Source organism: Budorcas taxicolor, chromosome 13 (genome assembly GCF_023091745.1).
Source record: "Budorcas taxicolor isolate Tak-1 chromosome 13, Takin1.1, whole genome shotgun sequence".
NCBI classification, from domain to species: domain Eukaryota; kingdom Metazoa; phylum Chordata; class Mammalia; order Artiodactyla; family Bovidae; genus Budorcas; species Budorcas taxicolor.
The window spans coordinates 34,466,777-34,610,955 of NC_068922.1; the positions used below are offsets into that span (position 1 = coordinate 34,466,777).

Here is a 144,179-nt window from a genome sequence, read left to right on the forward strand (position 1 = left end):
GGTGTGAGCATCACCTGGGCGCTGGCTTGCTGACTCTCTCCCCCACCTGCTGCTGCTGCTAAGTCGCTTCAGTCGTGTCCGACTCTATGCGACCCATAGACGGCAGCCCACCAGGCTCCCTCGTCCCTGGGATTCTCCAGGCAAGAACACTGGAGTGGGTTGCCATTTCCTTCTCCAATTCATGAAAGTGAAAAGTGAAAGTGAAGTTGCTCAGTCATGTCTGACTCCTAGCGACCCCCTTGTAGCCCAACAGGCTCCTCTGTCCATGGGATTTTCCAGGCAAGAGTAGGAGTGGGGTGCCATTGCCTTCTCCGCTCTCCCCCACCTAGACCTACCCAATCACAGCCTGCACGTTAACAAGAGTACAGGTGATGCTCAGTCAAGTTTGAGATGTACTGACTTTAAGTGGTGCTTATGACGATAGGCACTGACGTGAGATAGATTTGGGTTCCAATCCAGTTCTACCTTGACCCTGCAATACGTGCCCTTAGGCCCTAAACCTCAGTTATCCTCCTCTGTAGAATGGAGATAATGATAGTATTATGTCTCAGGGGCCCTGGGAAAACTTAAGCGAGGTCACATAAGGAAAAGCATGGGCGTAAGGCTGGCAAACAGTAATGATATTATTTTTGTTCGTCCCTTCCAGCCGCCTTGGATAACAGCTCTGTTCTGTCTGCGTCTGAGTTCCTGTAGGGAATGAGTTCACTAAAGATGGGGAACACACATTCAGTTGGGTGATCTGTATCCAGGTGTGCAATATTGAGATGAAACCCTCAACATACACGTGCTGACATGAACCCAGGGCTGGGACACGGGCCAGTCAATGACCCACAGCAAACAGGAAAGCGCTTTTTTTGACTCTGTGTACACAAAAGCCAGTTAGAAATGGGTTATGAACTTGCTTGGGATTAAAGGATCAACTTTCAGAAGAGAGTAAGCAAGTAATGAGGTGAAATACACCCCTCTTTCAAAACCTCCTGCATCAGTACATGGCCATGAGAAAGTGGGACAGAGATCCTTTTGAACCCACATCCAGCTGCTGTACCCCTCCTTTGGAGGCCAGCAGTGCAAACCACCCTGAGATGTTTCACCCTAGGGATGAAGATTAATGCTCAGGAAAAGCACCTAAATCAAATCACACCACGAGATGAGTTTCTTCATTTTCGGCAAAACTCCAATAATGAAGTGGCTGATTTCATTGCACGCACCTTAATTTCCTGTGTTGGCAAAAGAGCACATACAGAAACCCCAGCAGGCTTGTAATAGGAGGACAAGTCTTTCTGCTTGCATTATTAGATATGGGGGGAAAAAAAAAACAGAATTTAGTACATAGAACACCCACTTCTGTCGTGAATAATAACAGCGTCAAGAGTATTTTGTGCAGCTAAATTCTGATATGAAGAATCCACAGATCATTTCAAGGCATTCAAGCAGCTCACATCTGCAGACCAGCCGTGCAGTGGGTGCTAGGACCCAGGTGCCTCGTTGAACACCCCCTACAGAGGAAGGGGGCCCCAGGACACGGTGTCAGGGCCCCATGGGATAAAGCACAGGCTTAAGTCAAGGCCCCAGAACCCAGAGGCAGAAGGTCAGAGGCGGCTTCTGGGAAAATCTCCTTTGAGATCACTTCCCTGGCAAGCAGGGGAAGGCAGAATATTTCAGGGAGGGGTCCCAGCAAAAAGAGTGGCATGAAAGACCCTGAAGGGGAGGCTGAGGAGCTGGGCTTTGGCCTTTAATCAGTGGGAAACTATGCAAAGTTTGGTTTTTGCTTTCCTCTTGGTTTGGCTTCCCTCGTGGCTCAGATGGTAAAGAATCTGCCTGCAACACGGGAGACCGGAGTTCGATCCCTGGGTTGGGAAGATCCCCTGGAGAAGAGAACCCACTCCAGTAATCTGGCCTGGAAAATTCCATGGACACAGGAGCCTGGCAAGCTACAGTCCATGGGGTCGAAAAGAATCGGACGTGACTGAGCGACTTTCACTCACTCACTCACTCCTCTTGCTTTAGTAAGGTCATTCTGAGGATAGATAGGACAGTGGAGAACATGGGACAAAAGGGTGACGCCATCATCCAGGTAAGAGGAAGGCGCAGGGAGGCTCAGGAGGTGTGCGGGCAGAAGCATCCTTTCAGAGACTGACTCAGCTGTCTTGGTTACCTATGGAGAGTGACCATGCAGCTTCTGGCTCAGAGTTAAAAGCTGCAGGAAAGTTCCAGATCGGGGAATTCGCCTGGTCACAGGGCAGCCCCCAGACTAGTGTATTAATACTCCTGGCAGCAAAGAGTTGCCTGCGGTGGTCGCTCCTGCAGCTTTCCATGCAGCCTCTGACCCTGAACACTGCTGCTCTCTTAGCCAACAGCCCTCTTCTTTGGATATAGTTTCTGAACTGTAAAGTTGTAAACGACCTTAGGTATTGACAAAGATTTTCATTCCGAATGGAAATTCAAAAATCTTAGAGTGGTTACCAGGAAACAAGATGTCCTAAAAGTACCAGCAGAGCTATCTGTGTGCACTGAGTACAGGAGACGTAATCTGGGCGCTTTGACTGAATGCTATTTTGAATAGTAAGTATCCTTGTGACTTCAGAGTTAGCATTTCCTTGGCGGATGACGAGAACCGTCCAGGAGGAAACAAGATGAGCAAACCGCCTCTCTGTGCCCACCTGTGTCACCGTCTCAGAGGACAGATAGGATGATTACTCCTGGCAGGACACCCACTACTTGGCTTCCCAAGAGCTCTTCTGGGCTGATGAAAAGAGGCAGCCGCCATATGCCTGGTTTATGTTGCTTCGCCCTGGGATCGGGAGGATCACTGACACCCTGCAGTTTTTCTCAGCAGGGATACCACCAGCATTTTGGCCAGGGCCATGCTTTACCTTACCACATGGGACTGTCCCCCATTACAGGGCATTTACAGTTGTAGCCACATCCCCTCAAACACCAGCCAGTTATTATGAAAACCAGAATCACCCCCAAGCATTTCCAAAAGCCCCCAGGGTTGCGGCACTCAGTCTGATTGAGAACCATGGCAGTATTCACTGATGAGGCTCATCTCTATAAATATTCTGTTTTTCTACCTGATAAAAATAATCACTGCCCCTACTGGTCCATCTGATACAGTACAAAGAAACCATCTTTAAAATAAAGAAATAAAAACAAAAAAAGGAACCACCCTTTTTTTCAGCATAAGCAAATCACCAAGCTAAATTACAAACAGACCACAGTTGTCTCTAGAGCTTTACAAGAATGATATGGCATTATTTTCTTGGAGAACAAAAAAAATGAAATACAGCCCCAAAGCGAGAAACTAGAGTGAGAATTTTTTTTTAATATATAAATAAATCCTGAAACATCGGAGGTTCTCTAAATTAAACTTAAAGAATCAGAGTACCAAGGTAAAGAACCCTCAAAACAAAGACCATACAAAGGGAACACTGATGATTTATATTGGGTTGGCCACAAAGTTCATTTGGGTTTTTCCATAAGATGTTACGGAAAAACCCGAACTTTTTGGCCAACCTAATATTTCCACATGGATTAATAATAGGAAAGAAATAAAACTTGACCTTCTGAACTCCACCTCCATACATGTGATACAATGATTGAAGTACTCTGTATTGTGAATATGCTATTAATTCCAAGGCTTCAAGTGCTTAACGTTTAGACAGGAGTGCCTTCTAGACTGTAGGCTGAATTGTTAGTATCAACCTTTCTGTAACCATAAAGTAAGTTATTTTGCTTTTAATTAAAAAAAAAAATCCAATTATTCTGAAACCAAAAAACATGCCCACGGGTACCTACAGAAGTATGCAACAACTAGCACATACTGGCGGGAACATTCCAGTGTTTGACATCTACAAATCCTTCGGAAGCATGCTCAGACAAATGATACTTAAAAAAAAAACAAAACTGCATTTAGATTTAAAGGAAGGGTTTTCACTTACTTCAAATTTCTGTACACTCCTTGTTCCTCTAAGTTAAAGGGGGGAGAAAAACCACACTGTAATTCCTTATTTTTCTAATTAAAAAAAAAAACACGTTATATCCTCTAATTCGGCTTTGGTTGTCCTCAAGTATTCTCTGTGCGTCTCCTTTCAAAGAATACTACTTTCAAATTCTAAACAAAAAGCAAAATATCAAAAGTTAGCCCAAGGAACACTGTACAAAATCAAATACCACAACGCAAACAAGGCAACTGCATCTATCAGAAATGATGATTCAGAAGAGGATAAATTTAGAACGGTGCTTTCCAAATGGCGTTTGGGTGCCAAATGCAATAAAACAGGTGAAGGCTACATCCCAAAAGTTTCTCTGAAAAAAGATCGCCAAAATATTATCAACAAGTGTCTTCTTTTTGAAGCTGTCGGTCCCCTGGTGTCCTTGACGCTGAACTTCCGCAGTCTGGCCTTGGTGTGGCCATCCATTCCTGGGTAAATCCAAGTAAAACCTGAGGACACTTCAGCCTCTGAGGACGCTGTCAGAAGCAGTGGAGCAATTCCACATGCGACAGGCCTTTTATGGCCTGAACTGGGAGAGCCTTGATCTCAGCTCATCTACCAGAAATAGCTCCTGAAACTCAGAGGGGCCCATCAGCTGTTGCAACAGGCCTGGCCAGTGGCAACCTGAAGTGCAATGAGAATTGCCACATTGTCTTTCAGCTTGCTTTACAGAGAAACTAAAAATGCAACAGCCATCTCCTGAACAGGCTACAACCATACAGAACTGAATAGGCAAATGTTTTCCTAATGCTAGTCTTCGGATTATAAAAGAACACAAAACCACTGATAAAGCTCAGACAACAACATTCAGAAAGTAACATACACATACATGTATAAACAGTATGCTATAAAGGCACACGTCTCTCTACAAGTTTACACGTGGTGCGGACATCTGTGGGTTTCTCCTCACTTCCAAAAAGAGAAATTTCCAATAGAAAATGAGTCATCAGAAGAAAGAATTGCCCTGGAAGGAATTTCTCTAAAACAATACAAATGTTTTGTCTTAAAACCAAAGACCGTGCTCTGAATGGATGGATCTCGCTTCAGATGGAGCTCAGGTTGTTCAGCTCACTCAAAGACCAGAAGAAACTTAACTAACGGGCGACAAAAAAAAAGAACTGTCGAGCACAACCACTTCTTAAAAGGCTATTTATGTTTTTTTAGGTATTCAAACTAATATTACAACCCTGCTTATAAAAATACTTACAACTGTGTGTGTCCTTGTCATTGGGAAGATTAACAGAATCTCTTAATTGTTCATCTAACTCCAGCATAAAGCATAGAACTCAGAATTCTGTGCTGCTCAGGGGCAGGCACCTGGCTGCTAGTTCTCTGACCCTCCAGCTGCACCAGTCAGCAGAGGCTCCCAGAGCAGGACCTGAATTCCGGTTAGTCATTAACCCTGCAGGACAATGCCTCTTTCTAAACAGACAGTCCTGTGGCCAGGGAAGAAGTCAGATACCCTGGGCAGCTGTAATGATTAAACACCGGCTTTGTGACTGTTTTGCACAAGGGTTAAAGACGCTTTGTCCACACCAAGTTTTTTAATCACCTCAAGATGACAAACAAAACTTCATAGCATGACTCCTTCTTCCTAATCTCCATCCCCATGGGGCCTCACTTTATTTTCCCTTCAACCAATTTTGCTTTTTCCCCTTTTTAAATTTTATTTGACTTTGCTTTATATATTTATAAATGCTGCTTTAAACTCCTCCTGGAGCAAGCAGGGTAAAAACAAAAACTTAGGTGAAATAACTAACTACTGAGGTCTTTCTTTTAAGAAAAGAGGAGACAATGAATCACTGCTACCACAACGATGCAGGCTTTTTTCCCAAAACAGATTCACTCCCACAAAATAAACATCTAACTTTTGGACACCTCTGAGGTTATTGTTTCCTGCTGCAACAGAATTGGCCTAGCTTAATGCATTGGAGTCTAAAGATTAATTCTTCTTAAGTGCATCTTTTACACATGCTTTTTATCTTTGTTCAAAGTCCAGTTAATTCTACCTGTGCAATGTGTTTAAATACTTTCCTTTTTTGTTTTTTTCTGACTGTATCCTGAAATTAGGAAACTCTTGTCATACACACTTCTTTCCCAAACTATGACAGTATCAGAACTGACATGCATGGCAGCAGACTTAATGATATACCCATGAAGAAAAGCGAACATCACATTTTATAAATTAATGTAAGAACTAGACTTAGACCTCTCCAAGACATTTGATAATTATTTCTCATTTGCTATTAATACTAGAATTATAATAACCATATGGTAGTCTCATTCTCACTAGTAACTTCATTATATCAGCTTTAGCATGACTTTTAATCTGGCTTTTGTGGGCTAATCTAAAAACTATGACTACATGACATTGGTCTTAAGAGAAACTACATTCTATGGAAACTATTTCATAATAATAATGAACATGTGGAAACCAAAATTAAAACACAATGCTTTTACAATCATGACAAAAAATATTTTGATACAAACTTAACATATACAGATTCAGTATGCCGAAAAATTTAACATGCTGATAAAATACAGCCAAGGAGACCTAAATAAACAAATACACATACACTCTGCTCATGGGTTTGAAGAGTCAACATAGTAAAGATGTCAGTTCTCCCCTAAAATGATCTCTAGATTTAATGCAATTCCTATCAACATGCTAGGGAGAATTTTTGTTAGAAAAAGATAGGCTTATTCTAAAATCTATAGGAAGAGAGGCAGGCCTTAGTGTAGCTAAAACAATCTTGAAAAAGAAGAATAAAGTGAGAGTAATCTATCCCATATTAAGCCTTACTAAAAAGATATAATAATGGATTAGAATAAAGAATCCTGAAATAGACCACACAAATATAACTAATTTTTGACATAAGACACCATTTCAACAAATGGTTCTAGAGCAAATGGACAGACATAGACCAAAATAAACAAACAAAACTCTTATATCTAATCTTCACCCCTTATATAAAAATTAGCCAAAGTGAAGCATTAGGGGTAAAAAAAAAAAAAAAAAAAAACACAGGAGAAAATCGTCAGGATCTAGATGAGTTCTTGTTCTCGACACAAAAAGCACTCAGTGTCTTAGACCTGGACTTCCCTGGTGGTCCAGCGGTTAAGAATCACAGGTTTGATCCCTGGTCCAGTAAGATCCAACTTACTAAGGACAACTAAGCCCATCTGCCACAACTACTGAGTCCATGCTCTAGAGCCCGTGCTCTGCAACGAGAGAAGCCGGCACAATGGGGAGCCCAAGCACCAAAGCTAGAGTAGCTCCGGCTCACTGCAACTAGAGAAGGCCCACGTGCAGAGCAGCCAAAGCAGCTCAAGACCCAGAACAGCCACAATTAAAATAAATAAAAATTTTAAAAAGAATATAAACCAAAGTTTAAAAAAACACAACTCATAAAAGTGAAAAATCATGAATTATATTCATCAAAATGCAAAACTTCTGCTTTTTCAGAAGATCACATTAAGAGGATGAAAAGACATGCTAGGGAATGGGAGAAAATATTTGTGGTTACATATCTGAAAAAGGAGAACTATATAGAACACAGGAAGAACTCTCAAAATCAACAGCCAAAAAAAAGAAAAGAAAAAACCCCAATCAGTCCAATTAGAAAATGGGCAAAAGGTACAGTGAGGCATTTCACCAAGAAGATGAAAGACAGATGGCAAATTTCACGTTGAATATGAAAAAATGTGCAACGCCATTAGCCATTCAAGAAATGCAAATTAAAACAATGAGATATTCCTACACACCTATCAGAATGGCAAACATTAAAAAAAAACAACTGACTACACCAAGCGCTGGCAAGGAGAAACTCGACCACACATCGCTGGTGGGGATATAAAATGGCGCGGCTACTCTGGGAAACAGTTTGGCAGTTTCTTTGAAAACTAAAGCTGCCAAACCAAACTACCATATGGCCCAGCAACTGCACTCCTGAACATCTATTCCAGAGAAATGGAAACTTATTTTCATAAAAATCCTGAATACAACTGTTCGTAGTAGCTTTATTCACAATAGATAAAACCTGGAAATGAGCCAGGTGTCTTTGATGGATGAACAGCTAAATAAAAATTTGGTGTGGCCATACCATGGAAGTCTGCTCAGAAATAAAATGGAACAATCTATTGATATCTGCAGCCACCTGGAAGAATATCCAGGGAACTGTGCTGAGTGAAAGAATGCTGATCCTCAAAGTTTAGATGCTGTGTGATTGCACTTCTACAACACTCCCTGAAAGCTTACTGTGCAGACGTGGAGGATGCAGCAGAGGCTAGGGCTGGGGTGACAGGGCTGTGAGAACAGCAAGAACAGTTCTTCCCCTGTCCTACCAACTGCATCAAACCCAGTACCCTGGTGATGATCTTATTTACAGTTTTGCCAGATGTTACCACTGGGGGTGAATGGGTCAAAAGTACACAGCGCTTGCTCGCTCTCTCTGTAGTAATTCTTATAAACACATCTGAATCTATTATCTCAAAATTAAAAGTCTAAACATTTTTTAAAAAATCTACTTCAAATGAAACTTCCAAATGCAACCCATTTGTAACTGAGTTACTGACCATAATTGTACTCTGAGTAAGTCTAAGTGGATTTGCCTGTCATCAATGCCACCCTAAGAAATTCAAATTGGAAATGTTTCTTTTCCCTTACAAGATGGAAAGTCATAGCCCTAAGTAAAACATTTCATACAGAAGAAGAAATGGAAAGCATTGCTTTCCAACTGAGCATGTTTATATGGCTGGTTGTCTGGATACGGAAAAGAGCATCTCTAATTCCTGGGGCCCATCTAATAAACAACAGGATCCCTCCCCTTCATTTTCAGCAGTTCAATCCACTGCTCAACATGATTTTCAAAACCTGATCAACCACTGAGAAACAAGAAAACTCTTCAGAGAGGGAGGTGACCCGGCCATCCCAAAATTTCATCCCACTACAAACACAGAAAATAGGTTTCTAAAGCCAAGAGTTCTATAGCCTTGGAGGTATCATTCTTGAAAATAAAAGGACAAGATAAAAGTCTAGCCTTCTGCATGGTGGGACAGGACGTCTGAGGGTCCTTCAGTGCTCTTTATCCTCTCAGATGCCAGAACGTGAAACTTAGATCCAAAGGAGTATGGATATTCCTGGGCTTGGGCAGCCCTTGTTCAATGAACTGAAGACAAGCTTCATCTTATACCTGCATTACGTGGCTTCCCCAGAGCTGATCCTTTCTAACACAAAATCCAGCATGAGTTAGTTTGGCTCTCAGGGCGTTTGGATCTAACTTCCTCATCACTCATCTTCCACAACCACTGTCTCCTCTGCCAACCCAACCCCAGTCCCTCACCCTTCAGGTTTACAATGGGATTCCAGCTTCCTCCACATCCCAGGAACTGCTCCCCAACCATGGGCCCTCCTGGCGGACCTGGCCTCTATAAGGCATCTGACATCCTCTGCCCATTTCCACAGCCACCAAATCTCTGTTTCTCCCAGAGTGAGTTCTGTAAGCCCCTCAGCAGAATTCCGGATGGCGCTGATTCCCTGGAGTTCAGAAAACCAGGATATGAGACAAGAGACAAATGATGCTATGCTCCTCCCCTCCCATTGTGACCCCTGGCTCCTGCTTTCCCAGCTGATCACAGCCTCAGCACCGGACCCTCCCTTCCAGCCAAGACCACATCCTGTGGCCAGGAGCTCAGCCTTCCTCCCTGCTTCTACTTCCTCACCCCTTCTCTCAACTGCCTCTCGTCAGAACTACTGCAAGAGCCTCCAGCTGCGTTTCCCTCCTCAAACTCATCCTCTTCACTCCTTCCAGAATGTGTTTTAAGCAGCCTGACTGACTGCATCACTCTGGGGGGGAATCTCCCAACTCACCAGCAGTTCTCAGCATGGACTTGGCTCGTGGCGTCTCCCTGGGCAGCCAGGTACTTCTCCTGGATGGAGGCTCATGTGACCAGTTCTGAGAATTCGAGGTTCTTGAGGAGTAAATGTAAGCATGTCCCCACAAATGACTCACTTTCACCCTCCTGTAGATATTCATCAGGAGGAGGGGAAAGGGATCAGGTTACACATGAATCCTGGGGCAATTGCACTTGACTCACAAGAAGACTCTTGAGAGTCCCTTGGACTGCATGGAGACCAAACCAGTCAATCCTAAAGGAAATCAACCCTGAATATTCACTGAAGGACTGATGCTGAAGCTGAAGCTCCAATCCTTTGGCCACCTGATGGTGAAGAGCCTACTCATTAGAAAAGACCCTGATGCTGGGAAAGATTGAGGGCAAGAGGAAAAGGGAGTGACAGAGGATAAGATGGTTGGATGGCATCACCAACTCAAAGAACATGAGTTTGAGCCAACTCAGGGAGATAGTCAAAGACAGGGAAGCCTGGCATGCTGCAGTCCATGGGGTCACGAAGAGTCAGACACAACTGAGCGACTGAACAGCAGCAACAGAGCTGACCTCATGGACCCAGATCTGCGGTGACTTACTTTGACGGATGTGTGGCTGATAGCTGTGTGATTCAAGAGGATTGCATGTTTCGTTTTATGATCAACTTCACATTTGGATACATCCAGGACCCTGTGACACGTGCATACAACATCTGTGTGCTGGTGACAAACAGGGCGTTGAGAGGGGCTGGCCTGGTGGGTAATTCCAAAGTCCCTACTGTGACTCGGCCCCTCCCACCTCTTCAGTCGTATGTCCCAGCACCCCTCCACCCCAGAGGCGACCACCAGAAACCACACTGACTAGGGTTGCTGGATCCAGGCTGGTCTCAAGAATGCCTTCCCTTCCTTGTCACTTGGAAAATCCCTCATTATCCTTTAAGGCTCAGCTGACTCTACTTCTCGATGAGCCCTTCCTAACGTGCTCCGTGAATTCCAGCCTCTAGACTGTTCGTGTCCAAAGGGCAGGGGCCCCATCTGTCTCTGCATCCATGGAATCCAGCAGTGTCCGTCACTCCCTACACGCAATAAATGTCTGTGGCATGCCTTTAGGTCTCTTTCTAATTTTAATTCAGCGACATGCTCTTTTTTTTCCAGCAGTAACCAATGGACACTGACCTCCCCTCTGGAGTTAGAAAGTGACAAGAGTGACAAAGTGGCTCCTCACTTTATAGGCAGGGAATGAAGTGGGTGGAGCCAGCTCATAGGCTTTTGGCAGAAGCCTCACTGTCCAGTTTTCCCTCTATGAAGCACCTATTTCTGAAGAGAGGAGGACGTCAGAATTTCAGCCAGAACTGTCAGTATGCAGAAAGCAAAACAAAGTTCTCCACCTGACTGCTCCTGCCTTCTGCAAAGTTCCGCTTTCTAAATGGCAATGAACTTGAGCAATCAAGAGAAGTATTTGTTTAAGCCGCTCCTTTCCAGGGGTTGAAAACACGAAGCACCAGGGTCTGAAGTCTGTTCTCGTTTCTGCTATGATGGGACCAGCCTTAGAATCACTTTCTTTTTCTCCAATATAACTTGGGAAGCAGACTTGGAATCACTTTCTTTTTCTCCATAAACTTGGGATTTCGACATCTGTGAGTAAAGACCAAAACATACCTCGTCATCTCTTAACACCTACACTAATACACCCTCATGACTCTGAGCTTGGGCTGCCTGGACCATGGACAAATAAGTTTTACTGTGGGTAGATTTTTAAAAAGCAAAAAGGGTTTTTTTTTTTTGTTAACAGTATTTTTCAACCAATAAAGCACCCTCTCCCAGTTAGTCTAAATCAATCAATCAATGTCTGTCTCTCTCCCTCTCAAAGCTTACGGAGAGCTTCATTGGTTTGGAGGACAATATTTCGAGCTCCAAGGTCATGTGTAGGTCACTGGCTTCGAACACCAGATGAGCAAGCCAAGCCCTCTCTCCCAGGCTGCAGCTTCAAGAATGATGGGTGTGGAGAAATGCGCAGCAGGAGCAGAACTGCTGGGCTCATGGTCCAGATGAAATGTGAGTTTGCTGGGAGAGAGGGGGAGGACTGGCCCATGTTTTATGAGTCCTGGCTGTGGGCACACAGCCTCTTAGAGGGCTGGACCAGCGTTGCATTCCTGGACACCGCACTCAGAGTCTTGAGAGTAATCGGAGATGTACAGAGTGTGACCTACTCTATTTCGGCTGCTATAGATTAAAAAGTATGGGACTGCTGTCGATTCATCGCATGGCAGAAATGCAGAGGTGGCTTCTCAAGTGGGGACACTGGCTCAGAGGGATATGATACAGCAGTGCAGGGAGGCGCTTGCACACGGGAGAAGACTCAGGGGCTCTTTCCTTTCCATGAGGGGGCTGCCATCACAAAGCGTAGCACCAAAAGGGGTTCCCTTGAGAAATATAATATGACATCCCTTATATGCGAAGTCTAAAAAGAAATAAACAGATGAACTTACCGACAAAACAGAAAGAGACTCACAGACTTAGAGAACAAACGTATGGTCACCAGTGGGAGGGATGTGGGGAAGGGATAGTTAGGGAGTTTGGGATGGACATGAACACATTGCATATTTAAAACAGATAACCAACAAGGACCTACAGTACAGCGCTGGGGACTGTGCTCGATGTTATGGGGCAGCCTGGATGGGAGTTTGAAGAAGAATGGATACATGTGTATGTATGGCTGAGTCCCTTCACTGTTCACCTGAAGCAATCACAACGTTGTTACTCGGCTATATCCCAATACAAAATCAAAAATCAAAAAACGGGGCGGGGGGGTGGGGGAGGTGGGTTTCCTTGGCTGACTCCAAACAACGAGAGAGAATGGACAGCCCTGATTTCTGCATGAAACACGACATTCCTGTGGTCCTCCTTGGGGTGCTGTGTAAGAGTCCATCTCTGCACCGGGTTACAGAGGGGAACTGGGAGCAACACCCAGACCCCAGAGATGCACTGAGGACACAAAGAACCAGGGCTGCTTGCTCTGTAACCACGTGCCCGGCCTCTGCACACCCCGAAACCCCACGCAGCCCAAGGAGGGGGCACAGTGCCCACCACTGGGTTTCCGGCATCACGATCCTTCTCCTTCTCCTCCAGAAACACAACTCTTAAGTGATGGCTGCACACTTGGGCCAACCCACAGAAGCCTAATAAACCTGTAATAAAGCGGAACCACTACGCATTGTAGCTTCAAGTGTGTCTGTGGCTCCCGCTGGAGATCCTGGAGGCACAAAGGGTGGTGACTTCCTACCCTAAGGGTAACCCAGACACGGTTGATTTGGGGGCTGGGGTGACAGCGCTGAGGAGGAGAGCGCTGTGTGGACACATCTAAGCGTGGGAGAACAGGGTGCGGGGTTGGGGTCAACCGAGCAGGCAACACGGGGGCAGGGCTGGGTGGGGGTTGGGAGTGCATGCGAGTTCAGGAGGAGGAATTTCTGGGGTAGGTGGGCGATGCTAAAAACCGGAAAGTTTCAAGAAAAGAAAATAAGGAAACAATATGGAGACCCATTGATTAAGTTCTGAAACAGAACTCACTTTCTGATCGTTCTCATTTCACAGCCTCAGGTGACAGCTTGGTCTCAGTCCAGAGGCCAGAGAATTGCTGGTCTAGGTCAACCTCAAGGTCTGGTTTGGTTCTAAAAGCCTGAGATTCTGGGACTCTGAGGCAAAGCACTGTCTCACAGTCACCAGAGAAAACTGGAGAGAATTCTGAGAAAGAAGAGTGTAATACAGATGGCGGAAGGGGATCCAGGAGAGATCAAGTGGTTCAGCATCAGGCGTTCAGGAGTGAGAAGTATTTATGAGACAGCAAGACTGGAAATAAAGATAAAAACCCTGGATCACACCTCAGCTCCCTCAAACAGGGGCTCGGTCTAGAGTGGACGATCCCTTCAAAGACCCCAAAGTCATCTGCTGGACTTGTTATACCAGCATGCATGGGGAAAATTCCCTTTGGAGGCTCTATTAGAAATGTCTGGTAACCTCATCTGTGGGATGGAACACACACACTGCATCAGAGCGAAGAGAGGAGAAACATGTTGGCAGATACATCCTCAAAGGATGATGCTTATTTAGGAATTATTCCAGGTTCTCCCAAGTCCTTAGAATGGCCCACATTCCCACCTCGGTGCCCTGGGAATGTGAATTCCACCAGGACAGAGATTTTTGTCTGCTGTGTAGATGATTTCATTTCTGGTACCCCAGAACACTGCCTCACTCACTTCAGTCACTCAGTCATGTCTGATACTTTGTAACCCCATGAACTGCAACACACCAGGCTTCTCTGTCCATCACCAACTGAATGGCAAACCACTTCAGTATTCTTGCCTTGAGAACCCCATGGACAGTATGAAAAAACAGTGCCTGGCTGGTAGAATCCTCCTGCAATGCGGGAAACCTGGGTTCAATCCCTGGGTTGGGAAGATCCCCTGGAAAAGGGAAGGGCTACCCACTCCAGTATTCTGGCCTGGAGAATTCCATGGATGAGGCCATGGGATCACAAAGACTTGGATATGGCTGAGTGACTTTCACTTTCAAGACAGTAAAAGCTCAAAAAATGTTTGTTGGAAGAGAGGGATGAATAATATCTATTTTACAGGGAAAGTACCAGACAGAGTTTTTATAAAGTAAAAAAGTTTTTTCATTGCCCCTCACTGCTCCCCCCACAGTCTCTAGTCTGTGATTACAGTCCTGCTCACTTCGGCAAGACAGTTTCACAAGCCTGAATTAGTTCACCTCCTCTCCACATACCAAAATCTTTGGGGAAGAGTTTCCTTATTAGATGAGGCCTGATTTCCCTGCAGGGCTTCCTGGCAAAGGCCTCAGTGCATTCTGATCTTTTAGCATCACTTATGCAAATCCATGGCACCTGGGCTCCCAGCTCGGGGAGGCCTGGTCTGCAGGCCTTTTTGTAAGCTAATTGCCTGGTGAGCCCTGAAGACAGGATTGCTTTCCTGAATCACACTCCTAACAGGGCCCTCCCTAAATATTTTTTGCCAATGGCCAAGTGGGCAAGCTTGGCTTTTTTCTCCCTAGAAACACAATCCTGCTTTCTATACCAACAAGTATTAATTCAAATCCCCAGTGGGCAGTCCAGGATATGAAAATTACAGTAATCTAATCTTGTAGAGGAAGACGCATGAATCATCATTACACCGTCTGACAAAGAGCTAAGTGATTAATCCCAGGCTGCACAGAGGCTGGGGTCCACAGGCATGGCTTCCTGGGGTCTATAAACCAAACAAGCAGACCCACCCAGCAAACATCAGAGAGGTGACAGCATGGTTTTCATCCCAAGGGCACACGCTGGAAGTCTCATCATTGTTTGGAAAATTCTGTGACTGAGGGGCCAGAGGAGCTGCAATCTGCGGCTCAAAACTCTTGTCTTATCTTCTAATTCCAGTATCAACTGCTTAGGCTCTGAGGTTTAATTTTAAGTAGAAACTGGGAGGTTTGCGGAATAATGGCGTCTCAGCAAGTGACCAGAAACCCCAATGGTCTCAGGGGAAAACAAAAGACTATGCCCAAGACAAGACAGGCCACCAACCAGGATGTACTCTGCACCACATCACAGGACCTACCTCGCTGAGGGAAGGTCCTGACCTTGTCCTGAAACTTTCAGAAAGAACACTGGAGCTCCCAGCTTCCACCCAGAAACCGCAGCCCCAAAGCCCTGGGAAACTTGGTCAGGGCGCCCACAGCCCTGAACCATCACTCCATTTTCTTTTTTTCCCCCCTACTTTTTCTCTTACACAGCTGTGTTCAATTTTCTGTCCTTGGGGTTTTTAAAGGAACATTTATTCTAGGGCCAGGATTCTCCAGTTTTATGGTTATACAACTCCCTCCCAGGGCCAAAGAATGTTTGAAAAGCCTAAACCCGGCAGAGAGAGTTAGTAATAGTATCCAAATGAAAGTGAAAAGTCCAGACTTGTTCCAATTTCGATTCAACCACTTACTTGATTATATTGTACCTTCTGTTTGCCCTTCAAGATGCTTGCTACCTACTGTTTTTAAATCAGACTACATGGAGGGTGTATATATGTCCGTGTGCGTGCGTCTTTGTCTCTTTGTGTGTCTATGAGGGCATGTGTGTGTCTGTCTCTGTGTGTATATGTCTCTGTGTATGTTTGTGTGTGTCTGGGACCAGGTAAGGTACAGAGAAGTCCAAAAGTGTATTTATATTCTTCCACAGTTACTGTTTCCTGCTTGATGGTAAGTTTTATTTGAAATAAGACATTCATCATAAATTGGATTGAATAAAAGATCACAAAGAATAATGCCTGAAGGATTTTTATGGACTTGTTTATTTTTCCTGCAGAGAAAGCCAGACAGTACTAGGTTTTTGGTAGTAGGACAGCAGGTTTTTTTTTTTTTTTTTTAAAGAACCCTAGTTTTTACTTAAACTAGTGGCATTGTTAGCTAAAATGCCCAAACCTAAGTACATTATCAACATTCAAAAAGCAGAGACCACTCCCCTCACCAAACATATACAAACATACACACACACCCCAACCCCACCAAGAAAAGAGCACAAGGCCCCTACCAGCCCGTGAAATGCTAACGAGGCTTCTAAATGCAGCCAAATGGAGTAATCTCAGAAAATCCAAAAGTCCTTACCTGGCTTCTCCTCTCTTCCTGTTACCTAGAGTCCCAAACCTCAGAGAAATCTGCCCAAAGGTTCTGTCTACATAGGTTCACGAACATCCTTTTTTTTTTTTTTTTTTGGCCCCCTGGAGTCTCCAAAGGGCCAGCTGCCGGCTTCATACACACCCCATTTCCTTGATCTGATGGACAAAGCAAAGTTCAGGCTCCCGGGCTGAGGTCTGTGACACAGTACACACCACTCACATGAGAGGTCTGGCTGCAGCCCAAGGCAAACAAGATGATTTTGAGAAACAAAGTTATTTGCACAGACCCACCCTTGCGCAGAGAAAATGGAATCAGTTTTTCTCCATGGATGGATCTGAAATGCTGTCAGCAGCACCTGCTAAACGCAGTCTGGTCACCTGCAAATGATTACAAGACACCTGGACACTAACCTCGAGACCTGAGCATGATGAGGGACCAGGGCAGGCTGTTCTCAGGGGCCACGGTGAGCGGAGCACACCAAGGCTTTCTCTTTTGACCATCTCTCGCTCTTTTAAGATCAAGATAATCAACAGTGCCCTTTAGCCCGGCCTTGTAGGCAAAATGACAGGTTAAGGTTCAAATGATTCCTTCCAGATAACCAGACTCTAACTGTCCCATAAGTGGAAGTTAGTAGAGATCTCTAAACCCAGGGCAGAGGACAGCTGGAAAAAAACAACAACAACAGATTCTGGACTCATGGTTTCTTTGAAGCTGGTGATTTCCTCAAGTAAGGCAAACTCCTGATAGTGATTTCCCATAATAATTAAAAACCCTGTGGATCTGTGCTTGAGAACAAAGATGCTTCTTTCAGAAGAAGATTGTTTTCATGAAAGTAACCCTGAAAAATTCTTCCCTCAAAATCCCTAAACTGCACGCCCTCTACATGCACAAGGAAATACAACCAAACAACAATAACCACATCAAAATAAGTTTTCAAACCACATATACAAGGAAAAAATCCTTACAAGAAGGCTTTTAGCAGAGCTTGAAAAACCAGCATATTTTCTCATATCATGCCAAGCCAGTTAGGAAACACTGGGTTTTAAAACTAAGGTTTTATGATCAGCCACTTACATTCCATATAAGAAAAGGCAGAAATGTGAGCTGAGAGAAGTCAGATACAACTTTAAAAATCTGACTTACCAAAGTGTGCAGGGCTGCGCACGCGTGCACGCACACATACACACACACACACACACCCACCCACATCCACACCCCCACACACACCACCACCCCCACCCCTGCCTTGTAAAAGAGAAAATAAATACCACTTGGGCTCATCCAAAATGCATAGTCTTTAATCATGGTCTCGAGACATGATGTTTGCCCAGAATATCCAAAGTGCTTAACAGCCTAAGGAATAGTCCAAGTTCTCAAGAGAAGGTTGTTACTTGAAGGACCATGTGTCTTTTTTTTCGAAGAAGAATCTTTTTTATTACTTTTATGTACAGAAAACTCAATAGTGTACACTCAGCCCAGCTTGGTGGCCAGCTCTTTGGCCTTTGCCTTTTCTAGCTTGGTGATGCGAGCCACTGACTTCGGCCCCAGGACACTGCCTCCCCAGTGACGACTGATCTCATTGTATCTGTCATTGTAATTGGTCCTGATGGCTTCCACCAGCTTAGCCAGGGCGCTCTTGTCCTCCAAGTTGACTTGTGTGAAGGCTAAGGTGGTGCACGTCTTCCTGTGGACCAGGCGCCCCAGCTGGGCCTTGCCCTTGATGATGCAGTAGGGAACCCCCATCTTGCGGCACAGGGCGGGCAGGAAGACCACGAGCTCGATGGGATCCACATCGTGAGCGATCACCACCAGCTGCGCCTTCTTGTTCTCCACCAGGGTGGTGACAGTGTTGACCCCTGCTCGAAGGACAGGTGGCCTCTTGGTGGGGGCATCACCTTTGCCGGCAGCCTTCTTCTCAGCTCGGGCCAGCAGCCTCTGCTTCTTCTCTCGCTTTATCTCTGGTCTGTACTTGTGGGGCAGCTTAAGCAGCTGAGTAGCTGTGTGTCGGTCCAAGGCCTGGGTGAATTGGCTAATTGCAGGAGGCGCTTTCAGCTGCTTATAGGGAACAGCCCTTTGCCGCTGCAGCCGGATGTAGCGGGGCCATTTGACAAAGCGGGTGACGTCCCTCTTGGGTTGGATGTCCTGTCCAATGTCAAAATTCTTGGGCCTCTCCTCGAAAAGGGGGATGACCACCTTCTTGGCCTCCCGCATCTTCACCATGGCCGGGGCTGGGGCCACCTTCTTCCCCTTTGGCATCTTGAAGGGCTGGCGTAGAGAGCGGACCATGTGTCTTAAACAGTTGCTTTCACACAATCTAAATGAATAAAGGAGCACTGGGGAAAGAATGCACTGATGCAAATGGTAAGGCCCACGGTTCATACACCTTTGAGGCTTTCTAGCTGCTAGTGATTTGTGTGCAAGGATGACCTGCCTGGAAATGCACTCATTCTTTACCCTCAAAAGTCCAGCTGCCCATGTGGCATTCCGATAAATAGGCTTACGAAACTGTACCAGACTCAGGCATTCCTAGGTGCACCTTTGGAGAAAATCACCCTGTTCCCTCCACCTCACTTCAGGATCGGCTGTAGTCTTGGGAGCCCCAAAGTTGGGATCCACTAATGTCTGAAGAGCTGTGAGGCAGTGATGTAGGCATAGCCAGGACTTTGCTCTAAAAAGACCTACATGGACTCTATTAACAAAAGCTTGTAGGATGTCTTTTCTTTTCAATCTGATTTCAAACGAATATTATTTGTTCTCAACTTTCTTAATTTTTCATTGAAGTACAGTTGATTTACCATGTTAGGTTGGTTTCTTGTTATAGCAAAGTGATTCAGCTATGCATATATCTATTCTTTTCCAGATTCTTCTCATTATAGGTTATTTTCAGATATTGAATATCATTTCCTGTGCTATACAGTAGAGCCTTGTTGGTTATCTCTCTTATATATAGTATTCGCAATTTATCCCACTCTCTTCCCCTTTGGTAACCATAAGTTTGTTTTCTTTGTGAGTCTATTTCTTTTTGCAAACATGTTCCTTTGTATCATTTTTTTAGATTCCACATATAAGTGATACCATATGATATTTGTCTTTCTCTGACTTACTTCACTTAATATGATATTCTCTAGGGCCATCCATGTTGCTGCAAATAGCAATATTTCCTTCTTTGTTATGGCAGAATAATATTCTGTTGTATATATGGACCACATCTTCTTTATCCATTCATCTGTCGATGACCGTTTAGGTGGCTTTCATGTCCTGGCAAATTGTAAATAGTGCTGCTATGAATGATGGGATGCATGTGTCTTTTCCAAATATATGCCCAGAGATTGGAGTGTTCAATCATATAGTAGCTCTTGTTGTTGCTCAGTTGCTCTATTTTTAGTTTTTTAAGGAACTTTCACACTGCTTTCCAAAGTGACTGTACTGATTTACATTCCCACCAACAGTGATGGAGGGTTCCCTTTTCTCCACACCTTTTCCAGCTCCAATAAAAGATCTTTTAAACATTTCAACCTAAATTTCAAAAAAATCATGTCAATAAAATCATTCTCTCAGCTTTCTCCCAATCAAAATAATAAAAGAAAATCAAAATCATCAGAGGACAAACAGTACAAAGTCTGAGGACCCTTCTCTGGACTCCAGCCCAGCACCACCCTCCTGCCTCACCTCTACCTACAATGGGTAGTGTCCCAGATACAGGAATTACACCTGTAAGAGTTGGCCCCATGGAAGAGATGACCTCAAACCCTACCAGCACTTGGTGTTTCAGCCAAGCAGGAAATGATCCAGGAGCAATTTCCCCCAGAGTGTGGCTCATCAGAATTTCTAGAAACAGCTGCCTCACTGCTTCCACTGCTTTTCTGCACACCCCCTCTCAATCCACTCTGGTCTGGGGTCCCCACCTCTGAACTACCATCATCCTGGTCACCTGGGCTCCAGGACCCCACCCTCTCCCACTTGCTGCCTCCTTGGCTGGCTGCCTCCCCTCTACCCCATCCCAACCTGAGCCTCATGAACAAACTCTTTCTGTTGTCATCCTTTCAGATGAACTTACTTGTTACCTAAATCCCATCTATAGTCAAGAGTTGCTCCTCAGAGTTCTGGCATCATGTTCAACTATCTACTTAATACCTCTTTGGGATATTCAACAGGCACCTCACTTTATATGTCCACAACAGAAATCTCAAGTCTCAAAGCTGGCCTTCCTCATGAACAAACAAATGCAAAAAGAAAAACAAAGAAAACCCTCCTTCCCCCAGTCTTTCCTCTCCTCAGAAGCTGCCAGGATTTGGGAGTCATGCTTTCTGCCCTCCTAGTCCTCACTCCCCAAAACTCAGCTATCACCAGTGTTGACAGCTGTACCTCCAAGAAACATTCTTTTTCCTTATAGACAACAGCTTTATTGATATACAATTCACACACCATACAATTCGCCAGTTAAAAGTGTACTAGTCAATGGATTTTCATATATTCTGTACAACCATTATCAAATCAGTTTTAGACATTTTCATCACCCCCAAAGGAAACCACATACCCATCAGCAGTCACTCTCAATTTCCCCTACAACAATCCAGTCTTGGGCAGCCATTAATCTGCTTTATGTCTCTATAGATTTGCCTGTTCTGGAAACTTCATATAACTGGAATCATATAATACACAGTCATTTGTGTCTGGCTTCTTTCAGTGAGTATATTTGCAATATTCATCTTTGTCATAGGATGTATCAGTACTCCATGCCTCTTTATAGTCGAATAGCATCCTATCATATGAATACCCAACATTTTGTTTGTTCATCAGTTAATGGACATTTGGATTATTTTCATTCTTTGGCAGTTGTGGACAATACTGCTATAAGATGCAAACTATTATATATAGGATGCACAAACAATAGAGTCCTACTGTATAGCACAGGGAACTCTATTTAATACCTTGTGATAAACCATAATGGAAAAGAATATTACAAAGTATATATACGCATAACTGAATCTTTCTGCTTTATAGAAGAAATTAACCAAACATTGTAAATCAACTATACTCCAATAAAATTTAAAAAGTAGCACTGCTCTATACATCTGCGTCTCTTTTGCTGTCTCACATACAGGGTTATCGTTACCATCTTTCTTTTGGACTCTGTGGGAGAAGGAGGGGGTGAGATGATTTGGGAGAATGGCATTGAAACATGTGTAATATCATGTAAGAAATGAATCGTCAGTCCAGGTTCGATGCAGGATGCTTGGGGCTGGTGCACTGGGATTACCCAGAGGGATAGTATGGGGAGGGAGGTGGGAGGGGGGTTCAGGATTGGGAACACGTGTACACCCGTGGCAGATTCATGTTGATGTATGGCAAAACCAATACAGTATTGTAAAGTAAACAAAAAAAAATACATAATAATAATACTTCTATGTTATGCTTTTATATAGAAATATGCTTTCCTATCTATTGGGCATACACCTAGGAGTGGATATGCTGGGTCATAAGGTAAAATCTATGTTTAACTATGTTAGGAACTGCCAAACTGCTTTCCAAAGTAGCTGCTTGGAAAGATTCTGCATTCCTACCAGCCATGTATGAGAGTTTTAATTTCTCCATGTCCTCACCAACACTTGTTACTTTCCATCTTTCATAGAGGGTAGGACGCAGTATCTCCTTTCGTTTCAATTTATATTTCTGTGATGGCTGGTGATATTGAAAGTTTTCTCATGTGCTTATTGGCCATTTATATATCTTTGCCTGGTTCAGATAGTTGCCCATTTATGAAGTAGGTTAGCTTTTTATTCTTGAATTGTAAAGAGTTCTTAGATATTCTGCTGTTGCTGCTGGTAAGTCGCTTCAGTTGTGTCCGACTGTGTGACCCCATAGACGGCAGCCCATCAGGCTTCCCCGTCCCTGGGATTCTCCAGGCAAGAACACTGGAGTGGGTTGCCATTTCCTTCTCCAATGCAGGAAAGTGAAAAGTGAAAGTGAAGTCGCTCAGTCGTGCCCGACTCTTAGCAACCCCATGGAATGCAGCCTACCAGGCTCCTCCGTCCATGGGAATTTCCAGGCAAGAGTACTGGAGTGGGGTGCCATTGCCTTCTCTGATATATTCTAGATAAAAGTACTTTATTAGATTACATGATTTGCAAGTATTCCCTCTCATTCTGTAGGGTTTTTTCACTCTCTTGAGAGTGTCTTTTAATCCCAAAAGTTTTTAATTTGGTTGAAATCCAACTTACCTATTTTCCTTTTGTCACTTATGCTTTTGGTGTTATGTCTTAAAAAATTAATTGCCTAGCCCAAGGTCATGAAGATTAACACTCATGTTGTCTTCTAAGAAGGATGTAGTTTTAGGTCTTACATTTAAAAATTTGATTCATTTTGAGATAATTTTTATAGACAGTGTAAGGTAGGATCCAACTTCATTCTTTTGTGTGTTGATATTCAGTTGTCCTAGACTATTTGTTGAAGACACTATCTGCCAATGAATTGTCTTGGCATCACTGACAAAAACAATTACCATAAATGTAGGAGTTTATTTCTAGTCTATCAATTCTATACCAAACATTAATGTCTATCCTTATGCCAGAACCACTGTCTTGAGTACTGTAGCTTTGTATTAAGTCTTGAAATCAGGAAGGGTGAGTCTTCTAATTCTGCTTTTTTCTCAAGATTGTTTTAGCTATTCTGGGTCTCTTAAATTTCTCTATGAACTTTAGGGTCAGTTTGTTATTTCTGCAAGAATTCATCTGAGATTTTGATAAAGACTGCATTGGCACCCCACTCCAGTACTCTTGCCCGGAAAATCCCAGGGACGGAGGAGCCTGGTGGGCTGCAGTCCATGGGGTCGCAAAGAGTCGGAGATGACTAAGCAACTTCACTTTCACTTTTCACTTTCCTGCATTGGAGAAGGAAATGGCAACCCACTCCAGTGTTCTTGCCTGGAGAATCCCAGGGACGGGGGAGCCTGGTGGGCTGCCGTCTATGGGGTCGCACAGAGTCGGACACGACTGAGGCGACTTAGCAGCAGCAGTAGCATTGAATCTATAGATCAATTTAGGGAGTATTGTTGTTTTAATATAGTAAGTCTTCTGACCTGTGGACATGGGAATTTTTTCCATTTATTTGAGACTTTAAATTTTGTTCAATATTTTGTAGCGTTATGAGCATGTTTTATATTTCCTTAATTACATTTATTCCTAAGTACAGGCACAACTTGCTCTGGTGTGCTTTACTTTACCGCACTTTGCAGATACTGTGCTTTTTTTTTTTTAATGCTAAGTGAAGCTTTGTGGCAACCCTTTGTTGAGCAAGTCTATCAGAAACATTTCTCCAACCACATTTGCTCACAGTGTCTCTGTGCCACATTTTGGTAATTCTTGCAGTATCTCAAACTTTTTCATTATTATATTTGTTATTGTGATCTGTGATCGGTGACCTTTAATGTTACTATTGCAAAATGATAATGACTTGCTAAAGGCTCCAATGATAGTATTTTTTAGCAATAAAGCATTTTAAAATTAAGGCATGTACATTGTTTCATTAGACATAATGCTCTTGTATCCCACAACCTTTCTGAAGCTGATCTAGACCCTAGGTGGAAAGTTTTCAGTCCTTTGAAATAAAGTATGAAGTTAGCTGTGGGGTTCTCACAGGTGCTCTTTTTAGGTTGAAGTCTGCTTCGAGTCTAGTTTGCTGTTGTTTATTTAATCTTAAAGAGGTGTTAGAATTTGTGAACCAAATTAGTATGCACAACACACGTCCAAATTTCCCTGCATGAGACCGCTGTCGTTGTTTGCTTGCTAAGTCGTTTCTGACTCTGCCATCCCATAGACTGCAGCATGCCAGGCAGGCTCCTCTGTCCTCCACTGTCTCCTGGAGTTTGCCCGAATTTGTGTCCATTGAATCCGTCATGCTATCTAACCTTCTCACCCTCTGCCTTATCCCCTTCTCCTTGTGCATGAGACAGGCCCTTGTGCAACTGTGTTCCCTCTGTGTTTGCTCCCTGTACCGTCTCCACAGCTCAATGCTGCTCCTCTTTACAGGTCTCTGCTTCAAGGCAGAGCTGGACCGCCCTATTCCAAGACCCCGCTCCACCACTGCCTCCTCCCCAGACACGTGTCGCACAACTTCCAACACACTCAGCCATTATTCTTCACTGTGATCACACTTGCATAAGGTTTAGTATTTGCCAGCACGGATTCATCATTTTAATCCTCACAACAACCTCACTAGGTTGGACACTATTATCACCATTTTATAGATGTCAACATTGAAAGAGAGGTTAAGTGTCTGGTTCAAGTTCATGCAGTTTGTAAGTGGCGCACTCAGGATTCAAACCCAGACCCCTCACTCCTCAGACCACTCTCTTAAACATCTGCTATATTAACACATATGTGTGGAATCTGAAAAATGGTACAGATGAACCCATTTGCAAAGCAGAAATAGAGACGCAGATGTAGGGAACAAATGTACAGACCCCAAGGGGGGAAGGAGGGGTGGAATGAGTCGGGAGCCTGGGACTGACGTATATACACTAGTGTATTTATACTATATGTAAAATAGGTAACTAAGGAGAACCTACCATACAGCACAAGGAGCCCTACTCAGTGCTCTATGATGACCCACATGGGAAGGAAATCCAAAACAGAGGGATATGTATACATATAATTGACTCACTTTGCGGCACAGCAGAAATGAACACAACATTGTAAAGCAACTATACTCCAATTTAAAAAAATTTTTTTAAAGAGGAAAAAAATAATTGCTCTTATTTGCTTCTTATCTTGCTATCTATATACAAGCCCTGCTGACCTCAATTATTGCTGTATTTTTAGCATCTAACATGGACGTGGCAGGTGTTAATACATACTTAATGAACACAGAAACATTGGACTTACGGTGCCATGTAAGAAGAGCTCCATGGGACTCCAGTGAGCCTTGCCAACCATATGCCCATGGAGAGTCACAAGACTCATCCATTTCTGAGACTCTTTAGGAAGGAAGGTTATTGAATGTTTTTCAAACTCACTGTAGCACAGACCCATCTTCACGGCCCTGTCCTCAGTGCATTAATAGCCTAGAGAAGGGTGTTCCATGGAACACATTTTGAGAAATCCTGCCCCAGAGCAACAGGGCAGACAGCACAGTCCCCAGAAAGACGCTTCTGTTGCCCTTGCAATGCCTGGCCCTGCCTTCCTCTAAAGAGTCTTAACTCAGGGACTTTCCTGGTGGCTCAGTGGTTGGACTTTGCCTTCCAACGCAGGGGGTGCAGGTTCAAACCCTGGTCAGGCAGCTAAGATCCACATGCCTCAAGGCCAAAGAAACAAACCATTAAACGAAAGCAATACTGCAACAAATTTAATAAAGACTTAAAAAACAAAAAAAGAATACACACACACTAAAAGTCTAACTCAAGAGTCCCATAAAAGCTTTGTCATGTCCACAGCCCAGTTCAAAAAGGAAACTCCAATATGTTAAGCTTGGCTTTTCTTTTACATACTGGAACAAATGGCTACTGGGCAAACAGACTTTCCCAGTTTGTCAGAATGGTTCTCCCCCTGGATGTTCGTGGTCCCAAAACTTATGACTGAGATACCTTTACTTTTCTCAGAGCTCTGCTTTGTTGAATGTGATTGAAACAAACTCACCCTTCACAACGTCCTTTACCGTATTCTCAGAATTTCAGGCAAAACCAATGATGTGTATATAACCTCAGAATGGTTCTATTTCTCTCTAAATACTGACCGTAATGCTGACGTTTAAATCATAGCTTCAGATGGAGAATGACTTCAAAATCTTCCTGTCTCAGCTCTCCCAGTCTTCCAGCTCATCTACTCAAATTCTTCCTGCAAAAGAAAAGTTTCTACTCTTAAATCTAAGAAAGAAAACAGCCAACAACATAAGAACCACATGTATGAGCAAGGCAAAGTACACGGCTGTGATTCATTTTCTGCTTCTAAAGAGCTTTTCTCCTTTCAATTATTCATCTACAGTGGTGATTACAAATTATAGGCAGCGGTTAGAGTATCTTTTTAAAGCTCTTATTAAAAATACTCAATTAAAAATACATTCTTTAGAGAGCTACCATACAATCCAGTGATTCCACTCTTGGGCATATATCTGGAGAAAAGTCTAATTTGAAAAGATACGTGAATCCTGATGTTCATAAGCAGCACTATTTATGATAGTCAGGACATAGAAACAACCTAAGCGTCCACTGACAGGTGAACAGATAAAGAAGATGTGGTAATATACAGTGGAATACTACTCAGCTATAAAAAGAATGAAATAATGACATGTGGTAGCAACATGGATGGTAAAGTGAGTAAATAGCAACATGGATGGTAAAGTGAGTAAAGTCGCTAAGTAGTACCCGACTCTTTGTGACCCCATGGGCTATACAGTCCGTTCTCCAGGCCAGAATACTGGAGTGGGTAGCCTTTCCCTTCCCCAGAGGATCGTCCCAGCCCAGGGATCAAACCAGGGTCTCCTGCATTGCAGGCAGATTCTTTACCAACTGAGCTATCAGGGAAGCGCTAATACATGTAAAGCACTTTAAAAAGTCCTTCACAATTACCATGCACGGTACTATTCTTATCCCCATTTTACAGACAAGGATTCTAGGCAGAGAGATGCAAAATAGCTGGCCCAACATAATTCAGCTGGTTTTAAATGCCAATGCCAGATTAGAATCCAAACTCCAACAAATTTCTTCTTTTAACCATTAAACTATTTCTCTTTGTCTCTGTCCTCTCTCTTCAGAAAATTGTGTTTCTCTTAAGTAGGATCCTTTCTCTCTTTCCTCTTCTTTCTGTTCCATCTCTTTATCACTGGGTTCCTGCACTAACTTTCTATGTAGCAGCCAAACCTTCATGTTTTTTCATTCTTTTCTCTTTAGAAGTCATTAATACTACCTGACTAATCTTTTCAAACATGCTGTTCCTACCCCGAAGCCCTTTAAGGGCCAAACTGTTTACAGCTTCCAAGAATTCATCTTACCTGTTCCTCTTCACTTCTCGCACAACCTTGTCTGTCTGGCTAGTTGGTTTCCCTCCTTGTCCTGTCACCTTGCCTTCTTCACACTGTACTTAGAATAACGTGCATTCTACCTAAGTGTTTTCCTCTGAGACCCACTTCCTTCGAGGCTGAAGTCTTTGGCTGCTGCTGTTTTTAAGTCGCTTCAGTCGTGTCCGACTCTGTGCGACCCCAGAGACAGCAGCCCACCAGGCTCCCCCATCCCTGGGATTCTCCAGGCAAGAACACTGGAGTGGGTTGCCATTTCCTTCTCCAATGCATGAAAGTGAAAAGTGAAAGAGAAATCTTTTGCATTATATCAATACTTCCATGATCTTTCATATAACTTAGTACTGGTCACTTGTTACATGCATAAATTTCTACTCTTTTTTGGGGGGAGAGTTCACAACTTAACCTTTCTCTACGCTCCTACCACCCCTGCTTCCTAACCCACAGTACCCTAAAACATGGATGGACCTAGAGATTATTATACTAAGTGAACTCAGTTACAAAGCGGAAGACAAATAGCATATGATAACACTTACATGTAGAACCTAAAAAATGATGCAAATGAACTTATTTACAATAGACCTATAGACGTAGAAAACAAACTTATGGTTATCAAAGGTGAAAGGTTGGGGGGAGGGATAAATTAGGAGCTTGGGATTAACATATACACACCACTATACATAAAATAGATAATCAAGAAGAACTAACTGTATGGCACAGGGAACTATTCTCAGTATCTGGTAATAACCTATACGGGAAAAGAATTTGAAAACGTACATATACATGCATATGTATATAAATACACACACATATATATGAATAACTTGGCTGTATGCCTGAAACTAATATTTTAACATTGCAAGTCAACTAGTCTTCAATAAAATAAACTTTTGAAAAAAGAAAAGCAAAAACAAGACAAAAATACATCTTCCTCCTCTATCTTAAGCTTGGTGAATAAAACCGTTTCTATGTGCAAAGCTCTGATTTTTCTCTCATGATGAAAGCTGACATTTGGTCTAAAAGCCGAGCTGTCTCCTCCCGAATTCTCACATTCCTTGCTCCTCTGACCACGACTCTTCTCTCAGGGACAAGCATGGCCTGGAAGACAAGGAAGCTGTGATGCCTTTTGGTGTGGGTGGCTGCCATCCAGATAGCCTCGCCCAGGATGGAGCTTCTCAATGTCTGCATGAGCGCCAAGCACCATAAGGAAAAACCAGGTCCCAAGGACAGGTTACATGGGCAGTGCAGCCCCTGGAAGAATGCCCACTGCTCTGTCAACATCAGCTGAGAAGCCCATAGCTTATTTCCTACCTGTACAGATTCACCTGGAACCACTGTGGCAAGATGAAGTGTGCTTGCCAGTGCCACTTTATTCAGGACACCTGTCTCTATGAGTACTCACCTAATCTGGTGCCCTGGATCCAGAAGGCATGGACACCACTCCCACAGACAAGAACCTGAGCAGAGAGCAGGGCCCACAGGCCACCTGCCGGAGAGCATGATCCAAGAATTCTGGTCTGAGGCGGGTTGTGAAAGCAGCTTTTTTGCCCCTTTCCTGTTGCCCAATTTCTGTTCCCCTCTCACCTTAAAAGAATCCAATTATAGGAATGAGATCACCAGGCAAGCTAACCTAACTCCTGACTTATGCTTTCCTGAATAGACCCCTCACATGTGTGCTCAATCATGTCTGACTCTTTGCAACCTCATAGATTGTAGCCTGCCAGGCTCCTCTGTCCATGGCATTCTCCAGGCAAAAATACTGGAGTGGGTTGTCATTTCCTACTCCAGGGGATCTTCCTGGACCAGAGATCAAATCCACAACACTTGCACTGGCAAACAGATTCTTTACCACTGAGTTACCCATGCCTGCCTTGTCTAACCTGTTGATTCTTTTTCCTAGATTAAAGCATGAGGATGAAGAATTAAGTAGTTAAGAAATGATTAGCTCTCTACCTCCAACAGCTCCCTTAGCAATGCTGCAGGCAGATCACTTGTGTAGTGAAATAACACACAGCCAGTGTGCACACAATGGCACAGTGGAGAAGGACACAGAGCCCACCCCGCTTTTGGATGATTCATTGAGATTCTTTCCCCTTTTTGCCCTTTAAAAACTGTCATGGCTGAGCAGAATCTTCAGAGTTGGCCTAAAGACCTGAGTCTACCTTTGCCCTAGGTTGCTGGCTTTTCTGATTACAGCAACTTTCCTTTCTAGAAGAAAAAAAAAAAAAAGCAGAGCTATCTTGAGTAAACATGAGTTCTTTCTACAACACAGGTTTACGACAGACCCAAATAAGGGCCTCTGGGACAGAAGCCTTGTAACAAAAGAAGACAGAGGAGGATGGGTTGGAACTTATGAAAAAGTCAAACATGTACGACCAGAGGGAATTGACTAAGACCCAGGTCCTTAGAGAAAGAGAGAGTCTGATGAAGAAGGTGAGAGCAGGGTAACCCATCTCAGGCATCTGGACTGAGGGACTGGCTAGAACTTGGTCTGTGCCACTGACTGCATGCAGAGAAATTCTTCAACATTCATCTTCCTTCAAAGGCTGGGGAAAGAGGAAAAACCCCACCCGCGCTGGAAAAACAACAGAGTAGGACAGAGGGAAGCTACACTTTCCTGTGTGGTTTTCCTTGTTGCTAGTTATTTGTGTACAGGATGACTTGCCTGGAAACACACTCCTTCCTCACCCTCAATAGCCTGGCTGCCCATGTGGCATTCCAATGACTCAGCCTGCGAAAAGGGCACCAGAAACAAGCAGGCCTCCAGTCCTGAGATCCCGGACCAGACAGGAAAGCCCCAGGTCCGTTAGCTGGCTAATGGCTCGTTGGTTAGTGGTTAAGACAGAGGGCCTTTGGGAAGTCTTTGATTTTCAGGGTGAAATAGGCGCCTCTTCCTCTGTTCTCATGTCCAGGCAGTGCTTGCTTGTGTCATCTTTTTTTTTTTTTTTTAATTGCTGTGCTGGGTCTCTGTTGCTGTGTGGGTTCTTCTCTAGTTGCGGCAAGCAGAAGATACCCTCCGGTTGTGGTGTGCGGGCTTCTTATCACGGTTGCTTTTCACTGTGGAGCACAGAATCCAGTGTTCACAGGCTCCGGCAGTTGCGACACGTGGGCGCACAGGCTCAGCAGTTATGGTACACGGGCTTAGCTACTTCGAGGCATGTGGAATCCTCCCAGATCAGGGATCAATCCTGTGTCTCCTGCCTTGGCCTGTGGACTCTATCACTGGGCCACCAGGGACGCCGCCCTTCTGTCACTTTTTGAAAGCATCATCTTGGAAAACGGTTCACTCAAGCACAGGTGACCCTGAACTGGACAGCAGCCAACGACACGCCAGCATCCTAAAGGACACAGCTGGTGTCAGGATCCAGTCTCTGGAAGCACATGGGAGGCTTGGTGTCAGAGCCTCCCTCTCATGTAGGGAGAATGGGCTTTATCTGCGGAAGCCCAGGCAGAGGCAACTTACAAGGAAATGAGCCTTGTGGGGACAGGGGGCAGAGGGGCCTCCACCATGTAAAGTTCCCACAAGCAAGAAACATTGTCACCGCTGCTGGGGGAGTTTCAGACAGCTGTGAACTCATGATCTGAGGCCACAAAGATGGCTGCAGTAAACCCAGACCAACCCCTGGGTTTAAGGAGGCTGTTTTTTTGTGCTCCCCCCACCCCCAAACTTTTTTCCTTCATCCCCCACAAATCTGTTTATTACTAAAAAGCCCTGGAGCCTTGGGAACTGGGCTAGACCAACAGAAGCCTCTCATCTCCTGAAACTCCTCCTCTATGGACTACACTGGGGAGGAAGGACCTGCTTTAGGAAGGAGACCCTGTTTACACACTGGCTACAAAGGAAAATGAAAACATTTCAGAAAGAAAACAAGGCCAAGAAAACCAAAAGAAGCCAAGAGGCAAGGGCAGGAGAGGACAACCTCGTCCCTCTGTCCTTGGTCCACACCCTCTGGGACCCTCTAGAGCCAGGGTTCTCAAACTTGCATGTATAGAGGGACCCCCTTGGGTCTCCACACCAGGGGAAAGAAAGAAGTAAACTTCCAGTGGAGATCGTGAGCCCAAGGACCAAGGAGTAGGCTGAAGGGCTTGTACCTGAGATGCTTTCAATCTCAGAATCTGGTCTGTCCAAAGACAAAGGGAAAACCTCAGTCACGAGATAATAAAACTTCAGAATATACCATCAGGAGGAAAACAAAACAATATATTGGTTTCAATGCATTCGTGATAACTTGGAGAAAAAAAAAAGAGCAAATCCACAGTCAGGCCAGGATCCAGACTAAGTGACAGGTTGAAGTTTAATTAAACTAGTCAAGCCTGTATAAAAGCCGAAAGAATTTCAGGGGAGAAGGGGACACTGGGAAAGTCAATATGGTTTCAGTGCAGCAGGAAGAGGCACCCAAACGCAAGGTCAGACCCACGGGGGCTTGTCCAGTCTCTCCAGTGCTCTTTCCATCCTTCTAAAGCATTTCTTCCTGGTGGAAAATAAACTGTCACTGAACTTGCAGATGATTATCTCTATGCAAAAACTCTGACAAGACTTTGTCAGTAATTCTAGACCAGTTGCATCTGGAGGGGAAACTATGGCAGAGAAAGGCAGACTCTTATCTGAAGGCTTCAAAAGACTTGGGTTTAACAAGAGGTACAGTGGAGGTGCCCATAGGGAAGGGATGTTTCAGTGAGTTGTGGTCACATGTTACAGTCATCCCTTGGTATTTGAAGGGGATTGGTTCTGATCCCCTTGGATAACAAAATCCATGGATGTTCAAACGCCTTATAGAACATAGTGTGGTAACAGATGTGGTACATACATACAATAGAATACTACTCAACCATAAAAAAGAATGAAATAATGCCATTCGCAGTAACACGGATGAACCTACAGTTCATCATACTAAGTGAAGTAAATCAGACAGAGAGAAATCCCATCTATCACTTATATGTGAAATCTAAAATATGACCCAAAGAACTTATCTAGGAAATAGACTCATAGACATAGGGAACAAAGTGGTAGTTGCCAAGAGGGATGGAGTGGGAAGTTGGGGTTAGCAGATGTAGGCTATTACTTATAGAATGGATAAACAACAAGGTCCTTCTGTACAACACAGAGAGCCAGATTCAGTATTCTATGATAAGCCATAATGGAAAAGAATATCTCAAAAAGAATGTATATATGTATATCTGAATCACTCTGCTATATAGCAGAAATTAGCACAACATTGTAAATCAACTATACTGCACTTAAAAATTTTTAATTAAATTTAGAAAACAGAAAAGTTTGGTATATCATTTACATATAATCTATGCATATCCTCTCATATACTTTAAATCATTTCTAGAAGACTTATAATACCTAATAAAACGTAAATGCTTTGTAAATAGTTGCCAGGATGCACCAAATTCAAGTTTTGCTTTTTAGAACTTTCTGGAATTTCTTTTCCCCCAATATCTTTGATCTGCAGTTGGTTGAATCCAGGGACGCAGAACCCGTGGACTTAGAGGGCCAGTGGTACCTACCTAAGGAGCACAGAGTCAGGCGCCTCTGGGCCCAGGGCATTTAGCAGAGCCTTGCCCCCTCACTGGGCATCCAATAGTCCCCCTTACAGACCCGAGAGATGAGGCTTCCCCAGATTCAAGTTTCACTCTGGCTACTTACTCTGTCTTTCTCTCCCTGGATGCTGAGAGCAGGGAAAGGAGGGTCTTGACATTTTCCCAGAGCACTGGGAACTTCCTTCCCCACCTCTACCCCAGCAACCAAACAAACCTCAAGACACTTTCCTGAATTCAGTTCAGAGGCCCTCACCTCCTGTGAGGCTCCCCTGGCTGCCGCCCTCCTTTCTTGGGGACCTTTCTTGCTCAATTCATGCTAAAGACCTGATTACAAACAACTACTGTAGTTCAGGGAGCTCCCCTGGTGGCTCAATGGTAAAGAATCTGTCTGCCAATGCAGGAGACACAGGATCGCTCCCTGGGTCAGAAAGATCCCCTGGAGAAGAAAATGGCAACCCACACCAGTATGCTTCCCTGGGAAATCCCATGGACAGAGGAGCCTGGCGGGCTACAGTCTGTGGGGTCGAAAGGAGTTGGATATGACGTAGTGACGAAACCACCATCACCTTTATGTGTCATTCTCAACCATCACGGGTTAGATTAGCTACAGCAACAGTAGTAATGGTAATAATTTTAAAATAATAATCATTTAAATTATTTGAACATTTATAAAAAATAAGTATCTTAGGACTTCCCTGGCGGTCCAGTGGTTAAGAACTCTCCTTCCACTGCAGAGGACACGGGTTCAATTTCTGGTCAGGGAACTAAGATCCCACGTGCCACACCACAACTGGACAAGCCTATGTTCACCAACAAAGAACCAGCATGGCCAAAAAATTTAAAAATATAAAAAAAACCCATCTCCAAGTCAGCAAAATCACATTCCTATTAATAGAAGGTGTCCACTGACAGGCCGCATGGTAACTGACATACATCTCTGTGGGTCTGTGACAGTGTGGAGACAGCTCCATTTCATCAGCCTCCAGATACCGGTGGCCAAGCCAAGGTGACATTCTGTTAGCGTCAATTTCAGGACCTCACAAGTTGATGGAAAAACCATTAGTAAGTGACCGCAGTGGCATGTGCAGAAGCTGAGGCTGGATGCAGAGGAGAAATGACAACAAGGGGAGGTGCCACAGGAGGGAGGTGGGGCCACAAAGATGCTGAGTGGGAGGGACTTCCTTCAGAGATCACCAGCCCCCCACCACCTTTAGAAAGTGCATGGGACCACTCTCAGTGACATCAAGGCTGCCTGGCTTCATTTTAATATGGAGGTGGGGCAGGGTACAGAAAGCTTGGATAAAGAATAAATCATAGACCATTTTTAGAGTGCCAACAATGGTCCATTTTATGTGTCAAGTAATTTATCAGAGATTTTGTGATCCTGAACCATTATGCTTGTAGTATATTTACACATTAGGATAACATCCATAGAGCAGTGAGTATTTTCCTAAATACTGGATTTTTTTGTACTAAATGTTGGTCGTTTGCTCTAAATGAGGCTATATTAAATGCATTTTGAGGTACAATTTGACTGTGCCAACCTTTTGCCCTTACTTCTCTTAACCAAGAGAATGTTGTATTTTTTTTTTCTCGAAAATGGACTGAGCATTGTTACAAGAGGCCTCTAATCCTGTATGTTTGTAGCTTTTCACAGCCACAGTTCATTGCTCGAGTGGATGTGGATTGACGGACGGGAACCAGTGGGCACAGGGCAGCTCGCTCTCCCGGGAGGGCGTCTAGCAGCCAGCACACAACCAGCTGCAGAAAGGTGCCCACAGTCAAAATAGCAGCTGACGTGGGGACACATGAAGGAGAGGGAGCTAAAATAAGCACACAACCCTCCCTAGTGACATCCAGAAAGGCCCCCTCCCCTCTGCCCTTGGGGACACCTTCCTGTGGGGACATGCTTCCCACTTTATGGGCTTTACGCTGCCACCAGTGGGCTTCCCATGTACCTCACTACAGCACAGGTTCCTAAAAGGCCAAGTCTTCGTGCATTTTCAAATAGGCCCCTATAAAATCCTGGGAGGCCTTCTGCCTCACAAGTCAAAAGATGTACATATCACTCACAACTGCAAGTAGAAACATTATGTTAATGGGCCAAATTCTCAGTTTTAAGTTCTCTCATATATATTTTTCGAATTCTTCAGTGTCTCCTACTACTTGCCTAAGAGCAACCACAAAATGTGCAAACAAACTCTGAAAAAACACTCAGCTTGCTGTTTGATAGATATATATGCTTGTAAGTATGATAAAGAGTCAGACACAACTGAGCACACACACACACACACACAGCATCCAAATACAGACCTATGTGTTCGCCAAAATCAATCTGTTGAAATACTAATCTCCAATGTGATGGATGGTATTTGGAGGTGGGGCCTCTGGGGTGATTAGGTTATGAAGGTGGGACCCTAATGATGGTATCTGTGTCCTTACAGAAAAGACAGGGAGACCCTGTTTCTCTCTCTGCTCCTCTCCATGTGAGAACACAGCAAGAAGGTGGCTGTCTGCAAACCGGGAAGGGAGCCCTCACTTGGAATTGAATCTGCCGGCTATTAGATCTTGGACTTCGACGCCTCTAGAACTGTGAGAAATAAATGGTTTGTTGTTTAAGGCACTTAGTCTATGGAATTCCGTTACAATGGGCTTAAGTAAGACATATAGTAAGAGCCACCTTAATATTTCTGAATGAAACAAATGCATACACATACGTATATATGGATATATATACACATGTATAAATATACACACATCTATCACATACACATACATATATATCTTTGTAGTTATAATGACAAAACATACAATATGCCAAGCTGCAAAAAGGGATGCAACATTTCAACATTCCAAAGTGTACCACAAAGGGTCTGACATTCTCCAAGTGCCCTTAAACCTGACCACACCTGAAACCCTGACATGAGCACCTTTTCCAGGCAGCTAGAGGAGGGACCCTAGCTGTGCAGCTGCCACAGCAAAAACAGAGCTAAGACCCTTTCTGGGATCACAGGCTCTGTGGAAGGCACATGGGGTCTCCGCAGTACAGCAGTGGGCTCTAAGCAACCACCACGTCACGACCCCTCCTCCGTCTCCTGGATGCCACAGACCCCTGAGACTCACCAGCTGGTGAGGGCAGATACTTTCTATCAGTCTTTGCTTTCCAGATGCATGTTCTCATGAAAGTAAGATGACTAAGATAGGCCTTGCTCTTTCTTTTCCTAAACGAACAATATAAAAACCTACTGGCATGCAAATAGTATTTGATAAGAAAAATAGACACTAGGGGCTGATCTTCATCAATGGGCATATGTGCCCATCAGCTCTCATGGCAGGTAAGGAGGCAATGGGCCCTGGTGGACCCTGGGCCACCCTCTCCTCCTCTCTCTCACCTCCTGGGTGTCTGTTACAGACGTGGGTCTCAAGAGCTTCAAGTATGAGGAGCCCCTTTACAACACCAATATTGCCTCTGATCCGCCCCACACCAGCAGCTGTGTTTAGTAAGTGATGGTGAAAGGCTGCTATGAATTCAGCAGTGTCTCTCACAGGTCTTTATTTTCTAAGTCACGGCACTTAGCGGCATTCAGAGTAGTGCTCCTGTGAGTCATGATTCAGCCTGCAGACGATGCTCAGAACACACAGGCCACTGTAATATAGCGGACATTACAATAAAGTGAGCTACACGAGGTTTTGGTTTCCCAGTCCACGTAAAAGTTATATTTACATTTCACTCCAGTCTATAAAGTGTGCGATAGCATTAGGTGGAAAAAAGTGTACATACTTTAACTAAAAACTACTTTCTTGCTAAAAAATGTCATTTGAGCCTTCAGCTCATCACAGGAGTAACACCTAAGACCACTGATCACAGATCACCATAATGAATAGAATAATAACGAAAAAGTCTGAAATATTGTGGGAATTACCAAACGTGACAGAGACAGGAAGTGAGCAAATGCTGCTGTTGGAAACAAAGGCACCCATAGACTTGCTTAACACAGGGTTGCCACAAACCTTTGGTTTGTAAAAAGCACAGTTATCTGTGAAATGCAATAAAGCGAGGTCTGCCTGTGAATTCCTCCAGCCTTTGCGGTAATTCTGAAGGGCAAGAGAGAAGCAGGGCTATGTTGAAGGCGGGCGTTGAGGGGGTGGTGATGTGGGCAGGCTGGCTGGGTCTGCTTGCCACCTGTGTGCTCACCCACTGGTTCTTGGGACCAGCTGCTGTAGCCTTGAAGTGGTGGCCCCAAACACAGAGGCAACTTACTGAACACGTGCTTCAAAGTACAGAGAGGTGGCCTGATAAAGCAACATCAGGGAAAAGTTTCTAAGTAGGGCTAGAAGAAACCATCATTGTAGTAGATGGCAGTAAAATAATTAGGAAGAGAGAAAGAAATGACTGAAAATCTTGTGCCCAAACTTTCAGCCCTGAGTTAGTGAACAAACTGATGGTTTGGTGTTCCTTCACATGTAGGAGGGACATTCTGAAGGAGGGAACAGCGATACTCAGAAGTCACACCTCCCCCCACCCCAAGCTTCCAAAAGTAGGGGAAATAAGCAAGTGAGACCAGAGAACTGAGGAGACTAAACATGACCCAAGTCAACATACTGAGGATAAATACACACCTCCGGGGATGACTGGCCACTGGACATTACTCCAGGTAATGCCACAAACTCTCCCACTCACTGTTAACTGCTTTTTTTTTCTTTTAATTTACATATTTGTGTTAGTTGCTGTTAAGTTGTGTGTGCTCAGTCGCATCCAACTCTTCGAGATTTCATGGACTATAGCCCGCCAGGCTCCTCTGTCCATGGAGTTTTCCAGGTAAGAATACTGGAGTGGGTTGCCATTTCCTACTCCAGGGGATCTTCCCAACCCAAGGATCAAACCTGAGTCTCCTGCATTAGCAGACGGATTCTTTACCACTGCACCACCTGGGAAGCCCATAGAGTTGTGTTAGAATATAAATATATGTATACACACACACACGTGTGTGTGCACATGTATTATAAATTTTCACAATTTAAATATATATATGGGTATGTATATATTTTTTCTTTTGCAGATTCTTTATTACAGGTTATTACAGGATATTGAATATAATTCCCTGTGCTACACAGTAGGTCCTTGTTGTTTATCACTTTTATATACAGTAGTGTGTAGTATCTGCTAATCCCAAACTCCTAACTCATCTTATTCCCAAATCCCTATTAACTGAATCGTAATCTTTCTTTGAACAGGTATCTAGAAGCTGACATTCATGAAAAGTGTCACAAATGCATGTAAAATGCACATTTTCAGAGAAGTACCGGGGATAAAGTTAGTTAATAAGAGTAGCAGCAGTGACTAATGGTCCTGTACAGCCTAATATCTGCCAGGTGCTGTTCTAAGCACCATGTACAAATCAACCATTTATCATCACTCCTCGCTGCTATTTTTATCCCCATTCTACAGATGAAGAAACTAGGGTGTTGAAAGGTTCCCAAGGTCACATAGGTGGTTAATAGAGTCTGTCTCCAGATCTCTCTCTCTTAACCACTATGCCAAGCTTACAAGTGATTTAAAAAACAACGTGAAATCTTTGAGAGATAGGAAATCCTTCGGACAAGATGCTGCACTTTTCACGGCTGGTGTCTCCAAGTTAAATCTATACATCTTATAAAAACCACAGATTTGGTCTGACGTCCCCCTCATGGCAAGATGGATCTTCACTGCTGTGACAGCTCAATCCAGTTTTATATCCCATTGTTCAGTCAGTCAGTCATGTCTGACTCTCTGCAACCCCATGATTTGCAGCAAGCCAGCCTTCCCTGTCCATCAAATCTCCTGGAATCTGTTCAAACTCATGTCCCTTGAGTTGGTGATGCCATCCAACCATCTCATCCTCTGTAGTCCCCTTCTCCTCTTGCCTTCAATCTTTCCCAGCATCAGAGTTGTTTCCAATGAGTCAGTTCTTCGCATCAGATGGCAAAGTATTGGAGCTTCAGCATCAGTCCTTCCAATGAATATTCAGGGTTGATTTCCTTTAGGATTGACTGGTTTGATCTCCATGCAGTCCAAGGGACTCTCAAGAGTCTTCCCCAACACCAGTTTGAAAGTATCAATTCTTCGATGCGCAGGCTTCTTTATATTCCAGGCCTGGCAGGTAATGCCTTACTGCCAGGAGGGAAATAATAGGAATCTCTACCTCGGCTCTGGGGTAGGGCTCACTCACCTTGTGCCTATGCTGCATGAGGCTGCTACACATGCACAAAAGCACCCCAAATGCCATCACTGCCCCTGGAGATCAACCAAACAGATGTGTACTTAGAACTGCTGGGTACAGACACTGCACTGGTGCGGAGAAGGAAAAAGGGAACCCGGGCAACAGGGAAGGTTTGAAATACTTACATAAAAGTCAATTAAAAATCCACATAGAAGAGACTGGAACACAGAATTGAAGGGAGAAGAGAAACTATATTCACACTGGAATACTTTGCAGTAATAAGGAACTAACTACCCATAACATATCGGTGCCTCTCAAACAGCGACAGACTGCATGATTCCATTTACAGGGCATTATAGAAAAGGCAAAACCATAAGGATAGAAAACACATCAGTGATTTCCAGGGGTCAGGGCTGAGCAATTACAGTGGAGCACATTCCAAGGAACATTTTGGAGGGACGAAAACTTATATTTTGATTATGGTGGTTACAAAAATGTATCTGTATGCACTTATCAAAATGCACAGCTGTATGCTTTTTAAAAAAGTGAATTTTACTGAATGTAAATTACGCATTGATACATCTGACTTTTTAGAAGCAGCCCTAAGCAATTATGCCAACAAAATTATCTCATGGAATGGGGCTCTTAGGATCTTCTACAAGGTTCTACAGACCGTGTATCCAACTTCCTCTATTAACTCCCACCCCTGATTTCTTCTCATATAATATTTATAGGAAGATGATGAGTAGCTCATTGGTAGGAGAAAAAGCTCCATTAGTCTTACAAAATTTCTTAAAGTAACCTTTGAGTGCTTAGATAATTATGGGAACTCTACTGTACTAAGAATAGACGTGCCTATTGGCTCTTTTTCCTTGTGCTATATACGTGCCTGCTAATCACTAACAAGGCAAGCAAGATTCCAGCAGCTCTGTCCATGGACATGGATGGCCACTACAAAACCATTACATCACCAGAAAGTCCAGGTCCTCATGTCCATATGGTACCTATGTTCACATGTTGAACTACACTGGAGGCTGACCAAGGTCACTGCTAAGATCTTTAGGCAAGAGGTAAATCTAAGATAAACTCTGGCTATTGGATTGAAAACTTTATTAAGGCAGGAAAATAAAAAAACATCATTGGCATTTTGAACAACATAAACTGCTCTATGACTTGGTCTATATATGGAGACCAAAGACAATGTGAATAACTCTGGTCCTTTCCTTCATTCAACACCCAGCAGATACCTCTTGATTGCCTATGTATGTGAGGCACGAAAGATACATGTGTATCTTTGTAAGTCCCGGTCTTTACCGAGTTTACATTCTCTTGGGAGGGATAGATGAACTATAAATAAATGAATGAACATATAAACCAAGCAATCAATCAATAATAAGCTGAATGTCCATTAGTAAGAGAAGGAAGGAAGGAAGGATGGAAAAGCCGGGTAAGAGGATGGGGTTTTTTCATTTAGATAAAGTGGTCGGGTCTCAGGTGATGGCCTTTGAGCAGAAACCTGGAAGAACTGGCCAGAAAGCTGCAGGGTATGTGGAGGGAGAGGTGGTTCAGGAGCAGGGAAGCGTGAAGTTTTAAGTTCTGAATGGGTGCATGGAACAAGCAAGGTGGCCGGTGTGGCTGGAGCAGAGCGAGGGACAGGGAGTTGCCTGGGAAGCCAGCAGGAAATGTGGGACAGGGAAAGCTGAGCACAGATCATAGGTCTGTGCCAAAGAAGGACTTGGAATTTGATTCGGAGGTACAAGAAGCCATTGTAGGTATGAGAAGCCACTGTAAGGGTATGCAGGAGGGCACGGATGATCTTGATTTAGTTTTAAAGAATCAGTCTAGCTGCTCCAAGGAAAATAGACTTTGGGGGTTAGGTAGATGGGGAAGAGGGAAAGAAGCAGCAGAGAACTTGATAGGAGGCCACCGCCACCAAGAAGGCAGAGACAGTCAGCTCTGGACAGGGTGGTGACACAGGCAGAGATGCGGAGATGAGAAGGAGCCGGGGGCACTGGGTGCAGGCTGGCACTGCCCACTAAGCTGGAAGAGGTTAGTTCCATGTATAAGAGCTGCCATCTGATTGGCTGGGAAATGCATATTATGCTGCTTTCAGGGAGTTCAGGAGGTGAGTTAAGATACAGAAATGTTAATTTAACCCAAATAACATTGTACCTTATGACTGCAAAAGCTTTACAATGGGAATAGCTGACTCGGGATCAGTTTAGGTATTAACTTTATCTTGCCATAGAATCCCCACTGACTAGGTAATTTACTCTATACAGCTAAGAAATGGATTTGTGTAAGAGACTATATATTCCATTAGTGAACTTTCCAGGGAACAGTGATTTCCAGGGAAGCTAATAAAAATTCCAAAGCTCTCTATAATATAGCACCAAGGCTTTGAAGATCCCCCTTATTTAACCCTTGCTAAAAGAAAAGAATGCCAGCAAGACTGTAGAGTATGAATATTCCTTACCACATTTACATTGCAAAAAGCTTTGTCTGGGGACTTCCTTGGTGGTCCAGTGATTAAGATTCTGGGTACCCAATGCAGGGAACTGGTCAGGAAACTAGATCCCACATGCCACAAATAAGAGCCTGCACAAGGCAGTGGGCAGTGAAGATCCAGTGCAACCAAATTAATTAACTTTAAAAATATTTATTTATTTACTTATTTTCGGCTTTCTGGGGTCTCGTTGCTGTGTGTGGGCTTTCTCTAGTTGTGGAGAGAAGAAGGGGCTACTCTCTGGTTGGGGTGCTCGGGCTTCTTATCATGGTGGCTTTTCTCTTGTTGCGGAGGTCAGGCGCATGGGGTTCAGTAGTTGCTACACGTGGGCTGAGTAGTTGCAGCTCCAGGACTCCTGAGCATGGGCTCAGTAACTGTGGTGGACGGGCTAGTTGCCCCCTGGCATGTGGGATCTTCCAGGACCAGGGATCAAACCAGTGTCTCTTGCATTGCAAGACAGATCCTTAACCACTGGATCACCAGGAAAGTCCAATTAATTAACTTTTTTAAAAAAGGCTTTGTCTGTTGGGAAAGAAAAGTCAACTTGTAAGACTCTTTAATTAGCTTATGCATTAAAGCCATCAACATAAAGGCTGTTTGTTGGCTATAATCCACATTAAAACATTGATCTACTTTACAGATTATTTTCTTCAAGCAGTCCTAAGATTTCTTGAGTTTTATGAAGTTCCACTGAACTTAGAAAGAGGTTAGAAACAGCACACAAATGCACAGCAGTAGGGTGTCTGATTCCTGTAAAAGTGACAGGCAGAAAAGTCACCGAAGCTCAGGACGCGGTGCACGTCCCCAGAATCACATCTGTCTCATCCAAGACAAGATTCGTGCCCAGGATTCAAAGCATAAGGAAAAGCTTACATTGTTTTGGTTGGAATAATTCAGTCTGCTGACATCTACAGTGTCTTCCAGGAAGATATCAACTCCCATATTTTCCATCTTTTCCTCCCTCTTTCCTCCAAGTCAATCTTAAGAGCAATAGTACAGAGCCGGATGGGGAACCAGATCAAAACACACTCGTGGGTGCCAATAATGGGGACCTCTGGAGACAACATCCTTTTAATTGATTCCTGTTGGTGAAAAAATGTTTCAATCCAGTTGGAACCATCTACACTTGAAACCATCTTATAAACTTTGTGTGCTTTTGATTTTTGAAAATTTTACTCAAAAGAAATAAGCTCCCCAATGTAACCAAATTCGTCCAAGCTCTCTCTCATCAGCCAAGAGAAAAATCTCCTTTCAGTCACGTTAGGGCTGGGACAGGTGACCTAAACAGCTTCCCAGTGTCACTTTTTTTAAAGTTCTGTATTGGTTTTCCAGGTGTTTTCCTACTACTCTGTATCTTAAGAGACACACTTGGATATACTTTTGGAAAGAAAAATTCACTGTTTTGCTCTAAAGGATTAAGAAACCAAATTAAGAAACTCAATCTCTGAATTTAGTGACTTTTCCCACACTATCAGCTATTAAAGACAGATTTTTTTTTCTGGCTTGTTGCTTTAAGATGTCAAGATGTATTCTGCTTTTCTAATCTGGATATGGGGTTTCCTTTCACATCACCCCTCATTGTTACACTAACCAGATGTTTCTGCCTTTTTCCAGAAGACAGGTATTGAGACTTTACACTCTAGGCTTCTCCCAGGTCATCCGTTCAGATATTTACCTCATTTCTTCCCAATGGTTCCAGACAAATCTTTATTTCCATGATTTAAAAAATATCAGAGCTAAAACACACACATGCCTACACAGCATCATATCCTGTGCCAAGACTGAATTAGTGTGCTTTTCTCTTTAGACTCATCATATAATGACCTACAGATGGATTATATCTGGATTCTCAGAGGCCTGTTAAATATTAACCAGGATGATGTGAAAGGTCCGAAAACTGGGTCTGTCTGAACCTCCATTATTAATCTAGTCTGCCATTATTTCTTGATGAGATTCTATAATTCATTTTGAAACTGTCACCAACCCACTTGTAAAGCTAATGAAACCTATAATTTCTCTCTCCAGAAATATTCTAAAATGAAACGGTAGCTATCATGGCTGTTTGAGAATCGGGATTAGCGAACTGCAACCCCTGGGCCAGATCTGGCCCACTGTCCATTGTTGTCAATAACATTCTGCTGGAACACAGACATGCACATTTGGTTCTGTATTCTATGTGGTTGTTTTCCTGCCTCAACAGTTGAGCTGAATAGGTGTGACAGAGACAGTATGGCCCCATAGCCTGTAATATTTACTATCTAGCCCTTCACAGAAAAGTCTGCCCATCTCTGCTTTAAAATCAGTGACTCAGAACACAGTGATTATTATTTCCACTCTGTGTGATTTTGCAAAGTAAAATGATAAAATTATGTGTACAAATGCCAGGATTCAGTAGGCAATTAATACTCATCCCTTCTAGTTGCCAGGCTCCTTCTGGTCCTCTAGTCTCTTCCTCTTTGCTGTATTCTCCTTGCAGAGTTGAAAGTTTACTACTCTTGACACTGGGAATTATTTCAGTATTGGGTATTTCATCTTTTCATTATCTACAGACTTCTTTATCTTCCCATTGAGAAGGTGGCTTTCTCTGCTACTGCTGCTGAGTAGCTTCAGTCATGTCCGACTCTGTGCGACCCCATAGATGCAGCCCACCAGGCTCCCCCATCCCTGGGATTCTCTAGGCAAGAACACTGGAGTGGGTTGCCATTTCCTTCTCCAATGCATGAAAGTGAAAAGTGAAAGGGAAGTCACTCAGTCGTGCCCAACTCTTTGCAGCCCCATGGACTGCAACCTACCAGGCTCCTCCATCCATGGGATTTTCCAGGCAAGAGTACTGGAGTGGGCTGCCATTGTCTTCTCTGCAAAGTGCTACATCTTAGTTACCTTTGTTTTCCCATGGACTGGCACATAGCAAAATCCTAACCAAGATTTTTCTCAAAGAATAAGTGAGCCAAGAAACAGCAAATCTACACTAGAAATATTTGTAATTCTAAGAGTCCATGCAAAGATCATTTATAATAGATAAGTATTATAGTATCAGGTTTCCTAAACTAAATTTCACAAATAATGAGCACTTTTGTGTGTGTGTCGGCGGCGGGGGGGGTGTCATGGATTTAAGGTTACAGCTTGCTACATATTACAGTAGTTTTATTGATAAGACAAAGGGCAAGTTAACATTCAAACCATGCATAGGTAAAAAGAAGTTCCTAGAACCCAAGAAAGCAAAAATGATTCCTGCTTACACGCAACAACTTAAAAGAAATTAAATCCTCTAACCAATGTAAAGTATAATATTATTGGTTTACAAAGTCTTTATTTAAGATTTCTAATCATAGTGACACACTTTTGCATAAAATAATTTCTTTGAAAAGATGGTTGTTTTGTTTTTTCATGGACTTAAGAGTTTCATTCACTTAAAAAATGAATTATAAAAATGAATTAGGCAGTGAGGGTATAATAGTGAGGAAATAAAATTCTTGCCCTCACTTTACTGAAACAGATTAGCTTAGAGAGATCTTACAATTCATTTTGACAAGATTCTTTGAGTTATTTATCTTTCATAAATTTTTCACTATATTAAGTTTCATAAATAACTAAGGGAGTCTCACATCTCCACAGTAGAGGCAGGTTTTCATACTGGATTGTTTTCCATCACTGCTGTAACAAATTACTACATACTTGGTGGCTTAAAATAACTTTATTACCTTACAGCCCTAGAGGTTAGAAGTCTGAATTGGGTCTCACTGGCCTAAAAATTGAGGTGTCAGCATGGCTGCAATCCCCTCTGGCAGCTTCAGGGGCCAATCTATTTCCTGGCCTTTTCAGCTTCTAGAGGCCCCTGCCTTCCTTGACCTGTGGCCCCTCCTCCAGAGACTTTATCCCACGGTATCACTCTTACACTGACTCTCCTGCATCTCCTTCACGTCAGAGGACCCTTGTTATTACATAGGACCCACCTGGACCATCAGGATAACCTCCCCATTTCCAGGCCAGATGAGACCTTTCTATCTGCCATGTAACCTAACATATCCAGAGCCTCTGTGAATTAGGATGTGAACCATGATTCTTTGGGGAGTCACAATTCTCCCTACCACACATAACTTTGTAGCAATCAGTTCAGTAAGCCCAGGTCACATCCATGACCCAGAGTAGAACCTGAAATACCAGGACCCCTAGAAACCAGCCCTCCAACTTACTAGAATGTTACTCCTATCCATGCAGTCCCCTGACGCCTCCCAGAGGCACACCGGCTCTGTTCCCCAACCAGTCCCACCATGGTTGGCATTTCTTATACATCAAACCATGTTCTAGTCATGCCCTCAACTCTTCTAAGAATAAAACTAATTTTTCCTCCACTGTTCCCCCTCCAGGTGAAGGGAAAACCATGCCTTTTCCTCCATCCTTCTATTCTCATGATGGATAAAAGAGCCCTGCCCTAGTGTTACACAAAGATTTTTTATAGTAAAGATTTACTCATCTCCATCCTGTTGTTGCGTTACTCCCTGTGTTACAGAAACACACATATCATCAGTCAAAGTGCAAATAATAAGGGTAGGCATGTGTGTGTGTGTGTGTATGTGTGATACAAACTCATTGAGAGCAAAGACTGTTTAACTTGTTAAATGCAGATACTTAGGAAATAGTACAGTCAGCTTACCTCCAGTCCTAAGGACTTACTAAGTAGTCTTGGGCCATGACAATAAACTAAGACATGCTTCTGAGACTATACTCAGAGTCTCATAGATATTTCTTCCTGTCTAAAGTAAGTGGAGAGAAGAGGCAGGGGGGCTGGCTCTGGCAGGGCAGGAAGGGTGACCCTGGGCCCTGAGATGTCCTCTTCAGCAACCAGAGCAGCTGGTTATGGAACACTGAGCTGGATCCTGGTGGGGGAGATTAGAGCCAGCCCTTCTGTTTTTGACAACGGCCTTTGGCCACAACTAGGGCTCCTGTTCAGCTAGCATCTGCTATGATGCAACACCCATGTGGCTGCATGGAGCGTATTTTCTAAGTCTCTTCTCCCACTGGCACTTGGTTACGATCCTTGGGTATTGGAAGCATCTCTTGAGAACCAGCCCTACTCACTTCTACAAGAGTTCACCCTAGGTCATCAGAAGCCATCTGTCCACCAAACTAAAGATCACTCACCTTAGAACTTTTCAAATCAAAGGTTTCTAAAATACCTTGATCAACTGGGTATTGAAAACTGCTATTTAATCAATTTTAAAATCTCTAATAAAAAAATGGAAACTTAGGGAAGAGACTGAATCATTTTGACTCCCTCTGTGAAGGCTTCCCAGGTGCCACAGAGGTCAAGGATCTGCCTGCCAATGTAAGAGACTCAAGAGGCATGAGTTTGATGCCTGGATAGATCGGGAAGATCCCCTGGAGTAGGAAATGGCACCCCACTCCAGTATTCTTGCCTGGAAAATCCCATGGACAGAGGAGCCTGGTGGGCTACAGTCCATGGGGTCATAGAGTCAGACACGACTGAGCTCAGTGCACACACCCACTCTGAGTGTCCTGGACGCCCACTGTTCCGTTCCACACATTCTCCCTCGCCACTCAGCTCAGCAGCTACCCCCAACCCATGAACGCAGATGCCAAAAAGATGTATTTTCCCTCCAAGTAACACTTCTAGGTACAAGACGTGAAAACTACAGGAACGTTGCCATTTCTCTTGTAAGCCTAGGTCTTTCTGTGAAGGCTTCCCAAGTGGGGCCATCACCTCTCATATAGGTTGACATGGGACCACCGGGTGGGGCTGGAGGCCTGCATCCGAGGAGCTGACTATACTAAGCTGAGACTAGATGTCAGCCCTGGGGCCACAGCCAAAGGGTCAGGTTACCACAAGTGCCCTGCGTATCCCGGGAGGGTGAGGGAGCCCAGGGCGAGATGGGCAAAGGGAGGGAGTGACAAGGTGGTCACGGCTCAGGGTGGGTGCTGATTCCCCCAGTGTGACTGGCATCACCTGCTGGGCTTGCTTTCCTGGGGCTGGAGGTGAGCGCAGCAGGGGCTCTGCAGGGCTGCAACCAGGTGGGCTTCTGGGAGGTGGAGGTGGGGCAGGGACTAGGACTTGATAAGGGAGGCTGAGAAGGGATGACCCTGGGGGAACGGAATAGGAGAGCATGGAGCAACTAGAGAGCAAGGCTCAGGGCGCACAAAGCAGAGAAGGAGGAGAAGTTGGCAGCAATTACATGACACCGAGTGAGAGCTTCATAAATACTTGGTGATGACTAGAGTGACTCCAGCCACCTCTGCACAGAGCCTGACAGGGAAAGGCTTGACAGTTTCTCAAGTGTCAGCCGGGGCGGGGGGAGGGGTAGGGGTGTGTGTGTGTGTGTGTGTGTGTATGTGTGTGTGTGTGTGTGTGTGTGAGAGGAGGAGGAGATGACGATGATGATGAGCAAGAAGAAAGAAGCGCGCAGGAAAGGAGGACAGGAGCAGAAATCCAGGTTATGACATTAATATCTCATAATCGTCTCAAAGTTACTCATCAGCTGACCAGAAGGCAACTCTTACTGTGCCTTACAGCCTAAGTCTTGTACCTACAATGTCCTTTCCAGATAAACTCTCTTGGCACAGAGGTTCTGAGAAAGTCGGCTTCCCGCTCTCCTCCTTATGATTGTGGGGCTGGGTGGGAGGGGAGTAAAAGCCATAACCAACCAGAACTGACCCTCAGGGCAACCACTCAAAGATGTTATTAGATCATCGGAATTAGATTTGACTTTCCATAGACCTAACTCCTTATCTGCTGCAAATCACATCCCATGCCTTGCAATGCAGCCTCTGTCTGTCCTCTTTTAAGTATTTGAACAGAGGCAGGGCTTGTTCTGGGCCACCTTAACCCTCCCGTCAGGGACAGATACTCTGCTGCCACGTGACTTAACCACAGGCTTCCTCTTAGACCCGACCAGAAGGGAAGACCCGACCAGAAGGGAAGCACACGCCCTTCCTGCCTCCACGTCTCCCACCAGCCATGGCCCATCCATCAGAGATGCTTCCTGGGAGGGGCTGGTCCCACCACGGACGCCAGAGCTGCCCCGTGGCGGCTGCTTCCCTTCCATGTCACACCTGTAAGCACCCAGGAAATGCCTTCAATAGCTGACAGTTTAACCTAAGATCACCAAGGTGGTGACAACACAGCACACCCCGTCCCCAGCCCCTCTGAGGGACCAGGTATGGGTGATCACACCCCACAGACCAGTGGTCAGTGAGTAGGCCAGCCGCTGTGTCAGTCCAGCAAGAAGTTCATGGATGAAGGGACGGGTCCTGAGCCTAAGGAATCTGGGTCAGAAAGATGCATTCACCACCTCATTTACCCCAGTAAACGTTTATCACACACCTTCCACATACCAGACACCGTTCCAGGCGCCTGACATCCAGTAGAAAACAAAACAAAGAAATCCTTTGCCTCCTGGAGTTAACAGTCTAGTATTATGGGGTTGCACAGAGTCGGACACGACTGAAGTGACTCAGCAGCAGCAACAGTAAGTGGGCAAATGCCTCTTTCCACATAATTAACGTGAGGAATGGCACAAGACAAGGACCCAGCAATGCTCGTGCAGAAAGGAGGAGGAGAAAACACTTCTTGCTGGAGTAAGGGAGGCTTGAGGAGGAAACAGGAGATGACTTTGTTAAAACACAAATAAATATGCCTTCAGAGGCTCAAATATATAGAAGTTTTCAGGAAAGATGACCCTACTGTGCTTTCTCTCATGTATTAAGGACTACTCCTCCACCACCTCCAAGGACAGGTCAATGGGGCTACGGGAGCAGGAGGCAGACACCAGGGGTTCAAGGGTGGCAGGGCAGGTGGGGTTCCAAAGTCATGTTCAGACCCTCATAACAGTCAGATGTATAATCAACTCATATAATCTCCCTCACGGCCCAGCAAAACCTACATACCCACTTCAGACAGTTTACTATCAGCTTTCATCACTGTCCCCCTGTTGATCCCAATGGTCAATTACCCTGATTCAGGGTGTGCTTTGTCTGTGCCCACCTGCTGCCGAGGGCCCTCTGGGATCCCACCCTGCACCCACTGAAGCCCATATCACATGGAAAAATGCCCACAGAGTCATTCTCTCCCTGGACAGCTTTTCTGGAAATATACTCGAGAATCAGAGTCACCTTTCAGCAGATGTGCAATAATCTAGTTGAATATCTTGGCTTAATTTTTTAAATGTGTGAATTAAACACACACACAACTTTGCTTCCTTTGGGCCATCAACTGAGAAACTGCATAATTCCTTTTGGCTGGAACCTAGAAAATTTTGTTACAAATTCAGCCAGGTTCCTCTTTTGGAGAATGCTTGTCAGACAGGTGTGCAGTTTCTATAGAAACGCTTCCATCAACAGAGATGCTCCTCCAGGCAGGGTAGCCTGTTCATTAAACAGTCAGAGGTTTCAAAACTTCTAATTTTTTTTTATATCCTCAGCCTATGGGCCCTGAGATTGATTTGGCTTTTTAAAAAATAAAAAGTAGATCGATATGAATTTTAAAGTGGTTTCCTTTTAGCCAGGAATCTAGTCATTAAGCAGAGCAATTTGAGGGAGAGGAGGAAAATCAATGGATACACTGAGAAGTGGAAAAGAGGACCTGTGACTGTCCATAACAACAAAATATTGCCAAGAGATTTGGAAAGACAGCCTTTAGAGGAAACAATAAGTTTGGTAGTCCTAATGGCAGTCCTGAAGACTAATGACGGTCCTCAGTTTTGGCTGTGAGTTCTGGGAAATGGGAAAAAGGGCACCCCGCGAGGACTACCCCTGGCCTGGAGAGGATGACCAGCTTTAGGATGAGGGGGCTAGGAGAGGGTGTTGCTCCTGGGGTCTAGCCAAAGAGATCTGGGAGTGTCTAGGTAGGGCTGGCAGCTATCATGGGGCTTAAGTGAGTTAGACCTGCGGAAGGACCTAAGGTAGCCGCTGGTGATTAAGTTTCATCAAATTTATGTGATTAAAGTAAGTCCCTACACTTTAGCTGTCTTTCTCTAACTTCGATATTGGAAATTCTCACATCTCTATCCAAATCAGGGGATATTATACAGACCAAGCCTGGGAAACGTGCCCAGGGATGCAGTCTATGAAAAAAATAAACTACTCAGCTGGGTCTCACTTTAACCCTCTGGTATATCTACCTGGAAAGCTTATTTTAAAAGGATATGCTAAGTTTTGTTTCTCTTTTAAAATCCTATAAGTACATCAGAAGTGTATGTGTTATTTTTTGTGAGAGCAAATATCCAAAACTCTTGGTTATTCGTCTGCTGCTTTTTCAGCTGGTCTCAACAGTATTGTAAACACATTGTGAATTCATCAATACTTACCTTTTATTTTGTTAACTCAAAACTCAAAAAGAATTCATCACCCTTTCCTAGTCTTCTCCTTTAGTTTTAGAAAATGACCAGTTTCCGATGTAGCTAGAATCTGTAAAAAAAAAAAAAAAAAAAATTTTTTTTTTTGTTAAACTATAGGATATGACTTCTAAAGCTGAGGAATACATAAATGAGATGAAATAAATTCTCTGAGAACAGTGGACTTCACCAGACTTTATCACTACCCCTCATTTCCATAAGGCCTTCAACAAGGGGAAGTGAAACTGACATAAAATTTCTGTAACAGTTTTTTTTTTCCCTACTTGGTCATGCTGATCACAGAATTGCCTTGCTTAACCTGGCTTAACTTGAAACATGTGCCATCAACTACTGTAAACAACGAAGTTACCCCCCGCCCCCATTTCTGCAACACAGAGTTCCCTTTCTCAATAAAGGGAAACCTTGCTATTGTAGCAAGTTATGTCAAAAAGCATCGCAAGCCATTCACCCACATATGCAGGCGACCCAGAGCAACCAGAGACTAAAGCAGACTTGGCCAGAGGGGACGGAAGAGTATCAATTACGTTCCCTTCATCTTGGAGGATGCAGCAGATGAAGTTTTAACGGATGAACAAACTCTTATCCCCCCAGGATGCTTTGACAATCTCCCAGATCTTGAATTAAAAAGTGCTGCTGTTTTTAAACTATGCAGGATTTGCTCATTTGGCCTCTGGCTGTCTCACTCCCATGAGCACTTCTGCTCCTGGAGGCTGGTGATGTCTGGTGGCTTTGTTCTCGGCACCAGGCTCACTGCAACTTCAGAAGCCAAAGGTCACCAAGCCCTCCGGGTTAACTGAATATGCGGTGTGCAGTGCTCCGAAAATGCATCCAGAACCCCTTTCTGTGTCCTTCCCAACTTCCTTTATTTATGCCAGACTCCCGGGATCTTGATTTGCCCTGCTGGCAGCAGCAAAAGGAATATCCTTCCAGCTTTCCTTGCCACTCCCCCTGCTTCTCTTAGCCACTTCTTTGCCTTAGTATGTTTCTTCCTGTTTACAGTAGTGGCTAAAGGCATTTAAGTACTGCAGAGTACACAGACCATCCTAGGGGGGTGGGAAGCTCTTTTTACAAAACTGTCTACCTACAGAGATGCCTATGGTAACATGACCTCAAAACTCCCCCCTAAAATTCTTAAGTATAGAGATGCTCTGTTGTCAGGATATACTGGGCAGGGTATATTGAAGTATAATGTATCATAACACATGTACTTTGGTAAAGAACCTGCCTGCAATGCAGGAGACCCAGCTTCAATTCTTGGGTTGGTAAGATCCCCTGGAGGAGGGTATGGCAACCCACTTCAGTATTCTTGCCTGGAGAATCCCATGGACAGAGGAGCCTGGCAGGCTGCAGTCCACGGGGTCGCAAGAGTCAGACATGACTTAGTGACTAAACCACCACCACCAACACATGTACTTGGGGAGTTTGGGGGAGAATGGATACATGTATATGGATGGCTGAGTCACTCTGCTGTGCACCTGAAACTGCCACAACATTGTTAATTGGCTATATTCCAATATAAAATAAAACATTAAAAATTTTTAGAAAATGTACTTATGGATTATTATATTGTTATTAATGGAAGTCATTAGAACAGATTAATGTGAAAAAGAAACATATTAAGATTACAATACAAAGGAATTCCCTGATGGTCAGGACTCTATGATCTCATCACCGAGGGCCAGGGTTCAATCCCTGGTCAAAGAACAAAGATCCCATAAGGCACCTGGTGAGGCCAAAAAGTAAATAAAGAGAAAGAAAAAAGATGACAACATATAAGCAAATGCATAAGGATAACACGATTGAAAAGAGCAGATTTAAAATTGTTCCAAAGTGCTGATTACAATTTTACCAAATAAATGATCACATATATCCACATGTGATCCGTAGCTATGGAAATTATCTACAGATACATATTTTTACATCTTATATTATATATAGATACTTAGTGGTGCTAGTGGTAAAGAATCGGCAGGCCAATGCAGGGGACTTAAGAGACATAGGTTCGATCCCTAGGTCGGGAAGATGCCCTGGAGGAGGAACCCACTCCAGTATTCTTGCCTGGAGAATCCCATGGACAGAGGAGACTGGCAGGGTAGCAGAGAGTTGGACACAACTGAAGTGACTTAGTAAGCAACCTATATGGTTAAACTAAAAGAAGGAGTTAGTTGATGATTATGAAGTTCTGGGATTATATGAAAACTGAGTGTTAAAGCTCTCACCAGCCTTAAAATATCCAACACTTCAGAATTACAGAATCTTGTCACCAGAAGAGGCTTGAGCTCAACCTTTTCATTTCACAGATTAGAAAATTAGTCTGAAAGAAGTTAAATGACTTATCCATGGTCATAAACCTACTTCCTGGCAGGACTGAGACCAGCACCAGGCCCACACATGAATCTGCCTCCTCATTTCCGGAGCACACGGCAAGGCAAAGAAGTCGGGGGGTCCCGGTTACCTGAATGTTCACTGTCCAGATCCCCACAAGGTGAGGAGCTTTTTTTAGGGAAACATGCCTTCAAAACTCTACAATATTTCCTAACAACCAACCATCAAGTGACTTGAATTCCCAATCAAAATCCTATCCCTGGTCACCATCAGCATCTTTCCTAATTGCAAATCTTGCCCTCCAAATACAAAATTTCATGAGGTTAATCAAAACATTAGAGAATTTCAGCAATGACAGGTAAAACAGTGGCAAATGGGGACTGAGCAGGCGGTTGAGCCACAATCATTTAAGAGAAACATTTTAAATGGGTGACAACGTAGGGATTTCAATCTGGGAGGAGTTTGATAGTCAACAATATAAAAGGCCCAGAGGAAAATGGCTAGGATCTCAAGTATTTCTATAAAACTGACCATCTTAAAGATGAGATGTCAACGTCAAATGGGATTTATAAAGTACCATGATACACAATCACAAGTTTGTCTAAAAATGTATTCCTCTCCAAACAATTAATACTTGATTTTTGCATTGCTCATTCTAAGAGTTAACCAAGGTCAAAATGATCATCTACATTTTATAAAGTCTAAACTAAAAATACTATTTTCGTGATATTCAGAGTTTTTGGCCAGATAACACCCCAAAGCTTTTAAAAACTGTATTATGACATTCTGGTCCCTGCTTAAGTTGATTCCATTGAAATGGCCTTTTCCTGGTTCTAATTATCCTCGGATAACAAGGACCTGCTGTAGAATCTTCAGAAATAATTTTTTAAAGTATAAATCAGTAACATGGACGGTTTTATGTCATTTCAAGCCAAGCATACATTTTAGAAGCAGGCACTTTAAATCTGAAATATCAGGGGACAGTGTGTTTTCAGTTGGTCCCTCTGTCTTAAAAAATCATGCATTTTATACAAAATCACAAAATCACAAAATTACAGACAACTATTTGTCTCAATTCTTTTAAAAAGTGTGAAAGTATAATAATATGTTTACCATCCTGAATGACATAATTAAATTTTACAACCTATTTTACGTGAACATAACCATGAAAAACCATCAAAAACTTTCTTATCATGGCTAATTTGCATACTGTGATTAGTTCTATCATCTGCAATTATTTGTACTTCAGTGTAATTCATAGTCTGAACTTCACCTGAGAACAATCAAGTTGCCCAAGTTGTCCTAGGTTCAAAATGTTTATTACATGAAAATGGTTGACATTCAGGGCTGCTTAACATTCACTTAGGTAATGAAAGGGCCTCTGGTATCATGAAAACACAAGGCTTCATTTTAAAAGCATAAATTATTCAATGGAACATTTTCTTCTAGGAGAATAAGAAAAGTAAGAGAACAGTTGGTTTTTTTTTCCATTAAATAAAACTGTAATGTTCTATAATAGAAAGATATTTATTTTCCAAATCTGTAGCAATACTAATCATCTAAATAATTGATGACAGATAGAACTTAAAGTACGTGGGATACTATACGGATTTGAAAGATTCACTTCTTGGAAACTTTCTAGCTTCTGTAACCAAAATAATAAACAATTTGTGATTCAGTTTGTTTACCAATCTCTCTCAAAGGTCAGGACCAAAATTATTGACTCAGCCTTGCTGTCAAATTTCCTTATTTCCCAAATGAGTATAAGTGTATGACTCAGGATTAAGATGTGACTAACGTTTCCTTCCAGGAGGAACAGCAAAGCCACCAGCTCCCATGGCCACCAGAGGATGAAGAACAAAGGTGGGGAATACCATGTAGATGCCTGAGTGATTTCACCACTGTGGTCTAAGAACAATAAGAAGAAAACGCTCAAAATCACCCTCCCAAATATTTAAGCCTCAGGCTAAGTGAACCAGACAAGCCCTCTGCTCTGGTCTCCTTCCTGGAGGGGAATCAGAGAGCAAATGGAAATTCAAGGACCGGGGGAATCCCTGCTCCAATGACTCAGGTAAGTTCCTGCCCACCTCAGGGGAGAGGTTCCGTTGTTTGCTCTAAAAAGGAAGTGTCAGTGCAGGCAAGATTGATCAAACCATGGGAAGCAAGAAATCATGGGCTGAGCTCCTTATTTTTGGTCAGCTGATTTAGAAGCAAGTGTCTGTCAATGTTAAAACTGCCTTCAAAAGGAAATGTACCACTAGACTTCTTATCAGCACAAAGAGATGACATCATGAAGCTGAAAATAAACATGGCTATCCCTCCCCCCATTGGATTGGCATGAGGGAGGGAACATCCCCTTGCTGTGTAAGCAAGGAGCCCAGGTGGGCTCAGGAATCCCACAGATGGCCTTAAAATGCTTTCTAATTGGGTCACGTTTCCTCACCTTGCCAAACCTCTTTATTCATCTGTAAAATGGATACAGAACAAAATCATAAGTGTCTTTCAACTTTAAGTGTCCAGTGTGTAGCATGGTGCTTTGAACACAAAATAGTGTTCAAAAGAGTTTTGTTTACAGGAGACAAGGTGGGGAGGTTCGGTGCCCATTTGGCTGCACCGTTTAAGCCAACAGGAGCCAGCCCGGCTGGAAAAAGCACCGTCATCAAATGACACCGTAAAACCATGGATTTGAATGCACTCAAGACAGATCTGAACAACTGGTCAATGAGCTGGATTCTGTATGAGAGCTGAATACAAGAACGGATTTTAATAATTGAACAACTGCTATGGCTTTAATGATAGCTTTGGACAGGCTAAGGCTGAACTGACAAAGAGGGTTTTTTCCAGCCAGATTTGCTCAGTGTTTGAGCGAGTGGTGTTGCTGGGGCTGGAAACATGGGGGTGGGAAGCCAGATGGGGCCAGCTCTCCAGGCAGAAGGAAGAAAGGTGGTTCAAGTCCAAGCCTCGGTGTACCTGGGGTCAAGGGCATCTGCTATACTGCTTCCTCTGGGCACGTGGGCTGGTGAAAATGCTCGAAAAGAAACCAAACCAACTGAACAGTGGTTTGGGCTCAAACCCCTCCCTTTGGACAAATAAGGAACTGAAGAGTGATTTTCAAAGTTTGCACTGTAATGAAGTCTGACTGACCAAGCAAAGATGATGAGAGATTTCCAAACTCAGGGCAGAAGGGATTTTTTTTTTCCTTTTTGGAAAAAAAGAGGACACAATAAACAGTAAAAACGTAGATCAAGGAAATTAATTGACCTAAAATAAAGAGAGATTCACAGAGAACAAACTTACGGTTGCCACGGGTAAGGATGGGGGAAAGGGATAGTAAGAGAATTTGGGATGGAAAAGTGCACACTGCTATATTTTAAATGGATAACCAACAAAGACCTACTGTACAGCACATGGAACTCTGCTCAATATTATGGGGCAGCCTGGATGGGTGGGGAGTTTGGGGATGAATGGATACATGTATATGGAAGGTCGAACCCCCTCACTGTTTACCTGAAACTATGACACTATTGTTGATTGCCTATACCACCATAGAAAATAAAAAATTTAAATAAAAAAATTTGAAAAAGACTCAAAATGTCAGCTTCCTTAGCAGATGCTTGACCAAGATAGAGACTGCTCACTGCATAAAGACAAAATTGCTGAAATCAAAGGGAAACTTGGGAGGCAAATGAAGATGGTCCTTGAGGGAACGCTGAGGCTCTAACTTCATTTATGTGGGAAGGAGACTCCCACAGTAAAACAAAGATCATCATTGGCCATTTTTTTTCTTTTTTCCTTTTTTTTTTTTTTTTTTTTGCTGAGAAAGCCCTTGGATGAGTATTTTGCCCAAACTCTCTAACCTACCAAGTGACCCCAGGGGCACCCTCTCACCAAGAAGACACGCCTACAAAAATCTTTCTACCAACAGGAGCCTGGAAATGTCACAGGAAGGGTTCGGGGAACCCCCTTCCATGAACCCTTTCCCATATCTTATAAAGCAGTGAAGAAAGGTGCACGTTTTCATTATCTATGGAAGACAGCATTCGGCTGTTTGCCGCTCCTGCTCTCAGCCCCAATCGTGAGTTTATCCTTGGCTATCCAGGTACTTACATAAAAGCCAGCTGGAAAAGTACAGCAATTGAGCCAATAACCTCAAGGTTCTAACAAACCACAGGTGCCACTGGGACTGCCATCGTCCTCCTCTCCATCCTCCATCCCTCCAACACCAGGTGCCACTAGCAACAGCAGGCACTACTAGCACAAGTGGGGGTGTGTCTGCCATGGATGCTTATCTTCATTGGGGAACTCCTCCTCTCTCCCACTGTCACTGCCTCCCCCCTTCATTGCAAGGATGGACCCTGCAATGGCAGTTCACCCCTCTGGGCACAGCCATGGCACGTGATCCAGGCCAAAGAGATTCCTTTCATAAGACTTGATGGAGCAGCACTAGAAGAAAGAGGGTCTTTCTTCTTTCTTTTTGGGTCAAAGCTGTAAGAACTGCCAGTGGCTATCTTTCAGGCCCAGCCCCCAGAGGACACTTGAGCACTGTCTGAAGCCAGCTTCACTCGTGGATTTCTCTAGTTTATAAGTCAACAAATTTGATGTTTTGCTTAAGCTAGTTTGAGTTGGGGGATGGGAAGATGTGCAACCCCCAACTTTCCTCAAGAAATGTAAAACTGTAGCTTTTTATAGGACAGAGAAAAATCTTATAACTAATAATAAACCTGGGCTTCCCAGGTAGCCTTAGTTGTAAAGAACCTGCCTGCCAATGCAGGAGACATAAGAGACACAAGTTCGATTCCTGCGTCAGGAAGATCTCCTGGAGGAGGGCATGGCAACCTACTCCAGTATTCTTGTCTGAAGAACCCCATGGACAAAGGAGCCTGGTGGGACAGTCCACAGGGTCGCAAAGAGTCAGATGCGACTGAAGCGACTTACCAGTTCAGGTCAGTTGCTCAGTTGTGTCCAACTCTTTGCAACCCCATGCACTGCAACATGCCAGGCTTCCCTGTCCATCACCAACTCCCAGAGCGTGCTCAAACTCATGTCCATCGAGTCAGTGATGTCATCCAACTTGTCTTTCCTCTGTCTTTCCCTTCATCCTCCCGCCTTCAATCTTTCCCAGCGTCAGGGTCTTTTCCAAAGAGTCAGTTCTTCCCATCAGGTGGCCAAAGGATTGGAGTTTCGGCTTCAGCATCAATCCTTCCAATTAATATTCAGGACTGATTTCCTTTAGGATTGACTGGTTGGATCTCCTTCCAAGGGACTCTCAAGTCTTCTCCAAGACCACGGTTCAAAAGCACCAATTCTTCAGCACTCAGCTTTCTTTATAGTCCAACTGTCACATCCACACATGACTACTGGAAAAACCATAGCTTTAACTAGATGGACCTTTATTAGCAAAGTAATGTCTCTGCTTTTTAATATGCTGTCTAAATTGGTCATAGGTTTTCTTTCAAGGAGCAAGTGTCTTTTAATTTCATGGCTGCAGTCACCATCTGCAGTGATTTTAGAGCCCTTATTTATTTATAAAGTCTCTCAGTGTTTCCATTGTTTCCCCATCTATTTGCCATGAAGTGATGGGACCAGATGCCATGATCTTAGTTTTCTGAATTGAGTTTTAAGCCAACTTTTCCATTCTGCTCTTTCACTTTCATCAAGAGGCTCTTTAGTTCTTCTTTAGTTCTTTAGACTTAGCACACATGCAATAATATACTCAGTTGCCATCTCCCACCCAAAAAGATTCTCCATTCCAACAGAAAATAATTGTTCACAAATACATTCAAACAGTCACTTATGTTTGGCAGAAAACTGTTCTAACTGGATGCTGAAACCTTTTAATTAAATAAGCCTTATAATTATAAGGCTCCGAGTTACTTTTAACATACTGTGATATTCCAATAAATTTGACAGATCATGTGAAATATTTTTAAAAGAATTCTGTCGGGATGTGGTGGCATCTTTAAATATAATATTTAAACATAGTATTTCCTAGGGAACTGTCCCAGATTAAAGCCTCATAGAGACATCTATAAAGCATAGTTCAGGGGCTACTTTTGGAATAAATGTTCCATTGAGAAAGGTTCAAAAGGGAGGGGATATATGTATACCTATGGTTGATTCACATTGATGTTTGACAGAAAACAACAAAATTCTGTAAAGCCATTATCCTTCCATTAAAAAATAAATAAATTTTTTACAAAATAAGATAAACTCCTGTCTACAGCCATCCCACCTTGAATGTGTCCAATCTCGTCTGATCTCGGAAGCTAAGCAGCATCAGGCCTGGTTAGTACTTGGATGGGAGGATAAGCTCCTGAAAGAAAAAAAGACTCCATACCCAACAGCACAAGCAGACATGTTCCGCCTTCCTGCAGCACTCAGACGTCTAGGGGAATCAGAGCCAACACCCTCCTGCACAGACCAAGGCAGACACACTGACCTCCCTGTTTGATTCTGCAGGAGGTGAACTCCTGGATGGGACTGTCCATGGAGCAGATACCCACTGCAGACTCGAGCTTCTTCACTACCTTCATTGCTCACTCCCCGGACCCCCAAGGGAAGCTGCAGCCAGAATCAGGATGTTAGCTCAGACCACAAATTGATGAGGTTCATCAGATGGGGTAGGAATAATCAATGAACTTATTCTACTTCATAAATAAGGCCACTCTACCGGGCATCAATCCAAGTTATATTATGGTGACAGTGAAAAGAAATCCCTAAATTGACACAGCTCATAGACCTTTGTGATCTCTCTTGACTTTCAAATGTGCTGTCTGTGGACAATCTGATCATCAGACCCGTCCCCTGGCTCCGGATGGCTCCTGCTCCTGGTGCGAACCTTCAACTCACAGCCGGCTTCTGACACCTTGTTTTCTGCACATCTGCCCTTCTGCAAGAGCCCAAACTCTCGAGGAGCAGAGATGGAGTCGTCCTGATCTTGCTTGCTGACACACATTCTAAGGAATTTGACAGACTGCCTGACAAATAAATATTCATTAAATAGATAAACCCTATTTCTTTTCACTTCACTGTTTTGTTTTTGTTTTTTTTTTTAAGGCAAAAGCAAAAAAATTCCAAACTTGGATCTTAGGATCTCAACCAAGATAACTCCCACAATATGAAGGGCCCCAATGTAGGCTTAGGGGTAATGTGAAATAATCTAGAAATTTATTTTTAATACAGAAAAAGCACAGTTTTTTTGCCAAAAAAAAAAAAGAAAGAAAGAAAAGAGAGAGAGAGAGAACAAAGAAAAAAAAAAATCTAACTTTAAAATAGACCCAGGATTCTTCCCCAACTTGCATGACTTTTCATCAGCCTTTTTAAATTTCTCTGGGTTCTGTCTTTGAGTTCCTAACACTGGATTTGAAAGTAACTCGGGTCAGTTCAGGGTCAAATACCAGAGACTGAGCCCCGTCCCCTGCACAGGCTGGCTCTGCCGATAGTGGACTGTCAGCCTGCAGCCGTCAACGCCACCTGCTGTCAGAAACCACCCCCCTCTTGAAAATCGCATCTTCCACTCCAAACGCATTCCTGCTCTCCACTCATGTGCCCTCCATTCATGACAAGTGGAGCAGGGAAAGGGCAGGAGGAGAGAACACAGGCCCCTCTGTCAACCAGTCATCCAAATGCTCCAGCACCCACTGGGGCTCTGAGCTCAGAACAAAGACCCCAGCGTGGGGCCAGTGGGGTGGGCACAGGGCCCTGGGCAGGTGACCTCTACTAGGAGAAGGGCCCAGATGTCTGTGCCTCAGAGGGGTAGAGGGAAGCATTGGTGGGCAATCCCTGGATCTGTCTGCAAATAACAGAGCCCTGCAACATGAGATGCTTCCCATCCCACCTAGGATGCCTCAGCAGCCCCCAAAAATGATCCAGTTAGCAGAAAGGGCTGAGGCTCCCCAGGGAGCAACTGGCAGATGTATTCTTCATCTGTGTGCTTACTGCTTTAGGCCGAACACACTGTCTCCCACAATTCATGAAACCTAATCCCCAGTGTGAAAGTATTAGTGGTTTGAGAGGTGAGTAGGTCATGAGGGTGGAGCCCTCATGGATGGGATTAGTGCCCTGTGCAGAGAACTTGAATAGAATTTGTATCCTGCTATTGTGTGAAAATTGTACAAATCTTAATTATGTTGAATTGGTTCATAATGCTTTTCAGGTCTACCATACCCTTCTACTTTTCTGTCTATTCATTCTATTAATTTTTGAGAGTTTGATATTGAAACTCCAACTAAAAATCTTAATTTCTCTACCTAAAAACATAATTGTAATATACAGTGAAACTATATATAACTTTGTTCTGTATTTTCCAAGTATTCTATAAAAGTGTTATCATATTTTCATAATTAAAAAAGAGAGAGACACAGAGAGCTTTCTGGACCCTTCCACCAAGTGAGGACACCAGGAAGAGAGTCAGCTGTCTATGAGCCTGGAAGTGGGTCCTCACCAGACACTGGGTGTGCCAGCACCTTGACCTTCGACTTCCAGCCTGCAGGACTGCAAGAAACGTGTTATTTAAGCCCACAGTCTGATGTTCTGTCATAACAGCCTGAACAGTCTAAGATATTTACCAGCGTGGAAGTTCACTGTTGTTTCCTGCTTCTGAGAGCTGGGCTCCCCAGCCTTTCATGCCCAAATTGCAACCACTCTTCACTCAACCAAATCTATGATTTTCTGTTAAGTTTTGCAGTCCACAGAGCTCACAGCACTTTGTAAACCCATAGCACTTCACAAGTGTGTATGCATATGTTCACTTAGTAACTGAACATGCACTAAATGGTGACAGAAAGCGGTTTACAATACTTTGGAAATGTTTATACCATGACTGCCTCACTAGCAGGAGTTGTTTCCTCACTTAAAAAAAAAATCTCTGAAGCACCTAACACAGGCCCTCATGTTGAGTTAGTTCTCAATTATTTGTTCACCAAAATACCATCTAAAATTTAATTTATGTTATTGACCAATCCCAATTGTGCCCTCCACCCAAAGCCAAGAAAAGCCATTTGATAATGAAACAGAAAAATGAACTATTATTCACTTTTATTTGGGACACAAATTTCCGATAACAAAGCCAGGATAGAAGATGCAACAATGGAATAATATTACTCTGGGGCTCAATCATTCATCCACAAAATGCTCAGCTTTGGAGGGACACTGACAAAGGCCCTGCCACCGTCCTGAAAGGCCTTCAGTAAGCGGAGGGAAGAAGATCTATGAACAAAAGTGCACTGGCGTTCCACATGTGCAGTAAACATATACACGCAGGGCTCTTGCACATACAAGTGGTGTGTGCAATGCTCTTCATGGCCTGACTCCTAAGGTTTCAGATTTTAGTTCTGAAGCCTTCCCTTACCACCAGCGTAAAGTAGGTTTCTCCTTGCCACCCCCAGTCCCATTTTCCTCACAGTATCCTTTTGAGCACCTAGCACATCTCTAAGCCTGGATATCTTGGTCCACTGCTCATGTCTGTCTCCCCTTCTAGGCTGAAAGCTCCAGGAGAGCAGGGCCAGACTGTTCCTTGCACCCCTTTATACCTCACATAGCACCTGCACAGAGAAAGGGTGTGTATGCCCAGTGAACACCACCAGGATGCATGTGCCAGGATGGCCAATCCCACTGCCAAGATCAAACGCAGAGGAATCAGAAAAGCTGTCCTAAGTCATAGCAGAAGTTTGTGGGAACAGGTCATCACCTACAGGGGCAAAGGAGACAGGCAGACCTCAGGGTTAACTCCTGTTCCCTCCTTTTCCTCATAGAAAATGGTCATAGCCAGTGCCAGTGGGTTCATGTCAGGTCCCCTGACACAGTGCATGGTACCCAGAACTTGGGCAGCTACTGCCACTTCTCCTCTCTTCTCCCAAGCCAGGTGATTTGGAAAAAACACATACATACAAAGCACCAAATCCTTGCCAGCACAATCAAATGGACCCACATCACCAGAGAGGGTGGGAGACAGGTGGGTGGAAATGAGTGAGGTTAGTTATATGAACAGAACATAAGCTCAAGCTCAAACAATTAGGACTGACCCAGGGCTTCCCTGGTGGTCCATTGGTTAAGAATATGCCTGCCAATGAGGGGACATGGGCTCAGTCCCTTGGGGAGCCAAGATCCCACATGCCTCAGGGCAACTAAGCCCATATCACAGTAAGAGAAGCCTATGGGCCGCAACCAAGACCCAGTGCAGTCACACAAAAAAAGAAAAGATTGGAGAGGAAAGAGGACCGCACCCCTCCCTGGTCATTCGGGCAACTGATTCATCTCCATCATCAAAGGCAACACACAGTGACTCAGGCCTCCATGACCAGAGACATGAGCAGATATCTCTCAGCAGTCTTAAAGGAGGTGCTACTTTAATTTTTAATGTATTTAAGGAAGACATCTTTAAAAACTACACCTCACTTAGGTGGGATGAGGAGGGAGGTGTAAGAGGGAGGGGACATGGGTATGCCTGTGGCTGACTTATTTTGATACATGGCAGAAACCATCCCAATATTGTAAAGTAATTATCCTCCAATTAAAAATAAAAATTTAAAAAAACTATCCCTTACTTATACATTGGTTTTATACCTAAACTGAGATGCTTGCAGTGGTTCAGTTGAAACCACGTCAATGTGGTGCCAATTTTAAATACGTTAATACCTTCTGAAATATTAGGAGAGTAGGAACGAGGGCTTCACAAGTATTCCTCGAATGCATGAAAGAGAAACCATGGAGAAGTTCTTTCTCCTTGAATACTGGTAAAGGAAAATATGGGGGGACGGTTATTTTCCCTTTAAATTGCAGTTTCCCCGAGAAGATCTGCAGTGCAGTCAAAGGTAACATAGGCTGCAGGAATATTCATGGTCAGAAGGGAAATCGTGCCTGTGGTAAACTGAATAATGCTCCTCGAGCCCCCAAAAAGAAATTCAGGTCTTAAGCCCTGGAAGCTGTGAAGGTCATCTAACATGGGGAAATTATCCTGCCTTATCTGGATAGGCCCAAGGTAATCACCAGTGAGTGTCCTTACAGGAAGAGGCAGAGGGACATTAACTACAGAAGAAAAGCCAACAGGAGGATGGACACCGTTTGGAGTGATGTACTTTCAAATGGGGGAAGGAATGCAGGGATGAGCCAAGGAATGTGAGCAGACACTAGATGCTGAAAGAAACAAGGAAACAGAATCCCCTTGGGAGAAGTCTCCCGGAGGAACTGGCCCTGCTAATACTCGATTTTATCCTTGTAAAACTCACTGGACTTCTGACCTCTGGGACCATAAAAGAATACATCTGTCTCATTGAAGCCTTTAAGCCAGTGGTAATTTGTTACAGCACCAACAGGAAACAGATACAGTGTGATCGTTTGTTATTAGATGAAAAATCTAATTTTCTTTACTTGTTTTTTCATGACCATAGCTCATTTCGTCTCTAAAAATTTTATTGGAGAATAGTTGCTTTACAATGTTAGTTTCTGCTGTACAGCAAAGTGAATCAGCCATACACGCACATACATCTCCTCCCTTGTGGATTTCCTTCCCATTCAGCTCACCAAAGAGCTTTAAGTAGGGTTGCCTGTGCTATACCGTGTCTTCTGATAAGTTACCTATTTTACACACAGTATCAGTTATACATGTATCAATCCCGATTTCCCAATTCCTCCCAACCCCTCTCCTGTGAAAATCTAATTTTAAAAGAATAATCACTGGGGACTTCCCTGGTGGTCCAGTGGTTAAGACTGAGCTCCCACTGCAGCGGGTGTGGGTTTGATCCCTAGTCAGCCATGTGACAATGCCAAAAATAAAAAACCCAAAATCTATAAACTCTCACACCCAAACTTCTAAGTTTGACCTAACACATTCTGGGTGCCTTTCCTTTTACAAGAAAGCTAGCGTTCTGTTTCATTTCAGGTAAAGACTCTCCCAACATTATCAAATTCAAGATACAACTGGAAATCTGCACTTTATTTTTTGTTCTACTGTAAGGGTATGCTTTCTTGAATCTTATAGGTTTAACTTAATTCTTAGATATAATCCTTATCACATATTAGGATTAAAATAGAAATAAAGGAGACACAATTTAACAGAAAATCACCATACCAAACCTGAAAACTTACGGCTTATCTGGAATCTGCTCTGTTTGTGTCTCAGATTGTATTTGTTGACTAAATAACACACACAGAAGTTTGAATGAGAACTCAAAACTTATTAATTTTACACCCATTGCTTTCCCTGCACCTCTACAGACCATTAAAGCTGTAACAGGTCTACTGCACTGTAACGAACCAAGGTCTGATTAGGGCTTCCTTGGTGGCTCAGACAGTAAGAATCCATCTGCCAATGGAGGAGACCCAGGTGGGTCAGGAAGATCCTCTGGAGAAGGGAATGGCTACCTACTCCAGTATTCTGGCCAGGAGAATTCCATGGACAGAGGAGTATGGCAGGCTACAGTACATGGGGTAGCAGAAGAGCTGGACATGATTAAGCGACTAACACCTTCACACAAGGCGCGATTAATGAATAACACAGCATCCCTTGAGAAAATGAATAAATGTGCTAGCTGACATAATCTACCAAACTCTTGCTGCTGCTGCTACTGCTAAGTCGCTTTAGTCGTGTCCGACTCTGTGCGACCCCACAGACGGCAGCCCACCAGGCTCCCCCATCCCTGGGATTCTCCAGGCAAAAACACTGGAGTGGGTTGCCATTTCCTTCTCCAGTGCATGAAAGTGAAAAGTGAAAGTGAAGTCGTTCAGTCATGTCCGATTCTTGGCGACCCCATGGACTGCAGCCTACCAGGCTCTTCCGTCCATGGGATTTTCCAGGCAAGAATACTGGAGTGGGGTACCATTACCAAACTCTTACACTATAACTTAACCTGTAAACATATGAAGTCTTCATAAACAAAATCATAAAGGAATAAAAGAAAATAGCCCATAGTTGCCAAAGAAGAATAATATGTGACAGTTTATAGATCTCTTCAAGAAAATTAGAGATACCAAGGGAACATTTCATGCAACGATGGGCTTGGTAAAGGGCAGAAATGGTATGGACCTAATAGAAGCAGAAGATATTAAGAAGACGTGGCAAGAACACACAGGAGATGGTACAGAAAAGATCTTCACGACCCAGATAATCACAATGGTGTGATCACTCACCTAGAGCCAGACATCCTGGAATGTGAAGTCAAGTGGGCCTTAGAAAGCATCACTACGAACAAAGCTAGTGGAGGTGATGGAATTCCAGTTGAACTATTTCAAATCCTAAAAGATGATGCTGTGAAAGTGCTGCACTCAATATGCCAGCAAATTTGGAAAATTCTGCAGTGGCCACAGGACTGGAAAAGATCAGTTTTCATTCCAATGCCAAAGAAAGGCAATGCCAAAGAATGCTCAAACTATTGCACAATTGCACTCATCTCACATGCTAGTAAAGTAATGTTCAAAATTCTCCGAGCCCGGCTTCAGCAATACATGAACCGTGAACTTCCAGATGTTCAAGCTGGTTTTAGAAAAGGCAGAGGAACCAGAGATCAAATTGCCAACATCTGCTGGATCATGTAAAAAGCAAGAGAGTTCCAGAAAAATATCTATTTCTGCTTTGTTGACTATGCCAAAGCCTTTGACTGTGTGGATCACAATAAACTGTGGAAAATTCTGAAAGAGACGGGAATACCAGACCACCTGACTTGCCTCTTGAGAAACCTATATGCAGGTTAGGAAGCAACAGTTAGAACTGGACATGGAACAACAGACTGGTTCCAAATAGGAAAACGAGTACGTCAAGGCTGTATATTGTCACCCTGCTTATTTAACTTATACGCAGAGTACATCATGAGAAACGCTGGGCTGGAATAAGCACAAGCTGGAATCAAGATTGCTGGGAGAAATATCAATCACCTCAGATATGCAGATGACACCACCCTTATGGCAGAAAGTGAAGAGGAACTAAAGAGCCTCTTGATGAAAGTGAAAGAGGAGAGCGAAAAAGTTGGCTTAAAGCTCAACATTCAGAAAACTAAGATCATGGCATCTGGTCCCATCACTTCATGGCATTAGATGGGGAAACAGTGGAAACTGTGTCAGACTTTATTTTGGGGGGCTCCAAAATCACTGCAGATGGTGACTGCAGCCATGAAATTAAAAGATGCTTATTCCTTGGAAGAAAAGTTATGACCAACCTAGATAGCATATTGAAAAGCAGAGACATTACTTTGCCAACAAAGGTCTGTCTAGTCAAGGCTATGGTTTTTCCAGTGGTCATGTATGGATGTGAGAGTTGGACTGTGAAGAAAGCTGAATGCCGAAGAATTGATGCTTTTGAACTGTGGTGTTGGAGAAGACTCTTGAGAGTCCCTTGGATTGCAAGGAGATCCAACCAGTCCATTCTGAAGATCAGCCCTGGGATTGCTTTGGAAGGAATGATGCTAAAGCTGAAACTCCAGTACTTTGGCCACCTCATGTGAAGAGTTGACTCATTGGAAAAGACTCTGATGCTGGGAGGGATTGGGTGCAGGAGGAGAAGGGGACGACAGAGGATGAGATGGCTGGATGGCATCACTGACTCGATGGACGTGAGTCTGAGTGAACTCCGGGAGGTGGTGATGGACAGGGAGGCCTGGGGTGCTGTGATTCATGGGGTTGCAGAGTTGGACACAACTGAGCAACTGAACTGATACACCCTAAAGCAACCACTAACATAACTAAGCAGAGATAGAGCTAATAATCCATCAAAAGAAAGAAAATGGAATCATAAAAAAATTCTCAAATAACCCAAGAGAAAGCAGAAAAACAGGACAAGAGAATAAAAGACAGGACAAATGAAAAAAAAAAAAAAACAGGAAAATTACATACTCCAAACTAATGATATCAGTAATTACATTAAATGTAAATGGTTTAAGTGTGAAAACACCAATTAAAAGATATTGTCAAACAGGGAAAATAAAAGCAAGATCCAAAATCCATACTACCTACAAGAAATGCACTTTAACATAAAGACACAGATAGGTTTAAAGAGAAAGGATGGAAAAAGATATACTAGGCTAACAGACAAAGATTTCAGAGCAAAAATTATCATCTGCTATAAAGGAAGTCATTTTATAATGAAAAATATCCAGTTCATCAATAGGACATAACAATCCTAAACATCTATTCAACTTAACAACTATGCTTCCAAACATATGAACCAAAAACTGATACAGCTGCAAGAAGAAAGGCCAATTCATAAGAATAGTCACATATTTCAATATTGCTCTCTTGATATTTAATAGGACAAGTAGATAGGAAATCAATAAATGTAGAAAAGATTTGAACAAGAGCCCCAGGTGATCCATTTGCACATTAAGGTTGAGAGGTACTCTTCTACCCTACTCATGACCGTATCCTGTCTTCTACCCTAGACAGTCTGTATTCAGGTGAACTTATAGCCAGTTTTTCTTTCGGCTTCTGACTGATATCATAACTGGTACAGGCATACTTCATTTTATCACACATTGCTTTACTGCACTTGATAGATACTGAGTTCTTTACAAATCAATATCCACATAAGCGGCAACCTTGCATCGATCCTGCAAGGAGATCAAATCAGTCGATCCTAATCCTAATATTCAGGTTGGAAATCAACCCTGAATACTCATTGGAAGGACTGAAGCTAAAGCTCCAATACTTTGGCCACCTGATGCGAACAGCCGACTCATTGGAAAAAGACCCTGGTGCTGGGAAAGATAGAAGGCAGAAGGAGAAGGGGACGATAGAGGATGAGGTGGTTGGACGGCATCACCGACTCAATGGATATGAACTGGAGCAAACTCCAGGAGATGGTGAAGGACAGGGAAGCCTGGTGTGCTGCAGTCCATGGGGCCATAAGAGCTGGATATGACTTAGTGACTGAACAAGAACATCCATGAAAGTGTAACCTTGCATTGATCGAGTCTATTGGAGCCAGTTTCCAGTAGCATTTGGTCACTTCACGTCTCTGTGCTGCGTTTAGGTAATCCTTGCAATATTTCAAACTTTTTCATAATTTGTTTGGTGCCCTGTGATCAGTGATCTCTGAGGTTACTACTATAATTTTCTGAAGTTTCAGATGATGGTTAGCATGTTTTAACAAGAATTTTTTTCTTTTTTGGCTGTGCCACATGGCATGTGGGATCTCAGGTTCCCTAACCAAGGATTGAACCTGTGCCCTCTGAAGTGAATGTGCAGAGCCTCAACCACTGGACTACTAAGTATTTTTTAATTAAGGCATGTACTTATTTTAGACATAGTGTTATTGCACACCTAATAGACTATATTATATTGTAAACAAAACTTTTATATGGATGGGGAAACCAAAAAATTCATGTGACTAACTTTATTGCAATACATGTTTTATGGCACAGGTCTGGAATCAAATCCAAAATATCTCCAAGGAATGCTTGAATACTTTTGTCTGGCTTCCAGGCTAACCAGGAGTTAGAGAAGAAAGTATTTTTAGGAAAGTTAATCTTTAAAAAAATCAATCACAGAATTTAGAGACGGTAGAGTCCAAAGAATCTGGATTTACCCGTATTATAGACCTAGAAAGAACACCAGCTCCCCACTTACGTTTAAAGTTCTTGAGACTTCAGGTACTCATCTATGGGACTATGTAAGAGCTATTGTAAAGTACAGACAATGCCTAGTACACAGCCTACACCAGAATGCATGCTCAACAAACATTAATTCCTTTCCCACAGTCAATAAACATTCCATGTATAGAGATTACCTTTCTAGTGCATATGCCTGGAAATCTTAATCAAAGGATGGGAAAAGACAAGATCTTCAATGGCAAAACATGCCAATATCTTTATTCTAATCACCGAAAATCCTGACACACCACTGAATTCAGCCAATACGTTCCCTTCTCACCCTCAGTGAAGAGCTTTACTTTATTTATAGTGGTCACTGACATTCTTCTAACAGCTGTGGCCTTCCACCTCATAAGGGATTAAGAAAGAAAGGAAGAAATTGAACAGCTTCGTAACAAACTTTTTAAATTGTGGCAAGTGTATAAAAATGGTGATATTTTAAGTATTTTTTCAAATCCCATTGGAAAATATCACTTGTTATTGACCTAATCACATTAAGAATGAAAAAACAGAGCTAAGAGTCAGAAGACATGGAATCCAGGCCAGACCCTAGAACCTGCTTCTTTTATGATCTTGAGTAAAACATTTTTCTTTGTGAGCCTAAATTTCCTCCTTTATTAATAGAAAAGAAAAGACGAGCCAAGTTCATCGTAGAGAGTGCAAAAAGAAATTTAATGAGGACCTCTCTGGTGGGCCAGTGATTGAGAATCCACCTGCCATAGCAGGAGACGTGGGTTCAGTCCCCGGCCTGGGAAGAGTTCACGTGCCACAGAGCAGTTAAGCCCATGCGCCACGACTATGGAAGCTGGTGTCTAGAGCTGGTGCTCTGCAAGAAGAGAAGCCGCTGCAGGGAGAAGCCTGTATAGCACAACTAGAAAACACTCCGTACAGCAATGAAGACCCAGCACGGCCATAAATAAATAAAATTTAAAGATAAGAAATTAAATGAGATGCGTGTGAAACTATAAAATATTACTTAAGTACAAGATATTTTTAATGCTCATGGTCGTTGGTTCTCCCATTAATATGAAAATCAAGAGACAACTGGGGAGTAAAAACTGTCAAATATCAAGCCACTACTCTTCTCCTTTTTAGATGTATTTGCTCAAAAATTTCCCAAATTACCACTGAAGAGATTTCTCTGTAAGTAAAAGGAAATGCAGTAACAAGAAAAAAATTTGAGTAACTTTCCTAAGACTATTACATAAAGTCCAAGAAATTAATAAATTTTGGCTTAACAGTGGGCCAAACTTCCCCCCAAAACCCTGTTAGAAAGTTAAGAAACAGTGGTAACATTAAACCTCAGTAAATCTATAGAAAGTAAAGAAAAAGAAAGAAAGGAAGGATGGAATAAAAGGGGAGGGAGGGAAGGAGGAAGAAAAAAGAAGAAAGAAAACAGTAGGAATGGTGATTGGAAGATATATACATTAAAACAGCAGCAATACAGAAACAGTCTTACTATAAGTTGGACACAGATCTGGGACAGTCAACATCTTCAGCAAAAAGCAGACAAATACTTGAATCCTGTTCTCCAAACCAACATGGACTTGCATGCTAAGAGTGTGTGTGTGCTAAGCTGCTTTAGTTGTGACCAACTCTTTGCAACCCTATGGACTGTAGCCCACCAGGCTCCTCTGTCCATGGGATTCTCCAGGCAAGAATACTGGAGTGGGTAGCCATGCCCTCCCCCAAGGGGATCTTCCCTACTCAGGGATCGAACCCATGTCCTTTAAGTCTCCGGCATTAGCAGAAGGGTTCTTTACCACTAGCACCACTTGGGAAGCCTGACAGTATGGCAGTATGACATTAGTACCATTTATTTATTGGCTCAGTGCTCTAGAAGGTCGGCATTCCTTGGAGTCAGAAGCCCTAGGTTTAAATCTCAATCCTGTCACCCACTACATAAGTGATTCTGCCCAGTTCTCCACCCCTGTGAGCTTCAATACTGCTCTTCTGTGAAATGGGAATAACACTACCTACTTCAGGTGGTGGTTGTGATTCAGTGGCATTAGTGATGTGAATGTGTTCTCCACATAAAAGCACTCATATAAGTATAAGCTTGAAATCTCCTAAATTTAAATGATGATTATTCATGAGAAGTCATATTCATAGCATTTTAATGGTAACTTTCAATATTCACTTAAGAAGGCATTACTCTTAGCAAGAGCTGTTTGTCCTACCAGATGATGAATGATACTTTAGAGAATAATGGTAATAATAGTAGGAAACCCATCTGGAGAATAGTTCTCTCAAGAATTCATTTGTTAAATTGTCTCTATCGATACAGAAGCTTAAAAAATATTAAATCCATAGGTATCCTTGTATTCACCTACAGAGTGACGATAACTAATTCGTAAGCCTAAACACAATGGGGGCAACTCCTCCACAGCTCATCAACTGTCCCCAGTTCTCCCTGGAATCGAAAACAATGGGGAAAGCACTGGGAAGTGGGACAGCAGATAAAGCAGAAAAGCCATTCTGGATTCTGGGGTTAACTCTCAGCAAGCCGTGCGGAGCTGGCAACCAAAGAGAACAAAAAGCATAGAGGAGGAAAAGGTCTGGGTGATGACTATGCTAACACAGCAGCTCAGTCTGGTAAAGAGTTTGCCTGCAATGCGGGAGATCCAGGTTCAATCCCTGGGTTGGGAAGATCCCCTGGAGAAGGAAATGGAAACTCACTCCAGTATTTTTGCCTGGATAATCCCATGGACAGAGGAGCCTGGTGAGCTACAGTCCTTGGGGTCACAAAGAGTCAGACACAACCAGGTGACTAACACTATGCAAACACAGTGCTTAACTTTGTGAGGGGGACTTTTAGCTGACATGGGAAGGGATGGAGTAGAAAATGGAAGGAATGGGCCAGCAAAGAGTTGGCCCTCTTCATCCACGGGCTCTGCATCAGGGAATTCAACCTATTGCAGATCCGCATAGGCAGGATCTCATGGATTTCATGTATATGGAGCAAAAAATATATGAAGTGAAGTGAAGTGAAGTGGCTCAGTCGTGTCCGACTCTTTGTGACCCCACAGACTGTAGCCTACCAGGCTCCTCTGTCCATGGGATTTTCCAGGGAATAGTACTGGAATGGATTGCCATTTCCTTCTCCAGGGGATTTTCCCAACCCAGGGCTCGAACCCGGGTCTCCCGCATTGTAGACAGGCACTTTACCGTCTGAGCCACCAGGGAAGTCTTGTGGGCCTGTAAATGTTAGCTTCCCAGGTGGCGCTAGTGGTAAAGAACCCGCCTGCAATGCAGGAGATTTAAGAGACACAGGCTCAATCCCTGGGTTGGGAAGATCCCCTGGAAAAGGGCATGGCAACCCACTCCAGTATTCTTGCCTGGAGAATCCTGTGGAGGGAGGAGCCTGGCAGGCCACAGTCCATAGGGCTGCAGAGTCAGACATGACTGAAGTGACTTAGCATGCACTCACAGATATTAGCAGCTCTACCATCTGATAAAAGATGCTTGTAGCTAGAACTAGTGTCTGTGCTCAAAATGAAAGTGAAAAGTTTTCTACAATAAATTTGCAGTTTCCTTTAAGTTAATTTCCACGCCCTCCCCTCCCCAAGAAGCCTAGACATTAGGGATGGAACTAATTTGTTCATGGAAAAAAAATAATAAAGTGCTTTCACTGCCTGCTGTAACTGACTTGTGCTTTCTTCCAACCCTGGGAGAACCAAGTATAGGAAAAAAACAAAAGAAAGCCATGTGATGAAAGCTTTAAGTTTTTTTTTTAAAGTAATGAGGAAGGTTTTTAAAAAACACACAGATGTTAGGTTTATATAAATAATCAAGTGAAACATGTTTCTACTGTGTAATTTTCCTGTCATGCATATAATATGTGTTTCTTTTTCCTGGAAATTCAACGTCAGAACTATGATGATGACTGTTTTTCAACAGATAATTCGATAATTCTGGGGTCAGAATAAGAATATAAACATATATATGTAAATATATATCTACATATCATACACATATATCTTATTTAAAAGTCTTACATCATATTCATTATGAGGAATGGGAAGGAAACAGTCTAACACCACTTAAAGTAAGTTCTCTCTATACTTGGGTTCACAACCTATCAATTTTTCTAGGAATGTAGTGCACAGGAACATGTTATGGGGGAGATGAGAGTACACTCCGGGTGTATTAGCCTTATTCTTAGAGCTTTTGGACTTACAATCCAACAGACTAAAAATACAGCTTTTCACAAAAAAAGCCTGTTTCCCTTCAAGTTTTCAAGCATGGAATTTCCTCCTCACAGCATACAATTCAGGAACAGAGGACTACCTTTCTACTTACCCGGCTATCAAGGGCCACGTCTGAAACAGGACACACAGACACAGCCCTGGAGCAGATCATTCTTGTCAGAGTTTCTTCTTAAGCCCCAGAGTGATTCATCCTGAGAAGGCTGCCCTGGGTCCACACAGACTCCCTCTGAGAGAAAGCACACCCAGCTTTCCTATCAAGCCTCTACTTTTCTCCAAAAATAGTAGGTTTTGCCAACCTGCCTAGCCAGTATTCTTAAATCACAACCGGGCTTTTATCAGAAACACCAACGTTTGATCCTTGAAAGGCATTCAAGATAAGAGCAGTGTAGCCTACACCACGCTGGATGTGAAGATGAGACTTCTGCGAGCGGCTTCAGGCACACAGATCGCCTCCAACAGATGGGGAAGTCCCTCTTCCCTCCAACAGGCCTGAAATAGAACCTCTTTCCTCCCCCAGAAACCGCTGAAAACAGCAAGGCAGACACTAGAGGTTGCTGGCTGTGACACACAGCACCAGGAAAAGAGGCTGCTCGCTGTGGAGGACAGTCCCTCCCGAGTGACAATAAGCCTGGCAGCTTGTTGCTGCAGAGCTTGGCAGAGGGATAAGAAAGCCTCTTTAGAAACACAGTTGGCAAAACACTGAGTATAAAGGACACTCTGAGAAAATGCGTAATTACAGACTCAGAGTCACTGTCTGGACTACATCCCCACCATACATCCCTTAGAGGACAGCGGGGGTCGTCTGCACCCCACTGGACATCCTGTAGGCACACTGCTCTCCAGGCTTCCTTCTTCCTTCATTGCTTGCGGTGGTGCAGATGGGCACAGAAGGAAAAGCCAACCTACAAGACGCTAACATGGCTATCTCCTTGATTAAATAAAGCTGATGGCTTGGGATCCGAGTTCACACCGACTCTACTACTCACTGTCTTGCCTCATTTGGGGTACTTAGCCTGTGAAGGCTTCAGCTCAGAGATGGTGCTGATGAAAAGTTGCACTGCATTTCAAGCCTCAGCAAAGAGCCCGATACACAGTCCCAGCCAATCTTCCATGCTGCTGTGATCAACAGCATCACTGCCCCTACCAGTGCATCCTGTGTGCCCCCTTACACCCGGAGTATACTCACATCCTTCCCACAACACGTTCCTGTGCTTCTGTGCCGGCACGCCCATCTCCGACTGTAAGCCCCACGAGGTCAGGACTGACTCTATAGTCTCAACACCAAGCCCACGCACACACACGGTTAACAGATACTTGCTGACCAAATCAGTGAATGAACAGTCCACTTGATGCTTTCACATCTCATTTCTACGTAATCCCAACTTAAAAAGCCTTTCCCCAGATGTTAATATAGATGGATAACTAGATTAAGTGAACTGAACCTGTTAACCACCTTGAGATGCCGCTGGATACCAATTACAGAACCTGGCTGAAACAAAGATCCTTTGCTCTGGGTGAGTCTGTAGGAATGTAAGCTCCTATCCCAATGCTTTAAGCAGGCTACCCTGTCTACCAGGGCAAGAAAACTGGGCTCCTTTCTAATTGTGGAGATTTACAAGCAAACTCCATTTGGCATAGAGAAGCATTCTTTCCCTTTGTTTTGCAGAATTAAAAAAAAAAAAAGTGGACAGCAAGATGCGAGGGCTCCAGAATTCATGGAGATCACCACTGAGCAGGAGCTGAACCCCAGAAACTCCTCCTGCAGCCCTGTTTCAAGGCATCTTCTTCCACTGCCTTCCAACAACCAGCCTGCTCCATCCTGACCCTGAAGATGCTTCTTTGTGACCGAAGCTTTGGAGAGAAAAATAAAGAGTCCCAAATTGGGGTGAATCTGTGAAGGATCTCCCTGGACCTCCTCTCCACTGTATTTTCACAGATGCAGGATCACAGCAAGGAAGTACCCGACATGACCCTCTGGAACAGCACAGACTCAAGATGACCAATCTTTCAGGATTTACAGAAACAGACTGGCCACCCAGCACAAACTCAACTTCCTTTAAAGGTCTTTCAAAAGTATAATTTGAAGAGGGGGGAAAAAAAGCAAACATTAATTCTGTTCTGTGTATGTACAATGTCCATTTGCAAGGAAAAAGTTATCCAAACACAAGTTCATATTTCAGTGACTTCCAAGGTGCTGCCATGTGAAAGGGAAGCCAAAATAAATCTCAAAACCTTTCCCCCAAAGTTCAAGTCTTTCAAATGCCCTGACCGGACCAGTTTCAAGACTGGTGTTTCCAAGGTCCAATTCCAAGAATCATTTTAGTTACAAGCTGCAAAATAAAAACTGTAATAGTGCATATAACATATGTCATGATTATACCCAATGTAAGTGACAGTCAAACAGGACTGGCTGATGATAAAGGCAGCAGGGCCTGCGAAGTGTGGGTTAAAACTAACAAATGAGAAACAGAAGCACCATCACAGAAGGGGAGGAAGGATTAGTTGAAAGAGGCTAAGAGAGTAAACTTCAACAGTGCTGAGCACAAGAAATGTGTCATTATGCATGGTGATGGATGTTGACTAGATTTATTGCGGTCATCTCATAACATACACAAATACTGAATCGTTATGTTGTACACCTGAAGCTGGTATGTCAACTACATTTCAACACATAAAAATCAAGAAGGTAAAAAAAAAAAGGGGTGGGGTGGGGAGCACAGGAAGTGAGAAGGAAAAAGCAGGACAGAAACAAAGCCATGCCCTGGGAGGCCTGGGAAAGTGCACACACAGAGGGGCCGAAACAGGGTCGCAGGATGAGCCAAGGATCGGCCATCAGCCAGAGGAGGAAAAGCCAGCAGAAGTAAGCAGCGAGGATAGGGGAGAACTCACCCCGTGTCAAAGGGCAGGCTGGATAGTGGGGGAGCAATTAAACACCAATGACAGATGGAGATAAGGGCATTCCAGGCAAAGTGTCCCTAAGACACCTGAAACCAGCAGCTGTGGGAGGTGGCTGGGTGACCGCCACAGACCAGGAGAAGGAGGGCAGCTCATCAGAGAGAAGAAAAAAAAAAAGGTCTCACAAGGAGGACAAGGCAGCCAAAGCTTGGTGTGTGGGGTGCTGTTAGGAGGCATATGGGAGCAAACTGTGTCCGCACAAGGAACTCACCAGGGTGAGGTGGTCTTGAGCTAAATAGTGGCCCCTCATGGCTGCACCCCCAAAGCTCATCACCTTCTTCCTTCTACAGGGAAGCGGCTATTGCATCCAGAGCACTGAACGGGGATGAAACACTCTGAGATGTAGTTAACGTGAAATCATATTCTGAAAGGAGCTGGGCTAGCTGAAGAAGAGTAACACGTCCACTGGCCATGTTGGGCCTCTGTGTGTGTGCGCAGGCACGCACATTGTGTGCTGGTTCATGACAGGTAGGAGGGAAGCCCGTGTTATAAAGCTTGATGGACCTAGAGGTGATCATACTAAGTGAAGTCAGAAAGAGAAAGACTAATACCATAGGATATTATTCGTATGTGGAATCTAAAAGAGATACAAATGTACTTATTTACAAAACAGAAATAGACATACAGATAAGACAAACTTATGGTTACCAAAGGTGGAAAGGGGGGCAGATAAATTAGGAGTTTAGGATTAGCAGATACACACCACTATATTTAAAACAGATATCCAACAAGGGCCTGCTGTTACAGTACAGGGAACTCCACTCAATATCTTATAATAACTGCTAATGGAAAAGAAGCTGAAAAACAATAGATTTATATACGTGTGTGTATAACTGAATCACTTGCACCTGTTACACCTGCAACTAACACAACATTGTAAGTCTACAATCCAATTAAAAAATAAAGGAACAAAAGAGAAGTTGGCAACTGCCCTCAAGAGCCAAGACTTGAAAACAGAACATGGTAAGTGGGCCTTTATAACGTGCAGAGAAGTGTAATAAGGAAAAGAATTATTCCAGAGAAAGAACCCAGTAAGGACCATGCAGACAAAAGACACACAATGAAGTCTCCAGAAGCTGAGGACTTGTCCTCTAGTTTCAAACAAGTTGATCCTTTCAAGACTTGATCAGCAAGGGCACGGATCTTTGAGGCAGGATCTTATCATTCTAATCCTAGCCCAGGCAAGGTTCTCAAAGGCAGAGCCGGTTTCCTCTTTTGTAAAATACACCCCACACCCTCGAGGCCTCCCCCTTCCTGCCACACCAGGTCATCAGCTCAGAGAACCAAACACAGTTCTTGAGGGTCTTAAAATGAAATGGCAGCAAAAACAACTGAAAGCTGAGATGCTGTCAAAAATCTAAGATTCCTGTGCAAAGGAGAATATGTGTGGGTATGTCAATGGAGCCCTGAAGGAGAGTAAAGGGCTTAGAACTGTGGGTCTAACTTGGCAATTAATGGGTCGCTGGGAGAGTTGAAGCTACAGTGGGTGCCGGCACAAAGATGAGCATCAGAATCAGAGGGTTTTATTCATGAGGAGGGCATGGCAACCCACTCTAGTATTCTTGCCTGGAGAATCCCATGGACAGAGGAGCCTGGTGGGCTACGGTCCACAGGGTCACAGAATTAGAGATGACTGAGGTTGACTTAGCACACACACACAAGTGACCAGAGTTTATTTTATAACCTCTCCTAGAACAAAGGGCCTGACTCAGTTCCTATAAACCACTGGATTTATGCTTGTAACTGCTAGAGGTCATTTGTTCACCTCCATTCGCAGGAATTAGGAGGCAAGAGGCTTTTGAGTGGGCTTCCTTGGTAGCTCAGTTGGTAAAGAATCTGCCTGCCTGCAATGCAGGCGACCCTGGTGTGATTCCTGGGTCGGGAAGATCTCCTGGAGAAAGAATAGGCTACCCACTCCAGTATTCTTGGGCTTCCCTGGTGGCTCAGACAGTAAAGAATCTTTCTGCAATGCCGGGGACCTGGGTTCGATCCCTGGGTTGGGAAGATCCCCTGGAGGAGGGCATGGCAACCCACTCCAGTATCCTTGCCTGGAGAATCCCTAGGGACAGAGGAGCCTGGTGGGCTACAGTCCACAGGATTGCAAAGAGTCAGACACAACTGAGCGACTAAGCACAGCATATGGTTTTGAGTGCTGGGCAGCGGTCAGGGAACTGGCGGGCTGCAGCAGAGACAGGTGTGTCTACAGCCACATGCAAAGCCTTCTCTTGTTAGGATATGAACGCAACATTTGATCAACCTTATCAAGCCTCTCCCATCTTCCTGGCCCCACAACCCTCCTCCTCAGCTTTATTTGAGCAGACATGGTGACAACACCAATGGGATTACACAGAAAGCTCTCTGAAGAGGCACCTTCACACACACACGCAAATGCTGCCTCTATTACAGCCCTCACATCGTACTTGTTTCTGTCTGTTGTTTCTGACCTGGGAGTCCACCCACAGCTAGGCCCAAGCCCTTTTTCATCTTCAGGTTCTCCAGGCCTGCTTGCATGTTAACAGTCAACCTAAGATGCACTGAAGTAAACCAAAGAGCTAAGTCATCTTGGGTAAGTAACAACTTCTTGGAAACTCCAGTTTTCTCAAGGCTAAGATAAGGGGTGTGGGCAAAGCACAGACTCGCTCTAACAAATGCAAAATACCCTAAATCTTCAGAAAACAAAAGCGCACGGTCAGGACATACATTGTAACTTTTATACATTTCATGCAACAGAAGAATATATATGATTAACCCTGATAAATATAGCAACTTAAAAAAAAAAAACCCACTTAGTTTTATCATGAGACCTGTTTCTTTGTTAGTCACCGAAATACAAAAGCAGCCAAGGTTTTCAGGAGGGAAAATCTACATACATGGTGGTCATCCTCAAAAAAAAAAAAAAAAAAAAAGGTATGGGGAGGGGGGGAATGTTAATTCTGACATTTCCTTTTCTCCCCTGAGACCCTCTATCTGGAATAACATTGACATAACAGAAACAAGACTCTTTACAATGGCTACAGTTTAACAAAGGCGTCTATGGATTTTTACCTTCCTGGGTTTCTGCACAAAAGAAGCAAATGTAAGCACAGTTGCTCAGCAGCTGGCAAGTTCTCTCCCATACACGAAGAAGTTGTGGAGCAGCTGGGGAATGCAAGATGCTTTTGAACAAGCTGCTATGTGATCCAAAATAAGGCTGCCTGTTCATCTTCCCCACAATGGAAGCGACAGCCCAGCGCAGGTCTGGCGCATGCCCCGCAGCTGCTTCTCTCTTCCGCCCTGGAAACTCAACAAGTAGCTACAGATGAAGCGAGATGCACAAAAGGGGAGAAACCTCGCTGCTAACCCTTTGCACGCCGTTCCCTGGTTATAGACACGCAGCTCATTCACACCCAAATGGAAAAATCTATGTATGGCTTTCAAGGGCAACCCCACCCTGGACTCCACTCCATGCCCTTCTTGGTAACAACTTTCACCATTGGGTGGCATTTAATGATGTTATACAGTCTCCAGTCCTTCACCCAGGATGATTATTTAAAAGATAAATGCAAAAATCAAGAACTAGAAAGCAGCAATGTTCAGGAGGCTTTCATCAACAACTTGACATAATACACTTAAAAATAACTATTTCTCCACTTGCCTTGGCTAAATCGAAAATCTTCCAAGTTCTGGGTTTTTTTTTTAACATATGAAATAGTTATTCTGGATGTTCACTCATTGTGTAGCTTAACTGTATGTAACCAGATCCCTCTCTGCCACCTTCCAAATGTTAGTTTGGCAATTTGGGCATCATACCAGTTGACCATATTTGAGCAAACAGTTTTAAAATGTTTAAAACTCTCCTCTCTCCCTGATCAATTTTGTGGCTCATCTTTAAACAGACTCCAGAAAATGTTCTGTTTTCCAAGTATATTCCAGAAAGTATTCTATTTTCCCACTTGCCAGGATCAGGCCAGCACAATTTTCACAGACATAGAAATTTTCTTTAGCGTTGCCAATGTCTAGTGAAGGCACAAAGAGAAGACCTGCTTCCTTTTCTCCAGCTTGTTTGGTGGTTTTGAGGGCTTTTTTTTCTTTTAAAGTCCTGTCCTCTTGGCCACGGGACACTGGCTTTGAATTTAAAAAGAAAGAGGAATAGCTGGAAGGTTGGCCACAAAATTACACAGCGGTAACACGAGGAGGAAAACCGGGCGGTTCCAGAGCTCCTTGTAAATTCCTTGGGCGACTAGACAAAGTTTTCCATCATTACCACCCCCACCCCCAACACAGACACACACATAGCACTTGCTGACAAGAATAGCTAAGTGCATTACCTTGCTGTATGAATGAAGAAGATCAAGTTAACTCCTAACTATTGTACCTCTCCGCAAAAAGGAAGAGAAGATTCTGTTCTCAAGAAGTGAAGTTCTCAGTCGTGTCCGACTCTTTGCGACCCCCTACCAGGCTCCTCTGTCCATGGGATTTTCCAGGCAATAGTACTGGAGTGGATTGCCATTTCCTTCTCCAGGTGATCTTCCCAATCCAGGGCTCGAACCCAGGTCTCCTGCATTGTAGACAGACACTTTACCATCTGAGCCACCAGGGAAGTCTGTTCTCAAACCTCCTCATTATTAGTTAACACTTGTTGAGCAGCTACTATGTGCTACTAAGTGCCTTATATGAATGATCACATTTAACCCTTGCAGCTTGAAACCAGGCAATGCTATGATTGTGGTGTTGTTTAGTTGCTAAGTAGTGCCGAACTCTTTAGACTATGACCCTCGAGGCTCCTCTGCTCATGGGATTTCCCAGCCAAGAATACTGGAGTGGGTTGCTATTTCCTTCTCCAGGAGCTTTTCCAAACCCAGGGATCAAACCCATGTCTCCTGCTTGGCAGGTGGATTTTCCACCCTTGTGCCACCTGGAAAGCCCCAGCATTACACACCTACAGACGGTGGAGGCAGCAGAGGTGAACGGCCCTTAATCATCATGCCTCGCGGTCTGCACAACTGGCAGTGCCCTAGGATATTCTGAGTCAGGAATGTCATTCCAGGGTTTCAAACAACATTTTTCTCTGAGACAACACACTTTCAGTACACTCAAGACAACACCACCTTCTCATATCATAAACTGGAGTTCAATAAGGCTTAAAGATGTGATGATCTCAGATGCCTAACAGGAATCTTAATGTCATAACCTACCAGTTATGACTTTAATTAATGAAGGTTGGTGCATTTCCAAGGCAGACTTCATTTTAAACACACGTGGCAACAATGTCAGAGCTTAGATGGGGTAGGAAATGCAGCCCTCTTCCTGCAGGAAGGCCAATGGAGCTGCGAGCTTCCTAGTAGAACTCCTGAGCCTAGGCCCACCTGCCTAATGAGACGCCTGCAGAGGCAAACCGCAGCTGTTTCTGCCTCTCTCTGGTGCTGTCAGATGACTCTAAGCAGTTTAGTTGTCTTCATATACCTTAAGCTTTAAACTAAGAGTTGGGGGAGTTCCCTGGTAGCCTAATGGTTAGGGTTCTGGCTTTCACTGCCAGAACCCATGGGCCTGGGTTAAATCCCTGGTTGGGGAACTGAGATCCTGCAAGTTGCTCTCGGCGGCCTAAATAAATAAACTTGGTTTAGGGGAGGCCCTGAGCCGCGCAAAAGTCAGCCACAGGTGAAGACAATCTAATCCAAATAACTAACACCATCAAACCGAATCCAGGCTTAGAGCTTGTACCACTGACTCTGCAATCACCAAACCACAACGCCTCTGGAGGGGCAGCCTTTGGGATAGGAACTGGGACTAGCAAACGAACGGTACCCTTTGGAGCGAGCGGGACAGACTCTCGGTGCTGGAAACCTCTTTGAGCCCGTTTCCCCAACTTTACGGTAGAAGTCATCTTTCTGCGGGAGGCTTAAAGTGAATGGTGACGATCCTTCCTAAGTGGACATAAGAGTCTCAGAAGGCCTTTCCCTACTTCAGAAGGGAGTGGCGGCAGATAAGAAAACTTGAAATCTATCCATAGATTACGGCGGGATACGGTTTCACACCAGAGCGGAGCGCCCCGGGTTTCTCCTGGGCAGCACCTCCTCTGGCGTCCTGCTCTCGGGAAACGTCTGTCGCACAAGGGAGATGCTGCCCCAGCCATCCCAAGGACAGGCTTGTGCCTAAGTCTGGGGTTTGCACGCAGTGACCACAACCTCGGGGGAGGACAGGAGCTCTCCTCTTTCTCCACGCCGTCCTCTCCCCCCGGCGGAACTTCCAATTACAACAAACCGTCAGGACTGCACAGGAGCTGTAATGCGGACGCCAGAAGCGCTTAACCCCGCACCTGACCCAGATTGCGGCCTGAACTGGAGCCGCCGGGTCGCTCCCTCACAGTAATGCAACTACCGCCTTCTCGAGCTCCCCTCAGGGTACCGCGGGGCGGCCGCTGTCACCCCGGGACTAAACCCCTCCCTTCCGGGAGCCCGCGCGGAGGGGCGTGGCCCGGCGGGCGGGCAGGGCGCGCGGCGCCGGCACTTCCCACCGCTGGGGCGACCCAGGGACCCCGCGGAAGGCGCCCGGGGGCCGCTGCTGCCCTCGCCCTCCGCCCAGGCGGTGAAACTGGGAGGCCGGCAGTGTCGCAGTTCTGGGCACACGCTTGTCCCTCCCCGGGCCGCCCCTTCCCCGCCCCTCCTCCCCGCCTAACGGGCCGCCCCGCTAACTTCCCGAAACTCCGCGGAGGGGAAGCCTGAGCCGGCCGGTGCCGCGGGGCGGCGCGCGCCCGGGCGCGCCGGGGACGGAAGTGGGTGGGAGCGGCGGCCGCGCCGCGCCTTTGTTGTTGCTCCGGGACCCCGCGGGTCCCCACCCCCGGGAGCGCCCCATCGCGGCGGTCCGGAGATCAGCCTCCGCCGGCAGGACCGCCCCAATCCCAAGCCTAACTAACCTCACCTCCTGCCCCCGGGGGAGGGAGCGTCCTACTGTCTGCCCGCCGGAGCTCTGTGCAGCTGATCCCTGCCCTCGGCCACCGTGCGGAGGGACGCTCCTCACCTTCTTTCCGAGCTTCCCCCAGACCTCCCGGGGCACAGCTGCCGCTCCTGGCCCGACAGCCGCTGGGCAGCCCAGACTCTCGAGAGCGCCGCGGCCACTCCCTGCCTGCTTTCCCAGAGGACCGGGTCCCCCTCCCGGGATGATTCACAGCTCCTCACCTGGAGCCTCACTCGAGTGCCCTCCCTCCTCCGGCCGGCGCGGCGATCGGGAGCGGGCGCCCTCTGCCGGGCCACCGGCCAGAGCTTCCCCGGGCTGGAGCGGGTCGGGAACATGGAGCCCGGCCGAGCGCAGGGACTCCCGCGCCTCCCACCGCGGCCACCCACGAGAGTAGCGGCCAGCGCGCCGGGACTGTCCTGGGCCGTTATGCGCAAGCTGGGCCCGACCCCGGCCCAAGAAGACCAGGGCTGTCCCTGTGCCCCGGAGCCACTGCGCGCCCCACTCGCGGGCCGGCCGGTCCAGCCCTGCTCCCCGGAGGCGTCCTCAGGAACCCACCATTAACCGCGTGCGCAAGACGAGTTTTAAAAAGCCCTGGAAAGTCAGTTTTACTGTGTCAAACAAAGTTTGGGTCTTGATTCTCAGTAGCCCTCTTCTGCCCGAATTAAAAGGGCCGGAGGAGAGGGTAGTGGCTTTATCACACCCCCGAGCCCTAGGACTCGGAAGACGCTTGGGGCAGCTTCAGGGACAGTCGCAGTCCCGGGGGAGCCCAAGGTCGGCCGGCGTGTCGCTCCCCAGCCAGGGGGGAGTGGCTGGCCAATGACTCGCTCTTTCGCCCGAGTAAACACACTTCCAGCAGGTGAGCCTATCCGTCTCCCCCTACCCCAGATACCGGGTACAACTCTAGAGGGGGGCCAAGAGGAGCCGAGAGTACACCCACGCGCGAGGGTCCGCGTCCCCAGCCCAGCGGGTTCACCCGCGCGCCCGGACTTCCCGCACTTACCTAGCCGGCGCGCTCGCCCACCTGCCTGCCGGCCGCCGGCGCAGAATTCCCCGCGGCGAAGAGGGTGGCGGGGGCGTGGAACACTGGTCCTTGCGCGAGCTGGCTCTCGGCGAGGGGCTCAAGAGGGTCTGTCCGGAGCTCCGTCGCCACAGCTGCCAGAGCAGACGAGTTGCGAGGAGGGTCAGGGCCCAGCTAGCGCCTCCTTCCCAGAGAGCGAGCGCGCGAGTCCCGGAGCGGCGGGCGGGCGCCGGGTATTAATTGTAGGGCCCCCGGGTGTCGGCCGCCGGGCGCTCTGAGTGGCTCGGACCGCGCGCCAGGCCAGCGGGGCCCGGGCGACCCACCCCCTAGGCGCGCACCCGCGCCTGCCGGGGAACGCGCGCGCGCGCACGCGTCCGGCGGCTCCGGGCCCCAGGGCTCGCCTTGCTCCCGGGGCTCCAGACCTGCGGCCGCTCTGAGGCCGGAGGGGCGCCACTGACCTTAGAGACCCGGAACTGGAGCTCCGAGGGTCCAGTCGATCCAGGGATAAAACCCAGCAAGGTGTGCGAACTTTGTAGTCACAGGCGCTCCGGGCCCGTTGTCAAAGAGACCATCCAGGCCCCTCCAGTCACAACTGTGAAAATCACGTCACCCTCCTACCTGCGGGTCTAGACGGAAGACCTTTCCTGTCTCCGCTCCCCACCCCACCCCCCCCAAGTGGTTCTCATACTTAACTTTCGCTGATCAGAATCCTCCGCCCACCTCCACCTGAGATTGTTGAAACACTTGTCGCGAAGCCCCGCCCCACTTTCCGATGCTTTACATCTGCCAGGGCGGAGAACTTGGCGTTTCTAACAAGTTCCCAGGTGATGCTGAGGCAGTTGCGAAGATTAAACGAGTTAATAAAGTTCGTGGAGTAGTTGGTAATCTGCAAAGCAGTAGGTAAATCTAGATTTGTGAAATCCACACTTGCTATTCGTCTGTTTCACTAGCTTGCGTTGGCATGTGATTTCCATCCAGCCCCTGCTGCTGTTCCTGTGAGTGTTAGACTCTTTTCTTCTTGAGTAGGAGGAACACCACAACACCAAGTTATGCACAGCAGCCCCCATCAAAAGAATGAAAGGTGAGTGTGTTATTGATAGTTTTCTAGGGCTGCCTAGTAACTACCACAGGCCATGCGGCCTGGACCACAGAAACTAATCTTTTCACAGATCTGGAGGCTGGAAATCCAAGATCAGGTGTCAGGAAGATTGGTTTCTCCTGAGGACTCTCTACTCGGTTTGAGGGTAGTGGTCCTCCTGTGCTTGGCATGGTCTTTTTTCCATCTGTGTCTGTGTCCTGATCTCCTCTTTTAAAGACACCAGTCATAGGAGATGACAGCCCACCCATGAGACCTCATTTTAAGTAAGTTACCTCTTTATAGACCCTGACTCCAAACACAGTCACACACTGAAATGCTGGGAGTTAGCGCTTCAGCAGATGAATTTGGCAAGGGGCAGGGGACCACAACTCACCCCATAGCAACAGTGAGCTTCACTGCCCCTAACACCCTAGAACAGAGCTTGAGCTTCAGCCTCCCCACCTCCCTCCTCATCCCTCTGCCCTCCTCTGGAGCTGATCAGTATGTGGACTCAAGTGCAGTAATTCAAAGCTGGAAGGACTTAAGACTCAATCATGAAATAGCCCTCTTAGCTCAGGATCCTCAGAAACACAATCAGTACAACACTCCAGTGTGTCAGAGGGATATAGCAGAATCTATGAGCGATTTGGAACCCCCTGCCCACTAGTATTCTTGCCTGGAAAATCCCATGGGTGGAGGAGCCTGATAGGCTGCAGTCCATGGGGTCACAAAGAGTTGGACACGACTGAGCGACTTCACTTTCACTCTTCACTTTCATGCATTGGAGAAGGACATGGCAACCCACTCCAGTGTTCTTGCCTGGAGAATCCCAGGGACGGAGGAGCCTGATGGGCTGCCATCTATGCGGACTGAAGCGAATTAGCAGCAGCAGCAGCAGCCCACCAGACGTTTCAGAACCAGCCCTTTACAGTTTGATGACTGAGTTTGAGAAGGCGATGGCACCCCACTCCAGTACTCTTGCCTGGAAAATCCCATGGACAGAGGAGCCTGGTAGGCTGCGGTCCATGGGGTCGCGAAGAGTCGGACACGACTCAGCGACTTCCCTTTCACTTTTCACTTCCATGCATTGGAGAAGGAAATGGCAACCCACTCCAGTGTTCTTGCCTGGAGAATCCCAGGGACAGCGGAGCCTGGTGGGCTGCCATCTATGGGGTCACACAGAGTCGGACATGACTGAAGTGACTTAGCAGCAGTTAGCAATGACTGAGTAGAGAATCACCCTTACATTCTTCATTCTGCCTTTGTTGGAGCTATGCCCTCTGCCTGGCACCTGTGCCATCTCTGGAAGTCTCCTGAAGGAGGGACTGTGTTGGATAAATACAATAAAGACTCCAGTTCTCCAGCTCTCTGGCGGCATTTAAGCTAGGAAAAGCTGGAGAAGCAAAGACAAGGCAGCTTGTGCGGATCCCAGGTTCACCAGACCCAGCTGATCTCTAGCAAATCAGTAATAACCTTGAATCTGGGGCCTTCTCTGAGCCTTATTTCCAATCTTCTGCTGGTTTGATCTTTGCCTGTGGCTTCATCTAACACCAGGCTAGACTGCTCCCTAATCTCCGTACTCAAGTGGCTGTTAAAATCAGTCAGGGCACTCCAAACTGGGCATATCCAGCACTGAACTCCTTTCCCAAAACTGTCTCCCCACCTACATCCTCCTGCCAAGTGGCTAGCACAGATGCCCATCCGAGACGGGACCTGCTTTAAGCCACTGGCCACTGTGTCCTTAATGCCTTACAGAGGGCTCCCTGCTTTTCCATTCCCACCACTATCAGTCCAGTAGGGTCCTTTTTACACTCTCTCCTCTGGGTTTCTGCACTTACGCCCTAACTAGACCTGCTGCCCCAGCCTGCTTCTTGGCCAGCATCATCCACACTTCTCTTTTAGGAATCTTTCAAAACCAGAAACCTCTTTATCCTGTCACTGGGTTACCTCTAGGTTTCAGGAGAAAATTCAAGCATCTTTGTTCACTTCCTTCTGAAGGCTCATCTCTGACCATCTCCCTGTGAGTGGCCTTCACTGGAGTCATAGGAACCACACGCTCACAATGCCTGCAGACTCGAGAGGGCCCGTACTCTAGAAACACAAGCACCTATGACTCTCTCAGTCTATGGAGACATGTCACTCCTCTTTTAGCCTCCGCTAGAGAGTCACCAGGTCTAGGAAGTGCACCCCCCCTTTCTGAATTAGGGAGCACCTCAGGGCGCATTATAGAACTCAGGACACTGACCAAGAGTCCTGGGTCTTCTGCACCCGCTGTTAAACCATGAGGCTCTGGGTGACAAGAGCCCTATCTACCCATTTTTGTACGCTCGGTTCTAGACTGGACTGGATGCTCAAAAATAAGTTTGCCTTCAGGAATGAATTAATTCTTAGAAATTCAGAGGATTTAGTCAAACTAGGCATCTGTTAGCAAGTATTTTATTTGGAGAAAGCTTCACTTTCTCTGACAATATTTGTGAACTTCCTGCTTGAATTATAGGTTCATTCTCTAGAATCTCTAATTAACTTCTATGCTAAATACCCAGGGTACCTCAGGGATTTTCAAGCTGCTGGTCTCGAAATCAGTTTTGTGCATAAAGATGAGAAATTTTAAAAAATCAAACAGAATTCGAATTTAAAAATACTTGAGTGTATCCTGTCTAGTAAGAGTTAGTATTGTTTTCATGAAATTTTTGTTAACTATAATTGTGAGGGGTGTGTGTGTGTACAGGGTTGTTGTGTCATCCAATTTATCCCTCCCTGTAGGTCCTAGTTAAATGCTAATTATCTTAGCAGGGCTGGAGTTGGGCTCACTGGAGGACACATATTTATAGAGACAATGGAAAGGGCAGTCATTAAGCAAAGGACATTTTCTGGAAGGGAATTCTGAGCCAGGATTTTAATCCAGCAATTGGCCAGTGGAGAGTAAAACATAAGGCTCTTTCTGCACACAGTAGGTGCCATATTAGTGCTTTGATTGACTGGTCTGTGTGTGGAGATGTGTGTGGGAAGTTCTCTTGGCTGGAGTCTGTCAAGGAGTCTTGAGAAATGAGATCAGTGACTCGGAGCAGAGGAGAGAGGCCTGGGTTGTGGCCAGACCTGGCTCCAAGGTTTCCAGACATGAGCAGGAGGTGCTGTGACATGGGATTTCTTAACCTGATTTTCATCACAAATGTTCCAAGATCAAATGTTATGAAGTTAACCTTTGCTGAAATAAAAATACCACTTTCCCTGGGTTAGAGTGGGAGATGTAAGTGCTCAGAGCAATGAATTCAGATGAAAAGTCGAATTTTTCTCATCTCTGGTAGCTGATTCGTCTGGAAAGTCCATGGAGAGAAGGGCCAAAATGTGATAGGATTATGTAACAAGGAGAAGTAACAAGTGGCCCTGATAAAACTATAACCTTGAGAGTTCTGCCAAATATTTCCATCCATATTAAATGCCTTTTACTGAGGAACCTAGATCCAGCCCACAAACATTTAGAAGACAGTGTTCTCACTCCCTAAAGTTTAGAATCTGTAAAAGAAGGTTGCTGTGTAAATAAAGAATACACATTATTGCTACTGTGTTTTTTCATTGCTTAAGTCATGCTGATCTGAACAGATGAAAAGAATAAATACTTGGGCCAGCAGGATGTAGACAAGATTTGAGGAAGGTTGTTAACCTTAAACATTTTTTTTAGATTTCTGATTGAGGTAACCTTAGTTTATAACCTTGTATGTTTTGTGTGCACAACATTCTGTTTCTGTTTTGATCTACCCTGCTGCATGCTCAGTTCAGTTCAGTTCAGTTCAGTCGCTCAGTCGTGTCCGACTCTTTGCGACCCCGTGAATCGCAGCATGCTCACCACCAAAAATTGTTTCCATCAGTCATCATACAGCTGATCCCTCTTACCCCTTCCTCTCTGTTGTCTGTATCTATGTTTGTTTTTGTTGGATTTGTCTACTTATTTTGTTTTGTTCTTTATATTCCATATATGAGTGAAATCATATGGTAGTGAGATAAGATTTTTAAAAAGAGAAACAAATAGACTGGACCAGAGATAGCCAAAATTATAATGAAAAAGAAATTCTAGACGACAATCTCTATGCTCTTGCTTCTCAATAGAAATACAGTTGGCCACAAATATTCTAGAATTATATTTTAGATTTGAAAGATGGACAAAATCTGAACGAAATCAGACTGTAGCAAGCATGAGTTTTAAGAAAACGTTAAAATGGGTTCCAGATTCTTCTTTCAGCTTTTTAAAACACACACACACACACACACACACACACACACACACACACACACCAGGGTGGGTTGGAAAAAAATGTGGTTTCAAAAATTCCTGGGGACTGAAATATTCTTTGATATTATTTATAACACTGGCGAAGTCTCAACCATCTAAACTAACTAGATGGGTGTCAGTTGAACTTTTCCCCTAAACACAGAGAAGATTCTTTGTCCATATATCACCCTCCACTCCTTATTCTGTGTAATTTTATAAGTAATAAACCCTTCTTTAATTTCTTGAAAATTAGTGGTGGTTTGGGTGCCAATAGGAGCATTGGTAACTAGAATAAAATGTTGTTTAGTTTATGGTAAGTAAAATTACCAATAAAGACTGAAAATATAGATGGGGCAGAACTAGTTTAACAGAAGTTGCTAATTTCCTTCAAAATAGTCGATTTTCTAATTCCTCACTGTATTTACCTGCTTCTCCATCCTCTGAGAGTTGCAGAGCCAACCTGCTTGGATTCAACGCTGTGTTACCTTTGAATTACTTTTAACCTCTCTGTTCCTCAGTTTCCTTAGCTATAAGTTGTGTGTAACAAGAATACTCCTTTCTGAAGGCTTTTATAAAAAATTTAGACAGTGTGAGTGACAAGGGGTTAATATCCAAAATATATAAACAGCTTACACAACTCAATATAAAAAAAAAAAACCTAAATAGCCCAATAAAAACATAGGCAGAAGACCTAAATAGACATCTCTCCAAGGAAGATGTATAGATAACCAACAGGCACACAAAAGATGCTCAGCATCACTAATTATCAGAGAAATGCAAATCAAAACCACATTAAGTAATCACCTCACACTGGTCAGAATGGCTATCATCAAAATGTCTACAAGCAACAAATGCTGGAGAGGGTGTGGAGAAAAGGGAACCCTCCTTACCCTGTTGGTGGGAATGTAAGTTGGTACAGCCGTTATGGCGAACAGAAGGGAGGTTCCTTAAAACACTAAACATAAAGTTACCATATGATCCTGCAATCCCACTCCTGGGTATATATTCAGAAAAGACAAAATCTCTCATTTGAAAATGTACATACACCCAGTGTTCATAGTAGCACTATTGACAGTTGTCAAGCTCTGGAAGCGACATAAGAGTGCATCAACAGATAAATGGATACAGAAGATGTATATGTGTGTTGTCAGCCACTCAGTCATGTCCAGGTCTTTGCGACCCCATGGACTATAGCCTGTCAGGCTCCTCTGTTCGTGGAGTTTTCCAGGCAAGAACACTGGAGGGGGTTGCCATTTCCTACTCCAGGGGATCTTCCTGACCCAGGGATTGAACCCACGTCTGTTGTGTCTCCTGCGTTGGCAGGCAGATTCTTTACCACTGAACCACCTGGGAAGCCCATGAAAGAATGAAATGGTGACATGGGCAGCAGCATGGATGGACCAAGAGATTATCATCCTGAGTGAAGTAAGTCAGACAGAGACAAATACTATATGAAATCATTTATATGTAGAATCTAAAAAAAAAAATACAAATGAATCTATATACAAAATAGAGACAGACTCACAGACATAGAAAACAACCATATGGTTATCAAACGGGAAGGAGGGGGGATAAATTAGGAATATGGGATTATAGAGGCAAACTACTGTACATAAAGTAGATAACCAATAGGGAACTATATTCAACAACTTCAAATAACCTATAATGGAAAATAATCTGAAAAAAATATAACTGAATCACTTTGCTGCACACCTGAAACTAACATACTATTGTAAATGAACTATACCTTGGTTTTTTTTAATTTACATATTAAGTGACCCAGAAATTTAAATGAGAAAAATAAAATTTAGGATAATCCCTCCAACATGGTAAGCTGTTAATAAACAGTGACTATTGGCTTCCCTGGGAGAAGGCAATGGCACCCCACTCCAGTACTCTTGCCTGGAAAATCCCATGGACAGAGGAGCCTGGTGGGCTGCAGTCCATGGGGTCGCTGAGGGTCAGACACGACTGAGCGACTTCACTTTCACTTTTCACTTTCATGCATTGGGGAAGGAAATGGCAACCCACTCCAATGTTCTTGCCTGGAGAGTCTCAGGGATGGGGGAGCCTGGTGGGCTGCCGTCTATGGGGTCGCACAGAGTTGGACACGACTGTAGCGACTTAGCAGCAGCAGCATTGGCTTCCCTGGTGGCTCAGATGGTGAAGCGTCTGCCTGCAATGCAGGAGACCTGGGTTTGATTCCTGGGTCAGGAAGATCCCCTGGAGAAGGAAATGGCAATCCATTCCAGCACTCTTGCCTGGAAAATCCCATGGACGGAGGAGCCTAATAGGCTACAGTCCATGGGGTCGCAAAGAGTCGGACACGACTGAGCGATGCAGTTACACAGTTTTAGTTATTGTTCTTAGTTATTACACATGGAAACTCCACCCATCATTCTCTTAGTTCATCACTTCTTTGCTCGAGAACCAATTTGGACCTTGTCAGTGTCGTCAGTAGTCTGGATGCTAGGATGGCCCCATCTAGGCATCATCTCAAGCATTTCACTTGTTTGTTGCAGCAAATTTTTCAGCTCCTCAGGCCCTGTGCTGGACTCTCAGGAGAAATCAATAGGCCAGCATCTTTGTACTTGCGGGAACAAAGGAAACAGTTACTATTTGTCATCACCAACAGGTAAAGTCTGAAGATGCTTAATTTTTTTAAATTTAAAAGCGCTGAGTCTTCATTGCTGTGCGAGGGTTTTCTCTAGTTGTGGCAAGCCAGGGCTACTCTCTAGTTGCAGGTGTGGGCTCCTCATTTCAGTGGCTTCTCTTGTTGTGGAGCACAGGCTCAGTAAGTGGAGTACACGGCCTTAGTTAGTTATCCCATGGCATGTGGAATCTTCCCAGACCAAGGTTCAAACCTGTGTCCCCTGCACTGGCAGGTGGATTATTAACCACTGGACCACCAAGAAAGTCCCTCGAATTTTATATTTATATATTGCCTTTCCCAATAGATGGTACCCCTTGAGGGCTGATTCTACTGCCCTGACTGGAAGGAAATTTACTTTGCCCTGGGTTTCCTTTCTGGAGTAACACCCAAGATCCCTAGGGTTGTTTAGATGATACTCTGTCCCCTGTCATCTGCTGAGACCCTCAGTCTGCCTCTCAAAGCTAATCTCTACAACCTCTGACTTGTAGACACACGAGGGGCTAAGCTCAGGAATGGTGCCTTGGTGCTTGGATCCAAGCAGAGACCCAAGACATAAAGAGATAGCTGCCAGAGGGGAGACCCACAAGGGGTTAAGTCATGACAGATGCATAGAAATTACCTGGTGAAGAAAGAAAGAAAGAATACCCCAAGGAGACATTCTATCAGCATTTCAAGAGTATCACACATGAATTGTTAGCTTCATTCTTCTACCAGCACAAAACCACCTAGGTAGCCTTGAAAATACCATCCCACCTCCTGTATCATGGGTCTAGCAATGGGTCCTGCTTCCCCTGGGCTGAGGAGAGCTGATTGCTTCACAGCGTACCCTGGGCTCGTCTACTCCCCACACTGATGCTTGCCCAATAGCAATGGACCTACCACTCCCCAACACCCATTTGTGATGCTTTGATCCTGAACTCCTTATAAATTCAATCTCACTCTGAGCCCATATACCTTAATTTAAGCCCTTTCCCTCCAGTTATATTCCTGGCGAGGCAGGAAACAGCCTCATGTTGATGGTGATGAAGATAAGACTCCTTCCTTCCAGGAGCTGGGATCTTCATGCCTTTGTTGTATCACAGAGCCACTGCAGAGAGCAGACATTCTTTTTTAATCACCCCCCTCCCCCCAGTTTATTAAAAACAGGCCTTTAATGCTGCTCATCAAATCTTGCCGAACTCTAAACCAGGGCTTTATTTCATATGACAGGATGAAAAATAAGTAATCCTCCCCTTCGCCTTGAACTAGAACAACACAGGAAATAAAAGACTAGCCACGCAGTCAGAGGCCTGCAGAGCCCTTTCCTGGTGAAGATGTAAATCTGAGATGTGTCCCGGACTCTAACCTGATCTGCTTTGGAGAAGATGATGTAAGAAAAGGCTTAAAGAAACCCAACTCCAGAAGATGCAAGCCAAGAGGCTTTCTCAGCCGGGACAGAAAGTGCAACGGTTCCATGCAAGGGGGTCACCCGACCTGATGGAGATCATAGGGCCTTGCCTACCAGGCTTGGACACAGTCTCTTGTGCTCAGCAGGCACAACCAGAGGGCTCACGGTCAAGTGACACGACTGTCTTATGACCCAGTCCTGGAAATTGCAGTTAAATCCCAGAGGCACATCCCTCAAGGGGGCTCAAAGAGAACCAGCAGGAAATCTGTGCCGAAGATCAAAATCTGGGGTTAATCACTGGTCTTAAGAATAGTGTTTTCTTCCAGACAGTGTAATAGATCTTCCTAAGAGATTAAGGCGACAGCTGCAGAGCTGGCCAGGGACCTGCCTGTTTTGCCAGGGCCCATGGCTGGGTTTTGGGGAGTCATGGCCAGGCTGGGTGGTGGACCTTAGGCATCATGCTCACCCTCTGATTGCTGCTGCTACTGGGTTTTGCCACCCCACCCATCCACGGTGCCAGTTATCCAGACTCCGCCCCTCCCCTACCCACCACCACCCTTAATTTCTCTAGTTAATAGTTAGAGAGTATTGGTTAGGCTGCTTTCAGCTAAAAGTAATAGACAGTTCTTTTCCTGTTAGCATAAAGAACGACACTCCATTATGCGACATGCGGAGTGTTCTAGGATTCGCTCAGTTTAGGGGCTTTAAATCTGTTTCCCTGTGGGCTCTTTTTGCATGCTTCATCCTCAGGCTGGGGGCAACAAGATGCTGCAGCTGTTTGCAGACCTCATGTCTGTGCTTGACAGCATCCATGAGAAGAAAGCAAAAGTCACTCCTGGAAGCTCTTGAAGAAGACGGAGAAATGAATTTCCCCTGCACCCCCAGATACTCGAAGCCTTAGTTTGTATGCCATTGGCCCCAATTACATGTGCTCTTTCCTAAATCAGTCACCAGCAAGAGAGGCAGAGCCCCCCTTGACCAATCAGGCCACCCTGGTGTGGAGGGCATCAGTCACATTCCCCTTGAGGCCCCATGACTAAGGGGGGAGGGGAGAGACCTGAACAAAACCAAAAAAAGGGATGGGAAGGCTACTGAGCAGATGGTTATGGTAGGGTATGTATTTATTATAATTTTAAATAATAAAGCTATGGTAATTATTATGCTTTCTCTCAGTATGCTGTCTCTCTGCCTTCTGGCACACGACATCATTGACCTTCTTGACCGCCTGTGACACCAGATCTGGCCAGTGAGCTGTGAACTGAAGTGTGTGTGTGTGTCCTCTGGGCCAGAGCGTGTTACTGCCTGCTCTAGTTTCTCCAGGCAGTTCTTTTCTGCTGCCCCCAGAATCAGGAGTGGTCCAGACAATGGCTGTCCCATCAACCTTATCCTGGAGTGAGGACAGTGCAGAGGAGCAGAGCCTTCAGGCCCCTATAAAGGGCAAGTGGCAAGATAAAGAAAAAAAAAACACACAGTTCAATACTTGGAGAGAATCTGTTAGTCAAGCCAAAGCCTGGTGTGTTTCTACTATTCATTACATAATAGCTTACATTTACGGAATGTTTCCTGCCTTCCAGGCATGTGATAACACAGTATCGCTAACTTCAAAGGATAGGAAGAATCAGGGGTGATGGGGTCTCTGATCTACCCAAGCCCCCAAGATGTCTTCACTCCTAGGCATTTGTACCAACTGGCACTTGTCTAAGGATGTATCTATGTATGGGTTGCCCGTCTACCCAACAGAAAAATGTGGAGTAGAGAATGAGTGAATGCCAGTGCCTGTGAATAGGAGTCTTCAGAAAGATCAGGAACCCTCAGGTGTATACCCAGGTCCCATGAATACTGGGACTTCAGTAAGAGGAGAAAGGGGAAAATAGGCCCCTGGAATAAAATTCTCCGTGGTTCTCTTGTGCTTCTGCACATCTTGTGATCAATGTACTGAGCACTTTTTGTTCCAAATACCTTGTCAAGGATGTTTGTGTAGCAAACAGTTTGGAGGCTAGAGATAATGCCTCCCGCAGAGCAAAGAGCAACTTTGCCTACCCCCTTGAAAAGTAGAGATAGTGTCTTTCTCTGAGCAAAGGCAATTATACTTCCTTTCCAGCATAACAAAGAAAACGTCTTCCTCTACAGCAAAGCAGCCATGCTTAATGCCATTATAAAAGAGTTGGGCTCCTTAAATACAGGGTTCCTCTCCTGTAATGCAATGTACTGCGTGTGTAGCTATCATCATTTATGGGAATTGATACTTCGATGCAAAAAATTCTGATATGCCAGTTACTGCTATTGCTATGGGTAAAACAGGCAGTCTGTCGCTGACCCAGGAGTCTCATGTCTCCTGGCAGCACTTATGAGACTGTGGCCAGGCTAACTTTCTAGCTTGCCAGTAGTGTAAATCTCAAATCCTTCATAATTCCTGACACATGTGGTCGTTTATGGATAAGTAACATTCCAAATTAAGCATATGGAGAGAAATTAAAGGGAGACCTTTCTTATCTCAGGAATTCTCTCAGAGAAATTGATCTTTTTCCTAGTAATATCCCTTATAATCCTTTCTTAAACAGGGTAAACTTGGATGATCAAAAATCCCAAGATCAGGTACAGCCCTCAGGCTGGGTTACAGACGTACTCAGTTGTTCTTCTCTATTAGGAGAATTTTCTCTAGAATCTTCACATCCACCTGAGACTCTAAGCAACTAGTTTGTGAAAATAAACCAGAATGCTACCCAGGAATATCATTCTCAAACTGTCTGATCAAAGATCTGCTCTTAGAGCCCCTGCTTTCTGTCTTCAAAAATCAGAAAAGCTTGGCATTCCAAATTCCAAGTCGAAAGTGAAATCGGTCAGTGAGAATTTGATTTGAACAGAGTGTGGAATTGATTCTAAGGGTTTTGAATGATGAAAACTTATTACAGACAACCAGGGTTCAAAGAACAATGGACTTTGCAGAATTCTTTACTCCCAGCTCCATATTTCTCCCCACGATTCAGTGTCAAAAGTTTAGGTAATTCTTTATAAAACACTACGGAGTTATAACATGTCAGAGATAGGGTACAAATGTATGTTTACCATTGCAAAAACCAAAGGACAATATAAGACAACCTGCATGGAATTGAGACCATTCAGAAAATAATTTTTAGTTCCATCCAAATGGCTGAGTCAGACTTCAATGGTTAATTTTGTAAATGAGTCTCCATTGTGTCAATCTGTCTGTCCATCATAGATTACCTGAACCTGTGAGATGTGCTGGGGGGAACCTCTTAAGAGTAAAAATGAATCATCACTATGGTATTCTGCAAGACCTCAATCCATTTATTTTCTGGCATTAGGTTCATTTATTCATTAATTCAACCTGAATAATTTCCCAAATACTTATTAATATGTTAAGCTGGAACAGATACAGTCCCTGCCCTTAGAAATGTTCACTCAGGAATGGTTTGACTTTGAAATATGTTAAGTGTTGTGAAGAAGTAAATAGTGTTGTGAAAGCTTATAATAGGAGGCTTACCCAATTTTGGGAGGCTCAAGAAAGACTTCCCTGAAGATGCGACATTGGAGCTGAAATCTCAAGGCTTTATTTAAAGGGATTTACTATGCAAAGAAGTTGGGGATGGAACAGGGGTGGCAAGGGAAGCTTAGAAGATTATTCCAGGCTGAGAGAGAAGCATGTCCATAGGTCTAGTGCCAGATGGATCCTTGCTACTTTTTGGGCATTGAAAAGGGCAAGTCCCAAATCTGGGACCATTTGAACAATGAGATATATAATGACAGCAATAGATTATATCATAGAATAAAACAAATATCCACCAGGCTAGTGATAATCAACAAGTTAATAAATAAGTAAATGAGAAGAAAAGCTATTTTTTACAATAGGATTCCAATTACTAAATGTAAAAGGGATTGTTAGGACCAAACTGAAGCCAGGACAGGCTCTAAGGGGCGGGCTAGGCCTGAGAAAAGCTGAGGCTCTGGGAATTCCCGCAGGCAGTGTAGCTCGACCAATCAGAAAAAATCCCCGTAACACCCCGCCCGCGCCAGACCTGAGCCAATCCGGATAGGGATGTGAGGTTTAAAAGTCCCGTGTGCGCCTACGGTTTAACCAATCAGCTATGCTGTTACAGAAACAAAGAACCGTCTGTATAAAAGTATATGTGATTCAGAGCTCGGGGCGTTTGTCTGATTCCACTGTGCTGGATGAAACATGGGTCCTGGCTCGAGCTGGTAATAAACCCCTTTATGCTTTTGCATTGCTGTGGACGTCTTATTCTCTCAGTTTTGGGGACTCGGACTCTGGGCATAACAGGGATAATGGACATAGAAAATCACCATTTGAAGAACACAACAGTAATAATTACTGCATGCATGAATCATCAATCGGTGATAAAACTGGCAGATAAAACTATGATGAGAAATCTCATACTTACATAGATTCAATATCTCTCTTCTCCCCATCCCTCCAGTAAAGAGTAACTTTATGATGCAGACACCATCATAACCAAGTACTCAAAGTTAACATCACCATGATGAGACATGAATATCATGTACCTCCTGATGCAATACACTGAGAAGGGACACAACATCTCTTCTGTGATATTCTTGCCAAATTATGTGTAACCTGGGTTTAAACATGAAAGAAAAGCAGACAAACCCAAACTGAGACTCAGGCTACCAGATAACTGGGCTGTGTTCTTCAAGATTGTCAAGGTCATGAACCACATAGGAAGAATGAGGAACATCTTCAGACTGGAGACCAAGAAGATGTGGTACCCCTAGGCAATGAGCAGTGATCACCCAATCCTGAACCTACTGTTGAAATTCAAGTAAGGTCTGTAGATTAGTTAGTAGCTTTGCCTGTTGTGGACAAAAGTGTCTCTTGCTGTATCAGTAAACAAAGGATGTTGCAGCCACCGAGCCAGCAGCCACTGCAGCCTCCCTCAACGGGGTACCCTGAGGGCACTCAGAATGGAGAGAAAGGGGATACTGCCCCAGATAGTTAAGACTCAGATGAAAGGAATCACTTCCATAAGCTCAGACTCTTGTATCTTCCCATACATAGAAAAGCACTAACTTCATTCATTTAAGATGTCTGTTTTTCTTTAATCAGCAGTAATATTTTGATGTTCAATTACCTGGTTTTTACAGCAAAACTTCCTATATACCCTGACTCCTCCCTTGTCTCCCTGGAGCAGTCCTTCAGAGTATCTGAGAGGCTGTATCCCACACTTAAGTCCTCCATAAGTCCACCTAATAAAACATAATTCTCAACTTTTAGGTTGTGTATTTTATTCAGTCAACACATTAATGTTAATTTCCTGGTTTTGATAATTATACTCTGGTTATGTAAGTTGTTCACATTTAGGGAAGCTGAGTGAAGCACATATGAAAAATCTTTGCCCTATTTTTGCAACGTTTTGCATGTCTGAAATTATTTCAAAATGAGCAGCTAAAGAAATAATGAGTTAACGGGAAAAAAAATGAGTCAGCTGAAACATAGAACGTGACAAGAGGCTGGCGAGGTGGCGAGGTAGGCAGTGTTGGAGATTTCAGTCTTCACTCCAAGAGGAAAGGAAAACACTGAGTGGTTGAAAGCAGCATAAAGAGGAATCAGATTGGCATTTTCCAGCCATCACCCTGGCTGCCGTGAGGAAAATGAGTTCGAGGCAGGCTGGAACATGTGGAGAGATCAGAAACAGGACATTGCAAGAGAGCAGGAGAGTGGATGCTGCAAGCTTGGTCCAGGGTGATGACAGCCTGAATGGATGAACATGATGAGATTCTTGAGACATTTAGGAAATAAAATCATAGAGTGACGTGGCGTGGAGAAGGACCAGGACGTGGGCGTCCAGGATGAGTATCCATGTCTGGCTTGCCTGACTAAAGGAACAGAGAAGCTGTTCACCAAAGAGGGCACATGTGCTGGTGCAGAGGAATCTTTGCACAATCTACATGAATATTCCTCTGTTTCTTTAACTGGTAGACACAGCCAGCCCCACAGGTCCAGCTAAAAGGAAGTGGCTGTTAGTCAACTACCTGGGCTCTGCAAGTGGGGAGGGGGCACTATGCTTTCAGTTCTCCAACTGGTCTTCCTTTGCTCTTTTCCCTAATTGAGCTATATTCTGAACTTTGTCCACAGTGCATGAATGCTAGAGTTCTCCTCCTTCTCCTTTTCTGCAATATGTGCATATTCAGTTGCTCAGTCGTGTCTGACTCTGTGACCCCATGGACTGCAGCCCGCCAGGCTCCTCTGTCCATGGGATTTTTTAGGCAAGACTGCTGGAGTGGGTTGCCATGCCCTACTCCAGGGGATCTTTCCAACCCAGGGATCGAACCCACATCTCCTTTGTATCCTCCACTGGCAGGCGGATTATTTACCACTGAGCCTCCTGCGAAACTTTCTGAAGTGCCCCTCCTATCAAAAGTCCCCAAACCCTAAGGTACAGTCTCTTTCTGATGGTTCTTTCAAAAAATTACTTGTTGGTTCTTCTGTTAACTGCTGGGTAATGACTGACTTAGGGGCATCTCTATTTGAATGATGAACTGAAGCATTTGCATTAGAAATGCAAATTGTGGAACAATAGCACTGTGGCAGGAAGTATCGGTTCCAAAGGGCCCCACAGGAAGCAGTCATATTCCAAATGATCCCATGTCATTAGAACTGTTTTCCCTATACAGAGAGGTACACTGTCGTCCATCAATAACCCGGTCCGAGTTAACTGGTAATGAGAGGGAATTCAGAGGGAGGCTATCCATCTCATGATTGCTAATCAGAATGTACAGTGATTCAGAGAAACTGCCCAGGGAAGTCCAAGTTGCTTAAAGGAAGAACTTCTTTCTTCCCTCTTCCTCCAGGTTTGTGGACCATGGTTCAAAATCCCTGAATTCCTCTTTCCAAAGTCAGACTAACTGAATTTGGATCTCTAATTTGACTAAATTACCTTGCTGGTCCTCCATGATCTTAGCTAGCTTCTGTCTGAGCCTTTGTTCTTAAAAAAAGAACTGTTTCTTAGGCAGTATTTCAAAACTATACACATTTTTCATGAAATTCTTCCAGTAGTTTACCAAGTTCTTCCAGAGAGCATTCACCCTTTGCACAGTGCTTTCATTAATAACTTAAAAAAAGGATAATTTTAGAAGAAAGTCACATTAAAGTATTTATTAAACTAGCATCTAGTGGTATAATTAGTACCACTTAGAGGAGCATCAAAAACCATGAAATACTTAGGGACAAACTTAACAAAATAGGCACAACACCTGAAAAATGAAAATTACACAGTGTTTCAGAGAGAAATGAAGGAGACCTAAATGGAGCAAAATATTATGTTCCTGCATTGGAAGATATTGTTTTCATATTGGTTCTTTCCAAACTGATCCACAGAATTGATTGCACTCTCAATAAATATTCCAGCTGCTTTTAAAAATATATAAATAGACAAACTGATTCTAAAATTTATATAGAAGTGAAAAAGATCTATAAAAGTAGATAAAACAGTTTTGAAACAAAAGAGAAAAGTTTGAGGACCTACATAGTTGTCCCTCAGTGTCCTTGGTTCCAGGATGCCCCATGATATCAAAATCCATGAAGGCTCAAGTCCCTTGTATAAAGTGGTATAATCTATGCATATAATGCATATAATCTGTGCACATCTTCCCATATACCTCAACTCCTCTCTGTGTTCAGCAGTAAAGAATTTGCCTGCAATGCAGGAGCCGCAGGAGCCGGGAGCCCAGTTCAATCCCTGGGTCAGGAAGATCCCCTGGAGAAGGGCATGGCAACCCACTTCATTATTCGTGCCTGGAAAATCTCACGGTCAAAGGAGCCTGGCGGGCTATAGTCCATAGGGTCGCAAAGGGTCGGACACAACTAAAGTGACTTAGCATGCATGCACATGCTACTTACAACATCTAATACGATGTAAATGCTATGTAAATAATCACTTGATGGTGGTGGTGGTTTAGTTGCTAAGTCGTGTCCAACTCTTTGCAACGCCATGCACTGTAGCCTGCCAGGCTCCTCTGTCCTTGGGATTTTCCTGGCAAGAACACTGGAGTGGGTTGCCATTTCCTTCTCCAGGGGATCTTCCTGACCCATGGATCAAATCCATGTCTCCTGCATTGCAGGCAGTTTGCTGCATTGCAGGCCAATTCTTTACCAACTGAGCCACCAAGAAAGCCTTTTGTAAATAATTACCTACACCCAGCAAATTCAAGTTTTGCTTTTTGGAGCATTCTGGAGTTGTTGATTTATTTATTTTTTAAAGAATATTTTCAATCTGCATTTTGTAAAATTGGGGGATACAGAGAACTGACAGTACTACCTAATTTCAAGATTTACCATAAAGCTATAGAAATCAAGATAATGTAGTATTGGTGTGTTAAAAGACACACAGATGGAAGAAATAGAGTAGAATCCATAAATAGACCCACACATACACAATTAATTTTGGACAAAGATGCAAAGGCAATTTAATGGGGAAATGATAGTCTTTTCAGTGTGCTGGTCATATAATCATATACATGTATTTACAGTACAAACAAAATCTTTATATCAAAATATTTAAGAACTCTTAGAACTTAATAATAAGAAACAATTCAATAAAAAAGATTTAAAAACTTGAAGAGTGATTTAATATAAGAGTTGCCAATTATCGCATGAGAAGATGCTAAATGTCAGTATTTACAGAGAAATGCAAATGAAGAGCACGCAAGAAACCACTCCACACGCACTAGAATGTCTAAAATTAAAGAAACACACCAAGTCCACAGCCAGCGTTGGCAAAGACATAGAGCAATGGAACTCATACGCTGCCGGTGGGAAAACAAGACTCTGCAACCACTCCGGAAAGCACTTTGGCAGTTTCTTCTAAAGACACATTTTAAAGGGTCCACCCAGAAATCCTATTCCTAATATTTACCCAAGAGAAATGAAAACATATGTCCACAGCAAGATGTGTAGACAAATTTTCAGAGAAGTCTAATTCGTAACAGCCTCAAAGTGCAAACAATGCTAATTTCATCCATAGGTGAACAGATCAACAAATGGCAGTCTAGTCGCACAATAAAATGCTGGTCAACCATACACGCAGAAGAGCACACTCTACACAGTAACATGGACGGTTCTCAGAAACCTTATGCTGAGAAAAAACAGCCTGACACGGCAACGAATATGTCCTGTATGATTTCATTTATATAAAATTCCAGAAAAGACAGATCTAATCTGTAGTGACAGAAAGCAGATCAGCGGTTGCCTGGAGCTGGAAGGATTGAGTGAGAAGCAGTACAAGGGAATTTTCTGGGGTAAAGCCCACGATCTCTATCTTGACTGTACTTACTGGTTGTTACCTGGGTGTACAAACTTGTCAGAACCCATCAGAATACACATTTTGAAGCAGGTGTGTTTTACTGAATTAAAAGTAAAATCAAGTTGATTTGAAAGAATAAAACATTTAGAGAAAGGAGATACTATGCTATACAAATACCAAGTTGGAAGAAGGCTATATATAGACAGAGTCAGAATTCCCTGGAAACCCCAGTCTGCAAAATGCACTCACCTCTGGAAGATGCTGATCCTTAGAGCTGCCCACAGGCTTCGCATGAAACCTGGCTGGTGCTTGTGGCCCCCTGGAGACCCTTTGTATGTGCTGAGTCACGGAAGGAGCTGGGAGTTGTATTCCAGCCCTTGTTGGAGGACCTCACCTCCTCTTCCCAGCTCTGCTGCCCGATTCCATCAGCTCCATCTTTCCCTCCCACACCTTCCCAGGACTCCCATCGCGTGGAGCAGCTCACGCTCAGCCACCCAACTTTTCACACAAGGCCCAAGTCTTCTCAAAGTTCACAGAAATGGACCACATGACCCCCTTTGCTTTCACTGATTCTGTAATTCAACATCACGGTGTTATGGTACATGAGGAGGTTCAGGACTTCCCTTCTGATTTCAGAGGACCCCTGCTGCTAAGTCACTTCAGTCGTGTCCGACTCTGTGTGACTCCATAGACAGCAGTCCACCAGGCTCCACCGTCCCTGGGATTCTCCAGGCAAGAACACTGGAGCAGGTTGCCATTTCCTTCTCCAGTGCATGAAAGTGAAAAGTGAAAGTGAAGTCACTCAGTCGTGTCCGACTCTTAGCAACCCCATGGACTGCAGCCTACCAGGCTCCTCCATCCATGGGATTTGCCAGGCAAGTGTACTGGAGTGGGGTGCCATCGCCTTCTCCGTTCAGAGGACCCCAAGGACCCAGGAAAGGATGCAATGGCCCCCAACGAGCCAGCAGCCACCAACCACCAGCACAACACCTGTCATATTGAGACTTCAATGAAGGCTTCCTCCAGGGAATGGCAGTTGGTCATTTGTCCAAAAACCAGCCTATTGAGAGGAGAATATACTTTTCTTCCTCTTATTTATTTACCTTAATTTTTATTTTATATTGGAGTAGAGTGGATTAACAATGTTGTGCTAGTATCAGCTGTGTGGACTACTATATATAAAACAGATAACCAACAAGAACCTACTGTATTGCACAGGGAACTCTGCTTAATTTTGTTATAAGCTGTGAAACCATCTGGTCCTGGGCTTTTGTTTGTTGGAAGATTTTTTATTCCAGTTCCGATTTCTATGCTTGTGATTGATCTGTTCAAATTTTCTATTTCTTCCTGGTTCAGTTTTGGAAGGTTATACTTTTCTAAGAATCTGTCCATTTCTTCCAAGTTGTCCATTTTTTTGGCATATAGTTGCTCACAGTTGTCTCTTATGACCATTTGTATTTCTGTAATAAGCTAAATGGAAAAGAACCTGAAAATGAATACAGTTTTGATTGCTCCTCTTTTTTTTAACTTTTAATTTTGTATTGGAGTATAGCCAGTTAACAAACAGCGTTGTGATGGTTTCAGGTGAACAGCAGAAGGACTCAGACACACATATACATGTATCCATTGTCCCCCAAAGCCCCCTCCCATTCAGGATGCCACAGGATTGCCCCTTGTCTCCAAGGATAGAACTCACACTCCTTGGCTTTGCCTGCCAAGCCATCACAAAGTGGTCTTTGCAGATTCCTGGAAATCCAGCCCTAGCTTAACCCCAAACCCACCTTACCTTGTGTCACTTCAGCCTCAGCTGAAAAGTGAGTGTGATCCCTCCTCACTCCCGTCTTCCCTTGTCTCTGTTGGCGCATTTCTCACAGAGACCCATGGGGACTCCACTGTCTGATCCACTCACCACGAAACCATCCAACAGGGCAGCTAATCTTCTGTGACTCCCACACCTAGCACTGCTTCTAACCCACAGAAAGCACTCAAATTTTATCATCGTGCTGGTCGGTGCTATAAGAGACACAAAAGCTGCATAAGGCTTAGTTTCTATCTCCTGGAGCTTGCAGCCCAGAAATAATAGAGTCGCTCGCTCAACAGTCATACAAAAGTAAACTGTGGGTAAGTGCTTCGTGAAGTGCCCCGCAGGCTGATGCCGCCAAGGGGAAGGTTCCAAGTCAAACCACTGGCACAGATGTTTGAATGTACCTAATGGCTAATTTTCAGTGAGTGGTTTCTCTGTGCCAAGGACCAGCTAAGCAATTTAAAAATTTTGTTTATTTTGGTCTTCATTGCCGTGCATGGGCTTCCTCTAGTTGCAGCAAGTGAGGGCTCTCCTTTAGTTGATGTGAGTGGGCTTCTCACGGCGGTGGCTTCTCTTGCTGTGGAGCACAGGCTCAGTAGTTGTGGTGCCTGGGTTTAGTTGCTTCCTGGCATGTGGAATCCTCCCAGACCAGGGATAGAACTCATGTCCTCTGCATTGGCAGGCAGATTCTTACCCACTGGACCGCCAGGGAAGTCCCCACCTAAGCGTTTACATAATGGATCCATCTCCTGTGGCTACCTGAACAAAGCACCAGAAAAGGGGTGGCTGGAAACCACAGAAATGTATTCTCTTTTGGTTCAGGAGGTCGGAAGCCCAAGATCAAGGCGCTGGCAGCGCCATGCTCCTTCTGCGGGCTCTAGGGGAGAACGCTGCCTTGCCTGTTGAGCTTCTGGCGCTTGTTGGCAGTCCTTGGCGTTCCTTGGCTTGTGGTTGCTTCAGTCCGGTTTCTGCCTCTGACGCGTGGCCTTCTTCCCTGCTTGAGTGTGTATATCTGTATGTTCTCTCCTTCTCTTATAAGGAAGAGGAGATGGGTTGAGGGCCCACCCTACCCTAGTATGACCTCATTGTCACTGATCACATCTCTCAAGGCTGAATTTCCAAATAAGTTAACATGCTGAGGTTCCAGGTGAATGTGAATTGTAGACAGACACTATTTAATCCACTTTACAGGCATAATTCCTTTAATCCTCACCATGAACATATGAAGTAAATGTTATAACAATTCCCATTTGATACATAAAGATGTCAAAATGTCCAGAGAATAAATGGTGGCCTAAAGGAATATTCCAGAAATGCCAGGAATTCAAGTGTCAGAGCATTTTATCAGGCTGTGTGGTCCATCACTCTTAAGAACAACAACAACAAAAAGCTTTAAAATTGTAAACGATAACATTCATTTGAAATAGCATATGTAAAATGAATATATAAAGAATATTAATAAAATGAACCCCCAAGTACCTATCACTCAACTTAAGAAGTTGAATACTACCGGTGCCTTAGAAACTCAAAACTGCTTTATCCCTCCCTGCACCCTCAGTGAGAATCTGAGATCACTCCCTGATAAACATTCTGCATGCTGACCTGCTGACGTCCATCTCTGAGTCAGCTCCCCGGGGAACCCGCCTCTGCGGACTGGCACCAGAAATGATCTAAGAAAGAAGACTTTCAGATGGGGTATTTGAGATCCACATCTCACCTATTGGGCCAACAGGACAAAAAAGATTTTATTACTGTTGGTAGACGGGTCAAAAAGAGCTCTGTGAGCTTAGAAATGTAGTCTGGACTCTCTGTGTCTGGGGAAAGAAATATTCTTTGATATTGAATGAGGGGTTGGCAGGGGTGGGGGGAGTGGGGGACAGGACACCAAGCCCTACAGTGGGTTATTCTGTCAGTGGTTTTCACATGAGGCTGGAGGGTCATGGAGGGGAAGGAATTCCAAGATGGGGGACCCACCTTCCCTAAGCCCACATCAATTCTGATTCCCCAGCATTCACTCCACAGTTGGGGGTGGGAGTGGGGTTGGGAGTGGAGGTGGGCAGAGTGGAAAGTGAATAGGAAAGTTGTTGGAACCAGAAGAGGAGCTTTTCCAAAGGCACGCAAGCTTCTTCCTGGCTGGGAAACACTGGCGACACCATCTCACTTTACCAAATGTCTCTGCTCTTGAATTGGAAAATCACCTGGGAAATATTATTTATGCAAGTACTATAGAACACTTACCACTTGTTACTATTATTTTAAATCCTCTGAAAAGACAACATTCTTTTTTCACCATCTCAGAAATATAATACTTTCAGTGGTAACCAGAGGACATTTTTGTTTCATTTTCTTTTTTCCTTTAATGTGGAATCCAAAAAGAAAAGATACAAATGAAGTTACTCACAAAACAGAGACTCACAGACTTAGAGAATGAATTTATGGTTGCTGGAAGAAGGATGTGGGGAAGGGATAGTTAGGGAGTTTGGGATGGATATGTACACACTGCTCTATTTAAAATGAATAATCAATAAGGACCTACTGTATAGCACATGGAATTCCACTCAATGTTACGTGGCAGCCAGGATGGGAGAGGAGTTTGGGGGAGAATGGATATATGTATATGTATGGCTGAGTCCATTTGCTATCCACCTGAAACTACCACAACATTGTTAATTGGCTATCAGTTCAGTTCAGTTCAGTCGCTCAGTCGTGTCCGACTCTTTGCGACCCCATGAATCGCAGCACGCCAGGCCTTCCTGTCCATCACCAGCTCCCGGAGTTCACTCAAACTCATGTCCATCGAGTCAGTGATGCCATCCAGCCATCTCATCCTCTGTCGTCCCCTTCTCCTCCTGCCCCCAATCCCTCCCAGCATCAGAGTCTTTTCCAATGAGTCAACTCTTCGCATGAGGCTATACTCCAATACAAAATAGAAAGTTTAAAAAAGAAAAGAAAAGAATTGGTCATAAATACTTTGAATAAAATTCAATGCTGACAAAAAGATATAACTGACATCTAACATACTAGTCTCAGGTTACAACATAATGGTTTAATATCTGTATATATGGCAAAATGATAGTTATCACACTGATGTAGACACTAGTTAACCAGGGAACAATTTTTTGTGTGTGATTCAGTTATATATACCCATATATGTACATATTCTTTTCCACATTATTTTCCATTATGGTTTATTACAGGATATTGAATATAGTTCCCTGCGCTACACAGTAGGACCTTATTTATCGATTTTATGTATAGTAGTTTGTGGAGAACAATTTTTGAAATGCAAAGTTTACTATACAGATGTTTTCTCCTGACAAAGTTGATTTTGAAGAAACCGTAGCACAGACTTCTCCAGTGTGTCAGAATCTCACTGTCACATCCCGTACGGAGTCCTGTGGATCCAGGCCACGCCAGAGGGCGAATGCTGACTCACAAAGGGAAACCGAGAGAACGCCCAGCCTCTGCTACATCAAACCGAGTCCGCTGTGAACCTGTTCTTCTGCAGGCTGGCAGCGTGCAGGTCCCCTGGAAGCACGGCTGACCCTTTGGGAATGAGGGAGGCCTCTTCTCTGAGTCTCAGTCAGAGGAAGGGAACAGGGAGAGCTCCCAGCCCAGACCTCCACCGCCACTGACTCAGGTTCACTCAACACGCGGAAATTCCATGAAAATTATAAGAAAGGGATGATAGGAAAGCGGGTCCTTTTGGATAACATGGTTTATGTTTCTTTCCTTTTTTTTCAGCCTTGGGAGGCATTTGTGACTTACATGTTCTGTAGAAAAGAGAAGCACGAAAATTCCAAATGATCCAGGAATTTTCAGCGTCACTAGTTCTAAAAAACAGAAGCCAGTTTGTAAAACGATAAATGGTGCTCCAGTCACCTGCTTTAAAAAGCTGTAACAATTACATATAAATTAAAAAGAACAAAAAGATAAATGCAGCACGTCCTCACTAAAAAACTTCAAACAGACGAGAAGGATTTAAAAGATGAAAATGAAAGTTTTCCTCTTATGTCTAAAGATAAACATTATGAACAATTTCTTATATAGCCGTCCAGAGTTTTCCATTCATACACATTGGAAAAATACATTTTAATATTTGTATACAATATTATGACATGCTTTTTGAAAGATTACTGATTATATAATTATATATATATTGACATGCTTCTTTCAACATATACAGATTTAATTTATTATTTTTAATAGCTACATAGTATTCTTTCTATGTGCTTCCCTAGTGACTCGGTGGTAAAGAACCCGCCTGCCAATGCAGGAGCTGCAGATTTGATCCCTGGGTTGGGAAGATCCCCTGGAGAAGGGAACAGTAACCCACTCCAGTATTCTTGCTTGGGAAAACCCATGGAGAGAGGAACTTGGCAGGCTACAGTCCATGGGGTTGCAAAAGAGTCAGACACAACAGTGACTAAACAACAATAACATTCTTTCTGTAGATGTACTTTATATACCAGTCGCCTATTCATGGATATTTGTTATTAATATTTTCAGATTTTTAAAAATATTACAATATTGCAGTGAATATTCTTTATTCATATATTTTTGTACACCTGCCCCAATATGTCTGTAGGGTAAATTCCTAAAAGCAGACTTGCCAATTCAAGGGTTTGTACATAAAATATTTTTACAAATATTACCATGGCCTCCATAGAGATCCTTATATTTGACCATCAATCAATGAAGGGAACTTCCCTAACCCTCACCTATCCTAGGTTTTATAAAACTTTTGAATCTTTGCCAACACATATGGAACAACAGCAAAAAAAAAAAAAAGGTGTCTTTTTTGGTTTCAATTTGCAGTTCTCCCATAAGTGTCTCCATTTCAATCATTTAGCAAAAAGATGGCAAAAGATGTGAGGGTATTTACAACTGCAGAAAGAGCGACTTCAGACCAGCAATGTTTTGTGTCCCTTGGCCTAATAATGTCTGCTTTCCAGATATTTTCAAGAAGCAGGTAGCTTTTGAGAAAATCCAATAAAAGTACAGTTGGAGATGGTTTATTTATAAATGAGTGTGTTGATGAAGAAACACTGATGCCGACCTCCAGACATGATTCCAACTCTGTAGTTTTCCGGCCTACCTGCAAGGCCGCTGATCACACTGTTGTTGATGGCTGGACCGCTCTGCAGTCTGGCGCTGACCTGTCTGGGCACCTGAGCAGACCAGGCTTGTTGGATGAACTCACTCCTAAAGCAGCCCTTTGTTTCCACTTTTGGGGAGCTGGCAGTGGGGCAGCTGTAGAGTTTCACACGTTAGGCATGGATTACCTCGGCTGGTCTTCTTGATCTCACCGCACCTGCCCTGTAGTGACCCTATTGGGTGTCACCGCAGGTATGGGCAGAGCAGATCCAGGAAGGGCGTCTGTCCATCTGCACACAGATCCCCAGCTGCTCCCCACCTCCCTTGGTCATCTTTGGAGGCCACGCCTTCTGCCTTTGTGACAGGGATTGCTGCACAACCAACTTGTTTGCCCACATGCTTCCAGCTGTAGCTGGACAGTTTGAACGTGGCCCATCAGGTCAGGCAGAGAATAGGTGCGTCCTCGGTCCTGGGCGGATTCTGGACCCAGAGCAGCCGAGGGGCCGCCTCTTCCTTCCAGATGCTTTTCTTGGGCCACATGGAAAAGTCGCTGGGCACACAGTGGTTGACACTGAGGTCATGAATCCCCTGTGCTGGGGTTTGGATCTCAACTCCTCCCATTAATTACTGTGTGGCCTAGAGGAAACTACTTAACTTCTCTGTGCCTCAGATTTATTTACAGAAGCCCATCATGGGCTTTAAATGAGAAGAGTGCTTGGCCTAAAGCACCACTTCCATAATTGCTGGCTGTTGTTATTGCAACTAGCCTGTGAGACCCAGACTCTCCTGAAATGAAAAGCCTATATTCCATTTTCAGATTTGAGTAGCAGTGAACTAGTAAGTCCAGGATTTATCAGAAATCATTTCTCTTCTCTCTCCTTTTCTGGACCTACTTCCTCTGGTTTATTGCCTTGCCTACTCTTCATGTGAAGACTCAAACTGTCAGCAGCAGGATCATGAGGGAGGGCTGTCGGGCTCAGCTGGGCGGTGTCGCAGAGTTCTGCATTTTGCACACAGCTGCCGTTTCCCCTACATCTCCCAGCAAGCGCGGTTGTGGACTCAAGACAGCTATGCTCCTGCAGGGGCTGGGAGGAGACAGTGTCCAGATGTGGGAACTGAGTAGGGGGAAAATGCCCTGCTCACAGTCAGGACCAGGTTGAAAGAGATTAACAGTTGGAAAGAACTTTCTCTAGGATTTAACCTTTCTCTTTGCTTGCATACCCCAGATGTTAATTGCATTCATGCCAAGAGGAGGGGGCGAGAGGAGGGGCAGGCAAAGATCAAGGATGCTAAACAGCAATCTGTGTGTCCCTCAGCCACAAGACTGGTTATTTCTGCTGGAATACCTTCCATCTGGTGCAGAGTTAACCCGCTCCCAGAGGCAGTGATTGACAAAGAGATAACTACCAGGCGTGTGCTGGTTAAATAACAAATCATAAATTCAAAAGAGTTACGCAAATCTGGGAACGTGACTGAGGGAGGCTATTTTTACAGAGAGAACAGGTTCAATACCATTGAAGGTTAAGGAGTGCCGATGCCTTAGACTTAATTTACAATTCACAGGAAACAGAGGGGACAATGAAGTTAAACTACTCTGAGTTGAACACACTGGTTCTTTTCTGAAGGTGAAACATGCTGCAGGAAAACTGGCCTGGAATCTTCAAAATCAACATTACAAGGGAAAAATGAGAGACTGGCTTAGAAGAAAAGAGACACAGAACCCCAAAGCAAGGTACAACCTTAATTAGATCCTTGTTCAGAAAAGTAAAGGAGAACAATCATAAAAGACATTTAGAGACAATTGGAGATACTGAAGTATTGGGCTGGTTCTCAGGTGGCACTATAGAATTACTGATAATTTTTCTGGGCATGAATGTGGCCTTGTGGTTACCAGGAGAATATGCTTATTCTCAGGGGATGTCTGAAAATTATGAATAATTAGGAGTAAAGCATTATGATGCACATAGATAATTTCCCAGGTAGGAAACACAGTGAGAGAGGGACTTCCCTGGTGGTCCAGTGGTTGAGACTCTATGCTTCCACCGCAGGGGGCACAGGTTCAGTCCCTTGTCAGGGAACTAAGATTCTGCATGTTGCATGTCATGGCCAAAAAAAAAAAAAGGACAGAGACATCGAGGTACATATAAAGCACATGCTTTTAGGGAGAAGGCTAATGATGGCAATAATTTAAAGCTGATAACCAAATTTAAGAATAAAGCAATAAGTCTAAACATACTAAAAATAAAATAAAAGAGTGAGAGAGTAAATGTGGCAAATAAGGGAACTGTTAAATTCCCAGGTAGCTCAGCTGGTAAAGAATCTGCTTGCAATGCAAAAACCCGGGTTTGATCCCTGGGTTGGGATGATCCCCTGGAGAAGGGAATGGCAACCCACTCCAGTATTCTTGCCTGGAGAATTCCATGGACAGAGGAGCCTGGCGGGCTTCAGTCCATGGGGTTGCAAAAAGCTGGACACGACTGAGCGACTAATACACACCCACTAAATCTAGATGAGAGTGCTCCCAGGAAAGCTCCTCCAAGTCGAATCTAGGTGGAGGGAGCATGCATGTTCGTTGTACTATTTTTTCCCAACTTTTCTCTAGGTTTGAAAACTTACAAAATGAGAAGTAGAGGGGGAAAGGAGAATTTGTGGATTTAGGGGCTGGCAGCTATTTTTGGCAGCTTTTGTAGGATGACTCAGCCAAAGCCTGGGCAAGCATCTTCCTTTGGGAAGAGAGAAGGACCTTGATGCCACGTCTGTTCTTTTTTTTTTAACATGTATATTTAGTTATTTTTAATTGATTGATTGATGATTGGTTTATAATATTGGTTTGATTTCTGTCATACATCAACATGAATTAGCTATAGGTGTATATTTGTCCCCTCCCTCTTGAATCTTCCCCCCACCTCCCACCTGTCTAGGTTGTTACAGAGCCCTGGTTTGAGTTCCCAGAATCACATAGCAAATTCCCATTGGCTATCTATCTTACATATGATAATGTATATGAAGGAAGTGGCAACACACTCCAGTATTCTTGCCTGGAGAATCCCAGGGACAGAGGAGCCTGGTGGGCTGCTGCCTATGGGGTCGCACAGAGTTGGACACGACTGAAGCGACTTAGCAGCAGCAGCAGCAGCGTATATGTTTCCATGTTGCTCTCTCTATACATCCCACACCCTTTTCCTCTTCTCGCCCACCCTTGTCCATAAATTTGTTCTCTTTGTCTACGTCTCCACTGCTGCTCTGCAAACAGATTCATCAGTACCATCCTGCTAGATTCCATATACGTGTGTTAATATATGACATTTGTTTTTCTCTTTCTGACTTACTTGACTCTGTGCAATAGGCTCTAGGTTCATCTACCTCATTAGAACTGATTGAAATGTGTTTTTTTTTTATGGCTGAGTAGTATTTCATTGCATGTAAGTACCACAGCTTCTGTTCTTCAGTAGAGAGCTATCTCACTGTGGGAGGCCCAGCCCTGAAGGCCAGACCAAGAGGACACCTCTGAGGGGTCAGCAGCCTCTCCAGGCCCCAGGGCTCTGAAGGCCACCATCCTATGAGGGAGGCCTATTTCCCTTTATAGAACGCACTCTCCATCCACCCTCAGTGGATTGGACAACAAGGCTAGCTTTCTACATCACCATGCAGAAAATAGGGCTGTGTAAGAGTTAGACAGCAGGTGCTATTTATTCATGGCATGGGACTGCTCAGAGTATAAGGTATTCAAATTTTTAAGATATAATTGAACACTATGTTGCTCTTGTATCTTATGCTTGGACTCCACAAGCCAGAATAATCTAACCCGAGGGAAGAACTCTCTAACAGCTCTTCTCTGGGAGGCACAGGCAGTAGAGCAAGCTTTAGGGTAAGAAGGCCTTTCAGCCGAATCATTCAAATCATTGAACCTTGAAGGTAGACATCTTCCTTGATGAGTGGCAACACATCATTCTGAGTGGCAGGCATGCACACCTTGTCTCTCACCAGAAGATAAATCTCTAACCAGCTGTTGGAAGCTCGCTTATCACAAAACTAATGAAACTCAGCCGGGTATGGACAGCCAAACAGGTTGACAGCAGTGAATATCCGAGACACCAATTGAAGAAGAAAGCCAGACCTATGATGCCTAGTTGTTAACACCCAATAAAATATTTGTTAAAAAGAAAGAAAGACATGAGAGGACAGGCCACAGCAATCTTGAGAAACAAAACAAAACAAAACAAAACAGAGCTAGAGGAATCGGGCTCCGTGACTTCAGACAATACCTCAAAGCTAGAGTATGGAGCTGGCACAAAAATAGACTCATAGATTAATGGAACAGTAGAGAAAGCCCAGAAATAAACCCACACATCTATGGTCAATTAATCTACAACAAAGGAGGCAAGAATATACAGTGGAGAAATGACAGTCTCCTTAATAAGTGGCACTGGGAAAACTGGACATTTACAAGTAGAGTATGGAACAGAATGGCAAATAGAAGGGGGAAGGTGGAAGCAGTGACAGACTTTATTTTCCTGGGCTCCAAAATCACTGTGGTCAGTGACTGCAGCCAGGAAACGAAAAGGTGCTTGTTCCTTGGAAGGAAAGCAATGACAAACCCAGACAACATGTTAAAAAGAAGAGATATATCACTTTTCCAACAAAGGCCCATAGAGTCAAAGGTATGTTTTTTCCAATAGTCATGTACAGGTGTGAGAGTCGGAGCATAAGGAAGCCTGAGTGCCTAAGAATTGATGGTTTTGAATTGTGGTGCTGGAGAAGACTCTTCAGAGTCCCTTGGACAGCAAGGAGATCAAACCAGTCAATCCTAAAGGAAATCAACTCTGAATATTCGTTGGGAGGACTGATGCTGAAGTTCCAGTACTTTGGCCACCTGATATGAAGAGCCAACTCATTGGAAAAGACTGATGCTGGGAAAGATTGAGGGCAGAAAGAGAAGGCGGAGGCAGAGGATGAAATGGTTGGATAGCATCACCATGTTAAAGGACACGAATCTGAGCACACTCTGGGAGACAGTGAAGGACAGGGAAATGAGGTGTGCTGCAGTCCCTGGGGTCTCAAAGAGTCGGTCACGACTTAGTGACTGAACAAGAACAACAACATGTAAAAGAATGGCAACTTTTAGTTTTCATTAAGGGAACAAATATTAATAAAAGTCTAGCATCTGCTATTAACATAATCTCATGAAATGAAATGCACTTTAATTCCAAACAGGAAGGACATGATTGGATAATGAAGATGCCTGGGCAGGAGGCCCTTGATGAACAGAATAACCAGATAGATGAAGGGGGTTAAGGTGTTAGCACCTGCAATCAGAATGGTGTAAAAATAAAAAAGTAAAATAGTGTCTAAAAGATCAAAAGAGGGATGATCATGATCAAATGTGTTCCTTGCCTTACATTTCTGATACCTTCTTATGTTGCTGATACTTTATAATAAAATTTAAAAGATTTACTCTGCATCAGAAAACAATTGTGTCACGTATTTCATGATGATGATATATAGGTAAATCATTTTATTTTTTTTTTAATTAAAATATTTTTATTTACTTATTTTTTGCCGTGCTGGGTCTTCATGGTTCCGCACCAGCTTTCTCTTGTTGTGGCAAGTGGGGGCCACTCTGGAGTTGTGGTATGCTGACTTTTCATTGTAGTGGCTTCTCTTGTCATGGAGTGTGGGCTCCAGGACCCACAGGCAGGGACTGAACTCATGTCTCTTGCATTGCAAGGTGGACTCTTAACCACTAGACCAACAGGGAAGCCTTCATTTTATATTTTTAAAATGCTATTTAATTCATTACAACCTCATGACAACAATGAGGTTCTCACCATAAATTTCATCATCCCGTGTCTCACTTTACATCAGAAACCAAAGCTCCCAAATGAATCCCTGTTGAATCAGCAAATGTCCTGACATCTGTCAACAGTCAACTGACAAACTGGACTGGATCTGAACCTTTGGGTGACACCTGACTAACACAATCCAGACTTTTAAAAATCAGAATTGCTGTAAATTTTCTTTAAAGTGCTTCAAGTGCTTTCCAACTACAGTTGTGCATTCTCAGTCGCTAAGTCATGTCCGACTCTTTGCGTTCCCATGGACTATAACCCCCCAGGCTCCTCTGTCCATGGAATTTTCCAGGCAAGAATACTGGAGTGGGTTGTCATTTCCTAGTTCAGGGAATCTTCCCAACCCAGCAGTTGAACCCATGTCTCTTGCGTCTCCTGCATTGCAGGCAGATTCTTTACCACTATGCCACCTGGGAAGCTTATATATATTATATTGTTTCCAAGGGGCAAGGGAGCTGGGATATTTATACACCAGCTTCTGTCAGTGTTCTGTTGAGAGATGCTCCCAGGGTTCTTATGTTTCCAGAATTCCCAGCCTGCTTTGTGGGAGGACAGAATGGTCTCCAGCTGTTGGATAAACTCTCAGGCAGAGATACAGATGCTGACAAGTGGAGGTGCAGCATTTGCACTACAAGGGAGGTATAATCAGGGCACCCACAAGATGGGCTATGGGTCATTGTGCTGCCTTGTCAACCCTCAGGCTGAGATGACTCAGCAAACACCTCCTGGTATTACGGTGCTTTCAGATTTTAAAAAATGTTTAGTAGTGCTAACACAAAATCCCATTCTCTGTAAAGTTAATGCTTTAATTTAAATCACTTTGAATGCTTTCATCTAGGATGCTTTCTTCTTTGCAAAATTAAACTCAAAAAAAAAAAAAGACTGTGTAGGTAGTGAAAATGATAAAGCTTAGAGGTTGGAAAATTTGTGGGTTTTTTTTCTGTAACAGGAATATTCCTACCAAAAAAAAAAGTTAAAAACGTTTAGAAGTGAACTGATCTTGCCAGTTATCTGAATGGTGGAGGTGAGAGACGATTCAATTAAGATGACTAAATTTAACTAGGATGGGACAAGGCAGACACACTGAAAATAGACTCAGTAGCACAGGACTCCTGACTTCAGTCCCACAGATGTCACCGTAACATTCAAGGCATCCTGGTCAAAGGAAGACAGAAAATTCTGGCCACTCTACATGAGTGGAGGGTGGACAAGCAGGTATTGATGAAGTGTTAATGCACGTAATTTACATTCATGTATTTCATTGCAGGGCTTCCACAGTGGCTCGGTGGTTAAAGAACCTGCTTGCAATACAGGAAATGTAGGAGATGTGGGTTCGATCCCTCAGGAAGATCCCCTGGAGGGGGGCATGGCAACCCACTCCAGTATTCTTGCCTGGAAAATTCCATGGACAGAGGAGCCTGATGGGCTGCAGTTCATGGGCTTGCAAAGAGCTGAACACGACTGAAGTGACTGGGCACATATGCACATTTTATTGCAAGCACAATAAAGCCACCCTTTCTCGGATGAAACATTGAAAGAACATACATACAGATGGCCAACACACACACACAAATATACTCAGCATCATCAATTATTAGAGAAATGCAAATCAAAAATATGATGAGGTGCCACCTCACAACATAGTGGCCATCGTCAGAAAGTCCACAGATAACAAATGCTAGAGAGGATGTGGAAAAAAGGAATCTTCTTATGCTATCGGCAGGAATGGAATTTGGTGCAGCCACTATGGAGAGCAGTATGGAGGTTCCCTAAAAAACTAAAAATAGAGTTACCATCCGATCTTGCAATCCTACTCCTGAGCATACATCCAGAGAAAACCATACTTTGAAAAGATATATGCATCCTAATCTTCATAGCAGCACTATTTACAATAGCCAAGATATGGAAGCAACCTAAATGTCCACTGACAGAGGAATACATAAAGAAGGTCTGGTACATGTATACAATAGAATATTACTCAGCCATAAAAAGAATGAAATAATGCCATTTGCAGTAACATTGATAGCCCTACAGATGATCATATTAAGTGAAGTAAGTTAGACAAGAAAGACAAATATCATATGATATCACTTATATGCCTAAAAGATGATACAAAGATACTTCTTTACAAAACAGAAGCAGACTCATAGACTTAGAAAACAAACCTATGGTTACCAAAGGGGAAAGATGTGTGTGTGGTGGGGGGGAGGGATCAATTACAGGTTTGAGATTAATATACACATACAACTAAATATTAAATAGATAAACAACAAGGACCTATTGTATAGCAGAGAGAACACTACACAATAATCTATAATAACCTATATGGAAAAAGAACCTGAAAAACACATACATATATATATATATATATATATATATGTATATATATAAATGAATGATTTGCTGTACCCCTGAAACTAACACAACACTGTAAACCAACTATACTCCAATATAACATAAAAATTGAAAAAGAAAAAAGAGAATAAACCCAAGGACCATAACGATGTCTTTGATGTGAAACTAGTGCTGGGGAACTTGAGCATGATTACTCATTTATTTTATTTTATTGATGTATAGTTGATATACAATATTATATAAGTTACAGGTGTACAACATAGTGATTCACTTTTTAAAGGCTAGACTCCATTGAGGATTACAATATTAATAAAATATTGGCTATATTATGATTGTTGTAGCTTTTGTTTCTTGGTGCATAAAGCCCTCTTGTGGGTATTCCCAAAGCAGGCTTGGGTAAAACCTTCCCATCACAATGACCTCGAGGTAATGTTTGCAACTTGTTCATCTCTGTTCTTAGGGTTTCATGCTGCAGACTCATATTTAGAACCCATATTCCCCACGCCAGGGCTTTTCCTGGCTGGTGATGTTTTTTAGAGGATATTAAATCATTTCATAACTACACATGATAATGCATGGCACACAAGCTTCATCCCCACCTATAACTGTCTTGTACCATAATTCAATCATTGCCTAGGATGTTTACGCCTGGAACTTGTCTGTGATGAGTCCTACCCCATTTTTTCTTGCCTATTCCTGATGCTTCTTCTCATTCTTCAGTGTCCTCTACTGCTTTGGGGCTCTTCTTAGAGCGCCTCTCCTATTTCATAAGTGTTAACAGTTCTTCAGAGTCTTACACTTTGTTTAACCATGTTTACATTAGAAATTTAAAAAAAAACTTTAAAATCTTTAAGCAAACAAATACTTCAAAAAAGTGGAAAAGTCACCAATTAAATAAATAAGAATTCAGAAAAAAAGCGGGATTCTTATAAACACTTCTATGAACTGTTTTAAGCTGGACATAGGTGGTGTAGAAGCATCTCAATTTCATTTTAAGAATATGAAGTCAACAAATGCTTAGAAGTGTAAATGCTTCCTTTAAAGACACTCTCCACGTGTAGCCCGTCTGTATATTAACAGTCATGTTGATCCCTTGATGCTTGCGCATTCATTGCTGGGAGTGATAGCATGGACTCTTACCTGAGCAGGGTTTTTTTCTCATCTTGCATTGGAGAAGGAAATGGCAACCCACTCCAGTGTTCTTGCCTGGAGAATCCCAGGGATGGGGGAGCCTGATGGGCTGCCATCTCTGGGGTCGCACAGAGTCGGACACGACTGAAGCGATTTAGCAGCAGCAGCAGCAACAGCAACTGGGAATAATAAGACCTATCTTGTAAGTCTGTTGTGAAGATTTAAAAAGATCATATATATACAACACAGCACTAGGCTCAATAAATTATTGTTCTCAATTAGCCATGGTTATGTAAGACATTTTACCCCTGTTTGGAGTACAAATTGACGCGATTAAAAAGTCAGCTTCTAGGATTTCTCTGAGAGTTCCAGGCTTCCACTGCTGGGGGTGTGGGTTTGATCCCTGGTCTCAGAGCTGAGATCCTATGTGTCACATGGCGTGGACACAAGGTAAAAAAATAATAAATCAGCTTCTGACCACCACAAACCCTGTTTTCTAACTGCCTCCCAAAGGGGCTGATGGTGTAACAGATGCCGGTGAACCTGAAGGAGGCAAAACACAGAGCCTCACCAGAGCCCCGTGCCAATGCTCCACTAGCTGTTTCTGCTGCTTGTTGTTCCTCTTCTCCCTTAACCCAGGAAACTAGTACAGATAGGAAAATCCCACCTGCCCCTGCACTGTGAAAGGGGGAGAAACAACCACGTGTCCTCGTCTCCTTCATTCTCTGTCTCCTTTGCTTCATCTGTCTACACAGAGCTCATCACAGCCCATTGCTTGCTGCTCTTTCTGCTTGTTCTTTGTCTTTGCCCTCCACGGGGCAGGGGTTTTCATTCCTGCTATCTGCGGTATCCCTGCTACCTAGAACTATGCCTGCCACCCAGGAGATGCTCAGGAAATGTCTGTTGAACTGAAGAACACATGAAAGAATGAAATAGGCAGGAGTCCTGGGAACTGTCTAATGTAATTTTTTCTTATAATGATAAAACTGAGAGGAAGACTAAGAGGACTCAGGGAGAGGAATCAAAAAAGGAACAGAGGGTCAGGAAGAGCAGAGCTGTTCGCCTCATGGACAAGAGGTCAAGGGGGACTGGGGCCTGAGTGTGAAAGCCCTTGTACCTGGGTCAAGAATTTGGATGTGTCCTGAAGCAGTGGAAAGCCAATGGGTGTATTTAAAGCAGAGGGGTGATAGAGATTTTTTTTTTAAGGAATTGTTTGGAAGCAGTGGCCATGCTGGATCAAGAGGTGAGAGAAGAGTGGCAGAAAGTGGATGTAAGAGATACCAATGGCCTAGGGGGAAGTTGCCCCTTTCTGAAGTGTGTGGACAGAGAAGAAATGGAAGGTGGTGGAGAGGGGAGTCAGCTGCAGCTGGGGGTGGCCCAGCATGATTCCCAAGGTTCTACCACTGGGGCCGAGTAGCTGGTACTGGACAGCATAGGAGATGGAGCAAGTTTGAGCTGGTAAATACAAGTTTAGGGTGCCCATGGAACATCTGAGTGGAGATGTCCAATATGGGTTGGACAGACAGGTATGGAACTCAGGAGCAAGGGGAAAGCTAAGGTCCTAGCACTGGGAGACACTGACAGAGATGAAGGTGGAAGAGTAGATGAGACCACTCTGGTTGGGCATAGATAGAAAGAAAGGAAATCCAAGGATAGACCTCTCGGGAACAGGAAGTAGAGATATCTACATGTGAGCATGCTGTGTCCCCAAGCTTGACCACAAGCAAGTTCAAAATGCTTGTGGCTCTTTAGAGAATGACTATCCTTTGGTATTAACTGCTTGTATTTTTAATAATTCTGTTCTATTTGTCTTTTACCAAGCTTATCAATAATGAACAAACATTACTGATGTGGATAAGTTAACAGACTCTACACTAAAAGAAAGATAATTATAACAAGTCTCCATCATCCAAAATAAACACAGGAAATAGGAGTGACGGGCACTAACTTGGATCCAGAACACAAACAGGGTTTCCTGTTAGTGCAAGGGAGTAACACAAAGAGCCTACAATGTCTAAAAATAGCCTTCAGCCTGGATGGATGGTATGGTCCAAGGGCCACCTAGTTCTGTCCTGACCAGCATGAAAAAAAAATTCACTGGTTCTTCTTTCTGGAAACCTACCTGAGCCCTTTTGTGGTTCTGCAACCACCAGTCACTTGCTAACAACCTCTTGTTATAAGTCTCATGTATGAAGCAGATGAGTTAGGGCCCTTGTCAGAAGTGGGGATCTGGGGTTTGGTTGCAGAACTCTTCAACAAGGAGGGCTGCAGAAAGGTGGGAGGAGGAACTGTGTCTCGCTGTTGAGGTGCCCCTCACATCTGAGCTGTGACGCATGTTTGATGTAATTCCTTCTTCCCACCACTTGCTGATCTTTCAACAATGAGTTCAGGAATCAACGTTTCTACTAAGCTGCCCTGGTTACTAACACAGCTGCCCCCGCCCCTGCCCACCATCCAAACACCCAGATGCCATATTAGAGCATCTTGTCTAAAACCCTGTTTATTCTGTCTCCAAATGTCTATGCCTGGAATGTAATTTGTTCTGTAACCATCTGTTTGTCTAACTTTCTCCATTACCAGACAAGGAACCAGAGTTCCTTGGAACAGAGGATTCATCTCTGTCATCTTTGTTGAAATAGCACCCAGCAGGTCCAGAGCTCAGGACCGGTGACACGGACCAACCTGCTCATTGCCTGATGGCAGTCTGGGGACCTCTGCCCCATGCAGGTGACCTGGCCTTGACCCCTGCCATTGACCTGACCCAACTCTCTGCATCCGAGTATCTTCCTTGTCGGTCTCCTCAACCTCTCTTGAATCTGAGGACCAGAGCAAGCAGAACACAGGAGAGGAGGAAACTGGAAAGTCTCCCCCAAGGCCAGGAGGCACAAGATCCAAGAGGAAGTGGCAGGCAGCCATGAACCTGTGGTGGACAACCCACCACACGTGACAGAGAGAGGCCACCGGAACCAGCCTTCTCAGGAGAGTCCATCTTCTGCCCTTGAAGAGGCTGCGGACCTTCCTTCTGCTTGGAGAGCTGGTGGCGGGGGTGGGGAGCGCGGGTCTCTCTCTCGGTTCACTGCCTAGCCGTGTAGCAGCTCTCACAGCCAAGTGCAGCCAGTGAGAGTGGGGTGCCCTCACCCGCTTATTCTGTTAGAGGAAAGCAATGTGGAGAGGAGCTCTTCCATAGCAAGACTCCGTTCCCAAAGGGTATTTCTAGCCACCATCTTACTGGTGCTACTGGAATGTGAAATGCTATGACTCTTAATTTTTGATTATAGAACATTTCAAACACAAAAGCAGAAAGTAGACTGTAACAGCCACCCCAAACCCTGACCCCTCCTTCAACAATTATCAACACTTTGCCAATCCTGTTTCATTTGTCTTTACTTCCTTCCTGTTTCTTTTCTATTAGAGTATTCTAAATCAGTTCCCAGATAACATTATTTTCATGATGCCATGATCACATCCTCCCAAATTTTAAATAATTCTTTCATATCATTTAATAAACAATTGTAGAATAGGTACCCCTACCCCATTTATTTTACCCACAAAGACAAAAGTGATTGGCCCAAGGTCACGTGGCCAAATGGAAGGGCACCATAGATGGGTTCCTCACAGCCCAACACACTCCCCACCAGAGCTCCCAAGCCCGAGAAACGCAAGTGGGAAGCAGTCACACAGGCTCAGAGGCAAGATCCAGCTGGTGTGCCTCTCAGTAGGTAAGACACTGCAGCTGCAAGTCTTTGTTCTTTGGGAGACTTGTTTAGATCTTTTCCCAGAATCAACCCAAATGTTGTGCTGGAGACAGAACACACAACCCCCACTGCATGGCCTCTCTGCAGCCATCTGCCTGCGGGGTCTCGTGGAGGCTCACGCTGCCTGTTGGAGCTGGGAGGGGCTCCCTGTGTTCTCTGGATCTGAGAAGAGGCATCCAGAAGAGGGATGGGAGATAACGTTCCTATCAACCTCCCCTTGGAGAGGAAGGATGGCCAAGCTGGAGACCTCCCAGGTGATGCTTCAGTGACCCCAGATCCTGTCTCTGGGTCAGGGTCTCCAGATCTGTCTGTATATTCTGTTCCTTGTATGCCTCCTCTGGTTCTTTTTGAACAAGACAACTGTTGGAAAGCTTCTCCCAGACAGCTGATATTCATTAATACAGACAGAAGCCAGAGTGATGGATACATCAGGCTGCACGAGAGGACAGGAAAGGATCCTGGAGAAGCACAAAAGGAAGAAGACATAGGACAGGGTGAAGGCGGGGTAGTGGGTGGAGGTGGGGGGGGCGGTGAGAGCCGCCTGTGACTGGGGGCACCGGCAGCTACAAAGTGTGTTTATTTCCATCATCCTGAGTCATCAACTTCATGGGCTTCCCAGCTGCACAGCGGTGTCACTCCTGATGTTGACATGTGTCTGGGAGGCAGGAAGCTTTAGAACAGAGAAAAGGACATTTTTAAATAACAACAACAACAACCAACAGCGAAATGGGAACTGGGTCATGGGGCCAAAATTCCATCCTCAGCAGGTCCTGGAACCAAAGGACGTTGCAGAGTGCCAAAAAAGCCTTGCTTTTTTCCTATCAAAATCCCAGAAAGATTTTTTTGTAGATATAGACAAGATTATTCTAAAATTTATATGGAAAGGCAAAGAGAATAGAATAGCTAAAAATAATTTTGAAAAAGAAGAATAAAGTAAAAGGAATCGGTATACGTGGTTTCAAGACTTACTGTGTAGGGTCAGTAATCAAGACAGTGGTGTCAGTATAGAGATAAACACATAGATCAGTGGAATAGAGCAGAGAGCCCAGAAATAGGCTCACAGAAATATGCCCAACTGGTTTTTTCTTAATATTGCTTATATATTTATTTTGTGTAATGTATTTATAAGTGCATGTGTGTGTGTTTGTTTCTATTTACTTATTTGACCACGCAGCATGTGGGGTCTTAGTTCCCTAGTGCAAGTTGCTCAGTTGTGTCCGACTCTGTGCGACCCCATAGACGGCAGCCCACCAGGCTCCCCCGTCCCTGGGATTCTCCAGGTAAGAACACTGGAGTGGGTTGCCATTTCCTCCTCCAATGCATGAAAGTGAAAAGTGAAAGTGAAGTCGCTCAGTTGTGTCTGACTCGTAGCGACCCCATGGACTGCAACCTACCAGGCTCCTCCGTCCATGGGATTTTCCAGGCAAGAGTACTGGAGTGGGGTGCCATTGCCTTCTCCGCTTAGTTCCCTAACCAGGGATCGAATCTGAGCCTCCTGCATCCTTCTACTGAAAGGGTGGCGTCTTAACCACTGGACCGACAGGGAAGTTCTCCAGTTGATTTTTTATAAAGATGCAACAACTGATGGTCAATGGGGGAATGATAAACTTCTTGACAAATTGTGCTAGAAACATGGGGTATCTGGAAGTAAAAAAGATGAACCTCAACCTAAGTCTTGAGCTTAAATTAAAAAAAAAAAAATCGACTCCAGAAAGATAATGAACTTAAGCGTAAAACATAAAACTGAATTTTATTAAACTTGGGAATTTTAAAATTTTTTCAAAAACATAGGAGAAATCTTTGGGATTTAGGGCGGGGCAAAGAGTCCTGAGACTTAACAGTCAAAGCATAATCCATAAAAGATAAGAAAGTGGATGAACCAGACTTTAACAACAATAGACTCTTTTGCTGTTTGAGACACTGTAAGAGAAGAAAAAACAAGCTCTATGGAGAAAATATTTGCACACCACATGTCCAACAAAGGCCTCATATCTAGAACATACAAAGAGAACTCTCAAAATTTAGCAGTTTAAAACAAAAAACGGAATTAGAAAATGGGCAAAAAATACAAACAGATATTTTACCAAAGAGTATACACAGATGGAAAATAAATACATGGAAAGACGTTCAACATCATTAGCCATCAGAGATTAACCATTCTGGTAGAATTAATGTGCTGAGTCACTCAATTTTGTCTGACTCTTTGCAACCCCATAGACTGTAGCCTGCCAGGCTCCTCTGTACATGGAATTTTTCCAGGATACTGGAGTGGGTTGTCATTTTTTCTTCCAGGGGATCTTTCTGACCCAGAGATCAAACCTGCATCTCCCACATCTCCTGCATTGCAGGCAGATTCTTTCCACTGAGCCACCAGCGTAGAATTAAAGATGTTGCCTAATAACCTAGTGGTTCTCAACCACGGCAGCAATGTTAGAATCATGTGGGGTTGTGGGGAGGGCAGGGAACAGGTGAAAAACACTGACCCTTAGGGGTTTATCCTCCTCCCTCAACCAGGATTCTAATTTATTTAGTCTGCAGTGATACAGTCACAAGTATCAGTATCTTTAAGGTAATTTTAAAGTTGAATTTCAAAAATACACAGAGGTAAAGAGAAACATGCAATGACCTCCCTTGTACCCATCGGGCTCAACAATTATCAATATTTTTCCCAATCTTATTGTGTCTTTTGCCATCTCCATCTTCTGTTACTATTTTAAAAGTATTTTAAAGCAAGTTCTAGGTATGATATCATTTTGACCATAAACTTTGTGTGTTTGTATGTGTGTGTACTGTTACCACACCTAACAAAATTAATAATCATTCCTTAATAATATGATCTAATGCTGGTGTTGAAAGGGAGGGTCTCTGGGTCTCTGACTTCTGCGGGCATGCTCTTCCCCAAGCACTGGGAGTCAGGAAATGTGCCTTCAGGAATTGGCTGCAGGGCTGAAGCGCTAGTCCCTCAACACTGATTCACCTTATTTTTTGAATTGAAAATAATGTTAGCATTACTTTTATCTAGGATACTCTATGGGACAGGGCATTAAAATTGTCCCATTAGCTACCACATCCAGGCTGCTCCATTTTATTCAATGTCTAGCGGCTTCCTAGTAAAAATATGTCCCACAAAGAACTCAATAGTGTTTTTCTTGGCTAGAAAATTTATCAGTTCTGTGGCCCTGTGAATTCAGGCATCCTCTGAATGTGCTTCAAGTCTAATTCCCGACTCCTGGAAGGCCATTGTGAATTAAGAACCAGATAAATCTAAGCAAAAAGTCACACTACACTATCAAAGCCAAGTGCCTTGTCTTGCACCACGAGTCCAAGTGGAAACTAAAAATGACAAAATGACATGGAAGTTTTCCAACAGTTCCATCCCTCTGCAAAAACCTCTATGCTATTCACCTCCAGGGATTTTACAGTTGACCACTTTCAGGAGTTTCTTGGCAACCACCCCCGTGTCCTTCTTCCAGGGTCCTCTCCAGTGGGACCCTACTTTGGGAGAGTTGTTTTGCCTTTTTTCTATCAGATCTGGGACTTTTGTCTCCAAACGTTAGCTGAGTTAAAATACTGACTCTTTGTTAAATATAAAAATATGTCCTCAGTTTTGAAGTCAGTCCCCTTAAAATACTTACTGACTGCAAAGAAGAAGAAAAGGGCCTGAAAGACATCACTCCATCAAGGGATCAAAGTGAAGACCTCCAGTAACAAGACAAACTGAAATCATGGACCACTGATCGGAGGCATTGAGAAAGACACAGCATCACTTTGGTGATGCCCTTGCCAAATACACAGAATCCGAATTTCATCATGAGAGAACATCAGGCAAAACAGACTGAGAGCCATTCTATAAACAACTGGCCTGTCATCTTCAAAGATGTCAAGTCATGAGACTCAAGGAAAGCCTAGGGAATGTTCCAGATGGAAGGAGACCAGAGAGACATGATGACAGAAAGTAACATGTGATTCCAAACTGGCTCCTTTGCTATTAAAAAAAAATTAGGAGAAGTGTGAAACTTTAATAGATCTGAGGATTGGGTAGCAGAGACGCACTACTGTTAATTTCCTGGTTTGCATGGTTGTACAATGGTTATGGAGAAAAATGTCCTTGTTTTTATTCATGGGGGACAGGGCGTCAGATTAGAAATTTACTCTCAAATAGTCTAAGGGGAACAAATCATTTGTATTCTACTTGTTATCTTTCTTTAGGTGGGTGATTGTTTCAAAATCTGAAATACATTCACATAGATGTTTTTCTAAGCCTTGCATATTAGAGAGCTAGAAATAGGTTTGTGTGTGTGTGTTTTCTGGGTTTGACTATCCTGGAAAAAAAGTCTTCTTTGTTAAAGTATCTTTCTCAGAGGTGGCTGTAGACACTGCCCTAGGCTTAATGCACCATCTTCAAAGGATGAGGTCAGCTTTGAAATTAAGCCGACAAAACGTAAAGAATACCCAGGCTGCTGGAATTATCAGCCTGGGCTGATAAAAGGAAACGTCATATAGATCGTATGAATTATTTCAAACCAGGGCCTGGTTCTGAAACCACAAAATATGTGGAATCTCTACTCTCCTGCTGGATTGTTAGAATCTACTCACTACAGAAAGTCCTTTTCACTTAACACAGTTCTCCCAGGAGGGAGGGAGGGAGGGAGGGAGGGAGATGTCTGTGTTCCTTTGAAACGGCCCTTCACAACAAAGCACCACCTTTTCCTAATAAGGCCGTCCACACTCTCAGACAGAATTAGCCACGCTATGTAGTTCAAGTTCTCAATGCAAAGTCAGACAGCAAGCAAAACATCTACTTATATGCTTTGTGATAATGATGTTGATCTATTATTCAATCATTTCTACATCTTACCAAAAAATGCAGTGCTCTTGGGCACGGCCCTGATTGCATCATTCCTGGCCAAACATGGGGGGGCTTGACTGTCACCACGAAGCTGCCTCAAGTTAGGGCTTGGCTTCCAACTCTGCCTTTTTTTCTTTCTTTCTTTTTTTTTTTTACCATTTTGAAGCTGAATAGAATAACTAGTTAATGAGTGAGGCATAGTCTGGAGGTGGTGGTAGCAAAGAATGAATTTCATTTGGCCAGAGGCCTGGAACTCGGTCTCTTTCCTCCTGAGAGCGGCTTCTTGTTATGTTCAGGGTGCACTCCATCTCTGGTTTGTCCCAGACTAAATGGAGAATGGAATTTGCCCCAGTACAAACAGAACCCAGATCGAGAATAAAACCAGGGCCAGGTCTGCTGCTAATATATGGGAGTGCTATTGTCAAAAGTCTTTCTGGAGGAGAAGGAAAAAGCCAGTGTCACTATTGAGACATGTGAAAACCAGGGGAGGTTCTAGGCTGTGAATTCACCCCTTCCCCTCCGGCCTCACACTGGGAGCATGAGAGCAGATAGATGTCCGGACCTGCGTCCCCTGGTGGAGGCTGGGGCTTTGTGACGGGGCTGGAGGAACTCTCCAGGGGCAACTCTCAGGGGGAAGGCCCAGAGCAGCAGAGGTGAGGAATGGCTGAGGACAAAGGAAGAGAAAAGCCCCTGAGCGCAGTGCTACAGGGAAGTCTGCAGAGGGGCTACTGGGAGGATTTGAGGGGGACTCTGAAGATTCTAGGTGAAGGATGCTTGTTTTTTCCTTTCTTTAAAAGAGACAGGTGGGGCTTTCCTGGTGGTCCAGTGGTTAAGAATCTGCCTTGTGAGGCTAGGGCCTCTGTGATCCTGCTAGCATGGAGTGACAGGGAAAGCTGATCCAGGCACCAAGGACCCCTGAGTTCCAGCTACAGTTTTGAGATTAAGCACTTGCTAGTGGGACCACAGGAAGGAGCCTGTGAGTTGTATAGGGTTTTTCCTGGATCCACCCTTCATGACTCTGGTTTTGGTGAAGACTCAGCATGGTAAACAGGAGGTGATGTTTCTCCCGGAACCCCGCTTGAGAACCACATTTCCCTGCTGACAGCGCCGGTTCACAGAACACAATGGATGCTGGAGGAGGGCTAGACTCACCCCTGGCCCTGGCGGTGACTGTTTTATCAAAAGCCTGAATAGAAAAGACGGGTTCTTCTTCTCTGGGGGGAGATCCAGCTCAAATGACACTTGCTTTGTGATAAAAGGCTAAAATGACAGAGCGACTGAAACCAAGATGATGACGGGGGGGGGGGGCACCTAAGGAGCACCGACTGCACGCCGGGCCCTCCCCAAGCACTTCCCGTCTTCACTGCAGTATCCCCTTCACACCTTGTCTTCACGTTTACAGACGAGGAAACCTAGGCACAGGAAGCTTGGGTCACTTTGGTCAGGGCACACAGCCGGCAGGCTGTGGGGCTGCGACTTGAACTCCGACAGGCAATGGCTGTCCAGGCTGTCCACTCAGGGACATCTCTTTTAATGATCTTATCATATAACACCTCTGCTTAAATTCTTCAGTGGCTCCAATCACCTAGACTATGAGATAAAATCAATCCCTTTGGCAAGGAGGACCTGGCCTGGCATAAGCTGCCCCAGCCACCCTGCCAGGCCTCACCACACTGTGCCACCCACCTGCGTCCAAGCTCCACATGTGAGGAGTTACTCACGCCTTCTCCCAGTGGACCACGCTCCCTCCCTGCCCCACTTCTTTTGCCTGGTAACCAATCCATCACCAAGTCTATCTGGCAAATTCCTGATCAGACTTGACCTTGAACAGGGTGGCCCCTTCTAGGAAGATTTTCCTGGTTTCTCCAGGCAGATGAATCCCCACTCCCCACTGTGCTTCTCCGCTTTGTCTCCACAGTGCACACATCTCTATATTGCAGATCTGAGCTCATGAAGCAGGACTGCGTGCTTGTTTCTCCAGCGAGCTGGAGCTTCCACTGCCTCTTATTTATTTTTGTGTTCCCAGTGTCTAGCACACGGTGGACTTTCAATAAATATTTGCAGGATTGAATTACATGACTTGGTAACTTTGGATTCATATGTCTTCCCAAGGCAAAATTTAGATCATAAATCCTTGGAAGGTAAGGACAGTTCCTTCCCTCGAAACTGATGCTAACATCCTTAAGTATTTACTAGGTAACTGAATAAATGAACAACTACTTTCAGGGAAAGCTTTAACATGAAATGAGAAAAAGGGAGATCTTGATCCAGCTATCAGGGGAAACACCCAATGTTCTGGACCTTATCCACAGAAGTAACCAACGAGGCTGAAAATGGTGGACGGTGAGAAATTAAAGAAATTACTTCAGGAACATAAAGCAAGTAAAAGGTCAAGCTGGGAACAGCTTTTCAGATTAGGAAAAGAGACTTGTTAATATAACATTAAACGATATTTTGTTCCATGGGAAATCCATCTCCAAATGTTATTTCCCTCTTGAGGTTGTACAGTTTGTATTACACAAAACTACTCTGATGTATTAGTGTCACGGATGATTCTTTCCACTGAGTACCAAGAAAAAAGTTGCTTCCACCAGTCTCTAAACACAAACTCATTTTCTTTATTATGTCTTTGTTTTCTCTTTGTCCAATTAGTTGAAAATGCTTTATAGGTCTACAGGGTACGAGGTGAGGAGATTTCTAAGCATGAGAAAGGAGTTTTCAATCTACAGATACAAATCTTGGAAACTTATGCTAAACCACAGAAGAAATGTTTAAACAATGATGGGTTCCTTTCTTTTTTTGTTTCTTTAAGGATTTAAATTTCCTTTCAGCAATTCTAATTTCACCACTTCAAGTCATTTAAAAGGAGGCTCCAGAGTAAAATTGTATTGTAGACCCCAACTTGATCTCATCACTCCCTGGAAGCACTCCACCCTCAAAGGTGGCCTTATAATTTGGGTCGGAGTTCATCATCATTATTGTTTTCAGGTAGAAGCTACCTCTCTGGCCCTTTGATTTACCTCCTATTTACTTCAAAAGATAAAGTCCTTGAGGGGAATAAATGAGCAAATCTAATGTGTATTTAAAATATTCTGTTAATTGTTTCTGTATGTCTTTCTGGGAAGAAGGACATTTTTGGAGGAAGAACAGTTACAAACATTACTGGCAGATAGAAGCCATCTGGAAGAGCATACAAAAATCACAGAGTTTTGGTCCTGGCTGGGACTGATGGTCTTGCCCTACTTTTTCAGATGGGGAAACTGAGGCTTCTTAAGGACATGGAGGAGATCTCAGATGCTGGCTGAGTGGGGCCCTAGGTCCGGGCTTCCAGATGCCTGGTCCTAAAGACCCAGAAAGTCCTCTTGGTGACCATGACTCTGAAGGAAACTGTTGGTCAGGAAAATTCCAACGCTGGGGAGCATTCTCTGATAAAGAAGATGCCAGACAATGAATCTAACGTATAAGTGTGTGAGCTGCTCAGTGGCAGGAAATGGACAGTAGGGAGTATGGAAGTAAGGCTATAACGGGAGAGCACCTGTATTTTAAAAAATGACTTTTATAGTTAGTTTGGAACCCTAACTCAAATGATGCTCCTTCCTCCCCGAAAAGGACTAAGGGCCCATCTGTAAGAAAGATGATGTACTCTCTGAGCTTTAGAAATCATAGAAAATAGACTAAAAAAAACACACGATTAAATCACAAGGGAATGATGCAAGAGAGATAAGAAATTTTCATACTAGGCCCGAATAGTGGAAGCTTAACACCATGAAAGGGTTAGAAACGAATAATGTACAGAAGGGCAGAAAAAGTGAGATACCTGCTCCAGGTAAGAGAGGGAGAGAAGCCCCACCCGCCAGCTATGGGGACCATGCTGTCAGGAACCCTCTGGAGAATGGACTAGAGCGTGGCCCCACCCCCGGGCCACGGACTGGTGGGCGAACTAGTGAAGCTTCATCTGCGTCTGCAGCCACTCCCCGTCCTTTGCATTACCACCGGAGCCCCACCTCCTGTCCGAGCGGTGGCCTCATTCGATTCTCTAGGAGCATGGGCCCTACTGTGAACTGCACATGGGAGGGATCGAGGTTGCATGTTACCATCCCCCCATTCCAGATGTGGGAAGAAGCCCCACCCACCAGATGTGGGTTCACGGAAAAATTGTCTTCCATGAAATTGGTCCCTGATGCTAAAAAAGACGGGGACTGCTGGACTACGTGACAATTCAGCTATACCTTTCAAAGTATAAAATGTGTATAGCCTGGGTCCAGCAATTCAACTGTAAGGGATTTATTCTATAGATACACTCACAAACACACATTAAGTCATGTAAAATGTTGTATTGCCTCAGTCTTTGTGACTACAGAACAGGAGAATAACCTAAATGTCCATCAGTAGAACTGGTCATATAAGGAATATCTGTATGAAAGGAACAAGGCAGAAACACATATGAGCTTCTTTGTAAAAAAGTGTGTTAGCCTGTTACCTTCCATGTAAAAAGGAGATGTACTTATGTCCACATAAACAATGTCCAGAAAGATACATGAAAAGCCGTCTCCTCTGGTTCCTTCAAAGTCTAAGGAAATTGAAATAATCGCAATAATAATATCACTTCTCTCTAGACAGGGCTCATGTATGCTGGCACCTACCTATGCACTTTACATGAATTAACAAACTTAATCCTCACAGAGAGTCCCTTGGACTGCAAGGAGATCAAACCAGTCAATCCTAAAGGAAATCACCCCTGAATATTCACTGGAAGAACTGATACCAAACCTGAAGCTCCAATACTTTGGCCGCTTGATGTGAAGAGTCAAAACTCACTGGAAAAGACCCTGATGATGGGAAAGATTGAGCACAATAATAGAAGAAGGGGGCGACAGAGGATAAGATGGTTGGATAGCATCATCGACTCAACGGACATTAATTTGAGCAAACTCCGGGAGATAGCGAAGTACAGGAAGCCTGGCGTACTGCAGTCCACGGAGATGCAATGAGTCAGACATGACTTAAGAGGCTGAACAACAACCACCACCATCCTCACAACAGTTCTCTAGATAGCTATTAGAGTACCCATTTTATAGACAAGGAAACTGAGGCACAGAGTTTCTGTTACTTGCCTACGGTCAACCAGACTGGCAGCGGAGGAGCTGGGTTTGAACCAAGGCAGTTTGCCTGAAATCTACGCTCTGAATGATTCCACTCTGAAATTTAAGTTTCATTGCGCATCCTGTTTAACAGTTAGATTTTTTTCCCCCATTATTGTACTCATTCATATATTTTTTTCAGTTAATTTTTTTTTTTTTTTTCAAAAGAGACTGGTTGCTCCCTTCCCTTCTCATTAGAGCCCCAGACCGGCTTTTGGGTAGAAGGCCTGTAAGAGGGAGGACACAGTGCTGGGAGTGGGACCAGCTTCAGGAGGAGTTGGGGGGAACGGAGGTGTCTGCCGGGGGCGGCGTGGAGAACACATTCGTGGAGCAGGGAGTGGTGGCAAGCAGATCACTTCTCCGTGGGCTGCAGTTCCTTGGTTTAATCACAACCCTCCATCAGTGAAAGATTTCCTGTTTCATCCTGCTGCAGAGCTTGCAAATCTCGGTCTTACTTAGCTAATTTCATTGACTTTTGACCACTCATCATGTTTTTAACATTCATAAACAATCTGTACTTTCCTGCTGATCTGTGGGAGCATCTGACCTTCCCACGCCAAGCAACAGTTCTGAGGGTGTTGACCCCCAAAGTGATCTCTGCATACTTCAGGTGTAGGGAGAGCCGTGAACTTTGATAAACTAGCCCAAAGCCAGAACAAAAGCAGGAGAGGGTCCCCAGGTGATGTGCAATGTGACCTCACAGGTGGCTGGGCTCCAGGTTCACTGGGCCAGAGAGAAAGCATAGCTTCTTGCTGGCCACCCATTTGCCCAATGGTTCAATGTATTATAGCACTGACTGCAAAATCTCCTTGAAATTTTACAATAAAATACAAGAAACCTTACATGTGTATTATGACTTTTATATATGCATCTCCCCACCCCCAGCACCGCCACCCTGCCCTGCAAGCTTTTGAGAGGATAAGTTCAGGTAGGGGTAGCCTGGGAAGATTACTGAGGAGTGTTCCCAGCCTATTTATTGGTGGGTTGAGGATGTTAGGGTGGAAAAGGAAAGGAGGTCAAGGGGTCCAGCTCATGATGAGTGGGGTGACTGCAGTGGGAACAAGAAGCTTTGAGCAGATGAGTGATGTGGTCTGATGTATGTTTTCCGGCTGCTCTGGAGGAAGCACTGTTGGAGGAGGAGTGGGATCAGAGTGGGTGAGATACTTTTATGAGATCCCACATAAAAGATGTCAGTGGCTACGATGGTGAGAGCTGGGCAGGTGGTGAGCAGTGGAGGGACCCGGGGTCTTCTTTGGAGGTAGAGCCTGTAAATTTTGCTGATGTGGGAGAGGGAAGTAAACAGGAATTGAGGATGACTCCCTGGTTTTCATCCTAAGTCAGTGAGCCTTTGGTGGTACTAACTTTAGATCAAGAAGGCTCTGCAAGGCCCTCGAGCATGAAAAAAAGATGAGAAAAATGTCAAGAGTTCTGTTTGGGTCTTTTTCAGTTTAAGATGCTTATTTACCATTCAAGAAGAAATGTCAGACATGCAGGTGAAATGAGCATAGATAGACACAAAAATATGAGAGACTTAGAATTAGGTATGGCAGGGCTGCCCTGGCGGTCCAGGGGTTAGCACTCTGTGCTTTCACTGCTATGGCCTGGCTTCAGTCCCTGCTTCGGAACTAAGATCCCGCAAGCCATGTAGCTTAGCCAAAAAAATAATAATAATAATAATAATTCGGCATGGCTTCCTGTAACAGAATGTTTCCCAGGTAGCTCAGTGGTAAAGAATCCGCCTGCTAATGCAGGAGACATAAGAGATGTGAGCTGGATCCCTGGGTCGGGAAGACTCCCCGGAGGAGGAAATGGCAACACACTTCAGTATCCTTGCCTGGGAAATCCCATGGACACAGGAGTCTGGTGGGCTACTGTCCACGGGGTTGCAAAGAATGAGACACAACTGGGCACACATGCACAGGTACCAGAAACCCTGACTATCAGTAGCTTCAACAAGAAGAGGAGTATTCCTTGCCCAGCTGGTGGTAATCTGGAGGTAAGCCCCTCCGGACTGATACAGGGAATGCACTCTGCATCAAGGACCCGACACCTGTCTTTCTGTCTTTTCTTTATCTTCTCCAGCACGTGGCTGCTGTCCCAAGGCCATGTCATGGTCCAGCATGAACCAGGGCGCTCTCCTCATGAATTCCACAGTCTGGGAACAGGAAGAGTCGGGGAAGGTGAGGCTACATGGTCTTCTTTCCATCTCATTGTCTGGAGCTTAACACCATGGCTGCAGGGGCATGCGAGTGTAACCTTTTCACGGGTGCTCCACTGCCCTTAACGACATCCCTCACTGGCTTCCAGATACCGGAAGAGCCTCTGCTGTAGACTTGCCTGCTCATGAATGGGACCGACAGTTGTGACACTGGCAGATGACACAGTCAGGGAGGGGAGGGCCGGATCTGCAGAGAGGACACCGACACCTGGGGCGCAGAACCGAGGGCCGCGCAGCTCCGCTGGGCTTGAGTGAGTCTCTGCGTCTCGGTTCCGGGCCTTAGGCTTTGCCTGCCACTGCTTTTCCTTCTCTCACTGTCCTAATTGACACAGATACCACCTTGCTGTGTTTTCTGCACTCTTTCAAGGAGCCTTTCTAGAACAAGACTGTGCGTAAACAAATAAACCGGTCTTTGAGCAGTCTTCCTTTCGGTAGAATGGAAAGATGAGAGGAGGAGATAAAGAAGGGGTCGGGGGGTGGGGGCAGGAAGGAAAGGGAGGAGGGGACAATGGGCTCTTCCTGGAAGGAGCCTCAGGACTTGTCCATTTGTGTGTTGCCTGGACGTAGTGACAGATTCAGACTCTCGGAGCATCTCTTCATCAGCGGCTTCCTGGGGTCTGTCTGGAGAGATAACCAGACACTTGGTAGGAATTTGATCCTTGACCATGAACAATGATGACATGGGCATGGGCAGCTGTGGTTGGTGAAGGACACTCGTGTCTTCTCATGACCTGTGACCAATGGATTGTGTCTCACAAAAGAACCTCTTTAACGACAGACACAGACAAGACTGAGCATCTGAGCACATTGAATTATATAAAGACCCTAGTGATTCCAGCTCCAGCAATGGTCTGTGCTCCAGAGCTTCTCTCCTGAAGGTTCCAAGATCCGGCATAACCCCACAGGTATGTAAGAAGTCAGTAAACACTTGGAGGTCAAAGGTGTAGGAAGCAGACAGCTTCATTTGAGACACACAGCGCCCTCCTCAAACACCCCCAGCGCCACCCCTAGTACATTCTGCAAACTAGCAGTCCTGTTTAGATTCCAGGACTCAGGGGGCAGAACGAGCCGGTCCAGGGGGCACTAAAGCAAGAATGACCCAAAGGCAGCTGTGACTGAAGCAGCTGGACTGTCAGAGCTGGAGCCAGAAAGGATGCTGGAATGAAGGAAATTTACCCTTGTTAAGCTTCTTGCTACTTTCTCCCAGGAAAAGATGGAAGGACCACCACCAGGATGGTGTGAGTCCACACAGCATGGCTGGGAAGTTGTCCAGAGCAACCTTTGCTTTGACAGGTGAGGCCTCCATGCCAGGCTCAACTGACTGTCCTTGTAGCAAGCATGACCTTGGCTTCTTACCTATTTCCCATAATCTACCTGTCACAGATTGGGGCTGGCCCAGTGCCCGTGCAGGAGCCGTGGGCTTGATCCCTGGGCCGGGAAGGTCTCCTGGAGTAGGAAATGGCAACCCACTCCAGTATTCTTGCTGGGATAATCCCATGGACAGGGGAGCCTGGTGGGCTACAGTCCATGGTGTTGCAAAGAATCAGAACCGACTGAGCACACACACAGGTGCTTGCTGCTAAGTTTAATCTGGGTTCAGCAGTGCACCAATATATGAGGGGCAAGGGGGAAAAAAATCAATTTTCTGCAAATTTCCTCTTGACATGGCCATCCCATGACGTTTGGAGAACCTGTTTATACTCTGGTCCTTTGGGCCTCTCAAATCTGACCCCAAATTTCATAATGCTGAAAGAAACATTTTGGGGCTCTCAGAAAGGGTCAGGAAGGGCAGGGATTCTTGGGGTGCATGGGTGCTGCTCTCTCCAGGGAATGCCCTCCCCCAGGGACCCCTGTGGGCACACCCCATTCATGAGCCCTCCCTTTGCTGCCCGTGTCCACTCTGAGATACTCAGGCTGGGTCACTCCAGCAGGAACAACCGATTCAGACCCAGGAGAGAGAGCCCAGGGGAGAACTTGGGAAGGAAGAGGGTAGGGGGGAGTTTCTGAAGCGGGGTGTGTGCTGCCCAGAAACTTATTCCAGGCAGCCTCAAGTTGGGGAGCGGTCCCTGGAAACATAAGCCAGGGATGAGGTGTGATGCTGTCGTGATGTGGAGCCCTGGATCTGGGCCAGCCTGCTTGGTCATTCCCTGGCCCTGCTGTGTGTCCTTGGGAAAAAATCTTAACTGCTTTGTGCCTCAGTTTCCCCGTCTATGGAGTAACGAGTAGTGACAGTGCCTACCTCACAGGGTTCCCGTCAGGATCAACACACGTGAGTCACTCAGAGAAGTACCAGGCACACAGAGGCTCAGAAGACATAGCCCTAAGAAGACGGGAAGCAGGAAGGACTGTGTGGATCTGGGGGTCGAGCCGAGGCTAGTTTTTCGCATGCAGAGTCTGCTTCTTGGGGGAGAGCTACCTCCGGAGCCTGCCGCTAACAGAAACCTCTGGGAAACCTGCGGAGACTTCAATGTGACTGTTTATCCAGTGAGAAGTGATCTCTGAGGCAAGTTTTCCTCTAATAAACAGAGCAATTTGTGAGGAGTTTTTGTTCTTGGACAAAAGTACTGTTGTTATACATCCTACAGGGAAGCAGTTTGTAAATCTCAAGGACTTGGCCTCAAGGTTATTGTTTTATTGAACTACTCTCTGAAATAGTTTTTTTTAAAAAAGAAAAAACAAAAAAACAGTACTTAATAAACCAGTGTGAGCAGGAATAGAACTCCTGCAAATGTAGAGATGGGACACTCACCCAGTAAAAAGATAGGGTTCTAGTTAAGAGCTGTTCTCTAGAACTGAGCTGACTAGGTTTAGTCCTGGCTTTGTCTTAAACCTGCTCTGCGTCCTTGGGCAAACTTCCTAACCTCTCCGGGCCTCTGCCTGTCTCAGATACGAAATGGAGACGACAATGATGTGCTCAGTCTCTCAGCTGTGTCTTTCTGTGACCCCGTGGACTGTAGCCCACCAGGCTCCTCTGTCCATGGGATTCTCCAGTGAAGAATACTGGAGCGGGTTGCTATTTCCTCCTCCAGGGGATCTTCCTGACCCAGGAATCAAACCTGCATCTCTTAGGTCTCCTGCCTTGGCAGGTGGAGTCTTTACCACTACACCACCTGGATGCTCCTCAGTAATGATAGATCTTACACATAGCTTGTGGTGAGACTGGAATAGGTGAGACAGAAATAGGGTAATAGGTGACCTAAGTAATAGGTATACTTAGCATGCTGCTGCTGCCGCTGCTAAGTCGCCTCAGTCGTGTCCGACTCTGTGCAACCCCATGGACGGCAGCCCACCAGGCTCTGCCGTCCCTGGGCTTCTCCAGGCAAGAACACTGGAGTGGGTTGCCATTTCCTTCTCCAATGCATGGAGGTGAAAAGTGAAAGTGAAGTCACTCAGTCGTGTCTGATTCTTTGTGACTCCATGGGCTGCAGCCTACCAGGCTCCTCCGTCCATGGGATTTTCCAGGCAAGAGTACTGGAGTGGGTTGCCATTGCCTTCTCCATACTTAGCATAGTAAACCCTAATTAATTTATCCTAATTATTATGGTAGTAAAACATAATATGCAAAGTAAACAAACATAGGATGTTTCGAAAAGACCAGTGTCCACCCCATTTTTGTACTCTGTTTAGATGAAGTGTCAGGTAAGTTACACTGCAGTAACAAAACCCTCCAGACCTTAGCAGCTTGTGAGAGAGAGAGATGCGGCTGGGGTGGGGCTTCTTGCTCGTCCACGATGTCACTGGGTGCATGGTGTCCTCTCTAGTGGCTGCATTTGTACCGGAGGAAAGTGGACCTGGAGAGCCTGGCACCACCTCTTAAATGCTTCTCCCCAGAGGCGACACATGTCTTCTCTGCTCACATTCACCAGCCAGAACAAGCCCTGACGAGGGGGAGCTCCTGGGAAGTGGGAAGGGAACCACACCCCCACCGTGGCTGGAGTAGATGCTGGACAGCAAGTAGGTCTCACACCCAGCCCCAGGGTCCTGCAGGCCGTGTCCCAGCTCAGCAGGAGAATGAGCGGTGAGGACCCCCTGAGACAGGCGACTCCAGCTCTACAAGGCATCCTTTCAGACCCCCCCAGGTTTCTGTCCTCCCAGCACCGGCGTGGCTCTGTAAGAATATATTTTTTTAACAGTTACTGAAATTAAAAGATGCTTTACTCCTTGGAAGAAAAGTTATGACCAACCTAGATAGCATATTAAAAAGAAGAGACATTACTTTGCCAACAAAGGTCTCTCTAGTCAAGGCTATGGTTTTTCCAGTGGTCATGTATGGATGTGAGAGTTGGACTGTGAAGAAAGCTGAGCACCGAAGAATTGATGTTTTTGAACTGCGGTGTTGGAGAAGACTCTTGAGAGTCCCTTGGACTGCAAGGAGATCCAACCAGTCCATCCTAAAGGAGACCAGTCCTGAGTGTTCATTGTGAAGGACTGATGCTGAGGCTGAAACTCCAATACTTTGGCCACCTCATGCGAAGAGTTGACTCATTGGAAAAGACCCTGATGCTGGGAGGGATTGGGGACAGGAGGAGAAGGGGACGACAGAGGATGAGATGGTTGGATGGCATCACCGACTCGATGCACATGAGTTTGGTTGAACTCCAGGAGTTGGTGATGGACAGAGAGGCCTGGTGTGCTGCGATTTATGGGGTCGCAAAGAGTCGGACCCGACTGAGTGACTGAACTGAACTGAACTGATGCCTGCAAAGTCATAAAAAGGGCTCTCTAAACCTGTCCAGTAAGCACCATGGTTGGTGATATTCTAGAATTCTGGCTCTTTGTTATAATGTTGATGACTAGGTGGTCTTCAGCACCAGAATTCATAGAAGAAAGGCTGAGAGCTAGACACCAACCACCTCTCATTTACTATTTAAAGCAAAATGCATACTCTGGTCTTTTGGGCTTCTCAAATCTGACCCCAAATTGAATATAATGCTGAAAGAAATGTTTTGGCGCTCTCAGAAAGGGTCAGGAAGGGCAGGGATTCTTGGAGTGCATGGGTGCTGCTCTCTCCGGAATGCCCTACCCCAGGGACCCCTGTGGGCACACCCCATTCATGAGCCCTCCCTTTGCTGCCCGTGTCCACTCTGAGATACTCAGGTTGGGAAACTCCTGCAGGAACAACAGATTCAGACCCAGGAGAGAAAGCCCAGGGGAGGCTTTCATGAAAGGCTCTCCTGGTAAGGTTTAGCTTCACCTGAAAACCTCTCAGTTTTTTAAATTTTTTACATCATGACAGTGTCAAACATACTCAAAAGCAGATGCCATCATAGTGGAATGGCCCCCTTATACAAAGACTTGGTATCATTTCCCCACTGCCATCTGGATGTAGCGCTAAAAAATATGAACCTTTAAAAAAACAAAAACAAAACATGATAACAACCCATTACCCTCTTATTCCCATTCTGTGATTACATTCGCTCAGCTGTCAAAAATCTGTATTTCAAGCTGACTTGTTATAAGTAGATCCAAATTAGGTCTACAAATAGCTGTTGGTTATTATTTTTTTAAAGACTTTTGCTGATTTATTTGTTTCTTGGATTACTAATGATGTTGTTTATCATGCAATGTACGTTCTATCATCTGAACTTATTTCTCCATAAATTGCTTGGTCAGCCATAATTCTATTATTTGTGAATAGAATTATTTCATAATTCTATTATATGTTTTTTTAACTGAAGTATAGTTGATTTGGGCTTTCCTGGTGGCTCAGATGGTAAAGAATCTGCCTGCAATAAAGAAAGACCTGGGTTTGATCCCTGGTTTGGGAAGATCCCCTGGAGAAGGGTATGGCAACCCCATACCAGTATTCTCACCTGGAGAATCCCATGGACAGAGGAGCCTAGTGGGTTACAATCTATGGGGTCGCAAACAGTTGGACATGATTGAAGGAACTGAGCATATACACAGCATAGCTGATTTACAATGTTTGTTTCAGGTACAGCGTGGTAATTCCCTGCTTTTACAGATTATGCTCCATTAAAAGTTATGACAAATTAGATGGTTGTATCTCTTAGTTCTCTCCATGGTGCATCCGTCTGCAAGTACCCGGGGTCCTGCTGCCCCTGTTGCAGAGGGGGATGCTTAACCAAGAAGCAGGGTCGGGCTGACGGCCCGAGTGGTCCTTTGTCAGATTCCTCCCCAGCCCTCCATGAGCGGATCATTCATTGGCAAGTGTGGCTTCATCAATCATTTCATTAGAGGCTGCAAAAGACTGTTTTTACAAATTCATGACTTTTTCCCATTCCTTGGATTCTTTCCAGAAGGTGATTTTCCCTCATCAGTGGGGACTATTTTTACCCTCAAATATAGTTAATAAAGAAGGGCTGGATAGAAGCTTAATTCTTTCTTTTCTTAAGGCTCATTTTCAGAGTAAGGATTTGGTGCCCTACGTAATTCCAGCAGTGTCCAAAGGCTGTGTTTGTTTGTTCGTTTGGTTGCTTCGTTTTTTTGGTGGGGATAAGAGTCTGTCTCTTAAGTCATGGTGATGATAGTAATGGATTCATGACTTTTTATGAGCTTCATGTGTTTCAATCAATCGCATCTACTAATTCTCTTTATCCTTCGATTCATCTTCAGTCACTGGGAGGTGGTTCACTTTGGCTCCTACATCCTTTCACACAACCCATCATCATCTCTGCTTCCTTCGTCACAACATATCTTGGCTCCTCTTGTCTATTTCCTGCCTAGACTTGGAAGTAGCCGCTCCCCCAAAGAGCCCTGCTTCTTCCTAATGGGTCTACTGATTATATTCTACAGCACAAAATGCAGGTTTCTTATGTCCGTGAGCCTGGGTATGAGAGATGTCATCTCTTCCTACACCACCACTCCTCAAAGCCTCCCACACAAAACTCAACTTCATTCCAAAGGTCTGGAATAGATGGCACTTCTACAGAAAGCCTCACTGTATTCCAAATGAGTAAATAATTCTTTTCTTAGTTTTTCCTGATGCAGCTGTGAGTCTGAGAAGTGACAGACACAGTGAGATGTAAACCAACACATAATCTAACCAGAGAGAGATGTGGGCTTACCAGCGAAGGGGACCCTGGAGATCAATGGACTGGTGAGACCAGGGGGAAGGGACCAGCTCTTGCCTGAGCAGGTATCCTTGGGGGACTGCCCCCTTTCTCTGGGAGCATCACCCTCTTGGAAAGAGGGAGCACAGCTTCCAGCAGGACTCCTGGGGAGCCGAGAGGGAGGAGGGGGATCCCTGACTGCGATCAGCTGAACATACCAAACCATCAGTGGAGGGTGGGGGCAGGGACAGGTGCCATAGACAGATCTAGTCAGACCCACATCCTCCAGGACCCTGTGATGGAAAAGAAGGAGGACACTGCCCTTTGGAAAGACAAATAAGCTGATTCGATGAATGAACAAGGGAACGTCCCTGCCAAATTCCCTTGAACTTGAGCAAGGAAAACTTTGTACAAAGTATAAACCTCAATAAATGAATTGCCAATTGAGTTCCTGAGTTACTGGCAACTAGGAATCCATAGCAGAGCCCTTCAGAGGCATGGCATGGTCACTCTAGGTGGGTAAGGAGAGACAAACGTCTTGTTTAACCACCAGGCCCTCCCTTGGAACAGCGGGTTATCTTTCAGAGAAATGCAACATCGATCTCTTCTCCTCAACTTTGCGTAGGGGTGGAAAGAATCTTCCACTTTGCGTCTGGAACTCGTGGAGACAGAACAGGGGGAAGCCAGCTGAATTTATGCTCTGGGCTGCGTGCCATCTGCTGAGCCCTGCTGTGCAATTAGCAGGCCTCTCCTTTGTAAACTGTGTGGCCTCCTGCGCAGCCTGCTTGAGTCTCTGCCATCAAAATAAGTTTTATATGGGCCGTCGCTGCTCAGTGTTCTGCGAGTCATTTCTCTCGCTTAAGACCATACAAGGTTAGGGCTTGTGTCTACTTCAACATTCAGCTAACTGGGTCCTGCACGATTTCATATCCGACTCAAAGGAACCCAGCATCCTGGCGTTCCCAGAAGAAATGTGGGGAAATAAAACTCATGGCTGACACGTAGACGAGACTGGTAGGGGGAATCTCTGAGAGTTTGTCCAGGTGGGCTTTGCAAAATCCCATGTTCAGGCAAAGCTCCGATATTTTAAACAGACAGGAAA

General features: G+C 44.4%; 2 protein-coding genes across 3 annotated transcripts in view; both read right to left on the reverse strand.

Annotated features, from left to right (window-relative positions):
- SVIL (supervillin) overlaps nt 1-4,470 on the reverse strand; it is a 169,567-nt gene extending 165,097 nt beyond the window's left edge. For both annotated transcript variants that reach the window (XM_052650626.1, XM_052650627.1), the window contains exon 1: nt 3,942-4,470. The gene's annotated coding sequence lies outside the window, so the exon portion shown is untranslated. The remainder of the gene's footprint in view (nt 1-3,941) is intronic.
- Nucleotides 4,471-17,964: 13,494 nt separating this feature from the next.
- On the reverse strand, nt 17,965-85,371 carry LOC128058239 (60S ribosomal protein L7a-like). The gene is made up of 4 exons (XM_052650629.1): nt 85,167-85,371; nt 51,121-51,220; nt 26,270-26,370; nt 17,965-18,805 (listed from the first exon to the last, which is right to left on the reverse strand). Exon 4 carries the CDS (start codon nt 18,794-18,796, stop codon nt 18,011-18,013), a length of 786 nt encoding a protein of 261 aa, XP_052506589.1. The 5' UTR covers nt 18,797-18,805; nt 26,270-26,370; nt 51,121-51,220; nt 85,167-85,371; the 3' UTR covers nt 17,965-18,010.
- Nucleotides 85,372-144,179: the final 58,808 nt, after the last annotated feature.

Coding starts and splice junctions, on each gene's coding strand:
- LOC128058239 (XM_052650629.1), bottom strand. CDS start 18,796: ATGCCAAAGGGGAAGAAGGTGGCCCCAGCCCCGGCCATGGTGAAGATG.